This window comes from Ochlerotatus camptorhynchus, unplaced genomic scaffold, assembly GCF_037179485.1.
Source record: "Ochlerotatus camptorhynchus isolate MF236.1 unplaced genomic scaffold, CSIRO-AGI_Acam_v1.1 ptg000370l, whole genome shotgun sequence".
NCBI classification, from domain to species: Eukaryota; Metazoa; Arthropoda; class Insecta; order Diptera; family Culicidae; genus Ochlerotatus; species Ochlerotatus camptorhynchus.
The window spans coordinates 106,639-231,751 of NW_027040858.1; the positions used below are offsets into that span (position 1 = coordinate 106,639).

Genomic DNA, 125,113 nt, shown 5'->3' on the forward strand with positions numbered 1-125,113 from the left:
ATGTTAGTTTTTGTTTTATTTTTCAATGCTCCATGAATTCGAGGGACATATTCTCCATCACTATATTAATCACTACCTAACGTAACATTTGAAGAACCTATCATCTTGTATAAACAAAACTTGTATGGCCCTTTTCGCGCTAACCGAAGTAGGAGGAATTGCAAAACTTAACTAATTCCAGCTGAACATTGCATTAGGTTCTAAGTAATATTGATCGATTCTCTTCGTCGACTTTCTATTTCGTTAATAACTTGAGCACATAACCATTTCTTGTTGTGTTTGTCGTTTTAGATGCTAGATAAAAGCTTCTTTTATCGATCTGTGTGCTGAAAATACTTGGGAATGTATTTACATGGCCGTGGAGATACAAAGAGAAAGTTGACGGAGAGAATCTGTCAATGTTACTTAGGACCTAATGCAATGTTCAGGTTGAATTCTCGTTTTTATCAAAAGGCTAACTCTTTCGATTGAAGTGTAATAAAGAATATCCGTCAAACACTTCCGAAAACATTTTTTGATACAAAACAAAATTCATACTCCCCTGGGAAGCGGACTTGAATTAATCAACTCTTTATTCAATAGAACAACACTATCAGAATGAACCAGGGGAAGCTCATAAGTTTTGACAGGCGCACCGTCGCAACTATCGATAATTGAGAGATTCACAACTGACAAGAGAGTAAAAGTCGGCTTTTGCGCTCTCATTCTCCATTACTCTCTTTGTCTGCAATCAGATATCCAAGTGCACAGCGAGAAATGCACGCTTTAGGCACCCATACATCACAAATGTTCTTCTAATTTAAACTCACACATTCAAACCGGTCTGCAAGTATGATAACGTCCAAAGCGTACCAGACTGCTCTTCCCGTGTTGCTCCCGTTTGACGCGTGACTGCTGAAAGCTTGAATTACAACCAGTGGTGCAAACCGCCATGTATTGTGGAAAATTTGTGGTATGTTTCTAGAGGTGATAGAAAGTCTGCTTGGCTTACATCAGGCATTTGGCCATTCACAAACTTGCCACCCGCCACCCAAAAGAGCTCGCTTTTAGGTGCACTATTTAACGAGTTTTGTCATGGTAGTGATATCGACATGCTTAGAAATCAATGCATTAGGGATTAGGCAGACCATCCCAACTGAATTTAACCCTTTTTGTGGTCTGGAGTAAAGAAGTACAGCTATAATGTGACCATAAAATCTATAAAAATCTAAACGCATTTTTTTAATTGTTTACACCTGTGTCGTGCACAGGTTGCACATGTGGACGCGACGCCACTGGTGAAGCTTGAATTGAGCAGGTTGAAGTAACGGCACTTGTTGAAGCACTGGATAGGCCAGCTTCGGCTTCGGCATCGGCCGACTTCGGTGTAGGAACCGACGAGCCAGACGCTGCATCTTTCTTACTTTCAAGATGGTCTGGTTTCGACCTGGACCTGGCATCATCAGGGAGTTGAGTATGGTGACGTTGACGTCACCAGTCGATGACCTTTCCTCAGACAATTGAAGCACATGCCCAAAGAACGTGCTTTCTCCACACGTTGGTACACACTCAAACTTTTCAGGAACTCGCATTGGAAATTGGAAGCACCACTACTGTTGGTTGAAACGGCTAAGATTTTCAGGTTGAACTTCGGCTGTACTGTAGTCTTCAAGTTCGGCTGCTGCACACGATGGAGTGCAGATTGATTGGATGCTTCACAGTTCTCCAGTATGTCACATTGCTGCTTCAGGAATGCTATCATAGCATCGTACTTAGGCAGCTTTGCTCGCACGATGGTTGCTTGCCACTGCCTCCTAGTGACCGTATCCAATGCTGATGCTAGGAAGTGGATGACGATAAGCTACGAGCAAGAAGATCTTGCTCCAAGAAGCGAAGATTTTCGATATGCAGGGTGCATCCATCGACCAGTTGATGTAGCTCACGGTAGAATTTTTTGTTATTTTCTTCAACGACAGCAGACCACGGATGTGGCTGTTGATGATGACGCGAGGGTTTTCGAAACGCTCTGTGAGAATCGTCCATGTGTGCTCATAGTTGTTCTCGTTCATAGTTTTTGCGTCAAGGATTCCTGCTGCTGCACCAACGAGAGCTTTATCCAAATGGTACAGCTTGATGGAGTTCGTACGCACTAAAATCAATCATGCTTGCTTGATCTCTGTTTTGTTAGCCAAGATCTCAATCACGATACTACTGTTTCTGAAGCTCCAACCCCTCTTGTTAAGGAATGCCGCCATCATCCGCCCCGTCGTAGCTTACGCCATAGATCAGTTCACCCCCAAAATAGTGTGTAAAATCCTGTGTACCCACCCTGGTCCAACAGCCTTCTTAAGCGCCTGAAGTCGGTTAAAAGATCGGCTCTCAAAAAACTGTCCAAGAGTCGTAACTTCTACATACGGTCGTATTACCTCGCCTGCAACACAGTAGATACAAGCGGCTTAACAAGAAACTGTGTCATACTTATCTGCGTCGAATTCAACGTAATTTAAAAGACAATCCTAAGAAGTTCTGGTCATGTATCGACGAACAGCGGAAGGAAATAGGACTACCTTCAACCATGAAGCTCGGCCATAAAGAAGCTTCTTCTCTTCCGGCCATAACTGACCTTTTCAAAGAACAATTCTCAGCAGTATTTACTGACGAATCATTTGACCTACATCCGGTGACTGATGCTGCAGCTAATATACCTCCCCGCTCTGCCATTGGTCCTCATACACGGATATCACATAATACTGTTGAATCAGCTTGCGCTCGGTTGAAATGCTCACCAAACCCCGGTCCGGACGGCATACCATCTATCATCTTGAAGAAGTGTAGTTCTGCCCTCTCGCATCCTCTAGCTAAAACAGCAAAAAAGGTTATCTTCCATTTAATTCCACTTAATTAATTTTGGTATCCATGACAGATACGTATTTCGACTACAATGTGCAGTCTTCATCAGTGTCATTCCCACTAAAGAACTTATCAAAATCTAACCCCCTTAAATCTTTGGTTTTTATTAGTTAGGTAGGTTCCGATTCAACACATTGTAGTTTCATTTTTATACCTGTGATCATGACTTTTATACCTAGGGGATGATTACTTAAGGGGGTTAGATTTTGATAATTTCTTTAGTGGGAATGACACTGATGAAGACTGCACATTGTAGTCGAAATACGTATCTGTCATGGATACCAAAATTAATCGAGTGGAATTAAATGGAAGATAACTTTTTTTGCTGTTTTATTTAGCATTCCGCTAACAACCCAATTTCATTACTTCATCTTCTAGCTATTATTTTTAACCGCTCGCTCTCATCCGGATCTTTTCCTAAAACATGGAAGATATCATTCGTTTTTCCCGTGTACAAAAAAGGCGATAAACGAGAGGTTTCAAACTATAGAGCTAGGTCTAAACTATTTGAGCTGATTGTCCTCGACTTCCTCAAGCATTATTGTCTCAACTACGTTTCCGCGACACAACATGGGCTAATGCCGAAGAGATCCATCTGCACTAATCTGGTTCCATACACGTCATTCATCATCAAGACTATAGAAGCTCACAAGCAGGTCGATGCCATTTATACTAATTTTTCAGCTGCTTTCGATAGAATAAACCATGAAATCTTGATCGCAAAGCTTGAACGTCTTGGTTTCTCTGGTTAGTTGCTAGATTGGCTAAACTCTATTATCTGGTTGGTCGTTCAATGTCGGTCAAAATTGGTAATACTATATCAGAACCATTCCATGTCACATCTGGTGTTCCACAGGGCAGTCATATTGGACCATTCTTATTCTTGCTGTACCTGAATGACGTCAACCTAGTGCTCAAATGTTTTAAGCTCTCGTATGCCGATGACTTCAAACTCTTTTATGTAATAACCTGTGAAGAAGATGCACATTTCCATCAGAAAGATCTTAACCTTTTTTCCAAATGGTGCGCAACTAATCGTATGAGCTTGAATGCCAACAAATGCTCAGTAATTTCCTTTGGACGTAAACGTTCTGTAATTTCATTTGATTATACCATAGAGGTAACTCTAAGACTAGTAGGTCCCGAAGAAACGTGCTCAACTTTTTGGCTCAGCTCTGGTACTATCTTCGGTCCCAAGCTAATCGATTCACCCCTCGAAAAATAGGAAAAACCAATAACCCCTCATTTTATCTGTCAAACTTTCATAGTGAATCAAAACAAACATTGCGTAGTACTAGAATTTCGACTAGAATGGGGTACGTTAAAGAATGTTGCGCCAGTCCGAAGGTCTATAATTGTCGTGTGCCAAAACACTCACGGTGAAGTGATTGCCGGGCAAATCAAATAGGAATCACTTCACCGTGAGTGACACCTGTAATAAGAATATGCCTACTTACAGTCCGCTAAAAGGACATAGGCCTTTATTACAGGTGTCACTTCACGGTGAACACGAAGTGAAGTGACAACTTTTCACTCACGGGCCCTTATTGGGGCTTATTACGGATGTCACTTCACGGTGAAAACTTGTCACTTGTCGTCACGGTGAAGTGATTCCCATTTGATTTGCACGGCCCACCGTGAATGACAACTTGTCAGTTCACTTCGTTTTCACCGTGAGGTGACACTCGTAATAAGGGCCCCTGTTTGCTTTCACGCAGTGGCGCATAGCTGGCAGTATCGATTTATTATTTACATGATGTATGCGCACAAAAGGGTGGAGCTAAATGGCCTTCAGGCAATATCTATTTCTTCCCATCCCTGAGAAACATAAATATAATGTTATGATTTCAGCGGAAGACAATTTTAAACCTCACTGTACACTGCTTTGAAATGATCGTGGATGCTAAAAATGGCATAGGTTCAACATATTTAACTTTTGATTTTTCAACGCCCGAAATTATTTGAACAGGATTTCTTTCGATCAACAACACCAAAGTCTATCTTTGATTTTGGAATGCTCTCAAAGTAACTTTGCACCTTTACTCAAAAGTCTCATTATTTTTTCTCATCCTAAAGCTTTACAATTTCATCAGCCAACATTATGCTCACTGTCTTTCTTAAACTCAATATGGCGCTGCTATATATGTTATATAAATACGAGCTTCGACCTGCGCAGCATCATTTCAAATTTCATCCTCAATGCCTATTCATTAACATTAACTATATGCTCCATTTGGAATGGTCAAATTGTACTAATAAAATACATTCAATGTAGTCCTATCATAAAACTTATCCCACTAGCGATGCCTAATAATTAAGTTGGTCTGGTCTCATTGGCACTTACGACAACCTAATGACTGACTGGCTGGAATAGATTTCCTAAAAATTGCGTTACTCACTGATGATCACTTTCTCACACTTGTTTGTTTCACTAATTATGTTTTTTTTTTGTTATAATAAGGCAATACTGTTTAGTTTCATTTGTCACTCGGTTTTCTACGAAAAAAAAAGATTAAATCAAGGTGGCCTCAGATTCGGATCAGCTGTTTCCGCTGTCGTCCTTGGTTCTGGCATCGTCATTGTGGCACAGGCTACTATGGCGACAGCGGGTTCCGATCATAGAGGGCGTAATTCGCTGAATGGGTGAAAAGCAGGCCGTTTGATCCGAATCCGACCGAAGTAGAGCGGGTCGCCAGGATTTGGAGCCGCTGCCGCCGCCCACGGTTGACGGAACCGTCAAGAGGTTTTGGTTTTGACTGGCCAGGGGGCTGGGACGGTTGGAGAGTTTCCGTTGGAGGCTTGTGGTGGGATTGTGAAGTGACGAGGTTGAGGAGGTAAGAGGACTGGAGGTATCTAAGGGAGTTCCCGAGCGAGGACACTGACCCGGTGGGTAGGCAAGGCTGGACAGGCGGACACTGAAACGTCGCCGAAGAGGTTTCGGGGAGGTTGGGTAAGCGGAAGCGGTATTGTAGGGCGGAGGATTCGCCGGACGGTACGACGAGGAAGACCCTGGACTATGGCTGTGAGGACTAGATTGGAGTGGATTGCTCAACGATTGACCTAGTGGCAATTTGAGCGATCCTCTTCGCGAGACGGCATCCCGCGACGGTTGGTTCGCAAAGATCGACATCACCGACGGCGGCATCTGAGGGGGATTTGATGTTGCGAGCTTGCGCTTCGGTGTATTGCCAACGAAGTTTGGCATGGCTGCTTGCGTATGGGCTATTTCCAGGGCTCGAATCAGATCGCCAATGGTGGTCGTCTCCAGGAGATGTTCATCGGACGGTGGAAGGGACATCATGCTACCTCGTCCCCTGGAACTTGTCGACAAATACTGTTGTTGAGAGAAGTTGAACATCGAAGCTCTTCCTCGGGAAGTGTTCGACAAGTAAGTTTCGATGGGGCGACCAGCCTCCACGTCGTAAATAGAACTGGATTTTGTTTCGGATACCGTTGAAGTTTTTCTGAAGGGATTCAATCGCTGCAGAAGCTTGCGGTTCATCGCCGAGAAGGACGCGAGGCGTTCCGTACGGAGCGGTGGCGTGGTGACGGAAATATTCGATCCAAACTGCTGTTTGCTGTTGGATAAGGCCGTCCGAAGTAGGTTGTCCCGGGACTTGAGGGCCTTCTGACGGATCTTCATCATTTCCTTGATCTGCACGGCATCTCCACCACTCCAAGTCCAGTCGTAAGGGTTCTACGGGGGAAATGAGATATTAGAAATGCACAACGAACGATCGCCAGAAGTGAATTCTTACTCCTGGTGTTTGATGCGGAGCGAGTCCGATGTCCGAGGACGCTCGTTGTCGTCCCAGAGGGGGCGTCGTAAGGTAGGCCTTATCAGAACCGTTATTCGACCAACCGGACCACGTTTGCTCACTAGCCAATATCTGCGAATCCGAGAAGCAGTTGATGCCCGTATGTAACGTGGCGTGTTCCAGGATACTATGATCATCCTCGTCGATGGTGCTGATATTGGCCAGCGCCGATACGACCTTCGCCAGCAGCTCGGCAGGTTGAACCAACGCATGGATGCCGAAGGTCTTCGTCCTGTTGATTCGGCTGAGATCACTGTCCGATAGACGTCGGATCGATGGGATGCTAACGGTGGATTTGGTGCGCTGACGAAGTTCCGCCGTTGCCATCATACTCATCGAGAAGGCACGCTTCCGGCTGATCTCTACGGGATCCACATCTTCCTCGCGGTACATGGACAGCTCCGGGCAGGAATCCGACCGACTGAGGTTCATGCTGGCGAAGCGATCGGATGGCTCCTCGAAAACGGGCTGCAAGGAAATGCAGAAGATTTCGAATTTGAAACTTGACCATTCAAGCATGGAAATTCAATTTACCTTAAACTTTAGCATATAAACCTCGTTCAGGATTTTCCTCAGGTAGCTGATATCTCGTGTGACGCCATTCCATACCCGGCTTTGAGTGGCCTTCACGTTCAGAGCCAGAATCTTCTCCAGTCGCTGAACCTTCTTGTGTGCCAATCCCCTGCAAAACAAATCCAGATCCAATTAAAATCCAACTCAACCTTCCCAAGACCCGAACCGGAACTTACTTTGCTATAAAACCCAATATCATGAAGACATAGCCGACACCGGAGAAGAACCACAATATTATAAAGATCTGGTAGTACACGAAGGCCGCCCCGAACTCGTGCTCCTGCGAAGCCTGGAACGTCGTCGTGTAGTCCCCGAATCCAATCGTGGTCAATGTCACAAATGCATAGTACACTCCCACATCGTAGGGCCACTTTTCAAAGTAGCAAAAGATGACAGCCGGTACGAAGATGAATATCACGATGCCCGGAATCAGGTACAGGATGATTTGCCCAATGAAGCTGACCTTATGCGGGACGTACTGGGTGTTGGAGGACAGTTTGAACTGCTTGTAGCGACGATACAAGCGGATGTACTGAAATTGAAATAGATGCAATTAGTTTGCTATAAAATCGACCGGGTGAGGGACGTACCGTTTTTGAGTAAAGATCGCCCAAATAGGCGAAGAAGAAACCATTCACCGGGAGGCCAATCAGGGCGTAGAAGATCATGAAAATTCGACCGAAGGTGTTGTTCGGTGAGATGTTGCCATAGCCTGGAAATAATAGTTGTAAAAAGACGCATTCAACTGGGAAAGGAATATTTACTAACCAATGGTAGAGCACACGATGAACGCAAAGTAGAACGAGTGGTAAAAGTTCCACACGTACGGATCCACGTACTCGTCCAGGGTGTAGTTGGTGACCTTATTGTTACAGTAATCGGAAATGCGAACCAACAGCTCCTGCTGCAGTTCGTGGTCATGAGGCGCCAGGTACTTTGTAAGCAGTTCTGAAAGCAAAACAGAAGAACAAAATTTGTTAGTCGAATCGAAAGTCGCCTAGATGTAGACTATTGCCGAGTCAGGGGGAGGAGCGAGAGAAAGAGAGCGAGATTCGCTCTCCGAATCTCTCGTTGTTTACCGCGCTCGTTAGAAGAGATGCAAGAACCGAACGAAACCGAAGCTGACGAGGCGGAAAACAGCGAAAGAAAGGGTGTAAATTGGGTGGTGAGTTGTGATCTCGTTATTTTGATCATCCATCAACCGGCAGCCGGCTGTCGTCGGCGATATGGAATGAGTAATGATGATGATCGTCGTCTTTGGTTTGTTTGTTTGGTTATTGTTATTGATGGGTTTCGGTAGCAGTAGGTTGCTAAAAGGATTAGTTTTTTTTTCTTTCTTATGAATGATTTGTTCACACAGTCACACTGATACAGGCTCTAATTCGGGAATCCTCGTGATCGAACGGTAATTACATATTGGGGGATCGTTTTGGTAAGCCAGAGATGATTGGCAATTGTTAATGCAAAAAATGACGAGAGGAGACGGGCCCGGCGTAGTGATTGGCATACATGCCTCACATGCTAAAGATCACGAATTCAAATATCATCCCGGGACAAGTCACGAATGACCTACAATGTGACTATTATTAAACAATCTCGATTAATTCACCAACCAGTGAAAAGTGCCTTAATATTAAATAGCCTTCAATTCATATCGCGACCGTAAACGGCGCCGGTGGTGTAGTGGTAAGCGTGATTACCTCTCACCCCAGCAGGCCTGGGTTCAATCCCAGTCGGCGCCGCCGGGATGTTCTGAGGCATAACATCTCTGATCACGCCTTCCTTCGGATGGGAAGTAAAGCCGTTGGTCCCCGGTTCATAAGTTGATAGGTAGGGTCTAGGTGTGGGAGCTGCCTTCCTGGCACGTCGGTAGCATTGGTGCTCAGCACGGAAAACAAGATCGACGGAAAAAACAAACCAAAGGAAAAAAAAATATCCCGACCGTATACGTGAGCGTGACCTCATCGAAACCCATTGCCAATCGGTTTTCTCTGTTGGATGACTGTGAATAATCTTGGAAAATCAGTACGTATGGAAGCTCCCGAAGAAGTCCGGGCTCTCTCCAAATGTCTTTACCTCCGAGTAACCAAAATGGCAAACATGTGTCGATCCAATTTTTGCCCAATCGTCCATACAGACAAATGTTTATTCGACCAAACGTCCTTATGTCACTCTTGCTCACCCTGTACAATTGATGAGATTCTTTCGGTTTAGGTAACCGTGCCATTTCCATGCCAAGGGTACAATTATTCCGAGTACACCTAAGCATCTAGCAGTAATTCAAGTTCTAATCGTAAATCGACACCAATAAAATAAAAGTCAATTCAAACTGCCCATAAAACCTGTTGATACTGCACGACTCAATATTAATTCATTAATAATAATTAATATGTTAATGACGGCAATTTTAATCAACTACAAGCAACGCGACTCGAGCACACGACACGCCAACGCAATTGCCGCTGGCAGTGATTTGGCGTGCAGTGTGTTTCAACCGGTTGATGAAAAATAGATCTCCAATTTGCTGCTAGTTGTTTACCGTTCTGTCACAAATACCGAACCCTACAGCTACAGGTTGATTTTCTTGTTTCAGTATCATTGTACCTACTAGCCACGCAATTGGGTTCCTTAGTTTTGAAACATTTATCGGTTACTATACATCCTCCGAGAGGACTTCGTTTTATGAGCAAAACGATACTTTTTTCGATCTTAGAATTAGACTTCCATCTCGATTTTCTTCTTCTTCTTCTTCTTCTTCTTTCCTTTATTTAACGTCGGTCTCTGTTCCGCAATCTAGTGCCAATCACCGACGGACATCGATTGCCATCCATTGACGGCAATCGAATGTGCAGGAAGACAGCTTCCACACCTGCGTAGGATATCGCACCCATTCAACACACATGGGCCGGGACCAACGGCTTTACTTCCCTTCCGAAGGAAGACGTGACCAGAGATTTTTATGCCTCAGAAAAATCCCACCGACCTCGGCTGGGATTGAACCCAGACCCATTGGGGTGTTAGAAAGCAGTCACGCTTACCACTACACCACCGGCGCCGGCTCTCGATTTTCTAATCAAGATATAAAGCAAAATATCACATCGCTGTTGGACACAAAACAAACATCTTGACAGCTCGTTCCTACACGGAGCGAAAATGACTCGTAAAAACCTGAGACGGGACTTGACAATCGGGTCGAATTTCCAGTCAAATCCGAGCCAGTTTCTGATTGGTCGATTTGACAGTAGCAATCTTGGAATAAAAAGGAAACAGGGATCGCATCAATCTGGCTGGCAGTGATGCCGGAATCAATGTTGACGTCAATGGCGTTGTTAATTGTTTATATTTGCGAAAGGAAAGTTGAACAATTAACCACTTCATTCGAGCAGATAAAATGACGTTTACTACCACTCGAACTTTGAAATGAAACATTATTTTAAGATTTTTTCTTCTAGAACCTCGAGAAAAGTAGCCAACATTTGTGCGTTTCACAAAAAAATAGAAATTAGTTGGTCCAGTTTTGTGAAATCGCTGGTAGAAAGTCACACCAAAACTGCTTGACAAAGTGGTGAATTGAGTGCACTGCGTGTTTTAAGCGATGGATATTGTTGTTTGTTTATGGTTGTTGTTATTGTGTTGAGCAAAAATGATGTACAAGCTGCTAAACTGCGGTACAAACTTAGAATAAAATCCAAATTAAAATAGAAAAAACAAAATTACATTTCTGGCCTCATTTGTCAACTCCGTCAAACACCACGCACAACTTTCCGAAGGGTATTCCTTAAAAAAACATTAAGAAGAGTGAGAAGCTCGATTGTCAAGTCCCGTCCCGGGTAAAAACCATTGATTTTCATATAAAATTACGCGATTGGAAAATCCTACAAAACGAATATTTTTTTCCAGAACTGTTCTCCGAAATATGTGTCTTTAATGGATTTTTCAAAGCGATATCTTCATTGAACATCCAATTAAATTTAAAGGATTTCACCAATGGCGACTATGTATTTTGGCTTCAGTGTACAGGGAGATGAAAAAGTAGAAGGGTCTGTGCCTAGGGGCACGAACAGAAGCTTGACGTAGGACCGCTAGTGGATGGAATAAATGTGAAGAGCATTTAGTTATTTTATTTGATCAATCATCTATTATCGTAACTCTTTCCGTTTTGGAATTGTAGGCATACCAAATTTGTAGTATTTTTTTTTCAAAGAGAAAATTGATGAAGAGAATCAATCAAAATCACTTGCACCCCTGCTTCCAAGTTTGGTAACACGATTATAACTCTGGAGAGCATTTTGTGTGGTCGTTGGGGGCCTGTGGTTCTGAATATGGACAAGCAGGTACAGACAAATTCTATTCCAACTCTTTACTGTTATAAGCTTGATGGCCCTGAAAAGGGCCGTTTTATTGTAAAGGACATCCATGGCCACTTACGCTTGGCGTGTTTAGTGTAGGTGACAGCACCACGGACCTCATTTTCCAGGAACACCTTCAGCACTCCTCGTAGATCAGACCGGATATACGTTTGACACCACCACGGCGAGCCAGACGGCGGATGGCGGTTATCTCGAAGAACTTTGCGATGACGCTTGGCACCTAGTTAACCAAGACCTTTTCCTCCTTTGACACGACCAGTCAATTGTTGCTTGTTTGATGTAGAAGAGTGAACTAGGCACCGCCTTCCTAGTTCCTACTGCTGCTATTGCTGACCACCACGCCGTCCGAAGCGAAAATGAGTTGATGCTATTTTTTGCCATTTAAATGATCTTTATTTCTTGTGATTGTGTGGTTTACATGTATGAATTTGTTAAGTGACACAGATGCGTCTTTTCAACTTTGGTACATTTGAGATTTTAATTATTATTTACAGTTCCTAGTCCTATCAGGCCTATTTTAAAGTATGACCACCTTGGTGGGATTGGTTTGATTTGAATTGGAAAAGGGAGACTACTTATAACTACTATTTACAACTACAACTAACCTACAACTACTATGTACACCTAACCTACTATATACAAATTGCTTATCAAAGCATGTTCTGATAAATTACATTTTTGTGTAAATTTAGTCTTAATTTCGTTAATTTTGGAATCTATTTTGGCAATGCCTGCCTCTTCATGTAAATTTGTTATTCTAGTGTCGAAAGGACGATCAAGAACCATCCTCAGCACTCTATTCTGAGCGACCTGAATTTTGTTCCTGTGAGTCTGTGCACATGATTCCCACACCGGAGCTGCGTAGAAGATCGCAGGTGCTATGATTTGTTTGTAGACGGCCAGTTTGTTCACCCTTGAGAGGCGGGATCTGCGGCAAATCAGCGGATACAGACTCCTAACCAAGGCGGAACACTTGACTACGGTTTTCTCCACATGCGAGCGGAATAGGAGCTTTTCGTCAAACAACATCCCGAGATAGGTTACTTCGGCGGACCACTCAACCCTTGTGCCATCCATGATTACAGTACAAGAGGGAGCCGGTTTTAGTTTGGGTGATTGCCGATGGAGGAACATGATTGTTTGTGTTTTGGAAGCATTGATTTTGATTTTCCACGTGGTGGCATAATCAGCAAAGGCGTTAAGGCATCGTTGAAGTTTGTTCGTTATTTCGCGAGGCATCCTTCCTTTGACGGCTATTGCGGTATCATCTGCGAACAGGAAAAACACGCAACCGTCTCCAAGGGGAGGAATGTCGGAAGTGTAAATGCTGTAAAGCAAGGGTCCCAGCAGACTGCCTTGCGGGACTCCTGCTGGGATGGAAAACGTGTCGGAAAGACAACCATTCAACGATACCTTAAACGACCTTTGCTGGAGGTAGCTACGGGTGATTTTAACCAGATGTAATGGAAAGTTGAAGTTACAAAGCTTGTATACAAGCCCATTGTGCCAGACATTATCAAACGCTTTCTCAACGTCTAACAATGCCATGGCTGTGGACTTGGATACAGCTTTGTTACTTCGGATGTTATTCATCACCCGCACTAGCTGGTGATTGGTGGAGTGCCCCTTTCTGAACCCAAACTGTTCCGGAAGGAGAATGTTATTTTCCTCGACAAACTTGAGCAAACAATTGAGAATGAGTTTCTCGAACAATTTGCTCAGCGCTGAAAGGAGGCTGATTGGTCTGTAGCTTGAAGCTAGCGTTGGGTCCTTCCCGGGTTTGCGGATAGGTATGATTTTCGCTGTCTTCCAGATACTTGGAAAGTAGTGCAGTTCCAAGCATCTGTTGAAGACAGCAGCCAGCAGAGAGTGAACCTTCATGCTGAGATTTTTCAACACTAGGTTGAATATTCCGTCAAACCCGGGGGCCTTCATGTTTTTGGTGCATTTCAGCGCTGAGCAAATCTGTTCCACTGTGATTCTATCCTCCGGAGGGATGGCACAAGGGGAGGAATCAAGGTTGAGTACGCATTGCTCAACCTGAACTTCGAGCGGACTTTGGATGTTGGAGCCAAGCAAGTGAGATTTGGCAATATGTTCACCAATCGCATTTGCTTTCTCCTGAGGGGTGATTATGAGCCGATCGTCATCATTTTCATCTTTTAGTGGCGGAATGGGTTTAGGGTGCGTCTTTAAGACCTTGGCAACTTTCCAGAATGGTCTGGAGCGGTCGTCCAGATTCTGGACAAGCCGCCCGAAACTTTCGTTCCGGAGTGAGACCATTCTGGAAGCAATCTCCTTGCTCAGATTGGCCATTTCACGTTTCCTCGCTAGATCTCCAGTCCTCTGAAACTGGCGTCTACGAACATTTCTCAGGCGAATTAAGAGTTGTGTGGGAATCAATGGCAATAAACTTACCCCTCACAGGAACTCGTCGGATGCACGCCTCGTCAGCCACGGTTATGGCTTGGTGGAGTACTTCCAACGCTCGGTCGATGTCCTCCACGGAGTCAAGCGGCGGGTTGTCGATGATGTGCCTGTCTACCACGCGTCCAAACTGGGCCCAGTTTACGCGATAGTAGTCCTTGCGCAGGCTTGGAGCAGCAGCTACGTTGTATCCCAGTTCAGCCACCACCGGTTGATGGTCGGAGCTGAGTTCGTTTAAGGCTACCGGCTTGGACAAGCCGGTATTTGAAAGAAACAGGTCTAGGGTCGATGGGTTGCCTGCCGGTGAGATGAATGTTGGCTCGTCCGAGAACCAAACGGAGTACAGCCCATGCTGCGAATGGTCGAACAGCAGACGACCGTTCTGGTTCTGCTGGTAGTTCCGCCATGCCTCATGACGAGCATTCAGATCTCCTCCAACAACGAAGCGGGAACCGGTACGGGTGATGGTGGACAGGTCCTTCTTAAATTTAGCCGCTAGTCCACTGCTGGCGGCACACTGTCGAGGGCAGTAGACGGCGATGAACTGGACGTATCCAGTCGACGACTCCACCTCCACACCAAGGGCCTCGATGATAGAGGTGCGAATATGGGACAGAGTGTGGTATTTTATTCCTTTCTTGACGACGACCGCAACACCACCCCCCCTGGAGCTGGTGCGATCAAGCCGGATAATGTTGTGGTCAGGCAACCAGAAGCTGTCGCCGGACTTTAGATGGGTCTCGGTTAGAAGGCCCACGTCGATGCTGTGCTTGCGGAGGAAGTCGGCAAGCTCAATCTCTTTTGCTCTTACAGAGCAAGCATTCCAGGTGACGATAGTTAGCGGTTTAGACGCCATACTGGATGATGAACTTACCGAGCACCTGGATCTGTTCGGGCTTATTGCGGCACTTACGAAGAGCACCGGACATGTTGACGAAAATTTCCATCAGTTCATCCGCTGAGAACAGATCGGGGTTGTTGTTTTGCGCTGTTGGTTGTCTCCAGAATCCAGGGGGGGATGGAGAGCTTTGGCCAGCAAAATCACCGGAAGCTTCTTGAGGGGGGGGCGGGTTGCACCCGCGAATTCGCTTGCCTTTGCTGGGGAGCACGAAGAGGCGGAAAATCCTCCGTCCTGAATGCTGGGGTTTTGTCCTTCTTGCGTCCTGGTTGATTGTTGCTTGACGCCTGCTTTCGGATGCGTTTGAAGTCCTCGCGTTTGGAGCACAGTCTGTCGGAACCTTGATGTGCACCACCACAGTTAGCGCATTTTATCGCCACGGCTCCATCCGCAGGGCAGTTGGAAGTGGCGTGTTCTTGAGCGCAGTTGCTGCAGCGTGGCTTGATGTTGCAGTTGCGGGTACCGTGTCCAAAATTGAGGCACCTCATACACTGCGTTACGTCACGATGGCCGCCACGGTATGGCTCCCACCGTACGATGATGGAGCAGATTGATCGGATGGCTTGTAGCGCATTGAGCGTCACCGTCCCTTTCTGGAAGTGCACCAGGAAAAGACAATCCGGGTACGTCTTCACGTTTTCAGCTGCAACGCCCAGCGATGAAAGATCGCCAATCAGCGTGTTGAGTGGGACTTGCTTCACCACCAGTGGAGGAAGCTTCATTTTTGCTGCACTCGGGGTAGCAGCAGTTTCGTTGTCGACGGCGTCACCGAAATCACCAATGACGCTGACGTTCGTCGCGGTGGCATCGTCCCGTCCACTCGCACCATCGGACTGGCCTTGGTTTTTCTTCCTCTTCTTGGATCGCTTCACCGTGGCGGAGGTGGTATTTCCAACATCGGTGGGAAGAGTAGCGTACCTATTTGAAATAGGTACACTCGTGCTACACTCACCACTGTTCTTTTCCGCTTTCTCACGGAGCCTGCTGGAAGACTGGAAGACAGCGGTCTTCCCATCACACAAAGCGACCGACACTACTGACGACGCGATTAAACTGCGAATGTTTGGAACAAACTAGAAACTTTAGAACAACTCGACAGAGCGAGCAAAGACCGAACTGTACTGCTTGACGTTCAAGCAGAGAATCTCTTCCGGTCTGAGTTGATGCTAGACAGCAGCGCTGTTTTATATCTTTTCAGGTTAAATCAGAATGATGTGCAACCAAGTGGTATAAAAGCTACAAAGACTCCTCCCATTATGAGTAGTTTGCTATCAAGTAGCGATACTGGCTCTTTTCTTTTTGCGTACACGGCGAATGAGAACTACCCAAATTTAAGTTTAGTTCACTCATAATCGCCAAAAGTGTAGGAACTCAGCGATGAGTAAATTTGTCTCATAGTTTCCTGTGGAAAAACCTAAAAAATCTGCCAGAAAATGAGGAAATTGACGAAAATATTATTCAGTCTCGGAGTAGTACCAATAGACTGAGGGAATCCAATCTTTACTTTTCTCAAATTCGGGAATTTTTCCCTGGAAAATCTTGGAAAAACCTGGGAAAACATGAGGCAAATTTACTCATCGCTGAGTTTCTGCACTTTATTTCTTATTTCGGAGATAACTAAACTCAAATTTGGGTCGTTCTCATTCGCCGTGATAGATATCGGCACCGGTGGTTAGCGTGATTACCTCTCATCCCAGCAGACCTGGGTCCAATCTCAGTCAGCGCCACCGGCATGTTCTAAGGCATAACATCTCTGGGAGCTGCCTTTCTGGCGTCGGTAGCATTACTCAGTATGGAAAACAAATCTCGTGTCACTTTTCAATAGGTCCTATCTACATTGATCGATTCTCTTCATCGATACTCTCTTTCATATATAACTCGGCTTCACAAATGTTTCCTGCCGTCTTCGTCGAATTAGATGCTAGATTGTTGCTTCTTCCATCGAAAATATCCGGCCGTGGCGATTCAAAGTTGATCAAAGTTGATCAAAATAATGTGTACCCCTGCTTCCAGTTTGATTACATGAGCATTTTGTGTAATCATTGGTTCTGAATATGGACAAACAGGCAGATGAATTCTATTCCTACTCTTTACTGTAATAAGCTTGGTGACCCTGAAAAGAGCCGTTTTGTTGCCAAAGTTGGTGATGATTTAACCTCCGAAACCAAACAGAGTGCGTCTCTGTCACTTCAAAACGTAGATGACATCCATGGCCGCTTACGCTTGGCGTGTTTCGTGTAGGTGACAGCATCACGGATCTCATTTTTCAGGAACACCTTCAGCACACCTCGTAAATCAGACCGGAGATATGTCGATGTCCACGGCGAGCCAGACGACGGATGGTGGTTATCTCGAAGAATTTGCGTTTGGTTCTGAATATGGTGATGAGTGTGCAAAATATTACGCAATTCCATCCTCCCTATTCGCACGCGCCCGAGGATCAGAGGTGAATGCCACTTCGACTTGTTTCGTCTACCTACTACTCTCTGACGACTGTGCTGGGGAAGCAGCATATGCATGTAGTTAATTGGTGGATTTGCTAGTTAATTCGACGCTTTTGGACAATGCTGGACACTTACCAGTTTTTCAATAGTTTCTTGTTAGAAATCAACATTCGGAAGCATTGTTATCGATGCGTAGCCATATTTCTGATCGATTGGTGATAAAATTATTGAAATTGGACCAGGGGCAGCTGAGTTATTAACGTTCAAAATCTTTCTTAATTTGTTACATGTTCCATTTTCGGTTTTCACAAAGTGTACCCCCATATAGAAATCAAAGACGTAGTCCTACGTCAAAAAAGTAGTGTCAGCTTTCTTGTCTTTTCTTTTATGAGTTGTTATTTCTTATGGAATAAAAATATTGCTTTAGTTTATGCCGAGACATTGTAAAGTCAATGGTTTCGCAGTGTTTATTGTAAGAGGCCATCATGCGGTTTAATGGCCCATATTTTGCATAATTTGTGCGATGATGTTTTATGGCAAATAAATTTCGATTTCGGAGTTGCCGAGTGGGTGCATGGAAATTTAATTTTGATAAAAGTTCTGTTTAGTCAATTCGCTGCGAAACGATATCATTTACAAATGAAACCATTGCATATTCACGACGCTCTTTTAATGTTTGTATGTTTATAAGCATGCAGCGTGCTTCATATGATGGAAGAGGAAATGAAGTCCAACCTAATTTACGAAGAGCGTATAATAGAAATTGTTTTTGTACTGATTCTAATCTTTCTTCGTGCGTGATTGAAAATGGAGACCATACAATACTGCAATATTCCAGTATTGACCTCACATAGGCAATATATAGTGTTTTAATTGTGTAAGGGTCCTGAAAGTTATAGCAAAAGCGCTTGATAAAGCCTAGCATGTTATTTGCCCTGTGAATAATTGTATTGTAATGGTCTATGAAAGTTAGCTTAGAGTCTAAGATAATTCCTAAATCCCTAACTCTTTCACATTTGTCTACAGTTTGATTTCCTAATGCAATTGAAATGTTTGAAGTTGTTCTTTTTCTACTAAATGATATTAAGTTACATTTTTTTACATTCAATTCTAGTAGACTTTTTTTGCACCATATGTAGAATATGTGTATTTCATTCCGGAATATATTGGTGTCTTCTTCATTTCTTATTTCCAAAAAGAGCTTCATGTCGTCGGCATAAATAAGCAATTTAAGTTTTTTGAGAATGTAAGATATGTCGTTTACGTATAGAATAAAAAGGAGAGGTCCCAAATGAGAGCCTTGGGCGACGCCTGAAGTGACTTGAATTGGGCTCGATTTCTTTCCGTTGAATTTAATTATTTGTTGGCAGTTAGTTAAATATGATTCAAGCCATTTCAGGAGCCCTGACTTAATTCCAATTTTTTGCAGTTTAAAGAGTAACATTGGTATGTCAATGCGGTCAAATGCCTTGCTAAAGTCTGTATAGAGAGCTTCTATGTGGTTTCCATTATCCATTGCATTCAATGAATAGTCTATAAATTCAAGTAAGTTGGTCGAGGTCGAACGACCCTTGTAAAAGCCGTGTTGCATGTCAGTAATTCTATTTTTGATTTGGAGAAATAATTTTTCGTTGATAATTGACTCGAAAAGCTTAGGAATGCAAGAGATAATGGCTATTCCACGATAATTACGTACGTCAGATTTTCGACCAGATTTAAAGATAGGTACTAGAAATGAGCTTTTCCAAATTTTAGGGAAGGTTCCGGATTCCAGGGACATATTAAAAAGCCAAAACAATGGAGCAGTGAGTTCCATTGCTAGACATTTAATAAATACTGGAGGAATTCCGTCAGGTCCAGGACCTTTTGAGGCATCTAAATTTTTTAAAGCCTGCAAAATGTCCTGCACTTGAAGTTGATTGAGGCCAATGTCCCTTGAAAATTCTGGATAAAATGCAAAATAATCGCGGTCACGATCTTCTTCAGAAAATGTCGTATAAATTTCTTGAAAAAATTTTGCCAATAGATTACAGTTTTTTTCCGAACTATCACCGACATTTTCGTCTAGATGCATTATTGAAGGAAAATTGTCAGATTTTAATTTCGTTTTTACGTAATTAAAGAAGTTCTTCGGACAGGACTTTATTTCACGTTCAGTTTTTGCATTATATTCTTCAAATGCAGTACTGATAGCTAAATTCAGTTGATCGCATAGATCCAAATAAATTAATAAATTATTACTACTATTGTGTTTTTTATAAATTTTATGTGCTTTTTGCTTCCGATTTTTCAAGTTTTTTATTTGTCTGTTAAACCAGACTGGATTTTGTGTGTTTCTGTTACGTCTTTTTTTCTTCAAAGGTGATTACCTCTCACCCCAGCAGGCCTGGGTTCAATCTCAGTCGGCGCTACCGGCATGTTCTACACACTAAAAAAATCTGAATTTTACTGGTGATGTAAACATCCATGCATGCAAACATTCAGGCATGTAAACTTCCTTTTCACGTAAACTAGCAGCTTGCAAGAAATGTTGCAAACTAAGGTGGAAAGTTGCATACAATATATGGAATATTGCATGACATGTCTCATAAATTTACATCATTTATAATGTAAATTTGTATGATTTATGACGCTCCATTTATGTGCATCATAGTAACGGAAATTTACACTACTTTTTTTTAGCTGTGTAAGGTATAACATCTCTTATCATGACTTCCTTCAGGAAGTAAAGCCGTTGGTCCCCGGTTGAGTTGATGGTTCGATAGGTAGGGTCCAGGTGTGGGAATTGCCTCCCTGGCGTCGGTAGCGTTGGTGCTCAGCACGGAAAACAAATCTCGCGTCACTTTTCAATAAGTTCTATCTACATTGATCGATTCTCTTCATCGACTCTCTCTCTCTCTTTCGTCAATAACTTGGCTTCAAAAGTGTTTCCTGCCGTCTTCGTCGAATTAGAAGCTTCATTGTTGCTCCTTCCATCTGAAATATCCGGCCGTGGCGATTCAAAGAGAAAGTTGATGAAGAGAATCGATCAAAATCATTTTGTTTCCCTGCTCCAAGTTTGGTTACATGAGAATTTTGTGTGGTTGGTGGGGCGTGTGGTTCTAAATATGGACAAACAGGCAGATGCTGTTTTGTTGCCAAAGTAGGTGATGATTTAACCTCCGAAACCGTACAGAGTGCGTCTCTGTCGCTTCAAAGTGTAGATGATATCCATGGCCGCTTACGCTTGGCGTGTTTAATGTAGGTGACAGCATCATGGACCTCATTTTCCAGGAATACCTTCAGCACACCTCGTATACCAGAGATACGTTTGACACCGCCACGGCGAGCCAGACGACGGATTGTGGGTATCTCGAAGAACTTTACGATGATGCTTGGCACCTCTCCTTTACCAGATCCTTTCCTCCTTTGCCACGACGAGTCAATTGCTGCTTGTTGGGTGTGAAGGAATGGACTAGCCACCACCTTCTTACTGCTGCTATTGCTGTTCACCACGCCGTCCGAAGTGAAAATGAGCTAATGCCTTTGACTTTAAATGATCTTTATTTCTTGTGTTTGTGTGGTTTACATGTATGAAATTTCAAGTGACACAGATGCATCTTTTAAACTTTAGTACTTTGAGATTTTAATTATTATTTACAGTTCCTAGTCCTATCAGACCTTTTTTTAAAGTATGACCACCTTGGTGGGATTGGTGAGCTAATGCCATACAGCAGCGCTCTTTTATATCTTTTCAGGTTAAAGCAGAATGATAAAATTATCACTTTTTATGTGTACATTGGACAGTGCTTGACATTACTACTTTTTCAACAGCTTCACGTTAAAAATCATCAGTCGGAAGCAATGCTATAGATGCGTAGAAAGATCTCTGATCGATTGGTCATACAATTATTGAAATTGGTCCAGGAGCAGCTGAGTTATTAAAATTCAAAATCTTTCATAATTTTGTTTCATGTTCCATTTTCGGTTTTTACAAAGTGAACTCCCCCAGTATAAAAATGAAAGACGTAGTCCTACGTCAAAACTACGCGAAATGAAGTACTTTTCCCTCAATTCCGGGGTTCAGCCCAATAACCTCAATTTGAGTAAATCGAATACAGTAGTTTCCATTTAACACCAGCAAAAAAAATACCTACTCTTAAGTATATTCTACCCAAAATTAATTTTAATGCACGTAAATTTGAGAATATGCAATTTACTCAGAAGTAACTTATTGGGCTGAATCGTTGGGTCGAATCGCTCGTTCCTTTTTTGACAACAATAAAGAGTGCAAGTGAGAGGCTGAACTCAATATTAAGTAAAAATAACCCAAATTTTGGGTAGCATTTTTTCTCCGTGCACTAGTATTGGGCGATTTTTAGTAAGAGCGTAAACTTATTGAGTTCTCCAAGCAGGATCTCACGAACACTACACTAATAATGTAATTTTACACACACTGGCGTATACTGTCATGTGCACGGTAAGAACCTTAATCTATTTATGAGTAAAAGTTAACCCATTGTCAATAAAAGTGGCACTACTAATTAATGAGTAATTTATTATGCCAATTAAGTAGTAACTGTTAGCTACTGTTGGCAGAAACTCATTGTTGTTAAAATAATTTACTCATTAATGAGTAAAGCTACTTTTATTAAAAATGGGTTAACTTTTACTCATAAAAGGGTATTTTACTGTTACCGTGCAGCGTAGGATTTGTTTTCGGTTTGTTATTTATTTTTACTTTAGAATGACAGTTCATACAGCAAACAAAAAATTTCTCACAGCTAACAAAAAATTTCATCTCACTAACACACGCAAATCGCACCAATACGATCCCGCCTGGAGAGGACTATAGAAAATGTACGCTCAGTCATTCAAAACAAATATTGGGTACCATCACGGCAGAATAAACGTGTTGACTGAGCTACTGACTGAGTGCTCGGCTGTCAGTGACTCGTTTACCTCTGAATCATTCAGACTCTCACGAGGCACTGAATGATGAGGCAGATGGCGGCAGTTCATATTCATATCAAAATGACTCAATGAATCTGACTGTTTTGCGCACTGATAGCACTAGAATCGATTCATCGATTAAATCGGTACAAAAGAATCGATCTTTGTAGGATCGATCTTTTCTTCCTCATGCTAAAATACCGCAATGCATAGAATACTGGATGGTCTATTAACCCGGATATTTGGATTATAATTAAATATTACGTCTACTTTGCAAGACAACTAATATGTGTGGTTCAGATTGATACCTTTACGTGCTTTTTTGAGCATAGTAGGCAGTGATAATAAGCTTTTAAAAGTGTTCGGATTTATGGGTTACGTATCCGAATTTCGTGTCATTACGGTATATTTTGAAAATTGTAATTGAATATCAAAAGTAACATGAATGGTCATATTCAACGCTTTGGCCTTTAAGTCGAACAGATAGAAGAAATTACTGTGCATCAAATCCGTCAGCAGTTTATTGGCCAATCGATACAGGGTTGCCATTCATGGCAGGCTTCGATTCCACTTCCGGCAGGCTTATATGCTTCTTTCGATTAATGAGCGGACGATGTTTGCAGAACCATTCGAGAACGTTACCACCTTCATCGTGAACTGAAAAACGACTACGAGTGCCATCGTGTTTGACATTGTTATTTTTTATCATTTTAGTATACACTGATCGAATTTCACTCCAATAATCGGACTTAGTATAGTTTTGAAGAAAATATTAATCGAACCAATGTATAAATTTTGATTAATAACAACATGCATAAAATTTAATCAATAGGGTTTTTGATCTAATTTCCGTCCTACTGAGCACAACCCGCGCTTTACCTCTCTTTTCTGAACGAGTTTAAACAAAAAATGGAATATTTCTGTCAAAGATGACTTGCAAATTTATTCACCTTTCCATACGTACCGTTGGATTTGAAAGTCACAAATTGTTGAGATATTGTCTAAAATCTAACACTGCTTCTTGATTCTAAATTCGTTCTACGAGTTTCAATTCCGTCCTAACGCATTGAAACGCCATTAGATTTTCTTCGTCCTACGGATAATCGTAGAAAAAGGGGATTCGCTAGGAGCGCTTCTTTTGTTTTGAGAACAATGAGCGTAAATATTCATACAATGCGCTCTAACAGGGTTTATGTTGTAGCTAATGAACTAACGCATTGGAACAAACGGGTGCACGACGTTAGGCATACGGTCGTTAGGCATAATGTACGATAGGTATAATGGACGTTGGGCATAAAGGACGTTAGGCATAATGGACGTTAGGCATAATCTACCGGATGAATTCCAGAAGGATGATAATGGGAACCGTCTATTGATTGATGACTTCGGTGACAATAATGAAAGAGGCTTTTTTTTTTTTTTTTTTTTAACTCTTTATTTGTTCCAAATTTAAAATAAATTACATTTCATTTTTAACCTAGGTGCTCCAGTTACTACAGTAACTTACCAGCCTTAATTGTTATGATATATATCTAAGTGTTTTTACATTGTTCCTGTCTTGGCAATTCAGTATTTTAAACAGGTTTTTTTAAACCTGCATGTCAGTATAACAATTGATAGCTTAAAACTAAATAACTAAAACTAAATCTTATCTAAGTATAAAGGGAATTAATCGTTGCAATTGAGGATTGTAACGATTTTTGCCGGAAATTATTAATTATTTTGTTGGACATTTGTGCTAAAGTCTCAACATTCGAAATTCTATGTACTTCGGTAGTACTGTACCAGGGAGGCAACTTCAAAATCATCTTCAGAATTTTGTTCTGAATCCTTTGAAGTGCTTTTTTCCTGGTAGTGCAACAACTAGACCATATTGGCACAGCGTAAAGCATGGCCGGTCTAAAAACTTGTTTAAATATTAGAAGTTTATTCGTCAGGCAAAGTTTGGATTTCCTGTTTATAAGAGGATACAAACATTTTATATATTTGTTACATTTGGCTTGAATGCCCTCAATGTGATCTTTAAAAGTTAATTTATGGTCAAGTATTAATCCAAGATATTTCACTTGGTTTGACCAGGAAATTGGAACTCCGTTCATAGTGACTATGTGACTACTACTAGGTTTCAAAAAGGAAGCCCTGGGCTTATGTGGAAATATTATAAGTTGAGTTTTGGAAGCGTTGGGAGAAATCTTCCATTTTTGTAAATAAGAAGAGAAAATATCTAAACTTTTCTGAAGTCTGCTGCAAACAACACGAAGACTTCTTCCTTTAGCGGAAATGCCTGTGTCATCAGCGAACAAAGATTTGTGGCAACCCTGAGGCAAATCAGGGAGGTCCGAAGTGAAAATGTTATACAATATAGGCCCAAGAATGCTACCCTGAGGAACTCCTGCCCTAACAGGTAGTCGATTAGATTTGGAATTTTGATAATTTACCTGCAGAGTTCTGTCAGTTAAATAATTTTGAACTAATTTCATAATGTAAAGTGGAAAATTAAACTTTTTCAATTTAGCAATCAAACCTTCATGCCAAACACTGTCGAATGCTTTTTCTATGTCTAGAAGAGCAACTCCAGTTGAGTGGCCTTCAGATTTGTTTGAACGAATTAAATTGGTAACTCTCAAGAGTTGATGAGTAGTTGAATGCCCATGGCGAAATCCAAACTGCTCATCTGCAAAAATTGAGTTCGTATTGATGTGAAGCATCATTCTATTCAAAATTATCTTTTCAAAAAGTTTACTTATTGAAGAAAGCAAACTTATTGGACGGTAGCTAGAAGCTTCAGCTGGATTTTTATCCGGCTTCAAAATTGGAACAACTTTTGTATTTTTCCATTTATCAGGAAAGTATGCCAAATGGAAACATCTGTTAAATAATTTTACCAGGAAAGACAAGGTACTCTCTGGGAGTTTTTTGATGAGGATATAGAAAATTCCATCATCACCTGGAGCTTTCATATTTTGAAAATTTTTAGTTATAGACCTTACTTCGTCCAAATCAGTCCCCCAGGAATCATCAAAAATATTTTCCCGAGGGAAAATATTCAGATAATCCCGAGCAACGTGATTCTCAATAGGACTAGTAAGACCCAAACTGAAATTATGGGAACTCTCGAATTGCTTAGCAAGTTTCTGAGCTTTTTCCAAATTTGTGATCAAAATTTTACCACCTTCTTTAAGCGCTGGAATTGGCTTTTGAGGTTTTTTCAAAATTTTTGTGAGTTTCCAAAAGGGTTTGGAACTCGGGTCTAATTTATAAACATTATTTTCAAAAGTTTTGTTCCTCAGGGCAGAGAATCGTTTTTTAATTTGTTTTTGCAAATCCCGCCAGATAACTTTCATGGCAGGATCGCGTGTTCTTTGATATTGTCTCCTACGGACATTTTTAAGACGGATCAAGAGCTGAAGATCATCGTCTATTATAATTGAATCGAATTTAACCTCGCATTTTGGTACTGAGGCAGCTCTTGCTTCAACTATAGAAGTAGTCAGAGATTCATAATTAATTTCATCTTTGGTTTGCAAATGAATGTTTGGATCGAAGTTATATTCCATAAATGTTCGATATTGCTCCCAATCAGCCCTATGGTAATTGAAAGTAGAGCTGTTGGGATTAGAAATTATTTCTTGAGATATTTCAAAAGTTACTGGAAGGTGATCAGAACCGAAGTCAGCATGGGTAACCAATTGGCTACAAAGTTGACATGAATCAGTTAAGACCAAATCAATAGTTGAGGGATTTCTTGCAGAAGAAAAGCATGTTGGGCTGTTTGGATATTGAATAGTGTTATAACCTGCAGAACAATCATCAAACAGAATATTACCATTGGAATTGCTTTGAGCATTATTCCATGAGCGGTGTTTTGCATTAAAATCACCAATAATGAAGAATTTAGACCTATGACGGGTAAGTTTCTGGAGGTCACCCTTGAGAAAATTCTTTTGCTGGCCTACGCATTGGAATGGCAAATAGGCAGCTATAAACGTAAGTTGTCCAAATTTTGTTTCAACAGAAACTCCCAAAGTTTCAAAAACTTTGGTTTCAAATGAAGAAAGAATTTTATGCTTGATTCGTCTATGAATAATGATGGCAACGCCACCACAGGGTCCATCAAGACGATCATTTCTATAAATCAAGTAATTTGCGTCCTTCTTAACCTTATGGTCAGGTTTAAGGAACGTTTCAGTTATAACGGCAATATGCACGTTATGAACTCTCAAAAAGTTAAATAGCTCGTCTTCATTATCTTTAAGAGATCGAGCATTCCAATTTACAATATTTAATGCTTTAAAATCCATTACTGAATTTTAAAGTCATGACAATATTATTAGCAAATTTTACTCCAGTTTGAATAGCATCAAACATGGAGTTAGATTTAAGCATATCAGAAATCATGTCAATTAATGATTTCTGTAAAAATTCCATTTTAGGGGCAGTAATGCTTCCTAAGTCAAAATTGTCAAAATTTCCGTTAGAACGTTGGTTAGTATTTTGATTTCTACCCGCTGCAATAGCAGCATAGGTAGCTCCATTGACTCGCTGAACATTGTTAGCAGCGAGGGGAGTAGGTACAGATGAAACATTTGAAGCAGGGGTGATATTTGTACCTACGGGTACGAATGTAGAATTTGTTCCTCGCTGACCGTTGTTAACAGCAGAGGAATTTGTACCTGGTCGGAAACGTGGAGCGTTTCCTACCTGTCGGTTAGAACGAGATTGTAGGATCGCTTTGCGAGTCTTACATTCACAAAAATTGGATTTGTGGTTTTCACCACAATTTGAACATTTAAATTTCTTAGGATCTTCCTTCACAGGACAGTCGTCCTTTGCGTGAGAGGAATCACCACAATTCATGCATTTAGCTGGCATGTAGCAATTTTTAGTTCCGTGACCCCATCCCTGGCACTTACGGCACTGAGTGAGGTTTTGGAAATTTCCTCCAGTCTTCCTGAAGTGTTCCCACTTCACTCTGACATGGAGCATAAGGCTAGCTTTTTCTAAGGCCTTAAGGTTGTTTAGTTCACTAGACTTGAAGTGAACTAAATAAAAATCATTAGAAATCCCGTTGCGCGAATCGCCAGGACGGGATTTCATTTTCATTTTGATTACTTGGAGTGGCACAACTCCAAGTAATTTTGCCAGTTCATCTTTGATCTGATCCAGGGATTCACCACTGGGCAGTCCTTTCATGACAACCTTGAACACACGTTCAGTTTTGGTGTCGTAAGTAAAAAATTTGTGCTTCTTCTCAGTAAGATACTTGAGAAGACATTTAAATCCGTCCAAGGTTTCAGCCAATACACGGCATTCACCCCGACGTCCAATTTGTAGTGAAAACTTAACTTTCACGAAATTCAAAAGTTCCATGCGAAGAGCTTGGAAATCGAAAGTGGTTATCACAATAGGGGGAATCTTTTCCTTCTTGGCATTAAACCGGGAAAGTTTACTAGAATTTTTCTTGGATGATGGATCATTCTCATCATCCGTGAGCAAATCAAATTGATTACTCAAATTAATTTCTTCAGAAGGGGGTCAAGAGTTTGCCCCTTTCTTTTGCGTTTAGGCACCATGGCGGCAGTAAATTTTTTATCCAAATCGACTTCCAAGCAGATTACTATAAGAATCTGAAGGATCGAAGAGGAATTTTCCAAATCGATATCCAAGAAGGATTACCTCGGGTAGGGTCCAAACAAGGATCGAAGAGGAATAAGAGGAGTTGAACAAGGTAGAAAATTTTTACAGGTTGAGCACTGAAAAGTGCTGTTTAAATTTGTTGTAGCTTTAGGTAGTAGTAACACTTCCTTAAGCAAAAAGCAAATAGATCCGCACGGCAAGAGAGCACGATGCGGACTGAATGAAAGAGGCTTAATTTTTGGAACTCAAGAACGACGTCTTGGACAGGCAAAGTATTGGGTTACAGATGCCACAGTTCCTTGTTTGTTTCGGCAACTCGTCACTGTTCAAGGAAGTACTGCTCCCTCACATCAGCAGACGGTTCCGCTAGTTTTCATTCTGATGACAACAAAATCAGAATCGTTGTATCGAAAAGTATGGCAGGAAATCCTGGAAGCAGCAGGTATGTTTTTTTGTTATTGAATGAAAAACCACAGAATTAACCATTCTTGATTTCATGAGCTGTTCTTTGGCATCATATTTTATTCAACCTTGGCTGTTTTTTTGTTATTGAATGAAAAATCACAGAATTCACCATTCTTTATTTCATGAGCTGCTCTTTGAGGAAAACTTTTTCTTCTTTGACTTTTGCAATATGTGTGTAAGAATATATTACAACAAATGTGTGATTTTTTTATTTCTAGATGCGATTGATTTCAAGATATAGTTCAAAACTAAGCTGAGTTTTCATTGTAAGATTACTTAACCACTATCGCTACTAATCATGGATCTAAGTAAATATGTAGATACGTCACTTATGATATGATAAATAATGGATTCCAAACTGTGCTTATTAAATAAACTATGTTTGTTTAACTTGTATCATTTTTTATTCAACGCTAAGCCTAATTTAAGCATTGTTTACAGGTTTACAGGTTAAGCAGGTTTCTAGAGTTGCACAGCAGCAAGGTATTTTATGCCTAACGTCCATTATGCCTAACGTATATTATGCCTAACGTCCATTATGCCTAATGACTTTATGCCTAACGTCCATTATGCCTAACGTCCGTATGCCTAACGTCCGTATGCCTAACGTATTTATGCCTAATGGGGTACACTCGGAACAAACCTATTATTGATTTGTGCACGGTGAAATCATTGATATTATTGATCTTTTCTGATCGATAGAACGGAAATGGGCGATTACGACGAAGTAGCGCTCTACCCTACTGGTTTTGTAATATTTTTGAGTGTACCAGACTTAAACCCCCGTCTCGAATGAACTAAATTCTCCTCTTGTAGGGGAACAGTTTAAAGAGACGTTAATAGACGTATCCACAGACTTAAACATCGAAAATCGAGATCAAAAAGATCGATCTCTCAAAGATCGATCCAAGATCGCCCACCGTGCACACAAAATAACACCGTTGGGTTCACTAGGTCAACCAGCTCAACCAACCTGAAATCTCATGCTGGTAGATGTTGACGCTCTGTTTATGTACATTATGCTGGCTACTTTTTAGTACATTAGCGCTAGCAAATCAGCACAGACGTAAACACCACACAACTGATAAAACAATACGAGTGCTGACCGGTTGTTTATCTGACCTATCCAAATCCACAGATCCATGTCACCGTCCATGGCTTCTGTTCTATTAATATCCTGCGAGCGTCTTTAATCTCATTAAATATGTATTTCACAGTATCCAGGCGTAACTCTCTTTCAGAGTGCTTATTAAACTCAGGCTCAACAAACAAACAAAAAATATCAACAGAGCCAGCATATCTCTCACGATTTCAATAACCGTCAGAAACCCCCCTTGAAGGAACCAGTTCTGCTGCGTCATTCGGGCGAATCTGTCTGTGCAAAATAATCCGTTGGGGCCGTTGCGTTGGGTCCAAACAGCACGTGACAGCCTGTATGCATCATCAGAGCGCCACCACCGTTTTTTTGTCGTTTAGCTGCTTATCTTTAGCAGAAATTCCTTTGCCAATCACTTTCATTGAAGGCCAGTTTTTATTTCTGTTTATTGTACAACTCCCAGCTGGAGATGGTGGGATTTTCCTATATACCGACACTTGAGACATTGCCTAATTGAGTCTCGCGAATGCGGTGGCTGGTCGAATGTCTTCCTCTGTGAACTTTTGCATGTCGGCTTGATATGCAGAAAAGGTGCTTCCGGATGATGCAGGTGATTTGTACGAATTTAAATTTTCGATTGGTCATGTTATATAATTCTGATGCTTGGGAATTTATCGAAACTTGGATTCTATATAAAAGGGAATGGCACTAATGTTGGCCTTTGGATATAAACAATCTCATGTGTTTCAATTATTCGTAGAACAATGTCGTCATATTAGTGAAACATTATCAAAAAATCAAACATTATCAACTTAAATTTAAGTATGGGTTCAATATTAGGAACATTAACCCTATAAAACGTTGATTGAATAAATTTGTAGCTTTTTTAAGATTCTCAAACAACATGTAGCAGAGAAGGTAGAATTGATTTGTTGATGGGTGATCCCCAGCCCACCATTGCGAGGGACTCCGAACCATGATCAAACATTCATAACCACATTCAGCAAATATGCTTACACACACGCACACATCGTGCCTCTGTTCTGGTGCGGAGCCGAGTTGTGATCAATCACATTAATATGCCTTCAATATGCATAACAAAATAAGCAGTTTCGAGCTGGTGGGGACGCATATCAATTTTGAGCAAAGTGTGCCAGGCAAATAAATTTTGACGTGTGACATGGCTTACTTGATAACAACAGCACACGATGATGGACGACGGGATTTCTATTCCAGTGGGAGAATGCTACGACAGTCAGCTCTCCACGTTGTGGTGTTCTATGTCTGTCAATGTGTGCTTACTAGGGTGTCCCAAAACTCTTTTTTTAAGTTAACTTGCTCACTCCCAGAATTGGGTTCTTTAGGGGGTAATTGGGTTCTTTAATTTTGAAAAATATATCGGTTTTTATATATCATCTGGAAGAGCTTCGTTTTATGAGCACAGCGATATTTTTTCGAACCCACACACTTTCATGTCGATTTTTAAATCAAGAATTAAAGCAAAATAATAACTTCACCGTTTGGCACTAAACTGACAAACTGACAGCTCGCTCCCATACAAAGTGACACCGAGGGGCGCTAATAAGGTGATTTTTGCAAATGTAATCGTACTGATTAAAAATAGTTCAAGTGTGCCAAAATTGATGAAATTTTGGGTTTGGGTTCCATTTTTAATGTAGATTACGAATATGCATTTACCTCAATACCCCTAAAGAACCCAATTGAGGTAATTGCACATTCGTAATCTGAATTACAAATGGCACCGAAATCTCCAATTTCTTCCATTTTGGTACACTGGAACTATTATGAATCAATGTGATTACATTAGCAAAAATCACCATATTAGCGCACCTCGGTGGAACTTTATGGGAGCGATCTGTCATTTTGTTAGTTTTGTGTCAAACAGTGAAGTTATTATTTTGCTTTAAATCACGATTTTAAAATCGAGATGGAAGTAAATGGGATCGAAAGGAATGTCGTTATGTTCAGAAATCAAAGCCCTTTGAGATGATGTATAGTAACCGATGTATTTTTCAAAATTAAATAGGATTATAGGAGATTAAAAGGTTAGAAACTGGGTAGTGTGAAGTCAATAGATTTATTTTCCCAACCAATGGAAAATTGCTTGAACATTTTCTCAAGTGTAAAATTTGTTTTGCAATTTGTCAGTTGATTTCCGTCAAAAGGAGTGCTCGAGCCCATATGACTCTAATAAAGATTGTGTACGTACCTGTTTCGCCAACGTATGTTTTATTGTGATTGAAAAGTCAGCTGAGTCATAAAAACTGTGCTGGTTTATATGCAGGTGAGCTTACAATTCAAAATCTGTTACGAAAAAGAATGGTTGATATCTATAAGATAAAAATATTTGGCAATGGATAAGAAGAGTTTGTCAACCGGTGGACTTTTAAATTGGCTCACTACTTGACTAGCCTATTGCTCCCAAGCCAATCGATTAACCTACCCCATTCTAGTCGAAATTCTAGTGCTACAATGTTTGTTATGATTCGCTATGAAAGATTGACAGATAAAATGAGGGGTTCGTGGATTCTCCTATGTTTCGAGAGGTGCATCAATTAGGTTGTACCGAGCTGAGCCAAAAAGTTGAGCACGTTTTTTCGGGACATTCTGGTTTTAGAGTTACCTCTATGGTGGTGGTGTCTAAAGTTTTCTGGAATTTTCAGAAGTTCGTTGGACTTCCTCAACATGCTTGGAACGTCATGAAGTTTCTCAAAATGTTAATGACGTCCATGGTGCTGTCATGAATTGATCGAAACTAACCTTCACAGATATTTGAACCTGTCCGAAAGTGAGAACCTTCCGAGGGGGCTGATACATCTAAATCTCAATCCTGAGTTGTGCAAAAATCTCACGCATCTACAAAAAATCTTCTTTTTTCATTTCACGCATCTAAATCTACAAAATCTTCATCAATTTTCATTCACTCGTCGCCCCTTGGAACGTTCCGGAAATTACTGTGACTGCCCTTAAGATCTCCGAGTCTTCCTGAAGACATCTAGATCAAGTTTTCTGAGGTCTTGGATCGTCTTTAAATTTTCCACAATTTTACCCAGTTCTTGAAGTCCTTTACGTTCTCTGCATATTCCTGTAGTTCCTGCAAGTTCTACATATTCCTTCTTAAAAGTTCCTGCAATTTTCCTGAAGCTGATGGAACCACCTTGAAATACTCTAAGTTTCCCTGCATCAGGGGAAATAACGGCATCAGAAACTTCTCTTTCTCCTCTCATTCCTCGGACCATCTTTAAAGTTCATACAATGTATGTGGACCACTCCTCAAATTTCAGAAATTTCCCTGAAGTAAATTGTTGATCTTCCTGAAGTTACCCTGAAATTGATAAAAATGCGAGGGGGACGACTCTATCTACGATTCAGACAAGCTTGTGTTTTGCTGTGGCTAGCTGCACCCACGCTGAGTAGATATGAGGAAGATTTATGTCGATTTTGAAGATTTTTTGCAAAAAGATGAAGCCCGATGCAACTAGATGCGAGAAATGAAAGATGATTTTTCGAAGATTGATTCGCTAGTGTAAGATTTTTTGAGCATCTAGAATTGAGATTTAGATGTGTCGCCCCCCTCGTAAAAATGCGCTAAATATCTCTAAACTTCCCGATTTGTTCTGTAATTCGATGAATTCTTTTGAACTTCTGTGAAATCGTCGATTTTTTTCTTAAGTTCTCCAAAGTTCCACGATCTACTCTGAACTTTTTTTAATTTTTTAAACTTCCTGAAGGCTATCGCTATTTTTTGGAATTTAATTGAACTGTCCTTAAGTAACTGTAATTCTCGAAACTTCCCTGAAATTCCTTCAAATTTTCCTAATAATCATGGATATTCCCTGAGTTCCCAGAACTGCCCGCAGTTGCGTAACTTCCCTTATGATCTTTCATCTCAACTGAAGTTTTGTTAAATTCGGAGAAGTTATTATATTTTCTTCTGGATGGAACTACCATAAAGCTCTTTGCTCTCCACTGAAGTTCTCGAAACTTTCCTGGAACTCTGAATTTTTCTAACAATCTGAGAACTTCTTGAAGGCTCCCGCAATCTTTCTGATGTTGATGCAACTAACATAAAGTTTTCAAAATTGTTCATTGTGTTTCGACTACAATGTGCAGTCTTCATCAGTCTCATTCCCACTAAAGGCTTATCAAAATCTAACCCCCTTAAGTACTCATCTCCTAAGTAAATATAAGATCACAGGAAAAAAAACTACAACGCGCAGAATCGGAACCTACCTAACTAATAATAACCAAAGATTTAAGTAAAGTAATCAATTACTGAATTGTTTTCCCGAACCAAAGAAGGGGCTTCCAACTTCTTTGAGGTTTTCTGACCTTTGTTCTTGAAACATCTGAAAAGTTTCAGCATTTTTTCTGAAGTGAAACGAATGGACCTGAAGTTTTCAAAATTTTGCTGAAGTTTCCGGAACTTTCCTCACGTTGCTATAATTTACCGAATTTTCATGGCACTGCCCTGTAACAACGATATCCTGGACCGAATTACACAAGTATCACATCCAGAAGAACTTAAGCAATAGTTTGCAGTTGCTTATGAAATTACTGTTGAAAAATATGACAGATTTCTACTCAAAAATCAGATTGGATGTTGATCAACGCGAGTTATTCAGAGTTGCTCAAAATTAACTCTAATTTTACTCATGATCAAAAGCTGTCTTGCCCCTTGCTTCTACCAAAACAAATGATTGAGACGAGATTATGCTACTGTCAAAACGCAACGCGTGACGTATGATTGTGCCCAAGCGCTGCGTCAATGCGTCCGTCAGAATGTTAGTACATGACGGATGCGTTGACGCTGACGGTGACGGACTATTGTGGGTGGCCCTTAAACTTCCCTGAAGCCCTCGGAGAATTTTTGAAGTTTTTATTGCGGGTTAATTTGGTTGTTAGACTCACGTGAAAATATTCGATGGTGGAAAACATATGTTTACACGTAAAAGTACGAAGAGAATTGCATGTAAACCATGAGCCTTCGCTACTGGAAACTGTAGCAACGAAACGGACCAATGTATGCGAATGAAAACGGATTGACCATTTTGTGGTATGACAACATTATTTTGCTGGGGGTCTAATAAACCATTTTTTCAAGCTTCTGCATTCATTTTCCATCATATGCCACTGCTGTCATTTGTGGTGACATCTGTCGGAAACTATGCATAACTATTTACGTTAGTTGTCCACAGAGGACAGTGCAGTGCAAAACAAGTCTGGCACCTACCTGTGGCGTAAACAAACATTGACCATAGTAGCCAAGCAATGCTTACTCCCTGGTGGGCTTTGGTAATATTCGCGAGTGCCCGAACAAAAAGTGGTAGTGTAGCTCGGCAATGTATAATAAATAGATCATTAACTCTACAAGGAATGATTTTTCGACCTACCTTCCCGAGCAAATCGATATTAAAGTTTGCAGTTTCTATAATAATGGATTTGATTTCAATTGTCGCGACATAAGTTTGATGTCATATTGTGTTTTCAATATGTAGTGAATACTTTTTGAATGAAAGCAACTTAACTTGAAGTTCTGCTTTTAACGTCTTGTTTAAAATTTAATTTAAGTACATCTGTCGTTGAACTATCTATTATTGTTTATTTGTTTTGTTCAACACATTTTAGATCATTCGTGACTTGTCCGGTGTAAGATTTGAACTCAAGTCTTTCAGCGTGAGAAGCATAGGTGCTAACCATTTACGCCAGACCCGTATTCAGTTAAAAATTATGAATGCAAAATCACTATCACTAAAATTTTCTTTAATTTTTGCTGTAGTAGCATAGAGGTAACTCTAAAACTAGAAGGGTCCCGAAATAACGTGCTCATTTTTTTGGCTCAGCTCTGGTACTCTCTTCGGTCCCAAGCTAATCGATTCACCCCTCGAAACATAGGAAAAACCAATAACCCCTCATTTTATCTGTCAAACTTTCATAGCGAATCAAAACAAACATTGCGTAGTACTAGAATTTCGACTAGAATGGGATACGTTAATCGTTTGCTTGGGACCAATAGGCTACTAAAGTGGTGAGCCAATTTAAAATCGTTAGTTTCGTATTAATTGTTGGTAGTAGGCTGTGTATAAAAGAAAATGATTTACTTAGTTTGACAGTTGCACCATAACGAAGTGGCAGCGTATTCGTGATTTTTCCCACGCGCAAATGTCACAAAAAGACATTTCAATCGCCGTGGGAGTGTCCCGGTGGACCGTCAAAAAGGTTTTAGACCGAGAAAAGAAAGGACAACTATCCGCGAAGGTGGCCACAGGTCGTTCGAGGTCAGCTCGAGTTCCGGGGGTTATCGCTGCTATCAAAAGGAAGATTCGGGTGAATCCAGTGCGTTCAATAAGAAAAATGGCAAAGGAACACGGGATCAGTGACTTTACGGCACGGAAGATCGTAAAGGAAGATTGCGGGGCGAAGTCGAGGGCACGGAAAAAACTCACATGATTACCAACCGCATCCGGGAGCTACGAGTCGAACGATGCAAGAAAATCTTGAACTTCCTGAAGCGAAAAAATCCGGTAATGCTGTTCACCGATGAGACCAAGTTTACCGTCGATCCCGTATCAAATTCCAGAACCGATCGGCATATTAGTTCTCTTTCGGTAAAAGACGTGGCCGACGAGCACAAGAACGTGTATCTGACCAAGCATCCTGCTAGCATTATGGTGTTTAGATTGGTGGCCTCCGATGGCAAAAAAAATGGACCCGGTGTTCATTCCAGAAGGCAAAAAGGTCAACACGGAGGTCTACATCTGGATTTTAAGTAAGTATGTTCTTTCGTGGATCAAAGAACAGTACCGTCCGAAGCCAAATGTTGTATTTCAACAAGATGGGGCTCCGTGCCACACCTCGAACCGCACTCAGAAGTGGTTGCAGGAACATCTCCAGTTCTGGGCGAAGGATATGTGGCCGCCATCCAGCCCCGATCTTAATCCGCTGGATTACTCAATATGGCGCGTCATGAAGGCCAAGGCCTGTTCTAAACGCCACCCGAGTACAACAAGCCTCAGACACACATTGACCCGTACCTGGAGACAAATGGATCCAGACTGATATGAGTAGATCCTGCTCAAATTTGGGTTATTTAGAAATAGCGTGTAAAACGCTGTCCAGACTGGAGAGTTAAGGCCGGCGCACAATAGATACGTTTTCAGGTTTTTTGACAGTTAGCCCATGCATTATCTGTCAAAAAACCCGAAAACGTATCTATTGTGCGCCGGCCTTTATAACAACAATCAATACGAAACAAACGATTTTAAATTGGCTCACTACTGGACTAGCCTATTGGTCCCAAGCAAATGATTAACGTATCCCATTCTAGTCGAAATTCTAGTACTACGCAATGTTTGTTTTGATTCGCTATGAAAGTTTGACAGATAAAATGAGGGGTTATTGGTTTTTCTTATGTTTCGAGGGGTGAATCGATTAGCTTGGGACCGAAGAGAGTACCAGAGCTGAGCCAAAAAGTTGAGCACGTTATTTTGGGACCTTCTAGTCTTAGAGTTACCTCTATGGTTATAACATGTTATAACGATTGTCAAATAATTGCAACACAGAGACCACCATCAAGATAGCGCTATAACATGTTATAACTCTGTAGTCTGAACGTACTATTTATAAGGCTGAACCTGGGGGGGGACGTGCTGTCAAATCAGCCTACTGATCATTCTTGTATGAAACTGGTTCCAAACGAAAACAAACGCTGTAGGTTTCTTATGGCTTGTTTACGTTTGGAACCAGTTATGCGAGGTAGCCGACGATTGTTCGTATTTGACAGCCACCTCCCCCCCCCCCCTTGAACTGAACAGGCAACTCAAGTTGATATTTCAGTTTACTTCAATATGATTTTTTTAATATGTATTTATTTTACCCAAAGTTGATAATAGAAGAGTTACGCAGAGTGAAGCTTGCAACACTGATGTCGATCAATGGACTTTTTTTTTTATTTTGGCAACCTTTGTTTTTGTTTACACCTCGGATGACTTCACCTTAAAGCCCTTCAGTAAAAGCAACAATCAATACGAAACTAACGATTTTAAATTGGCTCACCACTTTAGTAGCCTATTGGTCCCAAGCAAACGATTAACGTACCCTATTCTAGTTGAAATTCTATTACTACACTATGTTTGTTTTGATTCGCTATGAAAGTTTGACAGATAACATCAGGGGTGTGTGGATTCATGCAGAACATGCAGGGGTGAGTGAAATAGCTTGGGACTGCTTGGGACCGTTGTTCTGGTACTGAGTGAGCCAAAAATAATAATGATTTTCTTCGGGACCCAGTGGTCTTAGAGTTACCTCTATGGTAAAAGTATGGACGTCTGTCAAAAGTTGTTCCAATCGAACCGTCAAAATGCACCGCTTTGCTCGATTGTAGCAGCTTTTTTCAGTTTTGTGGTGACAGTCGTCCATACTTTTAATGTAGGGCTTTACATCACCTGGGTTGTGAAAGATTCACCTAGTTTCTATAACAATACTTCCCACGCAACAGAGTCAGTATGTCTACTATGCTCGATAGGTTGACGATTTGACAATTCGATAGGTAGATTTTGGTTTCAGTCTGCGTAGCTCTTCTATTATCAACTCTGATTTTACCCATTGGCAGCTACTTTGGTTCACCCTGTAAACTGTTCAATGCTGAATATTGATCAAGTAGCGTTCCAACAGTTGAAAACTACCATTGAAACTAATTAATCATTCAGCACCAAAGCCGAATCGGAACCTACGCGTGCGGTGAGTGCCGAGATTGCAAAAAGTGCTCATTTGATACAATTCTTTACCTGCCTGGTAAGCAAATTCTTGCACTTCATTTTCAACCGGTATGGTAAACGGTCGAACGGAGCATGCGGCGTATTTTATTACACCTAGTAGGCCGATGATACCTATCTAGCTGCAGGTAAATGGTAAATATTCTTGACGTGTTTTGTTGTGGTCACTCGTCCGTTTTACATTGCGTGATTGCTAGATTGAAGTAGCCCCATCGTGCGGGTGGTGGTGAGTGGATCACGAAGACGGGCGAAGGGTAATAATCGATCAACATGTTGTTTTACAAATCGACTATTAAACAGTTACAGTTCTTGGCACATTAGCATGGGAATTTATAATTTATTTCGAACGCGTTTATCTTTATTGCCCTGCGAGATAGGTATGCAGTAGGGTGGGTCAAATTATGGATTTGTTCCAAACTGCAGAGTCGATTCCAAAACAGAACCTCACCATTCTCCCAACATTTCAAACCGAACAATGCCTTAGGTCCTAAGTATCATTGATCGATTCTTTTCATCGACTTTCTCTTTCGTTAATAACTTGCCTACAAAACGATTCTTGCCGTGTTTGGTATAGTAGATGCTAGATAATAGTTTCTTTCAACGAGCTATGTGTTGAAAATAGCTGAAAAAGACTAAATTATCTCTGTTATCCAAAATTGATTATTTGAACCACCAAGTAGGCACATGGCTTCAAATTTAATGTTGAAGAAAAAATTAAAACTACAATTTAAGCGTAACTATTCAAATCGACGTATCTGCTTTTGTAAACAATCACTTCAATCGAAGATTTGTCTTAGCTGCTAACTCACCTACGCAAACAAACACCATCATCATGTAGAGGAATCTTTCCCCTACTACATAGCTGGTGTTGTTAGTTTCTGTGAGTGAGCTAACAGTTGCCATAAATCGTCAATTGAAGTGATTGTTTACAAAATCAGGTACGTCGATTTGAATAGTTACGTTTGAATTATCTTTTTTGAAACATCCGCCCAAAAAACAACCGTGAGTAATAAGAGGGTTGGGCCACTCGAACCCTGCTAGGTGAATCATTTACATTCTTAAACGTTACCGAACACAGAACGTGTGGCAATTTCTCGGACAGAACGGAGCATTAATTTCAATTTTCGAATGGTTAATTTAGTGTGACACTCTTTCAAACTGGAACGTGATGAATGCCACTTTGTTCCGGTTGGTGGCCTTATCGCAGCAACCCGTGCAAGCACCTCAAATGACGGCAGCAAAATACGGTCAATAATAATTGTAACAAATTGTTTACATCTGTTTCGCCTGTGTGGCAACTGCTCTAGTCGGTTGCCAAGTGGATTATGCAGGTGCAAAGTGGGCTGTTTATCGCGCTAAAAATTTAATTACACATGCACCCAACGCCCACTACTCCGGCCCCAGTTCCATGGGCAGCTCGCAAAAATAGTTCATCTCTGGGTTGCTCACTTTGCGCGAGCCTACTAATTGAGCTCGGCCCACATGGTGGCAATTAGCAGTCCAGCCTCCTTCGGCTTGAAACTCTAACGGATTCTATATTTCCGCGGGATGAGAAGAAGTTGTTCCAAGTCACGAAGTGCACACCCCGTCCTCTTCTTTGTCCGTGAGTGTGCAGTTGTATAAGCACCTGCCTGCACCGTAGGTATTCAAGATTCGATGCAGATACCGCATCTCGGCGGCATCTTGGAGAGGAGGTCACGAACGCTTTGTGCTAAATGTGCAGATGCTGGCGATGATTTAGTTGATTGTAGGGAGCTTTTCAGGCCGGCTCTTTGCCCTTCCCCGTAAGGACTTAGACACGGTTCACGGCGATTGATGGGAATGCTGGTAACAATGAGTTTCATTTCTGTTCAAAGTGTGATTGATTGTGCTAATGCGGATAGATTAGATTTCATCTTTTAATGGGAAAAATGCACTCACTGCACGAAGATGCAATGGTCATGAATATGGAGGGATTTTTAAATAATCAATCAGACGTTAAGTGATTTCGCTTTTGATTGCGCTATTGGATGGATCCATGGTGATAAATATGTTTTGTACGCTTGGAATTTGACGTTGCCACTCATCAGTAACCGACTAATAAACATATTTGTTTATATAAATGAGTACTAATTGAAAATCCCTAATTAATCCAAGTGCAAGTGCCTTTCTCATGTAATATTAAATAGCTTCAGTTAATATTCTGGTCACTATCACAGGGTAAACCCGGAACAGAGCGCTAAAACGGGATTAAAAATGTAAAAACCTAAACGCCCACATGACCTTAAAACGACAAATGAAAAGGGGCCATCCGTAAAATACGTCACCACCCCTCTCCAACTGGGGAGTTTGGTAAAGATAGATGATCAACCCGGTTTGTACTTTCAGCGAAGTTGTCCTTGCTCGCTTTCTACTCTCTATATGCAATTTTCACGCTGCCGTACTCTAACGGAACTATCAACTCTATACTTTCATCTCCTCATCGATCGTATAAAATGACCAATCGTTAAAATCGTTAACTTCACGCAGAAGTAATACAAACTTAATTGATTACAGATATTTATGTAAAGGAATGTTTGCAAAAACATCTTTAATCGAACAATCGAAAAATAGTGGGCAAAGTTGAAAATGAGAAACAGTTCACATAAATTGGCGTTCAGCATAAAAATAAGGTTGATACAACAGCTTTACAAAACTGATGGATGGTGTGAAATGAAAAGCCTGACAGTTAGCATTTGGAAAGTCTAAAGCCTAATACTATAATATTCCTGTATTTTGTAGTCGTTAAACTTCAAAAAGAAAGTTTGATCATTTAAATAGTAACATGATCAGTGTGCACCTAATTTTATTAGACCAATTTTTGACCGTTCCACCCTTTATATTTTTCAAGGTTTGAACAACTGCAACTAAATTTAGAGCTATGTAAGTGACTATCAATAATTTCCTATACTAATTCACCGAAATCTCCATACACAATTCAAATCATTGGCGTGACCTCTAATCCTTCAATCTTTATAATTTTTTGAACAGGCCCATATTTTGGGGTTATGAATCGAACTGGAGGATAGCCTATCGGAAATTCATCACTTTTTTGAAATTGAGCACCCTAATGTACAATTATTAGATGCAAAAAGTGCAATAATATAATTTCAATGCTAATGGTGCAACAATTGGGCTTTGAGACACATACAAAAGATTTAATAGAAGGAAAATGTCAACGAACATAAATTGCATATAAGCTCTGGAAATGTTTCATCAATCGCAGTCGAAGATTTCTTGAGGATTCCTACTTTGAAAACATTTGCATCCTCGTAAATTCGCTAAACAACTAAAACCGCGGTGCAACAACTGGCAAATTACTCTACCTTGAAAATTCTCTCAGAACTGTTTAGATTTTAGTGGAAGGTTCTTAGGCATTTCCTTCATTGAGTTCTTTTCAGAATTCTTCTAAAATAAATTTAGGATCATCTCTGAGTGTCTCTTAATTTTTATATTACAGTATAGAAACATTGTAGAACATTCCAAAAAATGTATGGAATTTATCTATTCCAGTGCCAACATTTCAAAGGGGCGTAATTGCTTTTGTAAACAATGACTTTAGCCGTCAATTTCTCGCGAATGAAATCTTACCTCTCCAAAATTACAATGCTAGCTGGTACAGACAACATTCCTCTACCTGCTGGTGTCATTATTTGTCATGAGTGAGCTTTTATTCGCGAGAAATCGACGGCTAAAGCCATTGTTTACAAATGCAATTACCCCCCTTTGAAATGTTGGCACTGATATGATTCTCTTTAAATTGTCTATGATTATTCCAAGAGTTCACGGAACCTTCATTCAATAATTCTATTCAAAATTCAATTAAATTCTCCTAAGAATTCTCATGCATATATTATATTGAAATTTTTCCCAGAATTATCTTGAAGTTCTCCTCTAAATTATTCAGAAAATTGTATTGGAATTCTCCTAAGAATAGTCTTGAAATTATTTTTGTAATGCCCTTGGAATGGATCACTTCATTCGAGCAGTTTAAAATTATGTATCTCACCACTTAAACTTTGCCTTGCAACAGTATTTTGGGTTTTTTCCCTTGATTAGTTTTTCGTACTGAGTACCAATGCTGCCGACGCCAGGAAGACAGCTTTCACACCTGGACCCTACACATCGATCCATCAACTCATGGACCGTGGACTAACGGCTATACTTCCCTTCCGAAGGCGTGATCAGAGATGTTATGCCTCAGAAGTCCCGACAGCGCCGACTGGGATTGAAGCCAGACCCTTTGGAGTGATAAGCAATCACGCTTACCACTACATCACCAGTGCTGTTTTTTTTTTTAGATTTTGTCTTCTCCTCCTAGAGAAAATAAAATCTTATTTATGCTGTCACTAAAATATCAGCTGTGAATTGCCTAATTATAATCTCGTCGTCCAAAAACTGTTCGAATATGCGATAAAATCGCTTCAAACTTTCCTGAGAACTCATTTGGAATTGTACGCTCAAAATGTTATTCCCTTGATATTTTTTGCGGATCCTGATATCTTTTTCGCAATCTTCATGCAATTTTCTACAGAAATTATTAATAATCCCGTTCTGAATTCTCACAATTGATTTGGAGTTCTAGTTAAAATTATTATGGAGTTCGTCCATAAATTCCCTTCGAAATTTTCTCCGAACTACATCTTAAATTAATTCTGAAATCGTCTCCAAATCCCTATGGAGTTTTCATCAAAATTCCTGTTGAAAACAATGGCGATGGGCACCGATCTTTTAGCAGAACAAATAAAAAGCACAATAGCAATATTTGCCACATGCTACAAAGAACTTCGGTGTTTTCTCGCATTGGAATAGCCAACAGAGCGATTTGCTCTTTCAATGCTCCCGTGCCGTCGCTTGCTTTCACTGATCTATTGTGACTGTGATCATTGACAGCACGGGCGTGTCCGAGAAAACCCCGAAGAACGACAAACAAACACACAACAATATCACACATTTCTTCAAGGGGTTCGTCGAGCGGTTGCAAACACAACAATTCCCTTAATAGTTCTTCAACCGATTTATCCTAAAAATCTAGCCCAGTTTAAGGGTCTCGATTTGTTTAAGGTAATTCGTGATTCAATAAGTTTAATAGTTCATTAATGGTTGCTTGACAGTATTTTTTTTTTAAACTTCAAAGTTACAGCATATGATGGTTACATTTCTCCAGTTCGAAATAAATCTCGAACCTTCCTCTTGATAGAACCCATCAGCACCCGCCCAGTGTAAATGGACACAGAATCAGCGCATTTCTTCAATTTTTCCCGCATTTGCTGGATGTCAGCCACTTCGTGGAAGTCGCTGCTTTAAAACTGCCCAGTATTTTTCTATTGGTCGAAATTCTGGGCAATTCTGAGGATTCATTAGCTTGGGGACAAAATCGATCTTGTTGACGGCATACCACTCCAGAACCACCTTGGAGTAGCAGCTGGCCAAATCGGGCCAAAATATGACTTTGCCTCTATGCTTGCGGATGAACGGCAATACACGCTTTTTCAGGCATTCTTCGATGTAAACTTGGGATGTCATCGTCGAGGATGTTACGAATGGTTCCGTTTTCAGGCGACAACTGTAAATCGCTTGCCAAATCATGGCCTTCTTCGCGAACTTGAATCTTCCCAGCACATCCCACGTCCAGTCGCGATGTTAAACTTTTGACCGGGAAGCTGCTTAAAATCGAGTTTGACGTATGTTTCGTCATCGATCAAAGTGCAGCCCTAGTGTTTCGTCAAAACACGGTCGTACAAGAGCCTTGCACGCTTTTTTGCCACGGAATTATGCTTCATGTGTCGGTTCGAATGTTTACTGGCTGTGTACGACTTGTATCCTTCCCTGGCAAGGATGTTCCGCACCGTTTGAAATTTGGCGTTGCACCTTCTGGCCACATCTCGGATGTCGCAAAGATTGGGGTTGGCTTTAACGCACCTCAACACCTTGCTGCGCAGCTGACGATCCCTGGTTCCAGTTTTTTCGTAGGTCCGCTGATTTCTTTCCACACTCAGGGTTTCCTTGTAGGTTTTGAGCACTCGATAAACTGTTGTTTTCGGCATCTTCAGCACTTTAGCCAGCTTGGAACCGGACCACTCCGGATTTTCCAGGTGTTTGTGCACAATATTGTTTCGAGTTCCATTAGACGTTATTTCTGAACGCGATCGACTTCTTTGATCAAACTTGCACCAGTTATTATCTATAGAAGTGTAAACAAACCACTGTCAAAGATTTTCGAGTCCCAACACTAGAGGCGTGCTAGCGGCGCGCGAGGGGCGTACCAATTTACTTTTAGTCCGATGAAATTAAGTCCACTCTCCAAGCATAGGCGTCTAAAGGCGTAGCATGAATCCGGATCAGAAACGAAGTATCCCATGATACTTTCATGAATTTAAACCACATTTTCTAAAAATAATTCAGATCATATTTTGATAAAAATCTGTAAAATTCTGAGTTGAGAGGAAATGCTATACTAATATCAACTTGAAGCTTTAGTGCAATAATTTATTGACTAGTGAAAGTTCTGAAGGGGATAGATTGATAGTTCCACTGATAGAAAATTAAACAGAAGCTAAAATTGAACGCAGACAGTATATGAGCAACCCAAGCAACACACATGTTCTATAACAGTTTATATAGCCGGCGCCGGTGGTGTAGTGGTAAGCGTGACTGCTTTCTAACACCCCGATGGGTCTGGGTTCAATCCCAGCCGAGGTCGGTGGGATTTTTCTGAGGCATAAAAATCTCTGGTCACGTCTTCCTTCGGAAGGGAAGTAAAGCCGTTGGTCCCGGCCCATGTGTGTTGAATGGGTGCGATATCCTACGCAGGTGTGGAAGCTGCCTTCCTGCACATTCGATTGCCGTCATTGGATGGCAATCGATGTCCGTCGGTGATTGGCACTAGATTGCGGAACAGAGACCGACGTTAAAAAAAAAAAAAAAAAAAAAAACAGTTTATATAACCTTTATATGACTGGTTTTGGTTGCATATTTTCCGTGTTGGGTATATTCATCACTGCGACCATTACTTTGATCTATTGTGATATAGTCCCTGTTTTTATATTGCTTTATCACTATGTCGTATTACTATTTTGTGAAGCTACCAACATAGACTGAATAAAAGCATTTTCCCAGCCACGTATTACATTTATTTATCATAGTAATTCCCATACAAACTTCAAATGGTTTGTGCCATTTCAGTTTTTCACCAAATGGGTTCAAATTTTGAGAGATTAGTCAGGATCCGATTTGGAATCGTTTATGTATTGTGGAGCGAAAATTTCAAATTTTGCATCACTCTATTGCACATTCCCATACGAGTTTTGAATTGCATGTTGCTGATTTTAAAGCATTCAATGCTGCTTGACTTACACACATAACGCAGATATTCGAATGTTTATTATTTCTGCGCAAGCTCATTACAGAGCATTGAGAAATGCTTCAATTTCTGCTTGAAACACGGTTTGCCAGTAACCCATTGATATTGAAAATCAATCTTGAACCGTCTGTATAAAAAACAGTTGAACCTGGTCTGATGTTTGGTCTCCCACTTTCCCAAACATTATGATCAAATTCTGTTGCATTGTATAAACGATCGAAATTATATTTTTTTTCTCCGTCCAGTCCGTATTGAAGCCAAACTGTCGTCGACCAGCACACCCAGGCCAACACGCACTTCTAGTTTATTGCGTGCTCCCCAACGGTAATTTCTGATCGCACTGCAGCGCTTTACCACCTCGCTTTTGTTGTGAGCTATCTGAAGTTTTAAATCACGTTCCAGAGCATTGAACCAAGGATGGAGCCTTGTGGAATACCCACAACGGTCCTAATCGATCTCTGTCCCATATATGGCTCGTAGATCAGACCCGGTTCTGGAAGTAGCGTCGGCCTCCTAGCTGGAGCTGTTGAACGCATTCTTATCGTCGATCGTTATCACGGCGAAATAAAGATCTCCTCTTCATTTCTGTTTCGACGGCTTCTCGGCTCTCTCGACAACTGTCCGAATTGCATTGCTTTTGCTCTTCCTTTTCGAAATCCGAACTGTCTTGCTCGTTGGTGACTTCGTTATCTCCCTCTCCGTCTCCGTACGATGTAAGTGGCCAGGTCGTTGGATCGTGCTTCGAGAAAAGCCCTTCAACGATGACTTTCAGGTTCTATAAGCACATTTCAGCGGGCATGACTTAACATCTGATCTTCGTCATCACGACACGGTATGCTTCGTTGGCAGCAGCGTCTCGACCCAGCTCCAGTTGACAGGTTGACTTGCTCTGCTTTATCTCTCTCTCTATGTGCTCGGCACATTCCTCTACGTTCCTGTCTGTCTGCTTCTATTCTTGCTCTCTGAACACGTCTTCTGGCTCTGAGACAACTATCGCGGAGAGTGCTAATTGCCTCGTTGCAACAGTAAGCTGGAGGCCGTCTGTTAGCTCCAGTTTCCTCGGCATGGTCGTATCACATGCTCTCCCAGTTCAGGTCGCAAGTTCTCGTCCACAGGATTCCGTTGGCCGATGCCATATCGGATTGCCTGATGGTCACTATGCATATCCTTCACACATTCTCCAATTCATGTTTTCCTCCAGCGACGGTCTGCAGTCCGCATAAAGTGACGTGGATAATTGATTCCCGGTCATCTCTGCGAAAAGTGCTGGTGGCCTTTATTGAACAGCCTAATTTCCAGCTTCGCCAGAGCCTTCAGCAGAATGTGCTTTCTTGCGTTGGTACATCTGTTTACCCACTCCACTGCCTAAGCATTGAAGTCTCCTCCGATGACTACCGGTATTCGTCCGATCAGCTCTTCGGTAAGTCCAACCAGCGTCTCGTCATCGGACGCGTAGCAACTGCATATGAATATTCCATTAATTTTGGCGATCACGAAACCTTCTTCTTGAATGGGGTGTCTACCCGAGCAAAGTTAGAGATCAAATTGAAATCAGAATTTGCTGTTATGATGTAAGTTATTTTGAATACTCTATTTGATCTCATTTTGGTTGACTTAACGGTTAACACATCAAAAATGAGAGCAAAATTTTACACTGTTGAATCAAACGGAAAACTAATCCTGCTTTCAATGAAATCAATTTGATTACTAATTTTGCATTCATAATGTTTGACTGAATACGGGCCTGGCGTAAATGGTTAGCATCCAAGCTTCTCACGCTGAAAGACTTGAGCTCAAATGAACAAAAAAAAAAACAAATAAACAATAATCGTTAGTTCAACCACAGACAAACAGACGTAACTCTTTGAAAAAGTTTTTCTTGAAAACATAGTATCTCAAAACATATGACCTCAGTAACGACATCTTTCGGGCTTCTCGCGGAAAACAAGCTTACTCGCTAGCTCGCAAACAATATTGCATAAAAGTTCTATAGAATGGATAGAAACGTCAAAGTGATCCGATGCCAGCGCTGCGGCGAGTAGTTCGCGGAACTGATAATATTCATATCAACCGTTAAATGCATGAACGAAGATACACAATGAAGTGTTACGTTTGTTTGTCTGTGGTTCAACGACAGATGAGCTTAAATTAAATTTTAAACAAGACTTTAACAGCAGAACTTCATGTTAAGTTGCTTTTATTTAAAATGTCTTGACTGCATAATGAAAGCACAATATGATATCAGACTAATGTCATGACAATTGTAATCAAAATGAGTATTCATTATGATAGGAACTGCAAACTTTAATATCGATTTGCTTTCATTTTGTTAACCGACTTTGCTCGGGTACCCATAACTTGTATTGCAGCCATCCCAGCTGTATCCGCCACCTAGTTACCTTTATCGGGAGGGACTCGCCTCTGTTATTGTTGCGACAAAACAATTAAATGTCATTTGGAGCGAAATGCTTGAGAAAAACCAAAAAGTTCAGCAAAATCTTCAGGCTGACAAAATCGGGGGTAGACAAAATCGAGAACTGAAAAAATCGGGAAAGCACTGTGCCTCAAATTCCTTCACCCGTCAAAGTGTGAGTTAGGTAAAGAAGAAGAATATTTGCCGCATTAATGGCCCTTTGCTCAATTTCAACTTCTGTTCAATTTTCACACTGCCGTATTCTAGCGAAACTATCTACCTATCCTCTTCAGAACTTTCTCTAGCTAATAAATTATCGCACTACAGCTTAATATTGATATCAACATAGCATTTCCTTCAAACTCTGAAAATCGTAAACTTCACGTATAAAGTAACAAAACACTTTGATTGAATGCTATAAAATTAATTTCCAAACAAGTGTTGAAATAACTAGAGGAGGTAGTTGTGAAAACGTGACGTAATTTTCAAGGGGGAGGTCGAGAAATTGTGATAATATGTGACAGTGTGGAGGGGGGGTTAATTTTGGGCAAATTTTATCTTTCATTTGATATTTTGATCTCTGAAGTCTCAAAAGTTATGATTTTTTGAAAAAAATCCATTGTGAAAAAAAAATCATTTTTGAAAAAAAAACCGTTTTTCTGGACTATAACATGGAAATGGTCACCCTAATGACAAAATAAAAAAATACGGGTCTAATGTTTTGTGATAAGGAACAAAACCAAAACAAATTACGAAATTCTAAGAACCACTATAGTGTTGCTATGGAATGGCTGAATACATTTATTAACATTGATGATTGATTCCCTTCTGCTACTCGTGGGGATAACCTCGATCGTGTGTGATCCATTGATCGGTTAGTGTGGTTGAGTCAAGGGGTGGTCACTCTTCACACTTATTTTACGCCAACATTTTTCTCAGTGCGCCTAAGGAACAGACGAGCTCCGTTGCTACACGATCCTTCCATCTTCGGTGGAAGGCCGACCCGGCACAACGAACGTCAATCATTAGTCAACCAGCCCTTCTGGGTGCCGGCAGAGGAAACGGATTTGTACCGAATTTTTCACCGCCCGAGTATCATCCGTCGGAAAACTGGAAACCAACACCGACCGGACCACACGTCGGACTGATGAAGGACGCACCGCTGACCCGAAACCGGACCAGCCAACTTCATTCAACCGGCACAGCAACAGGGCGCAGTGATGATGGTCTATGGACTCGATAACAACACAGCCAACACCGATAAGCTGTTAAATCTGTTCTGCATGTACGGAAATGTTGTCAGGATAAAGTTCCTGAGGACCAAAGAGGGTACCGCCATGGTCCAGATGGGAGACGCCATCGCAGTCGTACGCAGCATTTGAACAACATTGAATGAATGAAAATGATCAGCTTCAAGGACTACAGTGCCTCCAAGAACAATCGCTTCGTTTCGTTGACCCAGGCCAGCAAAAATTGCATTCTCCACTTCTTCAATACCCCACCCGTATGCCGTGCGAGGATCTGCTGCTGACTGCATTCACCACCAAGGACTGCAACCCGTCGCAAGTGCGAATGTTCTCGCTGAAATCGGAAAGTTCCTCCTCCGGATTGGTCGAGTTCCTGAGCGAGTAGCCCTGGCGGTGAACGCCATCATGAAGTGCAACCACAGCGCGATCGATTACAAATGCACAAAATTCCCGTTCATTATGAAACCACAGACAAACAGACGTAACTCTTCATTGTGTATCTTCGTTCACGCATTTAACTGTTGATTTGAACATTATCAGTTCCGCGAACTACTCACCGCAGCGCTGGCATCGGATCACTTTGACGTTTCTATACATTCTATAGAACTTTTATACAATATTCTTTGTGAGTTAGCGAGAAAGCTTGTTTTCCGCGAGAAGCCAGAGAGATGTCGTTACTGAGGTCCTATGTTTTGAGATACTATGTTTTCAAGAACAACTTTTTTCAAAGAGTTACGTCTGTTTGTCTGTGATGAAACTGTGCTTCTCCTCCTCCAAGACGATGAACGGTGCGTGAAGCAACGAGAACATTGAAAACACGTAAGCTTTGAAAGAGCGGAAGCTTCTGGAATGGTTGGTGTAGCAGCCACCGCCATGGATGTATTCGAGCAGTTCGAATGGTTGGATGGTATAGTTTTTGTTTGGTTGTTGACTTTCCGATTAAAACTCAAGCACCGCTTGTCGTGACCGGACCGAGATTTCCAGCGTCGGCCACGGCTACACAAATTAGCGATGCAGCTCCCACGGCTGCGGCTGCTTTAGTTGCTGCTGCTGTTCCTTCTGCTGGTCGGTTTCCTCTAAAATTCTCCAAAAAAGACGGACCAGCAGCAGCAGCATTGGAAGCAGCCGCAGCCGTGGGAGCTGCATCGCTAGTTCGTGTAGCCATGGCCGGAAACCTCGGTCAGGTCAAGATACCGCTGTCAGCTGTTCTTCGTCTGAGAGAAAATGTGGACGCGACTGCCGTTACGGGTGTAACGATTGTAAGAATCCATGGCGAGACTTGGTGGAGTGTTTTGAAAATGATTTGATTATATTGTGGCAACATCAATAACAAATTTTGACACATGCACACTGCGTAGGCACTGAAAAAGTTCAGTGTTGCCAGTAACTTTAAAGATCAGAAAAATTGTAACCATGGGTGCAAAACTGTGCCAATGTGCCCAGGGGGTCCCAAGCTTGTTTTGCAGAGGATCCCCTTTGGTTGAGTAGCTATGATAAGTTAAATTTTTATTCATGTTGTAGCGTAATTCGTTTTAGGGAGAAAAATTAGGTGCCACGATCGCGATCGAGTAAGCAGATTTGACTTATCAAGTTTTTCTTTTTTCCCGTAGTTTAGATCCCGTAATCTCAAATTGTGATCAAATTTAGTGCAACTTGTTTCAAAAAATCAAAGAAAAATAGGCATTAAAAGTTCTGTTCCCATCCTACGTAAGAACCAAAACAAAACAATGAATATCACGAACAAGTATAAGTTAATTAAGTCCAAAATTGCATTTTTGTAGCTTCATGTCTTCATGTCTTCGTGTTTGAAAGATCTTCGGTCGCAGTGGCTTATTGTGGTATGAATGGCTATAGCATCCAGTAAAAGAGTAGGTTGTGCGTGTGATCAAACCTGACGTTTGTTTTTTTTTTTCCGTGGAGTTTTTTTTATCTATATTCGGTTGCCGATGTGGCCAAATCCAGGCCCAGGAGACAATTTCTAGTTCACTAAGACAGAAGAAGCCCTGCGAGAGCTGCATCTCATTGTATCTAAGTCTACATCCCTGTTATTTCCAGCTGAGAAGCTGTTCCGAAGACAAGTAGAACCTCCATGAGGCGTTCCATCATTCATCCCATCATTCGTTGAGTCGCAGCGTTGAACCTGACTATTGGCCACGTAAAGGCTTGCCAATGCACATCAAAAATCGACTACATACATTCGAACATTTGATTATCTCAAATCAAAGGAAGACATTCCGCACAACTACCATAAACCGGACTAGTTCATGTTGTCCTTCGTCAAGCTTTGTCTACAATATGGACTTATACATCAACACATGTCAAACAGCCTTCAGGTTCAGGTTCAGGCTAAACTTGAGTTCGTTCCATATTGTAAATTTTTATCTTTTCAAACCAGTAACGTTGGGAGATCAGCTTTTTGTGGTACGTTACTGGTATAAGATCTACCACCGAACCCTAGTCGTGACAACTTCAAACTAGGGAATGAGGATTTTCCAGTAATCAAAGGATCACATTTCAGTACTTGTTACTTTTTATGACTTTATAATAGTGAACAGGTTCGGGTAGTGACCACCGCCGATATGCATTTCTATATTGTATATTTCAAATCAAATATATTGTTTATGTTCAAAGAGTTTGCATACTCCTTTTCCCTTTATCCTCCTTTTCTTTTCCCTCTTCTCTTTTCAGAAAGCGAGTGATGGCGCTATAGCCATAAACCATAAAAGGCTAGGACAAGAGTTAGTGCTCATGTCCCAACCGTCAGAAGAAAATGGAGCATCACTTAACCTTTCTAGCTTTGATGCTTCCAACAACCAACCAATCATATAATTACCAAAATTGGAACGTACGGTACGAGATGAGATGTCCACGTTTCATTCATTTATTGAATTCTGAAGCATCGTGTTTAAATCTTCGATTTAAACAGGCCCGATGTTTTCTGAATTATCTTGCCCCTTAAATGCTGCACAGTAGGCCTGGCCGTTTTGATATGTGTGACGCATCTTCGATGTGAAACATATATCAAATAGACATAGATGCTTTCAAGAACTGGCTGTGTTGGTGTTAGATAAGATTACACTGAAAATATATTTTCGTTAATACTATTACGCTCATTTCTTAAAAATGGGTTTCGTAGATAAAACAAATATTTCCTTAATTGTGCAAAACATTCGTATTGCATGTTTTAAGCTACAATGCCAACATTACGCATAATTCATAAAATATACGAACTATATTTCGTACATTCGCTCCGATGTGGAGTTAAACGTTAAAAACGTAAATTAATGCAATCAAGTCAAACAAAAGTAGTGAAAAGTTTCCTTAGTGCGTGAACACAAAAGTGCAACCAAGTGGAAATGTCGATGGTTCCAATTGACCACTTTGTCAAGCAGTTTTGGCGTTACTTTCTACCAGCGGTTTCACAAAACTGGACCAACTAATTTCTATTTTTTATGAAACTTACAATTTTTGGCTACTTTTTTCGTGATTCTAGAAGAAAAAATCTCACAATAATGTTTTATTTCAAAGTTCAAGTGGTAGTAAACGTCATTTTAACTGCTCGAATGAAGTGGTTAATTATATTTCGTGACTGGTGGGATGACATCAAGAATACTGTAATACGTACTTCTTGAATTCAAGACCAGCACTTTGGTAACGGAATCAACTCGGATAAGCTGATAACGGTAATTTATCAAGATATTTGTCGAATATTCCGCTGCAGCGACACTTAAACTTCATTGTTTTATTTCCTCTCTCAGGTATTGGCGCTCGATCAGGACATTGGCAAAAATTGATGGGTAACCTATTCCATCAAATTCGGTCACGGAAAGGCGATACAACTCCGCATCGACGACAACCAAACTTCACGGCCGGCCCTTCAGAACCTTAGGCGGACCATGTATATTCGAAGGAGGCTCAATTTCAGCATCAGCCCAACAGAAAATCGGACGTCGGTATATAAGGACCTATAAAGAATATAAATAGGATGTTGTGTGTGCAGTTCACAGCTAACAGAAATGTCGATCAAGGCTTCCTGAAACAGCATCATCAGCATCGAGAAGAAACAGGACGAGCAAGGTTGCATTTCGAGTTATCAAATTCGGTGCAACATCCTTCGGTTAAGCCACAAAGCCTTTAAGATCAAGTCACTGAATTCTATTTTAATTATCTTGCCCTTAGAATAACAATTGTAACTGTTGTTTTTAAGAAGAATAAATAATTTTCGTTTGTGTTTACTGTAAACATTGTTTTGACAGGCAAATTTGCTTGAGTCAAACGAATTTGAAAAAAAAATACGAATTGATTTCGTTCTCCGAAATTTTTTCGTATATAACACGAAAGCCAGAGAGACGGTTTTATTCTTCTACGAAATGTTCGTACAATGCATGATGTTTTATTGGTAAACGAATATTTCGTGCTATTTTCAAAGCTTGTACTTCTTGTCACGAATAATTCGTATTTAATTTATGATACATTTGTAAAATACAAGAATGTTACGCAGTGAATGATTTTAATATTTAAACGAAACTAGATTCATATATAGTACGAGTCTATTTCGTTGCAGATAACAACGAAAAGATTCGTAGAATAAACAAACGCTTTTGTTATATGTACTAAATTTTATTTTCAGTGTAGATTAGATTAGATTATGAATGGCTATAGCATCCACTCGATCATTAATGATGTGTTGTGATATGAGGGGCTCGGTGACCTTAGACCGACCGTTTTTGCAGAACATCATGGGTTCAATCTCAGGACACTTCACATTCAAGATTCGTTAGTCGCTGTCTTTCTTAGCACAATCACATCACTTTAATTCATCGTGCCGTTTGCCAAAATGAAGCCTGCTGCAAACCCAACACTTTTCTTTAGCATCCCTGTGATTTCTCGTGGAGGTGTAAAGGATTGAACACTCTCGTGACCAAATCCATTTTAATGATCAACTTTCCTTCGTTTACAGTTCATATAAAAGATGAAGTCATCACAAATTGCAGATTGTGTCGCATAATCGGAGGGGTGTTGGTAAAATTGGGACGTTTTCGTCTCAAATAGTGTGACAAATGTATGTGTAACGTAATGTTCTATTCAGTCAACTCCATGTATTCCGTAAGACGATGGAAATTCAGACTATCTCAATAACTTGCCCCCTATAAGTTTCATAAATTCACCTCCGTAATTCGAAATTGAGTAAGACAAAGTTGATTACACAATTGAAGAATTAAATTTCCCAGGTCAGGTGTCCTAATGATTGCACTTCTACAGATGATAGCCTTTATGCTCACGGCGTGAATAAATATTTACTTCCCCGAAAAACAATAAGACAATCAAACCACCTCCTTGCAGTCACCATCCTTACCATTCATTTCGATCCGCTCGGCTAGCTTTTCGGCGCGCCTCTCGGTTTCCAGCGCATGTTCGTTATGATAGAACACGCTCGACCCGAAGAACAGATAAGCGGCGTAGAAGGCAAACAGTGCCAGCCACTCCTTCGGGGTCATCCTGCCTCGGGGTGCGTCGTCGACGTCGTCTCAAACAATCTCGAACGGTATCAACACCAATTTTAAATCCTCTATATCGAGTCACGGATTCAGCTTTACTACGGCAACAGTAATAACACACGGAGGGCAATAAATCACCATCGACGTCAAGCTTTTTATTTTTTTTTTTGCACGGTTTCACTCCCGAAAACAGAAATGAAAAATTTGCGTGTATGCCCAATTCCGCGAAATTCGATCGTAAATTTTGTATTTTCTTTTTTACAACTCGTTTGCACAACTTTAGTAAAAACACAGAGGCGCCCAGGTAAGCGGGTTCGTCGCTGCTTGCGAGACCCCTTTGACGGCACTCACTTGCACACTCGTGGCCAGTCGGTAGCGTAATGGGAGAACAATCCCGAATCCCAGCAGGCTTTGTGTCTCTGCTCCGTGGCTTTTATTAATTAACCATATTTATATTTATTGCTTCTTTTTTCTTCTTTATTTTGTTACATTAATCGTCGAGGAATATCGCTTATGCAGAGGAGGAATACACACGAGTCACTTATCACATGAAACACATTTTAATTAATTCCTATCATCTCATTTGCTCATTCATCACCCGGCAGCTCGTTACGCTCTTCCTGCCCTCTCCTTAATAACTCACTGATTTGCTTCTGACGAATTAATTTAAATATTCTTCAATGATTGCGGCTTTCCTTCTTTGAAACTCTGGCTTTGCACTGCACTGCACTGCACTGCATTGGTGAGGGGTTCGATGAGAGGGAACTGATATCGGACAGAACGCACGCCAACTAGATCGAATCCCACGACGACCGATGATGAATGAACGGATGTAGCTCTGAGCGCCCGCCAGAGATCCGTCCGTCCGATCGTCACCTGGACGAGTAACTGCGATCGATTTTCCCAGCACTTGAATTTTTGTAACAACCGGATGATGCTCGGTGCGTGTGCGTATCGACCCACACACAAGTGCGTCGTAATTTATGTTTGTTTCGAAGTCTCACGATCGAGCGTGTGCTCGGAGGTATGGCTAGATATCGACTCGGCTGTCCGGGAGATCTAGCTGGAGTAAGAGCAATAGCAGGATTCGCGAGTAGAATGGAATTGGAGTGAAGTTGATCCAGTTTGTGGTGAGAAGATCATCGATCCCGGTGTACAATGCCATAGTAGTAATTAGATCCTGGGCTAGGGCATGGCTTTTCACGCGAAACTTAATGATGCTCGGCTAGGAATGGTGCGGTGCTAGATAATTGGTGTAGGTGCGAATAATTTGAAGGCTTCTGGTTAGAGGCCGGTGGTCACTTCCGCACCTGGATGCTGGAAATATAGAAGAGGAAAACAATTATTGCAGTTGGCATAGCAACAGATAGTTTTGAGATTTTTAATGGTCAGAACGCCCGACTGTTTATGACCACGATGCTGGAATCTTCCGCGAATTCTATTGATGTTGCCGCGGAATCAGGGTAGTCAAAGAAGCTTTCATCGTTATCGTCGCGTTAACTCGTATGATCTTAGCATAAATGTTAGTATTTCCATAAAGTAAATAGATGGTTCATGCCTTCGGTAAAGGTTGTGGTTCGGTCATGGTGAATATTTTACTTAGCAATCCACGGCATAGAGAAAAATTCGTTTTGACTATTTCCGTTGAAACTGGTTCTTATGATTATGAAGAAATAGAATAATTCTGTGTTTGACAAAGATGATCACTTCTGTGTTTTGACTGATACCATTAAGGTTCATGATTATCTATCATGCATGATGGCGCTAGTGAAACTTCGTAATCATGACTATGTAGAATTATCATGTTTTGGCAAAGATGTGCAGGGGAGTAAGATTATTCATATGGTAGATAGTTAAGTATCACTAGATGGCACTAGTGCGCAAAATATCGTTCTGTCTCATTTCTAATGATCCTGAGAGCAAAGAACAGTTCCCAGTTGCTGCAAAGATGATTATATTAAATTCTCATTTCTCATGAAATTTTCCAAACGAGATCATACATCAACTCAAGCAATCATGTTCCTTCATAGGCAATCCCTCAATCTAAAACCGGCTCCATCTTGTACTGTAATGATGGATGGCACAAGGGTTGAGTGGTCTGCTGAAGTAACCTATCTCGGGATGTCGTTCGATGTAAAGCTCCTTTTGCGTTCGCATGTAGAGAAAACCGTAGTCAAGTGTTATGCCTTGGTTAGGTGTCTGTATCCACTGATTTGCCGTAAATCTTGCCTCTCAAGGGTGAACAAACTGGCTGTCTACAAACAAATCATAGCACCTGCGATCCTCTACGCAGCTCCGGTGAGGAAATCAAGTGCACAGACTCATAGGAACAAAATCCAGGTCACTAAGAATAGAGTGCTGAGGATGGTCCTTGATCGACACAAGAATTTCCGATCTTAACCTAGAGGCGAACATTCTAAAACTAGATTTTAAAATTGATGACGGTTGCTTTACAGTACTTTTAGTAAAACATCAAAGTTACAGCTTAGATGGTTACATTTCTCCAGTTCGAACGAAAACTAGAACCCATCAACGCCCGCTCAGTGGAAACGGACATGGAATCAGCGCATTTCTTCCATTTTGCCCGCATTTTCTGGGTGTCCTTGACTGCCCCACCGCTTCGTCGAAGTCGCTGCTTTGAAATTGCCCTGTATTTTTCGATTGGTCGAAATTCCGGGCAATTCAGAAGATTCATTATCTTGGGGAAAAATCGAACTTGTTGGTAGCATACCACTCCAGAACCACTTTGACGACTTTGCCCCTATGCTTGCGGATGAACGGCAATACAGCTTTTTCAGGCATTCTTCGTTGTAAACTTGGGATATCATCGTCGAGGATGTGACGAATGGTTCCGTTTTCAGGCCACAACTGCAAATCGCTTGCCAAATCATGGCCATCTTGGCGAACTTGTCTACAAACACGAACTTGAATCTTCCCGGCACATCCCCACGTCCAGTTGCGATGTAAAACGTTTGACAGGGAAGTTGCTTAAAATCGAGTTTGACGTATGTTTCGTCATCAATCAGAGTGCAGCCCTTGTGTTTGGTCAAAACACGGTCGTACAAGAGCCTTGCACTCTTTTTGGCCACGGAATTCTGCTTCATGTGCCGGTTCTGATGTTTACTGGCTTTGTACGACTTGTATCCTTCCCTGGCAAGGATGTTCTGCACCGTTTGAAAGTTGGCGTTGTATTTTCTGGCCACATCTCGGATCGAAAGACCAGGGTTGGCTTTAACGCATCAGCAAGGTTCCAGTTTTTTCGTAGATCCGCTGATTCCTTTCCACACTCACGGCTTCCTTGTAGGTTTTGAGCACTCGACAAACTGTTGTTTTCGGCATCTTCAGCACTTTAACCAGCTTGGAACTGGACCACTCCGGATTTTCCAGGTGTTTGTGCACAATATTTTTTTTTTCGTGTTCCATTTGACGTTATATCTGAATGCGGTCGACTACTTTGATCAAACTTGCACCAGTTGTTCTCTATAGAAGTGTAAACAAACAACTGTCACAGATTTTCGATTCCCAACACTAGAGGCGTGCTAGCGGCGCACGAGGGGCGTACGAATTTACTTTTTCAATTTCAATCAAACCAAACCCAAAGTGGGAATTCTCAAAACAGACATGATAGGACTAGGAACCTACATAATAATTTTGAAAATTACAAATGAATCTATGTAATTGTCTGCAGTGTTGGAAAAATCATTTTCAAAAAAAGTTCTATCACAGCTCATTGCAGAGATAAATCCCAAAGGAACTTCTCACAAAAAGTTCGCGAAGTTCATGAAAGCGTAGAGCGAGAGAAATTTTCATTTCGTATCGCAAAAGATCTTTCGTCTCTCCATCTCACATCATTTCACACGTACCTACTCGTGATTCGGACCAACCAAATATCCCCTCAGCTTTGTTTTTTTTTCCAGCGAGTAAAGGTAGGCGATGATCACGCGAGAGTGTCTGTTTGTTTTCTTCTCGTTCTCCGATATTTTTCGCATCCTTCACATTAAATTTTTTTTTTTTTTTTTTCTTTATTTTAGAGATTTTTAGCCTGAGGCTAGTTCATCTCTTTACCTTCACATTAAATACCATTTCCAGAGAACTTTGAGATTTGGGCGTAATTGCTTTTATAAACAAACACGCCATTCAACGATTTCTCACGAATCAAAGCACAATCTAGCGAACTGTACTATACCAAATGAATCATTCCTCTACCTGTCTGTGTTGTTAGTTTTTTAGATTTAACTTTAATTCACGAGAAATCGGCAAATTAAGTGTGTGTTTACAAAAGAAATTACGCCCTAATATTAAAGTTTTCCGGATTTATTTATAGTTTTAGTTCTCAATGCAACCAGCTAATAGTAGATACTTGTAACTATTCACCAAGACTCAGAGTCTAATCTTTGCTGACCAAATCATCATTTGTGGCTGTACTCTTCGAAAAGAAGAACTATGCTATTAGTGCGAAGTACAGTTAGACCACTGAGATTAGCGCTTAGACATGTTTAGTGTAAGCTAGCAAGCATTCTGTTGATTAGTCTTACTGCATTGAGAACATGCTTATTGGGGTGGTTCAAAATATCGGCTTTGCTTCACTAAGCTCAATGGATTTTTAATCAGGTCCAGATAATTCTCCCAAAATTTGAGCTTATTGGGTTGTGATCTCATTCTGCACTGGCCATCTCAAATTTATAAAGGTATTACCATAGAGGTAACTTTAAGACTACTGGGTCCCGAAGAAAATCATTATTATTTTTGGCTCACTCAGTACCAGAACAACGGTCCCAAGCAGTCCCAAGCTATTTCACTCACCCCTGCATGTTCTGCATGAATCCACACACCCCTGATGTTATCTGTCAAACTTTCATAGCGAATCAAAACAAACATAGTGTAGTAATAGAATTTCAACTAGAATAGGGTACGTCAATCGTTTGCTTGGGACCAATAGGCTACTAAAGTGGTGAGCCAATTTAAAATCGTTAGTTTCGTATTGATTGTTGGTATTACTATGGGAAAAGTGATTATTTTGTTCACCTCGTTTTCAAATTTCGCCATAATGATCTACCAATAAGTTAGCCTTGTGTACTCATAGGAAATTTTCTCAGCTACATTTTTTTCTAAATACCACTTTTTAATTGAACGTTGAGGAAATTAGTTATTAATTGATTTCTAATCTGCTAACTTTCTGATTTGATCACTCGACTGCATTAGGTAGAGGGCAGCAATGTAACCCAGTAGCTCGCCCGGTAGGTTGAATTTCCACACAACCTTGAATGAAAATATTAAATTTGCTGGTCACTGGTGCCATAAAGCTACTGTAACTTTTTTCATGGATCTCAAACTGCAAAAAAAATCTATTAAACATCGATTCTAAAAAAATAGTTTACTTGATAATTTTTATTTAGCAGGTGTATTCACTTGGGAATCCATGACTTCGCAAGTTGAAAGTATTTTGAGATTGTCTGTTAATTTCAAGTCTTGCAATACTTGTGGATGAAAAATTTAGATCGTTCTCAATCTGTCACTATATCAAAAGCTCAAGGTACATGGTTACTTTGATTAATTTTGTGTTCATTTCCAGCCAACTGGTATATAAACACGGAGAAAAAATACTACCCAAAATTTGAGTTCTTTTTACTTAATATTGACTTCAGCCTCTCGCTTGCACTCGTTATTGTTGTCAAAAAAGGAACGAGAGATTCGACCCAACGATATAGTTCAGCCCAATAACTTACTTTTGAGTAAATTGCATATTCTTAAATTTACGTGAATTAAACTTAATTTTGGGTAAAATTTACTTAAGAGTAGGTAATTTTTTTGCCGGTATTAAATGGAAACTACTATATGCGATTTACTCAAATTTGGGTTATTGGGCTGAACCCCAGAATTGAGGGAAAAGTACTTAATTTTGGGTAGTTTTTCATTTCCGTGTATAACAATTTTTCGTTTTCTTTTTTTTTCTGCCTATATTTTTTACAGTTTTAATGGACATTGAATAACCTGTTTAAATTTTTTATCATCCTAAAATGCACACTAAAAAGATGTTTTTGTCAGATCCTTGGTCAGCAAATAAAGCGTTTTGAAGTTCAGCAGTGCAGCAGTCCCGCATACCTTATGGTTTTACATAGGGAGGGTCTAGATCTTTTCTAGTTTTACATTGTTTTACAAGGATTCCCAGTCATGGGAGAGGACAGTAATAGCACGGTGAAAAAGTTCACCACCACCTATATTCCCAACCATCCCCCCCTTCTCTGCATATAATTATTGCATAAGAGCTTACAGGAACGATATTACGAACACTAGTGATGAGAGGAGCCATGCATTAACTGTATTTCGAGAAACTGAGGATACATTAGGCGCTCCTTCTTCAGCACCCCCCCCCCCCCCCATCCTGAGGAACGGTTTTAATATAAAAATTGCTAGTCACAAAATCTTACACTACCCTCCCCGTTCCTCATTAATGTCGCGTTGACACTTGTGCTGATTCATTGATTTTTTTTTTGCCAGAAACCAATGCACCAATCAATCAGTTGCACAAAACTGTTCACATCATCCTGATAACGGTTACTTTAAACAACAGGCGCCAGTAGACAGCCAGCTACCAGACTTATCAGGCTTTAGAGATTGTATTGATTTACTCGGGATAGCTTTCTGTCTATAATCTTTCCCTTGTGAAATGTGCAGTGCAATTTTCAAGAACGAATGTGGTGTAAAGAGATAGAGAGAAAAAATGATCTGATATTTTTCGTATCCTCGCGTTGGTGATTCGAGTTAAAAAAGTTCGCGATATCTCATTCTCTCATCCCAGAAAGTTCGCTCAGGAAATATTGGAGTGTAAATCTAGTGAGGGAAAGTTCCCAAGAGAAAACGTATCGCAAGCGAAAATGATATTTTGGTGAGAATTCCATCACTGCTTCTAATTGACTGACACGCTGGACTAACATATTCTTAGCTCTTATTATCTGACCCTCATTCCGTCTCGCACGCTGAGCCGATCAAGTCGCATCGGTCTCGTTGTACGACACTATCATTTAGTTTTGAGTTTTTCCCCACGCGAGGGTTTTTTCTCGCCAAAGTTAATTGGCATAGTGTTTAGACGACTAGTGCGCGAGTGAGGAAGCCGTTAATGATATGCCGAGTGCTTTCATTACGGTCCAGCTTTAACCCAGCATCATCGCAACATCATCAGCAAAATCATCACCACTATCGGTACATCACCCCACCGATAGCAACAACGAAAGAGCGTCATATTGCCTACCGAGTCGACCGAGGCACACCAGCATCGAGGTTATTGACTCTGCAGCAGTTGGATCAAACAATTATATCTCTCCAGTCTGCTGCCGCCTCAGTGCGTTAGGTATAAATCGTGTCGTTTGTATTGTTCTCGCCAGTATAGCATCTTCCTTGTTTCCCTGGTCCAATATTAGATTGGTGTTTAATTAGGGTGATCCAAAAATCCAATTTTTTTTTTCGCTTGATTTTTTTTTTTTTTCTTGATTTTTTTTTTATTATTATTTTTGTATTACTTAGGGTGATCCAAAACTCTGTAAATAGTATATAATCATTATTTTTTTTTTATTTATTTTTTTTTTTATTTTTTTTTCTTTGCATGTATTACTCGTTAGTAGAGTGAAACTATGTATATATATATATATATATTTTTTTATATTATTTGAAATTACTGCAATTATTTGTAAATTTTTTTACAAAAAACACCATTGCGGCGATATTTAACCGCAATGGATGAAAATGATAAAGGCGGGGGATGGTCGCTTTCCATCTCAGACGACGAAACTCTTAATTCCACCTCACACGAAAGTCTCGAGGAAGTTGTGGAAATGGAAACCCTTGACGTTCCAGTTGACTCGCTCTCCAGCAAAAATACTGGAGCATATCCCAAGAAAAGGTATCGCCCACAACCCTCTCCCCCACCATCTCCTCCTCGTCCACCTGCACCCCCCACACCATTGCCCCCAAAAACCTCTGCGCTCCCCCGCCTAAAGGCTTACCCAGAAGCCTCGAAAGGCCCATGGGTTGTTTTTTTCCGGCCCAAACAAAAACCTTTGAACATTCCGAGGATCTCTAAGGATCTAACAACACATTTTTCGGCCGTTACCGATATTTTCAAGGTAACACCAATAAAACTGCGCGTTACCGTTGATGACCGGAAGCAGGCTAACCAAATTGTTGCGTGCGAGCTTTTTTCATTGGAATACCGAGTCTACATACCCAGTAGTGAGGTAGAAATTGAAGGAGTGGTCACCGAAGCGAGTTTGACTAGTGATGATTTCTTGGGTCCCGATTCCTTCGGAATCTTTAAAAACCGTGCTCTGCCGAAGGTGAAGATATTGGACTGCCTTCAAATGCAGTCAGTATCGGTAGTAGGCTCCAAAAAAACTTATTCCTTGTCAAACTCGTTTCGTGTGACCTTTTCGGGTTCAGCGTTACCTCACTACGTCGCTATTGGCAAGGTTCGGCTGCCTGTACGTCTGTTTGTACCTCGGGTAATGAACTGCTCGAAATGTAAACAACTTGGTCATACATCGGACTACTGCTCGAACAAACCACGCTGCGATCAGTGTGGCGAGCAACATCAAGAGGGCCCCTCCAAAATGCGTGTACTGCAAGGAAAGCCTACATACCCTGACTGACTGCCCGAGGTATAAACAGCAGGGAGAAAAACTTAAGCGGTCTCTGCAAGCTCGCTCCAAGAGAACACTAGCAGAACTCTTGAAGAATACCGCTTCATCTTCTCAGACCACACCAAAAAGCAGTAACACGTTCTCCATTTTGCCAGTTGATGATCTAGACTCTGACTCAGAGGGCGGTGAGGGTAGTCCGTTTGTCTTTAAAGGCAATACGAGAAAACGAGCAAAACAACACAACACCGAAAAGCCTCGTAAGGCCACTCGTACGGACCACCCTTCCACCTTGGAAAAATCAAGAGGTAACGGAAATGCACCGAAGCCCATTCCACCGGGTTTTCAACCTTGTAATTATGACAAGAACTTTCCGTCACTTCCAGGATCATCTAAAACCCCAGATGTCCCAGTTTTTCGGCCAGAAAAGCAGCTGAATAATCAGCAAGAACATGCCCCCATGTTCACGTTTTCTGGTATTGTGGATAGCTTCTTCAGTATATTCAATGTCTCTGACTCAACGAGGAGCATTATTAATTTAGTGCTGCCAATGGTGAAAACTCTTTTGAAGCAACTAAAGGGTGATACGGTCAAAATTTGGTCAATATCAACTTGACGTATTTCTTTCAATTTTGCATTTAAAAAACCTGAACACCCCTCATTTTGAAGGTGTGTGTATGTAGAATGTTGCTCCTATTTTGATTTTGGAATTCACTCTTCAGTTGTCAAAATGCCGTCCAAGCAAGAAGAGCAGCGTATCAAAATTTTGCTCGCGCATCGCGAAAATCCGAGCTACTCGCACGCAAAGTTGGCAAAATCGATAAAAGTTGCCAAATCAACCGTTACAAATGTAATTAAAGTGTTTGGGGAACGTTTGTCGCAGCCAGGAAGTCTGGATCGGGGGGAAATCGAAAACCGGAAGCCGCTGAGACGACAAAGAGAGTTGCCGGTAGTTTCAAGCGAAACCCTAACCTCTTCCTCCGAGATGCCGCAAATAAGCTGGCTGTATCGTCTACAACCGTGCATCGAGCCAAAAAACGAGCCGGACTATCGACTTACAAGAAGGTAGTGACTCCAAATCGCGATGATAAACAAAATACGACGGCCAAAGCGCGATCCCGGAGGCTGTACACGACGATGCTGACGAAGTTTGACTGCGTGGTAATGGACGACGAAACCTACGTCAAAGCCGACTACAAGCAGCTTCCGGGACAGGAGTTTTATACGGCAAAAGGAAGGGGAAAGGTAGCAGATGTTTTCAAGCACATGAAACTGTCAAAGTTCGCAAAGAAATATCTGGTTTGGCAAGCCATCTGTACCTGTGGCTTGAAAAGCAGCATTTTCATAGCTTCCGGGACTGTCAACCAAGAAATTTACGTGAAAGAGTGTTTGAATAAACGTCTGCTGCCTTTCCTGAAGAAACACGGTTGTTCCGTACTGTTTTGGCCGGATTTGGCATCTTGCCATTACGGTAAAAAGGCCATGGAGTGGTACGCCGCCAACAACGTGCAGGTGGTTCCCAAGGACAAGAACTCTCCCAACACGCCAGAGCTCCGCCCAATTGAGAAATACTGGGCTATTGTCAAGCGGAACCTAAAGAAGACCAAAAAAACTGCTAAGGGCGAGCAGCAGTTCAAGGCAAACTGGCTTTCTGCGGCGAAGAAGGTGGACAAGGTGGCTGTACAAAATCTGATGGCAGGGGTCAAGCGTAAGGCCCGGCAATTCGGATTTGGAAAAGCGGAAGCCTAACTGAATATTTTTCCTGAATTTTATACTAATTGAACTTGAAAAAGAAATTTAATTTGATTTTTTAAATAAACGATTTCACCGATTTACACGCGTTTTCCCTTGACCAAATTTTGACCGTATCACCCTTTAGCTTCTAGGTGGTCCTTCCTTGCATCGATCATATCTTTCGATGGATAATTCTCCGAATGAGGTCGGGGATATGATCTCTGTTCTTCAGTTGAACTGTAGAAGTCTTATGCCAAAACTTGACACATTTAAATTTTTAGTTAACAACTCACTTTCTGATGCATTTGCCCTTTGTGAAACATGGCTCTCTTCAGATAACGATCTTGCTTTCCACGATTTCAACATTATTCGCCTTGACCGCGCAGATTCGTATGGAGGGGTGCTTCTGGGGATCAACAAGCTCCATTCCTTCTACAGAATCGATCTGCCTTCGGTGACAGGCATTGAAGTTGTTGCATGTCAGGTTAATATTCGAGGTAAATGCCTCAGTATTGCCTCAGTATATCTTCCACCGCGAACTGCGATTTCTCGTCAAAGTTTCTCGGATATCTGCACGGCTATGCCGGAGCCACGGTTGATCTTGGGAGATTTTAACTCTCACGGTACAGGCTGGGGGGAACTGTACGACGACAACCGCTCAACCTTGATATACGACATGTGCGACTTCTTCAAAATGACAATTCTGAACACCGGGGAAGCAACACGAGTAGCCAAACCTCCAGCAAAAATAAGCAGATTAGACCTCTCACTTTGTTTGAGTTCACTATCGTTGGATTGCTCGTGGAAAGTAATTCAAGATCCCTACGGTAGTGACCATTTGCCAATCAAAATTTCTATTACCAATGGTTCATCTTCTACTCGTTCGGTCGACATCGCGTACGATCTTACAAAAAACATTGACTGGCGAAAATTCGCGACCGCGGTTTTTGATGCCAGCCAATCGGTTGACGTACTTCCTCCGCTGGACGAGTACTCCTTTCTCGCGCGTCTTATCATCGATTCTGCGCTGCGAGCACAGACGAAACGTGTTCCGGGTATTTCCGTCCGCAAGCGACCTCCCACCCCGTGGTGGGATAAGGATTGCACCGACGCGAACAGCGAGAAGTCCGCCGCGTTTAAACGGTTCCGCAAACACGGCAAGGTCGGGGATTTCGAGCGGTACACCGACCTCGAGAAAACTTTTAAGGACTTAATTAAAGCAAAAAAAACGCGGTTACTGGCGTCGGTTCGTCGATGGTTTGTCGCGAGAGACTTCCATGAGAACACTCTGGAATGTCGGCAGGAGAATGCGAAACGCGTCATCACCGATTAACGAAGACAAGGAGTACTCGGACAGTTGGATATTCAGCTTCGCGCGGAAAGTTTGCCCGGATTCGGTGTCGGTTCAAACCAACGTTCGTGATCGTCCGTCGGGTAATAACGAAATAGATTCCCCGTTTTCGATGGTGGAATTCTCACTTGCTCTCCTTTCATGTAACAATTCAGCTCCAGGAATGGATAGAATCAAGTTCAACTTGCTTAAAAATCTCCCAGATGTCGCGAAGAGACGCTTGTTGAACTTATTCAATCAATTTCTGGAGCACAACATTGTTCCGGATGACTGGAGGCAAGTAAGAGTTATCGCCATTCGAAAACCCGGTAAACCCGCGTCGGATTATAACTCGTACCGTCCCATCGCGATGATGTCCTGTATACGGAAATTGTTGGAGAAAATGATTCTTTTTCGTCTAGACAAATGGGTCGAGTCGAATGGTTTACTTTCAGATACGCAATTTGGATTTCGGAGAGGCAAAGGAACGAGCGACTGTCTTGCGTTCCTTTCAACTGAAATTCAACTGGCCTATGCGCAAAAACAGCAAATGGGTTCAGTTTTCTTGGACATTAAGGGGGCTTTTGATTCTGTTTGTATCGATGTCCTTTCGGATAAACTCCACGATAGTGGGCTTTCACCAATTATGAACAACTATTTGAGCAACTTGTTGTCTGAGAAATATATGAGCTTTTCTCATGGAAACTCGACAACTTCACGAATTAGTTACATGGGTCTCCCCCAGGGTTCATGTTTAAGCCCCCTTCTTTATAATTTTTATGTAAAAGACATTGATGGTTGTCTTGATGAAAATTGCTCGCTAAGGCAGCTTGCAGATGACGGCGTTGTATCCGTTATAGGGCCAAGTGCACCGGACCTGCAAGGACCATTGCAAGATACCTTAGACAATTTGTCTACTTGGGCTATGAAGCTGGGTATCGAATTCTCTCCGGAGAAAACTGAGTTGGTTGTTTTTTCTAGGAAGCATCATCCTGCACAGTTACAGCTTCAACTAAAGGGTAGAACAATCACTCAAAGTATATCTTTCAAGTATTTAGGTGTCTGGTTCGATTCCAAAAGCACATGGGGAAAACATATTGCGTATGTGAAACAAAAATGCCAACAAAGAATCAATTTTCTTCGTACAATCACTGGAACTTGGTGGGGAGCACACCCGGAAGATCTGATCAGGTTGTACCGAACAACCATCTTGTCGGTTCTAGAGTACGGAAGCTTCTGCTTTCAATCCGCGGCGAAAACACATATCCTGAAGCTGCAACGGGTTCAATACCGTTGCCTCCGAATCGCGCTTGGCTGTATGCACTCGACGCATACGATGAGCCTCGAAGTACTCGCGGGTGTTCTCCCACTGACAGATCGTTTCGCGGAACTGTCCTTCCGGTTTCTTATCCGTTGTGAAGTAATGAACCCATTAGTAATAGAAAACTTTGAGAAGCTGCTCGACAGAAATCCTCAAACAAGATTCATGAGTCTCTATTACGAGTACATGACGCTGGAGATTGGCCCTTCTTCATTCAATTCCTCTCGTGTTTGCCTCCAAGACTTTTATAGTTCCTCTGTAAATTTTGATCCGACCATGTTGCAAGAAATCCGTGGAATACCAGATCACCATCGATCGATGGTTGTTCCCTTAATTTTTGCAAACAAGTACCACCATGTTAGTAACAATAAGAGTTTTTTCACAGATGGGTCAACTATAAACGCTTCCACTGGATTTGGAGTATTCAACGAATTTCATAGCGCCTCATATCAACTGCAAAAACCCTGTTCCGTATACGTTGCGAGCCATATTTTACGCAGTAGAGCAAATTGCCTCACTACCATCTGATCACTATTTTATTTTTACTGATAGCCTTAGCTCGTTGGAGGCTATTCGATCAATGAGGCCGATGAAGCACTCCTCGTATTTCCTGACCGAAATCCGAGCAAAATTGAGTACTTTATCTAACTGCTCCTATACTATCACCTTAGTTTGGGTCCCATCTCATTGCTCAATTCCGGGTAATGAGAAAGCGGACTCGCTAGCTAAGGTGGGCGCTATGGAAGGCGATATTTTTGATCGACAAATCGCCTTTGCGGAATTTTTCTCAATTACCCGTCAGCACGTCCTCACCAACTGGCAACAAAAATGGAATGAGAGTGATCTGGGAAGATGGTTACATTCTATTCTCCCACAGGTGTCGAACAAGCCATGGTTCAAAGGATTGGACATGAGCCGTGACTTTATACGTGTCATATCAAGGCTCATGTCCAATCACTACTCGTTAGACTCGCATTTCTTCCGAATCGGGCTCGCAGGCAGCAATTTGTGCGCTTGTGGTAGTGGCTATCACGATATCGACCACGTGCTTTGGTCATGCACCCTACATTGTGTTGCTAGATCCGAGTTATCCGCATCCCTCAGGGCCCGAGGAAAACAACCTATGCGGCCCGTTAGAGACATCTTGGCGAGCCGAGATCTCGAATATTTTAATTTAATTTATTAGCTGCCCATCGGTGTACCCCCATGTTTGTCTTTTTCGTCAGTTGGTCGCTTAGTTCGAGATAAAAAGCACATTGCTCTCCAAACCTTGTGTTCTCAATCCCTACCCTGCCATCCATTTGTTACAATTTGTTACCCCTAACCTCGAGATAGCCGCGAGTAATCGGCCCCCGCTTTACTAACGTTAGTTTTAAGAAATTTTGTCATCCAAACAATGAATATCGGCTCCGCAAAGCTACGGCAAATGAGCCTGGAAAAATAAACGCATTTAAAAAAAAAAATATTATCTGACCCGACCCATCATGGAATGACTGTAAAACGCATGTGTGCAAACATCGTTAAAATCAGTTGCCATTTTGTTGAATTGTACTTTCAGCTCTGAAAAATGATTCTTGAAGATAACTTACCCACACATATCATCGCAAACTTGCAGCCAGTCACGTTTAAAAAAAAAATCATCGATTTTTATTGAATGTTATAAACCGGGAATTTTTTGAGTTTTGAACATGGAAAACCGGGACACATCGTGAATTTCAAAATGAAAATTCACTGGCCACTCTAAATAATTTTATCATTGTTTTCACTTTTGCTTAAATCGGAGCATTTGGTACGGTAATATATTTATTCAAACTCGAAGCGTTTCACAGAATCAATCATCTTTGCGGCAAATGCAACGCAGTAGGCCTAGCCGTTTTGATGATTGAGTCATATCTCAAATATAAATATATATCTAACCCAATTATTTTCCACGATGCTTTCTCGTACTGGCTGCGTTAGTGTTAGATTAGATTAGGTTAGACAGGAGAGAATTTAAGTTTACAGAACATATCAGTAATGAAATTAGCAAAAACACAGTAAATGATTTAAAAAAATACTGGTCTTCAGTAGCTCACGATTCTGTTTTCCGTATAAACATGAAAAATAGCCGAATATGTAGCAATTTAATAATTTTTTTCGTGTATAAAAAGCACCGAACATTGAAAATACGATTAAGAGTGCATGTAACCTTCAAATGATCAGTACCAAATCATATTGCAACGAAATGATTTCAAACATTTTAAGGACCTGTTGTATTGCAAAAGGGATAATTTGAACCACCCTAATGTGTATAATGTTTATATTTGGTCATATACATAATACACATACAAATTTGGCCAAACATTTCTTTGAGCGATTGACGTGCTTGCGTTTCCGAAACATCATCATTGTTTGCCATCTACCGAAACCGTTGGAAACTATAGAGATAGAATTCTATATAGTTAATAGTTTGTCGGTTCTCAGAAATCATTTGCATTGAATCGAATTCTCTTCAAGTTCTCAGCGCAAGAACTACGGAACTGCCCGCTCTTTAACCGTCATCTGATTAATGACCTGCTTTAACCACTCCGAGCATGGTTTTTAAGCAGCTAATTAAACAAGGACTTCAGAAGAAACCTAAGCTCGTAAATGAGCTAAAATTAACCGAACGACACTTTAATATAGTTTAATTGGCCAAAAGTACCTTCTGCAACTGCCAACGACCGCGGGTGGCTTGCAGAGTTCATGGTTTGTGTGTGTGTTTGCTTCGAAGCGGCCGGTCTTACGAGCACTTCTAGAATCAAAACTGTAAAGCACACCGTCCAACCAAGCGGCAAGCTGCAAGCCCAGCCAAGCGAAAAGCCACCATCAGCCAGTGACTTGCACGTGACCTTCAAAAAGCAGAAGACGAACCCGCTCCCGGTCTTAATTATTTGGATTATATACTTTGATTTCGGATCTAATTACCGCGTGCGTGTACCTTGCTGCCACCGTACGTACCTAGGTACCGTAAAACGGGGCGAAGTTGATCACTGTTAAACTAACTCTATCTTTCTTTAGGGTTTACTTTTCAAATTGGATGTTTTGCTTCCTAAAAATTCCTAAAAATTTTCCTGAATTTAAAATGTCGATATTGGGTGAAATTTATCAATGCTTCAAATAGCTACCCAATGCATTTGTAGCAAATGAGATTTATGAATTTGGGTTTTCTGAATCCGAATCAGACGTTGGAATCCTTGTGCGAAGTCTAGATAAACATTTCAAAAGGTCATCGACTTTCGCTTTCGTCAATAACTCAGCTGTAAGACCTTTCCCTGTTGTATTTGACCTTTTGGGCGCTAGATAAGAACCTCCTTTATCAAATTATGTGGAAGAATTAGCAGGAAATCTGTTTAAATAGCAGTGGTTAAAGAGAAAGTCGATGAAGAGAACCGATCAAAGCAGATAGGACCATTTGAAATGTTAATCGAGAAGTGTATTTCAAGCAGAAATAAAAAAAATGATTTCTTAAAATACACATTTGCGCCTAAATGTAGGCAACTTCTATCAAAATCTAACTTTTTGCAACGAAAATATTCCAATTGATGATAGAATATTTATTTCGTTTCAATTAACAACCATTTGCAAGCTAACGACAGCAGTCGTTGCAGCCCTATAATTGATTGCTTGAATGAGGATATTATATCCTATTGAACTCCAGTAAAATTATATTGAAGTTTATGCGGTAAAATATACTTTTTTGGTGAGAAAAACAAGTCAAAACAATCATTACAGTTTCTTGATAAAATCCTAACAATATTTATCTTGATATCTTTTACCGAATAATTTTTCCGGGACACCTGAAAACGCCAGGCATTTCGATCAATTGCACCAGGGTGGTCAATTTTCCCCCGGATTACGGTACCTATATGAGCCGATTAAAACACGTGACTTGTACGAAATCGGTACTTGAAGGAGCACCACCTGATATATATATATTTTTCCAGCCTTTGGAACGTCTCTTTCGCTAGAAGAAGAGGATACACTTCCAGAGCAACATAGCCCTGAACGGACGTGACACAGTTTTGTGAGTGGACTTCGTCCATATCGCATTACTGAGCTTATACAACACACCACAGTTGTTGATGAGTTGCCATGCCAAACGACAAACGGAAAGACTCTCACCCAGACTTCAGACACGTTGGTAGGCAGGGTTGCTTCCACTCACTTGGGTATGCGAAAAAAAAAAGTTTTTCGGAATGGATCATATCATTCGAGTAGTTTAAAATTACGTTTTCTGCTACTAGAATTTTGCTGTGGAAAATATTTTAATATTATTTATTCTAAGACCTCGCGAAAATAGGGTCTCATTTACGATCAGCTTGAATAATCTGGAATGTATTGCTTCATTTCCTTCGGTCCAAAACACATGCAACTGGTCAATTTCGCTTTCAGAGAGTTATGATTCGTGAGCGTTCACTCAGAGCGAGCGATTATGAATCATAAAATAAACACATGCATTACAATCTCTTCTTGTAATTTACAACTACATACTATCATTATAGTATTCGATGATTCCACAATTCTGATAAACAATGTTTATAGCTAAATGAGTGCAAGCAACCCTATCGGTAGGTAGCAGCGCTGCTGGGTGATCAAATTCAATTAAGATTTGTTCGTGATTTTATGGCTTTGCAAATTTCCGTTCAGAACCCGGGATTCTCGTACAATGTGTCTACACAGGTCAGATCCAATCCCACTCGCTTTCCGTTTGCTAACGAAGAGACACATACAATAATTTGTTCTCCTCCTGTTATCGCCGTCGCGCACTGTGCTCATGATGAGGAGGATGATGAAAACCGAACAAGATAAAAATGCTAACGAGCTTAAATGGTTTATCTCGGCAGATTCCAGCGCAAACGTAGCTTTTAGTAGCCAATTTAAATGCAAATTTTAGTCTCATTCATTCGGGCAGAGCAAATTTAGCCACTGCTGGTGCTATGATGGAAGGAGGACGGCTGTGGTCTCGATCGACCTCTAGAGTGAGATTGATCCAAAATTTAAGAGTAAAGGGGTCCCCAAGTAAAGCGATTGGGCATAAAGCGTGCTATTCTGAAGGCAGCGGGTTCGATTCCCGGTCGAGGATCTTTCTGGGCTGGAAGCTCACAATTAAAGTGTCTTAAAAGTCCAACATCAACAGTCAAATTAATAAAATTACACACGTTACCGGTTTGAGAGTTGCTACCCCTTCTACACACGATGGTGAATAGGTGCACGGTCAATGAGAATGATCCAAATTATAGTTTAGTTTACTCATAAATCGCAAAAAGTGCAGGACCTCAGCGATGAGTGAATTTGCCTCATGTCATGAAGTCGGCGGGAACCGACGAAATCGGATATCCTCTACTCTAAAGGCTACCGGTACCAGGACAGCTACGGATGCTAGACCTCTTCAACAATCTCTGACTCACTACCGGAACCCAGCAGTATGGAAGGAAAGCTTGATAGTTCCCCTCCCGAAAGCCAAGGTAGCCACTCGTGAAGTCAGCATGTTCCGTCCAATAGCGCTTACATGTTGTATGGCCAAAGTCCTAGAGCGTATGGTCAATCGAAGACTGAAGCAACACCTCGAGCTGGAAATTTCATTGAGCACCAACAGAATGCTTTTCGACAAGGTTTCGGAACGTCCACCTATTTCGCAACCCTAGGGGAAGTTCTCAAGAACGCCTACGACAGTGGTCTGCACACCGAGATGAGGCTTGTACTCGAAAAAAATGCACCATTTTTATCCGTGTGTAACTTTTTTTATCCGTGGGTAAAAATTGATGAAAATCTGGGTATAACTAGTTTGGAGTGAATTGTTTACATGTGCAAAATTTCATAACAATCGTTTCAGTGGTTATTGAGATGTCATCGAAACAAGAAGAAAATCGCCGGAGAATTTTGCGCGCCGTCATGGAAAATCCGACTGCGACCATGAGATGGAACGGAAGACAACTGGGAATAAACCATACAACTGTGTCTCGGGTGGTAAAATCGTTTAAGGAGTCCCAGACGACCGAGGGCCGGAGTGGTGGGAGGAAGAAAATCGAAGACAGCTGACCCTGTGAAGGCCCGGAAGGTGTTGGATTATTTCAAGCGTAATCCGAACCTTCGATTCGCGACGCGGCTCTGAAGGCAAAGTGTTCCGCCTGGTTCGTTCAGCAAACCATGAAACGAGCTGGGTTTCGTGTATTCAAGGTCCGGAAGGCACCGAACCGGCGTGATCAACAAAACACGGCGGCCAAATCCCGCGCAAGGAAGCTGTATCGAGAGTGGTTAACGAAACCGATGTGTGTGATTATGGATGACGAAACCTACATCAAGGCAGACGCAAAGCAGATACCGGGCTGGAGTTCAACGTTGCCAAATCACGGTTTGATGTTCCGGAAGACATAAGGAAGAAGAAAGTGTACAAATTCGCCAAAAAAATACTTGCTCTGATAGGCCATATGCCGATGCGGTAAACTGAGTAAACCGTACATCACAATGGGTACCATCAACAGCGAAATTTACCGCACCGGGTGCCTCCAGAAGCGTCTGTTGTCCTTTCTGTGGTCCCACGGAGGCGAGACATTATTTTGGCCGGACCTGGCATCATGCCATTACGCCCGATCGACGTTGGATTGGTACAGAGACAATAACGTTGTTTTTGTACCAAAAACCGCCAACCCCCCAAATTCACCAGAGATTCGTCCGGTGGAAGGATTTTGGGCCATAATGAAGGCCAAAGTTCGAAAATCGAACGAGCTGAAGTTGAAGAAAGAAAGGATGAAAGTGACCAAAAAGGTCGGCTCCACCATTGCACAAAATGTAATGAGGAGTCTTAAGGAAAAGGTGCGGGCTTTCAGCGATGGAATAAAGTAATTATGCCGAAACATAATCCATATGTATTAGTTCATTCCCTGAAAGTTTCAAGAAAATCCGACTTAAAATAAATGTTTGGCGAACACTTTTGTCTGCATTTTTTTCGAGTTCAGGCCTTAGTATCGCTCGACATATCGAAGGCCTTCAACAGAACGTGGACGCCCCTCGTCCTTAAGCAACTAATCGACTGGGGTATTAACGGACCCATCGTTCACTTCATCCAGAACTTCTTGTCCAACCGCTCACGGGTGTCCCACAAGGATCGGTTATCGCCGTTACCCTGTTCCTCGTGGCGATGAACGGAGTCTTCCGTCAACTACCGAAAAACATATATGTGTTCGTCTACGCCGACGACATCCTCATCGTCACCACCGGACCCACGCCAGTACGTACAAGGATGAGAGCCGCCCAAGCGGCAGTCTCCGCTGTCGCCAGGTGGGCCCACTCAGTAGGCTTTGAATTATCAGCCTCTAAAATCAACAGCTGCCATGTCTGCCCTTCTTGACACCTAATTAGCGGACCACCGATCAAAATCGACGACCAGTTCATACCGCTGAAGAAGACCGTCCGAGTTCTGGGAGTTCTCGTTGACCGATTCCTCAACTTTGAACAGCATTTCAGAGCAGTCAAGAAAAATTGCCGCAGCCGAGTGAATCTCATCCGGACCATTTCCCGACAGAATAGATCGAACAACCGCAGCATCCGTGTTCACGTGGCGAGTGCAATTATCGACAGTCACCTTCTATACGGGTTGGAGATGACCTGCATAGCAACGGATAAGCTTTTAGCTACGTTAGCACCAGTCTTCAACACCTACGTCCGGATTGTCTCTGGCCTGCTGCCATGCCTTTCCGCTTCCGTATAACCGCAGCTATCGCAACCAAAGCCGCTGCTTTCATCTCGAAGACATCCGGACATCAAGGGATCTTCCTCCTCGGCGAGGGGAACAGACCCTTCCGCACGGCTGCCAACGAAGATCTCCCCCCAGTGGCCAGGGTCCACTGGCATGGAGACAAATTCTGGCAAACACCATTACCGAAAATCGAAAGCCGGATTAAAGACAGGTTCAAAGCCGGAGACACGGATGGATCTCGCTCTCGGGCCGGGATGGTATCGGTCTAGCCGGAAACATCACACCAACCAGCTGCAGCTTACCACCGCAATGATCTGTCTTTTCTGCTGAAGCTTCTGTCATCTTCGTCGCTGCTACAATGCTCCCGACCGACCGATCCTGGTCCTCACGGATTCGCACAGCGTCATACAAGCCCTGACATCCGAGGCCCCGACTCATCCCTGGGTACAGGCGACGATGAAGTCCGCGCCACCAAACACGGTACTCTGCTGGGTTCCGGGGCACTGCGGAATACCAGGCAACTCTGAAGCTGACTTTCTGGCTGGGGCAGGACCATCTGCCCCTCGCTATACCAACGAAGTACCGTTACACGATGTCAAGCGCTGGATCGTGAGCAAAGTACAGGAAGCTTGGGATGCAGAACGGTTGAACCAGCAGGATCAGAAGATAGGATCGCGTTTGCGGACCGGTCGCACCAAGATCTCACACAATTTCGGTGGAACGCCGTTCCACAGGACTTACGTCGGTTGTAGAACTCCAGCCTCAATCGAGCACATTCTATGCATATGCCCTCAGTATCAGAACCTGCGGGAATACCACGAGCTTCCAAATAGCATATGCGACATGCTGGGTGATGATCCACTGGCAGCAGTAATGCGCTTTTTAAAGGATGATGCATTGTATTTTAAAGTTTAGTCTTTTTTAAATCCTTTCGGCTGTTGAGACATCTCTGTCTGGTGGGGGCCCACCTGGTTCCCCCGGTATGGAGCTCTGTCTTATTCAGATTTTAATGTTGTGTACGAAACTACTCTGTTGGGGGTCCTCCTTCTGAGGCCCCACCTTCCATGGACGAGATGAACTAGCCTACGGCTAAAAATCTCAAAAATAACGTTTTAAAAAAACCCTCATGTTTTTCCAGGTTTGTGTAACTCTACTGTCTGTATCCCGGTAAAAACGCTCAGTAGCAAGAAACCTCTCGAGCTGTGTCTCAAGGTCGACTTACAACTGAGTAATCTGGAGGGGCTTCGCGATCCTCATGTGCAGTACTGTCACCTGACTATAAGCTATGAAAAGTTTAAGTGACACAGTAATCAAAGGCTGTATACTTAATATTTATTAATAAAAGCTATAGCAGGTGTGGATTGGATTTCTAATAGTAGTTCTTTTGAATTTTATGGGTGTACAGTGGGTTTTTACTATGGGGGTTTGACGTACCGGTACTGAACTGCTGCCATTGATCCTGCTCCGCCTAAGAATACTCTGCCGATGTGCGAGCGCTCGCCGATGATCCTAAAGGGTGTCCACGATGAAATTGCCACACACAAAATTGATTCGCAAAATTCGAGTTTTCATCCGATTGCCATCAAATTTTCAGGGATTGAGAAATAACTATTAAACTTCATTTTACCATTTTACTCGTATTTTATTTACAGTCCATACGCAAATGCCCGCATCTTGGCCTTAACCCCGGCCATAAGATTCTGCACAACCTGTGAATCAACCGTTTTTTGCATGTAAACCCATACTTTCTTCAGTTCTTCGACTGTCTTCACTACCTTAGGTCATTTAAGAAGGTGCTGCTTCATCGCCCAGTACTTCTCGATGGGGCGGAGCTCCGGAGTGTTGGGAGGGTTGAACATTTTCGGCACGAAATTGACCTTATTGTCCGCATACCACTTCAGCACGTCCTTGGAGTAGTGGCATGAGGCCAAATCCGGCCAGAAGATTGTTGGGACGTTGTGGGCCTTCAGGAGAGGAAGCAGCCGCTTCTGGAGGCACTCTTTTATGTACACCTGTCCGTTCATCGTGTCCTGGGTCACGAAAGGTGCACTCCGCTTCCCGCACGTGCAGATGGCTTGCCAAACCAGGAATTTCTTCGCAAATTTGAACATCTTCTGAGTGCGGACATGCTCCGGAACGCTGAACTTATCCTTGGCCGTTAAAAACAGGTTGCCGGGGATCTGTTTGAAGTCGGCCTTCACATATTGTTCGTCATCCATGATGCAGCATTCAACTTTCGTCAGCATGTTGAGGTACAACTTCCTGGCACGGGTTTTGGCGGACTTGTTCTGCTTCTCGTCGCGATTAGGGGCCTTTTGTACCTTGAACGTTCGAAGCCCAGCCTTAGTTTTGGCCTTCTGGACAAAACTTCGGCTTAGGTGCAGCTTCTTAGCCACATCCCTAACGGAGGCGTTCGGATTTCGCTTGAAGGCCCCAACTACGCGGTTGTGATTTTTGGTGTTGTACGGAATACTTTTTCCTTCACTTCTGGGCTTCCGATCGGTGGTCAACCGTTCCTCGAACCGCTTAATCACTCGCGACACCGTGGAATTCGCGATTCCCAACGTTTTAGCGATGGAACGATGCGAGAGATCCTTGTTCTCGTGATGAATGCGCAAGATTTTATCACGCACGAGCTGTTCTTTCGACTCCATTTCCGCGAGTTTTGATCACAGGACTTTAAAACTTGCAGGATGTAAATAATGCACTATGAACTAAATCCACCCAAATTTTCATTAAATTCTACCCAACGGTTAAAAAGTTAGAGCAATTTCATAGTGTGGCAATTTCATCGTGGACACCCTTTACGTACGACGAGCTTGACGTCGGCCGAATCAAGCCTGATGTTTGAATTTACTTGATAGTCAACAGATCGACTTGACTTGATGGCGATCTGCGGTCTCCTGGCGTCTACCCTCGTTGACAAGAATCACCAGAGTCCAGGCAAGGTCGGAGTGACTCTGCTGAGAGGGGTCCTCTTTTACGTTTAGAACCGTCTAAACGCCATTGGACCACTAAGGACCAATAATCCGACTCGTGTGCTTCCTGACCGACTTAGTCGGATGGTTCACAAAATGGCGCTCGACCGTCCTGTGAGGGCAACGGGGTTTATTTTTTATTAATTGTCGTACTGGTCTATGGTCATTCGATTATTGTTAGCTATCGGTAATTAATTAGCCAAGCCGTATTACCTGATTGAACAGATAGATATTCCCGCGATTCACCACTCACTTTCTTTTACTTTTTCTAACAGTTGTCCTCCTGAATCCTGATGAATGTGGGCGTCTTAGTGGAATACCTGTATAATGAGAGAGAGAGAAGGATTAGTAACTTCCATTTAATTCCACTACCTTATTTGCTTATCCTTGACAGATACGCGTATTTCGTCTACAATGTGCAGACAGACTTCTTCAGAGTCTTGTACTGTACGAGTATTAGTACAAGACACTGAAGAAGTCTGCACATTGTAGACGAAATACGCGTATCTGTCAAGGATAAGCAAATAAGGTAGTGGAATTAAATAGAAATTACTAATCCTTCTCTCTCTCTCATTATAGGTTATCCTTCCTACTTATTTTCTAAACTTCTCCCTTGCCTCTACCGAAAGCTCTCCCTCGTCTCTCTCTTGCCTATGTTCCTCTCCTTTTACGACTTTTTCATGACCGTAGTGTTCTGCCTCATCGAATTCTTGCGTCAAAATGCCTGCAATCGCCAAATCACTAGCGGTTTGAATTTTGAAAGGCAAGTCAAATCGAGGGTTAGCAAGAACCGGTGCTGTGATTAACTTCTCCTTCAATGTTCCAGGCCACAACTTTCGGTTTACCTTTCAACAAATCCGTCAGCGGGGTGGTTACCTCACTAAAGCAATCAATAAATCTACGGTGACCATCCCCAAAAATCGCCTGAGTGATCGAACTGATGCTGGTCTCTCAAAGTTAACAATGGCCTCAACTTTGTCCGGGTTGGGTCTCACTCCTTGTTCAGGCAAGATAAATCCAAGGTAGGGCAACTCTGGCACGCAAAATTTAAATCCAGGAAAAAATCTCGAATATGAGAAAAGTAATTATTGGATTCACTCAGTCAATTGGTACTTCTCCTAGACTGAGTAAAATTGTCGTCAGTTTTCCTCATCGCTGAGTTCCAGCACCTTTTGTGACTATGAGTAACCTAAACTCAAATTTGGGCCGTTCTCATTGGCCGTGTGAAAAGTACTGAAATCAGCATTAAGTCGAGAGTAATGATATGTTCCAGTAGGAACGCTTTTATCCATCATCGTCTGAGGATTCCGACTGACTAATGCAAAATAAATATGGATTGCCCGGGTAAACACACCGAAAATATGGAAACGAAAAAAGGTGGGCTTCGTAAAACAATTTGATGAAACAAACGCATAATTTCCAGCTTATTATGCCAACAGAAAGTTTGTGTGCATTGGAGTGACCATCGAGGGGTATTTGCTCTACTGTGACAAATATTACACACTGCGGGAATTGGCATGAGGTGCGGATATGAATCGCAAACGTAGATAGTGGAAAAATTTCGACAAATGATTAGTAACTTCATATTTACAAACTCTATTAAAACAAAAAGTTTAATTAGCAAATTCAATATCTACAGGTCGGACTCGATTATCCGTGGGTTTCTCGCAAACACAAATTCAATCAGTCAAATCAACATTACCAATAGATTGGGAATTGTCTTCTCTCTGTTCGATAGCGGTATTACTTTGCGTGATTTGGTCGTTTGCAAAAAAAACGGCAATTGAAGTAAAATTAGTCAACTGAGGATAATCGATTCAGGGTCAGATTTGAGGGGGTGCAAAGAGAAGAGTTTGAGATTTTCCTTAGCATTGCCTTGGAAATATCATCGGAATTTCCTTGCAACTCTTCCCTTGAACTTCTTCTTTAAAATCCCTTGGAGCTCTCTTCAAAAAACCCCCTGGACTGCTATTCAGAATTAGCTTTGTGTTCTCCTGAGAATTACCAACAATCAATACGAAACTAACGATTTTAATTTGGTTTACTACTTGACTAGCCTATTGGTCCCAAGCAAACGTTTGTTTTGATTCGTTATGAAAGTTTAACAGATAAAATGAGGGGTTAGTGAAATTTCCTATGTTTCGAGGGGTGAATCGATTAGCTTGGGACCGAAGATAGTACCAGAGCTGAGCCAAAAAGTTGGGCACGTTTCTTCGGGACCTACTTGTCTTAGAGTTACCTTTATGGAATTACTTTGAAACCCTCCCAGAAATTTCTCAAGAATCTTTAACATTACATAAAACAGCAATAAAGGTTATCTTCCATTTAATTCCACTTAATTAATTTTGGGATCCATGACAGATACACACTTAGAAATATCTAATCTTACACGTGACGGAATCCATTTTTGACATAAAGTATGAGACGTAAACAAACATGTCAAGTAAAATTAAGTGCTCCGAGACTGAAAAATTCAAAAGTACGTTTGATTGAGCTGAATTTCACGTTTATTATGACTCAATTTTATGTGAAAATTGACGCTCGTATATGTCAGTCTCAGAGCACCTAAATTTACATCAATTCTTCTAAGTGTGTTCAACGTGCAGAATCGGAACCTACCTAACTAATAACCAAAGAGTTAAGTAATCTAAAGGAGGTAAATCTATACAATTCTTTGATAAGAAAAATCCCCTAAGGCTTGGTAGCCTTCACAATGAAGTAGGGGAAATGTCGGCTTCGGCAATACCTTAACCTACACAGCAAAAAATAAATTTTAATATTACATCCAAGAGGATGCACTTCAATCATGTCGAAAATCTCATGTAATTTTTATGGCCACAACAATAAACAAATGCAGTAAAAGCAGCGTAATTTCAGTTCATGCACTGTTTTATTTATAATTTTATCCTTTTTGGCAAGTAATATTACACCATATTTTCGACACGATTGAAGTGCATCCACTTTGATTTGATATTAAAATTAATTTTTTACTGTGTATTATTGTCAGGGGGTAAACAAAGTCCTAGAGCACTCAAATTTATATGCTCTGAAACACAATGTATCCACATACCAAAATTGTGCTCTCAAGGACGTTGTTTACCCCCTCCTGACGATAATAGGTTAAGGTATTGCCGAAGCCAACACAGCAAAAAATTAATTTTAATTTAGGTTAGCGACTGAAAGTCAATTTTTAAATGTTATATGCGACAGTTAGAAGATACTGAGAGCAGCTCATTGCTCTATTCATACTGCATTGGACATCCCGTATCCAACATGTGTGATGTAGAACAGAGACGAGTTGTGTTTGTTCACATCGACCGATACTGAGTGGTTGCGGTACAAGCACATATCGTCGGTAATAGACGATTGTTGTGTATTGAGAACGCTTGCGCAAAAAGACTAAGGGAGGGAAACGGATTCGAAACTCATATGTCATTAGCCAAATACATCCGTAGACCATAGGTCCACCGTTGTATAATTGGCAATGCACCCGTGTACTGAATGGGAATTGTGGGTTCGAATCCCACCGGTGCCCTTAGATTTTTTCGCAAATTTTCTCACACGCACGTCTCTTGCCGATGATATGTGCTAACCTCTCAGTATCTTCTAACTGTCGCATATAACATTAATTTTAATATCACATCAAAGTGGATGCACTTCAATCGTGTCGAAAATATGGTGTAATATTACTTGTCAAAAAGGGCAAAATTATCATTAATAAAATGGGCTGACATTACGTTGCTTTTACTGCATTTGTTTATATGTGTGGCCATAAAAATTACATGAGATTTTCGACATGATTGAAGTGCACTTGGATGTAATATTAAAATTTATTTTTTGCTGTGAACATTTCCCCTAATGAAATTGGGTTGTTAGTGGAATTCTTAAATAAAACTCAGCTCTCACATTCAATTCACTTTGAATCAGTGGCGTCGCCTTTTAACCTCAATCTACATGTGCACCAACTCTCAAAACATAAACAATTATCAAAATATTGCTTGCAATGGATAGATATCGAGTTAACTAGAAGATTAAGTGTGTTTTTCAACCGATTCGAGTATGAATATGGCATTAAATCTGTTTTTGAAAGTTGGTGCACAGGTAAAAAGTGAGGTTACGTGACGCCACTGCTTTGAATGATTGATTAACATTTAAGAGATTTGCAACCGTAGTCTGGTTTGTTTCTGGAAAAGCGTGTGAAAGTGTGCAAAAAGGCCTCCTTGGCTGAGTAATACCATAGAGGTAACTCTAAGACCAGAAGGTCCCGAAGAAACGTGGCTCAGATCTAGTAATATCTTCGGTCCCAAACTAATCGATGCACCCTTCGAAACATAGGAAAGTCCACGAACCCCTCATTTTATCTGTCAAACTTTCATAGAGAATAAAACATACATAGTAGTGTAGTACTAGACTTCCGACTAGAATGGGGTACGTTAATCGATTTGCTTGGGACTAATAGGCTAGTCAAGTAGTGAGCCAATTTAAAATCGTTAGTTTCCAACCGGTGGTAATACGTTGTTACATCCTTTTAAATTCTTTTTAGAACTCCCTGTTCTGAGAAATGCTCCCTGAAACTTCTTGAAATTTGACTTAGAATTCCCTAGAATGCTCTTTTCAGTCCCCATAAATCTGTCTTCAAATCTTCCTTAGAATCCACTTTTAGTTCGACTAAGTGGACGTAACAATTTTCTTAAAATTGTCCTTTAAATTGCATTAGTCAAAATCACGTAAAATTCATCTCAGAATTCTTCTTGAATAATCCTTGGAATTCGTTTAGAATTCTCCTCAAATCTAATGTTCAACTGTCTTGAAAAAGCTACCTTACAACAGATTTTTAAAATTTTCACTTGCCCTAGAATCATGAGCATTTTTCTTTACTCATAATCTTTGAAAATATGTTCAAAGATCAATCTATCACTTTCGATACATTCAGCGTAGTTACTTTCGGACTTCAAAAGCGTATCTTGAATAAGAAGCATTTGGCAATTGCTATTCTGTATCCGAAACATTTAAAAAAAAATCTGCAAAATTACTAGAACTAAGACAGATTGCAGATTTCAGATTTATTTACCTCCGGCAATAACCGTTTCTATAGATTCTCAAACAATATGGTGGTGGTTCCGCTCTGCTGCATCGAACCGTAACCGGTCAAAGCCGACTGCAAATCAACCAGCAGTGGCTGGTGGTAGGTGTTGATTCAACTTAACGGCAACATCTGGGACAAGGTTAAGCGTGTTGCACCGTTCCGAAACTGATCTGCCACCACCAATCAACGAACGGATCCAATTTCGACTAAACTCCAATCCAATGAAAATATGTATGAGGAAGCGTCGCTTGATTTGATTGCTTTTTTCCGCATCTCGAGAGTCGATAATCTCTCACCATGCTGCTGTGCTGTGCGTGTGTGTGGATCAGATGGTACTCTGCATCCAATCATGATCGGCTTGTGTGTATGGGAAGACGGGGTAACACGGAACGCAGCCAGTTCTTTGTGCCTCAAGATTCTTGAAAACTGCCAATACGGAATAGCTTAACGTTGCAACTCCGAATCAAATCCAAATAAAAATTCAAAAAAATTCTTCAATCCTGCACGGCGAATGAGAACGACCCAAATTTGAGTTTAGTTCACTCATAATCGCCAGAAGTGCAGGAGCTCAGCGATGAGTAAATTTGCCTCATATTTTCCCAGGTTTTTCCAGGATTTTCCAGGGAAAAATTCCTGAATTTGAGAAAAGTAAAGATTGGATTCACTCAGTCTATTGGTACTATTCCGAGACTGAATAAAATTTTCGTCAATTTCCTCATTTTTCGGCAGATTTTTTAGGTTTTACTCATCGCTGACTTCCTGCACTTTTGGCGAAGATGAGTGAACTAAACTCAAATTTGGGTCGTTCTCATTCGCCGTGTGGCATCATTGATCAACTCCGTCAAACACCACGCACACATTTCGATTCAACCTCTGGTGGTGAATAGGAGAACGTCAAAACGAGTGTTGTGAGCAGAAATGTTTGCCTTGAGACATAGGAAGCGGAACACTTTTTTACTTTTCCTGATAAATTGATTCATCTGAGATGCTCCAAAACTTATTGTACAGTTGGAAATTTAATTCTGTGGCGTTTTTGCAAAGATCCTGCTGGTGTTCAGGAATATTTTTGTTGAGAAAAATGGATAATTAGAAAAGTGCCTTAGTGGTTATGATCTTCCGGATTTCTTGTGTGTGAATAGTAAAGGTACAAATCAGTTCAGATCTGTGGAAAATCGTACAATAAGCCAATTACTGATAAAAATTGGCAAGATGTTGAATCAAAAATGCTTTAGTTTGTGTTGTGAAAAATAGTTATTCTGATGTAAACAAACGGTTTTGTTGACGTTTCTTCTCGAACTCGCGTATAGTAGAGTCGGTGTATAATGAGTCACGCCAAGAGAAAAACAGTTGAACTCGCATCACGGTTTTCGAAAGATTCCCTTTCTTTTAACTTGGCAACAGAGGACTTCTGCATCAACTTCAAATGACTTCTAGCGAGGAAAAAAATTAACGGCTGTAGTAAATCATTATATCAGTGATTTTGTCGAATTATCTTAAAGAAAAATAGTAGAAATTGTCATTACTGATCATTACAAAACGTATCGCATGACAAATGTAATGCTCACTGCGTGTATATGCAATTTAATTGCAATACCTTTCGTGGACCTTTCATAGCATCGTAATGCTTGTTTACTTTGCACGATAGGTAGCCGGTTTGACAGTTCAATAGGTAGACTTGGCTTCACTCTTGGCGTGACTCATTATACACCGACTCTAGCGTATAGATTTTCCCTTTTCTAGCCTTACCTAAAGAGGCTGAATTTCACACACAAAATTTAAATCGCCGAAAATCAGTAAAATTTTAAGACTTCATGAAAGCACAGCAAACTTTCCAGTAGGCACGCGAAAAGATCAGCATCTAAGAGAAAAGTTGACGTTTTGAGAAAGAGCGTATCTGTCAGATTTTCATTTCACCGGAGGTGTAAACCAATGACGTTTATATAAGGTCTGGGCCAAAGGGCTTATTGGTGTTAGTGAAATGTGCAAATGTTTAGTGGTGTTCGCATTTTATTGCAATGTTTATCTTTTTACACGAAACTGCTGTTGGCAGTGACGTATTTCTATCTGTTCGCAGATGTTCAGCAACGTTTACAACATTTTTGCTTCTAACACCAGCAAGCTGCTTGTTGGCCCAGACCTTATATAAATGTAATAACTGATCGATTTCGTTGCACATGAATAGTCCATTTTATGAAATGACAGGAGCTGGTTTGCCTGCCAGAATTTGATGATATTGATATTGCTTCTCACAGCCGTTAGGTAACCGCCTCCTGTCAAAGTTCATTCATGAGTTGAACCAGAAACGTCGCATAAAATGCTCTATTGTATACTGCGAAAAAAAGAAACTGGAAAATGTTCCACAAACATTTTTTCACAACCTTTTTCGCTAGCGAAATTTCATAATTTTTCGCGTGCTTAAATTTTTTTTCACTTCGATCTGTATACTAGGCTTAAAACGCGAGGGAAAAATCAATTCCAGAAAAAAATTAAACCGAAAATTTTACGCTCGGAAATTTTTCGGGTCCGTACAGAAGCAGAGCACACTTCGATCTCTCACATATTTAAAAGTGTATCATGATTTTTTTTTTCCTTGATTTGTTTTCCGTACTCAGTACCAGTACTACCGATGCCAGGGAGGCAGCTTCCACCCCTGGATACTACCTATTGACCCATCAACTCATGGATCGGGGACCAACGACTTTACTTCCCGAAGGCACCGACTGGGATTTTCGGAGTGAGAGACAGTCACGATTACCAGTAAATAAAAAAAATATAAAAGAATGCTATTGTAGACCCTGCCTGTAAAAGAACAAGTCTTTTTTATCGTTCCAGGAATTGAGAACAAACATAAAAATGTGATACAGACAACTTTTGCCCGTTTGGCGAAACCCATAACCTACTTAGTGAACGATTTTCGTTATAGTTTGGCTGAGCTCTCAAGCTAAAAATTGGTTGAGGGATACACCGATTGCTTATAATCATCAAAATATTTTAGTAACATTCCAAATTGTTCATCCATGAGCCTCTCGAAATGAAATCAGCACTGTCAGAAATTACGTTTGACTTCTATTTAGGTGTGCTACAGCCCAACTAACGGGAGCCCAACTAAAGCGTAGCCCACTTAAAGATAGCCCAACGAGCAAAATTCGACTGTAATTATGAAAATTTTATAATTTTTGACCATATGTGAATGAACGCTAATTGATATGTAGCATAGCAAAATGTTACATTTCTTGCTCATTTTAAGCCGCTAACAAGGGGTAAGACAGGTTTACTCTGAGTTGCTTGTAACTTAATGTACCTCAATATTTTCTCTGCCTACTCCGTTTACTCTTTTTAAGCATATACGTCTCATATTAGACGTCAGTTTTGTTAGTAAATAAAGTAATCCCAAGTGTATTCTGAGCCTTTCGAATAGCTGCAGTATTATGGAAGAACCTGTGCCGGTGCCTGGTTACTACCAATAACAACCTACACTTCCAACCAGCTTTAAGGGTTGTGCTTCCTCCTCAGCATTCAGTCCCAGCCGTCACTCCGAAAGGATCATCTCTGATCAAAAAAGTTCTCCAATATTCGTCTAAACATCTGAAATTCCACCTCCCGTCATCTTCCATTTCTCCAGTCGTAACAGCAGTCCTATTGGAAAAGGCATCACCAGTCAATGGTGGTAATAACTAACTCCGATCCTCCGATCCCCTTTCGACTAACATTCCCGTTGGCACCATGGCAAACATAGAGTAGTGAGTAATATTTCAACCATGGTCCCTTCAACGGCACCCGCCGCCACAGTTTTCGGTATAGAAAATATCTCCCGGTGGGGCAACAACCAAGTCCAGCTCCGAAGGCACCGCTACAAACCATTACCCCGTGGAATTTCAGCCAGAGCATCAGTGCAGCCGCTGCCACTGCCGAAGCCGAAGAGGAGGATGACGATGAAGTAGCTGCTGTTTCCGGTGAGTGCGATCCTCTTTTGAACCTCAAACCCATTAACGATCTAAGTGAAAACCCGTCAGGAAGACGAGGCACAAATCAAGCTGAAAGATTCTCTTCGTCGACTTTCTCCTGGAGACTTCGGTCGACGGCCGCAGCAAAATCTCGGTGGTGTATAGCAAAAACGGGACCGAATCACGACCATCCGGAGAGCCCAGCAAAAGCACCAAAAGCGAGGATGGATGTCCCCCGTCAGCAGAACGGCGCCGTGGTAATTCAGAGGTCGGTTTGCAGTTCCATCCAACGGCAGTTTGTCAAGCGATGGGACGGGATTGCTTCGACGAGCATCGATTTTGAGTATTTGGTCAGGCAGATCGGGTTTTTCTACTACATCAACCAAATAAGCATTCGGCCGTCGTAAGAGTAAGGTTGCAACAGGTTCCTTTCACGTTCATGGTTGGTAAGGGTCGAATGAAGGTTATTAAACTGAGATGATTTAAGGCTATGTTCCATTTGGTGAATTTTTAATTAAATTTGACAGATGGAAAATTTTCAAATAAACCTGCTATTCCAGCAGACTTATTTCTGACAGACAAGGAATCCATTTTGACAGACGCATTCTCGAAAATCGGCCGATTAACAACAGAGGAATTTTCGAACATCTTAATTTATTTTCGAAGTGTCAAATCTAAGTGCAAATTTTCCAAATGGAACACAGTGTGTCTCCGAGTTCCGCTTTTATTGTTGTTTTATTTGACAGCAGCTTTTCGGCTTCGCATGAAGATGCATGTTGCTGTGATGCGAAAAGTGAGAAAGCAGATGACAGCGATCTTGCTCACTGAGCAATGTGAGTTACTCGAGGTGCCTCAAAAGCAACTCTGAAATTTCTCATGATTAGGAGCTGTCTTGCCCCTTGGCTGCTAAGTTTATTTCCTACACGGATAGAAATCTCCTTATACCCGTTGGCAAATTTCTATTGCTGATTATTCATAAAATGTATAAGTCAACTAATAAGCACACAGAAAAAAAATCTGAATAGTAACTAACGCGTGAAATCTCCCTTCGTTTAATTTTGAGCTATACTTGGCATAAACAGCGAAATCGTGTGCAAGCTTGCATACAATATTGCAGATATATGTCAAATGAAATGTATAAGTGGTCACACATACCTTTTATGCATTCTTTTAGGACCTATGTGGTTTATCTTATTGATAAGGCTGATGTTTTGACAAAAATGTATAAGTGAAACACATGAATAAAAGAATTTATTTTCGTTTCGTGCAGGATGGAGTTTTACCCCGTCTTCCTCTATAAATCGCATGCGCATTGAATTTGAACTCGAACATTGCGAATGGTCGGCGCGGCCAGAAATCGAACACTGCATATTATTTCAGTCTCCTTGTTTTGGTCTTGTTTTTCCGATGTTCAGTGGAATTATAATATGCCAAAAAGCATAAACAAGAGTTTATTGATAATGGGCCTCTTTGACTGCCGTAATTCAGGAAAACGTGTATCACTATCACGCGGAACGTAGATTCTGTAAGGTCGTCCGACCGAATGCTCCGTATGAAACTGTGTTTACTCATCGTAATCATATACTGTTCTAGCGACGTGTTCTGCAATATATAGGTCACATCAACGATTAGTTAATACAATTTCATTAAGTTGTGCCCCTCAAAGTTGCTCATGGTTGCACTTTTTTTCCATGACAGTGACGACAATGATTTCGATTCAGATTCATAATTCATGGGTATATCAATCTTCGTTAGGTCGTCGTCGTCGTAGCGTCGCTGAGAATACAATCGGACGAAACGGCTGACCAAGGTGGAGGTGCATGTGTGATCTAGATTGTTCAGGAAGCAAACAGAGATTGTGTCACCTAGACTTACTCTACCGGACCGAGTGATTAGTTTCGATCCAGTTCAAGCCGGTGTGCGTAGCTCAACTCAAAGATCTCAAATGACTTTTTCGTACTTTTTAATTCGTCAAAGTCTGTGCTGAAAATTTGCTGAACCCAATTTTTCGTATGCTTATCTCAAATACTCTAATATCCCACATCATCCAACTCCATTAAACTTGCCTTCTGCTGACTTTACGCAAGAAATGAAACCTTGAAATACGTCAATTCGCCTCATAAACAACACTACCAGCACCTTTGATTCCATATTTGCCAACGATTGGAGCCTTTGCACTATCGGCGATGGTGGTGTGAATTGGTCTTTTATGACAATAAAAATCTCATTTCTCAATACGGCGACTGATAGCTACCGCCTTCCCGTTCATCAAACGCTGCCTGTCATTATCATTCAACGACTCAACTGCCTACCAACTAATGGCACTCTGTCAGCTTATCTACAGATCCCGATCAGACGATTGAACGGTGGTAATCCATCGATTAGCCACCCCAGCAATACAACCGACGAGATTCTTTGTAATTGTGACATCCATCGAAAGAAAGTAAACGAAGAAAGCGGATCTGCTTTGAACGCACGCTAGTCAAACACGTTGGTTGGTTGATGCAATCAGCGGCCGGAGCCGGTCAAACAAGCTTAAATTGAACTCTTCTCGAGTGCCTATCGGCTAAAGGTATATTGTTTGATGATTGATGATATGGTCCGCCACACCGTCGTCGGCAGAAGCTCTCGGAAGCTTCTTATTTACACGATACTACCATCGCTGCTACTATCACTATCAGTTCTAGAGCAGACGCGCAGAGATAGACTTTCTGTCGTTATCAATCCAGTGTGGTGTTTTGTGTCTGAGTGAAGAATGTTTGCTGAAACGGACAATTGATCAGCGGCTGTAAAACTTGTTTGTTTGTTGATCACATTCTGTTTTTTCGATTTGATTCTCAGAAGTTGAGGGCGATAGTCGAGCCGGGCAGCCTGGTCCAATTTGAAAGCTTAGTTTGACCTACACCCGACGATTTGCAACCGATTTGATGGAAAATTCAAGGAACTGGTTTTTAGCGCATTCTGAATCACCTGGTTGTCCTTTTTGGTACGTTGGCCTACGAATGTTGCAAGAGTGGCTACTGAACAACAACGCAACGGTTGGTCATACGGTTGAAGCTTGAAAAGGAATCGCAATGACGTTTTTTTTTTCGAATGATTCTTAGGCTGTGAACCATTTGCCGAGTTAAATTTAACTCGTGGTTAAAAGTGACATTTCGAAAGTTATTTTCTGTGTTCGAAAATCCCCGTGCTGTCGATCGACCGGTTTTCGAGCCACGGTTGTCAAACTTTAACTTCTTGTCTGTCAGAAATAACCATGCTCGGATAGCAGGGTTAATCGATAACTTTTCATCTGTCAAATTTTAACCAAAAGTTAAAATAATCCACCAAATGGTTCAGAGCCTTAGCAAAGTATTTTTGTGCGTACGTCATAGCATTTCGAACTGTCTAAACCAGTGATGGCGTGGTGCTTGGATCTCTATGATGCATCATCGTCAGCATGAATTTCTTTTTGCATTACTGATATATAATCAAAATTATTGGGAAACACACAACATTCAACCTAAAACATGAGCATCAAACAAAGATACAGCTTTTACAGATACAGATTTTGAATAAAAGGGATGAGCATCTCTGGTCTAACCTATGGCAAGGAGAGACATGAAAAACAACCCAAAAATTAAGATCATTCGACCCCATTCTTTGATACACACATCAATAATATCGGCAGTGAGCATGCATAAGGGCGTAAACGCGATGATCAATTCTCTTCATCGATTTCCTCTTTGTATTGCTACAGCTAAGCGAAACCATTTCTAGAAATTGTTCAATGCAGAATGGAACAGGTTGTATTGGCTATCAAAAGCAACAACAAACGCATCGAGAAACGTTAATTATAGAGATTAGTGACGTTTAACGCACGGACACTGGTGGGAGCAACGCCGTGTAAAGCAGCTTCGAAGAGAGATAAAATAGCTACGCACAAGTGGTAAATACTGTAAACATATTTGGTGATATTTAAAATCTAATTTATTCATTGTTTAAGAAGAGATACCGGCGCTGAATGCGGATTTAACAGATCCGATTATGTTCAACAATTCCGATTCCCCAAGACTATTCTGCGGCGTATGAGGTGAGGTGACAGTGTAATGATGATGAAGTGACAAGTGCCACCTCGGGTGAGGTGAGTCTCCGTGGAAATCACATGGAGAATCACCTCATTTTAGGTTATAATTGTCACTTCACTAGTGACAACAAGGCCTATCTATTTAGGCTGTGAACCATTTGCCGAGTTAAACTTAACTCGTGGTTAAAAGTGACATTTCGAAAGTTATTTTCTATGTTCGAAAATCCCCGTGCTGTCGATCGACCGGTTTTCGAGCCACGGTTGTCAAAATTTAACTTCTTGTCTGTCAGAAATAACCATGCTCGGATAGCAGGGTTAATCGATAACTTTTCATCTGTCAAATTTTAACCAAAAGTTAAAATAATCCACCAGACTATTGAAATCTCGATGAACATTTCAAAAGGTCCAATCTGCTTTGATCGGCTCTCTTCATCGATTTTTCTTCACACTGCTCTGTGAACAGATATCACGCGTTTTTCACCACAGGAGGTTCTTATCTTAGTACTGCGGAGTAAATCGATTTAATTTTGCAAGCCAATGGAAAACTGCTTGAAAATTTGTTCAAGTTTAAAATTGTTTTTTTTTTTTCTTTCTCAGTTGATTCCCTTCAAAGACTCTGAGCCAGGAGTGCTCGAGCCCCCATGACTCTCTCAAAGTTTGTTGACATACATGTTTCACCAAAGTATGTTTTACTTCAATTGAAAACTCAGCTGAGTCATAAAAACTATGCTGGTTTTTCTACTTTCATCATTGAGCCTGTTGGTTTTTGTCTTTGAGCTTACAATTAAGAATGTGTTATGAAAAAGTATGAATCATTTTTATGAGATTGCAATGCTTGACGAGAGGTAAGAACAGTAACTGAGTTTGTTGCTTCTGAATGTTTGGCTCCCGTTTGACAGTTCTGACTGGCTCCCAAGTGACAAGCACATTGAGTGAGTCCGCAGTACCCAGGTTCTTATCTAGCTCCAAAATCTTCAAATACAACGGAGACAGGTTTTGCAGCTGAGTTATTAACGAAAGAGATACACACTTCGAAAAAGTCATGTAAATTTCGGTTCCCTGAGACCGACACATGTAAGCGGCCCTTTTGACATAAGAATCAGTTGAAAGAAACGAGAAAATCAATTCAATCAAACGTTCTCTTCGTCGAGTTGCTTATGTTTCGGTTTGACAACACTTAATTTTACATGAAATATTTGTTTACGTTCCATGATTTACATCCAATATGGATTACGTCTCGTGTAAAAGTAATTATTTCTTAGTGTGTAGTCGATGAAGAGATAGGACCTTTTGAAATGTGTATCTAGATATGGGTTGAAGCTTTGAAGGATGTTGCTGACTGGTGAAGGTATCGGGAATGCCAAATTTTGTGTTTAAACGTTATTCTAAGAAATATACCCAATACTCCAAGCATCCGGAATTTAAGTGAATCCCTAACTCAAGGGTTACAACTTTCTCTTACACTGCTTTGATGAATTCTCAGTTCATTCGCAGCTAGAACGGTGTTTTACACTGAAAAAAGTTTTAGCTGAATATCACATAGCATTAGAAATTCTATATGAGAAATCATATAGATTTCATTGGACACATAACGTTCATGTGATTTAGTTGTGCAATTTCCAAATATGGGATCACATAGAAGTTATGTGAAATTCACATGGATATTTTCCACTGGTTATGTGATTTATTTTATGAGTGTAGGAACAGCGTTCATAACTATTTTTTAACCCACACACATTAGCGTAGCTAGAAAATTTATCTAGGGGGGCCTGTGGATTTTTTTTTATTTTGCTAAACTACGGTTAAATAAAAAATCGCAAAGATGCTTGTTTTTGGGCGAGGGGGGCGACACATCTAAAATGGCATGTGGATGGCACATAAGATGAATCTACATTTTTCGTTCAGTGTAGTTTCTTCAGATTAGACATCCTACCGTTCGCTGAATCAGGCTGCATCGTCTTTTTCGATGCTGTAAAAGATGCAAAAGATAGACGTAGTTTTTGACTTAGCTGTCAGACCAAAAAATGAGTAATTACATTTGAGTATGAGTTCTCAGTGAAAAATTTTCGGCTTTTTAAACCCTTCCGTAAATTAAACTGTTTTAACTGATGAGTGTTGTTTTATTACATTTCTTAATATATTGTGTAACGGGTTTTTAGAGATTATTAACAGTGATTTATTAAAACTACGGGATAATGTATTGTTTATAGTTACTAAAACAGCGTCAAAACTTTACTAGTGGACGGACAATTAATTTCTTCAATCATTTTCTACGGACATTTGATCGGACGGTAGCAAACCAGCAATTACTGCTTAAATAGACTGTGCATATTTCTGAAAACTCGGTTATCGGCATCCTTTTCCATGAGCGCGGTGGAAGAGGAACTGAAAACCAAAACAGACATCTATAAAATTCGTTTTACGGAGCTCAAAAGTTACGTGAACCAGCTCTCACAGGATCAGTCGTTGTCGTACAGGTACGATCCTAATCTTCACCCACTTATCGGGCAAGCATCTGGACCTGGTTTACACGAAGGAACTGCAGAATATCTCCAAAGCAGCTCGGCAAGTTTTTCAAAATATCATCAAGGAAAGCGAGGTACCCAGGTTTGTTGAGAAACACATATTGAATGAGAATTTTTTGGCTAGTACGGCTAATACCAACTTGCTTCGCTCTTGAGGTTTAGCACGGAAGACAATCGGAAGATTTACTACATTCTGGTGATGGCTGGAAGATGAGCTCTAGGAAAAGATCAAAAAGAGCTATATCCGACGACTGCGAGATCGTCATGCTCGATCTTGAACCTGCACCACCGATTCGCACCCGCCTAGAATGTTCCCGTACTTGAGCAATGTTGTAAGGCTTTTTGACATTTATCAACCCATTAGATTTGCTATCGCCATTCCGGCCACAACCGGACAGAGTTCCACCATAGAGGTAACTTGGTTCCACCGTGTTCAGTTCCTCACGTCAGATATTCCACAGGAACTTCCGTTGATGCGGCAAAAGTCGAAGGGTAGATAAGGATAACCACTCTCTGTCACAACAGGGTACTCGTCTCCGCAAACCGAGTGTCATAGCACTGGAAAATTCTTGGTTAATATAACAGCACTTCAAAGTAATCCATCAAGCATCTTACGATCTGCAAAGCTTCTCGATTGGAAAATGGATCAGTGATACCAGTCTCCGATTCGTGAAACTCAAATTTCGGCGTTGGCGATTTACAATTCTAGATAAACATTTCAAAAGGTCTTATCTGCATTGAATTTCAAAAGTATTCCTTGCTCTGTTCAAAGTTCTATGCGCAAGACAATAGCTTCTGCTATCAAACTATGTGGCAAAAAGAGCACGAAATATGTTTGCGTGGTTATCAAAAGAGAAAGTTGATGAAGAGAATCGATCAAAGCAGATAGGACCTTTTAAAATGTTCATCAAGAATTGTGGTACTAAGGTCACTACTTAACCTCCAACTCGCAGCAAAATGTAAACAAACAACTTTGATTCGCTACCCCGCTTGCTGCTTTTGTTCGTTCAGCGATTGGTTCGATCGCGACAAGATGCCAGACGATAGAAAGATGCGAAAGAAGTGAAAGTAGATGTCATAGATGGAAACAGATAGTGTACGGTAAATAAATATACAAAATATATGTGAGATTTGCAATAAAATGAAGATAATCTAGATGTGTCGCCCCCTCGTTTTGGGGTACATTTTTTCTGTACCAAAAATATGACATTGTGGCTTACTTTTATTTTAATGGTGAAACAATAAATTGAATTACATTTATTTCATAGCAATGATTGGGATCTCGATATCACCTTAAAAGCTTACTGAATTTGAACAAGCAATGATCCTTTGTTCATGCTTTTTGCAATGAAATCACCTAGCGTCCGGATGTTATAAATTGAAGCATCTTAAACTTAAAAAAAATGCTCAAAGTAAGGTAATTCCACGAGTTTTTCGAGGGGGGCGACACATCTAAATCTCAATTCTAGATGCTCAAAAAATCTCACACTAGCGAATAAATCTTCGAAAATCTTCTTTCATTTCTCGCATCTACTTGCATCGCACATCATCTTTTGCAGGAAATCTTCAAATTCGTGATAAATCTTCTTTCTGTCTACTCAGCGTACGTGCAGCTAGCCACAGCAAAATACAATATTTCCTGCATCGTAGATAGAGTCGTCCCCCTCGGAATTTTGTAAATAGCTAGTTTTAGATTCTGAATATTCCATCATCATGGAGGTGAACCAGCCCCAGGCTGAAAGCCTCCCGCATAAAAAAAAACCTAACCTAATCTATTTCATCATCTGTTAAATCTCAGACATAGGGGAAATGGATGTAATGTCGGCCTAAATGCCCCTAATTTGAGCCCATACATAAATTCACCAATCGACTAAACTTTCAATAGCGATTAAAAATATCCATTAGTACCGTCCCAATGAAGCGTTCATCTAGCGTTCATGATAAATAGCAGATTTTTAGCTATGGGCTCAATCTTATATCCATAGGCCAACATTAGCCATTTCCCCTATGTAGGAAGCAAAATTAAGTTCTACACGCAGATAAAACTATCATCGAAACAAACATATTTAAGGTAAATTTAAACGTGAACTCAGTTTGTTCTGGCCACAAAAATAAACTACGTTGATTTCAAACGTATTCCATGTTAGAAGTCATGTAACATTAATATTTAAAATAAAAAAAATTATACGTTTATTTGAAAAATATTCGTAATGAAAATAAACGTAAATATTATTATTTATTTGACAGTTTTGTTAACAGAAATAAATATGATTATTTTAAACATGCTTTTCATTTTTGTTAACAAAATCGTCGAGTTTATTGTAAACGTACATATTTAGAAATTATTTTAGTTTGCACGATAAAGCAAATAAAAGTGTTCGAGATGAATTCCTTTAACCGATCCGTATTAACGAACGATTGATCGTGAATACAAAATCTGAGTTATTATTTTCAGCGCAATAATCTATTACGGTGGGAAGAACGCAATATTGGTTAGGTTTACGCCAGTAAGCATTTCTTGAATTATGTAGAAAAACGAATTTTAACATGCTCTGAATACGTCAACAAGCTGTTCTTAGCTTTAAATATCAGCCCATTGGCTGATAACCCATAATGTTTTGGATGCGACTACTTTGCTCAAATTTCACGTAAATTATATCGATGAAAGCCTATTATTTTAAAACAAAATTCGTGCCTTTCGATTTGATTAATTCAGTAAATATAAGTTATATGAAGCGTCGCCATATGAATTCCTATGATGATGGTTTCTGGCTTCGGCTTCGGCGCGTCCTATTTTCAAAGAAACAGACAATACTTCATCGCGTATTCGGAGACAGGTGTGTAATTTAGCTAAATTACACACATGTCTCCGAATCTGTGATGAAGTATTGTATGTTTCTTTTGAAACAAATTCGTATGGTGACGATTTCGGCGCGTTTTGTTTCCAAATAAACAGACAAAATTTGAGCAAACAAACAGTCAGCCGCTTTCTTTGCGATGAATTACCAATCAATTCTGACAGGTCACGTTCACACCATCCTCTTACGTGTGCCAACTTGCATAAAAACTTCACTAATCCAAAATAACATTCACAAGTCACGCGTTCGACTTTTAAATTCCACCGGAATGCCCCCAAAAGGGGTTTATTTTTGACAATTCTCATTTGTTTTTACCTCAAACAATCCGCATCCACATGTTCAACGAAAACATTCCAAGGCACAACACGCCGCAGAAGCTGAAGACAGGCAAAACCGCTCCGATCGCCAAAAATCCAACCGATTACATGTGCTTCTTCAAAATAAAATGCACCTGATTCGTTTAGTTTCACTTGCTTGTTTTCCGATCACACTGCACTTCACTTCACTAGGAAACTCGTTCAACCACAACGAACGTGGGCAACAAAGTGGGTGGTAGGAGAACCACTCTAGCAAATATTCAATATAGAATCGCAGTAGGCGCGTAGAATTTGATTTCACCAAATTCGGACAGTTCGAAAATCTCAACAGTCCTTGCATGCACACGCGATGCAACTTCTCGTTGGGTTACTTGGATACAGTTCTACGGAAGAAATAACCGATCTACTAGCTATCTCCGACGGACGTGATCGTGTCAACTGGTCTCAAAGCAGGCACCAGCTTAAAGTCACAACCAACCGGGCAATTAACCGCCACCGCGAGACGCGCGCAAGATGATGAACACTCTTCCTGTCCTGTTGGGACTCGCGCGGATGGATGGAACGTGTTTTCGCGGCAGAAACTGGCCCGTAACTGATGATCGCCGTCGTACTGGCACGGGTAAGTCAATCGCTAATTTTCCAATCAGAGAGCTGTGCGAGAGGTGCTTCGGCTTCGCGCAGGCACTTTACAACTTCTGGTACCACCACCCTCCACCGCCGTCGCTCAACTGGTTAAGCTACTGCGGCTGTCGCTGCTGACTGGGGCGGGTGGGTGAATTCTCTGTCACCAACTGCAATCGGTCGGCAAAGCGCAGGTATTTTTCGAAGGAAATCGAATAAAATGGCAAGCTGTGCAAATTCAAAACACGACACGGAACGGTCGTCATAGAGCAACTCTATACACGGTTATTAAACAGTGAAACCGATGACGAGGAGCAATCCACTTTCAAACCAATCGCATGCTAGCGATTAAGTACGACTGCCGATTTGAGCTCCGAACGGTCAGGCTCGGTAAGGAACGGAATGAGAGTGAAGTCGGAGCGCGGTGAGCATTGTAGAAGAGAGATTCTCAGGAAGATCCTCGTTCGTTGCTTTGATCAGGATCAAGTCATTGGAACGTGTAATTGGCAAAGCATGGCAAGAAAGAATGTAGAAAATAAGATGTTAAAACCCTGACAAACGTTTACCACCCTCTGCTGCCTGACAGGCTGTCAAGCATCATCAGTAGAGTCCATGACTTGCCTGCAAGTGTGAGTTGGGTTGATGGCTCTCTTCTTATCGCTCGTTGTTCGGACGATCCTTTATCTCGATGTCGATGTGCTACAGTGAGACGATTTTTAGCGTGGTTCAGGCTTAGTCGGACAGTAAGTGTGGGTCAACATAAAGCTTCGCATCCGTCACCATATTCATCTCAAATCTTCAAAATTGCAAATTTATGTTAAGCTCTTAAATATGCGTCTTCAGAAAAAGCAGTCGGTAGTTTCTGCAGAAGGTCAATATGAGCCTAGTTCCGTAAAATTGTATAATGTAATTTCATAATTATCAATATCTATTATCATTATCACACCTATCTCTATCACGTATCCCGATCCCTATTAAAACTGTTTCTTTCAGTGATACCACAGACAAACAGACATAGCTCTATACATATTTTTTCTTCAAAATCGTCACGGACTCGCTAACGACATCCCGCGAGTCATTCTAAGCAACTAACTAACTAAGCTCACTAACGACAACAGGGTTAAAAGAGAAAATCGAAGAAGATAATTGATCATTTCAATTAGGCACTTTTGAACCTGAATCCTTGATTTCAATATTTGGGGTGTGCAGTTTCGAACCCCTTCGGATTAAAGCCCTGCAGTACACTCAAAAAATTCCACACGTCATCATCATGTGTGCAGTGTTCACTCGGCTGTCGACAAAAGCAGGCCACTCACGATGTGTGCCACGCGATCGTCTGTTTTCTCGGCAGCAACCATTGTTTGGTCCTCATCATTGTTCTTCGTCGTCGACTTTGGAAAGCAACCGTTTAGTGATGAGTGTGTGAGTGCTGACCACGTTTTGCGTCCATTGCTGCAATGGAAGCACTCTGACCCTCGTTGGCGTAACTGCCATACAATGAAACCACTGGAAGCGGCTCCAGTTCTCAAAAATCATCATGTGTCTCACACTAAATGTTGCACTTATTGTTGGAGGTAGAAACCTAGCAAGCGACGAATAATCGAAGCAACCTACAAATAAATGTATTCTCATAGTCTGAAATAAAATGACATTCCAAATTTGTCTCTCATCAAGCTAAGACATATTTTCAAGTAGTAGTAAATCCGGTCTACGGCCATATCACATTCAAGAGGTTTTGGGCCCGAAGAAGTTCAAGATGGAAAAATCCGGAATAACGAAGCTGACGAACGAAAACTACGGAACCTGGAAGCTGGAGGTGGAATTCCTGCTGGTTCACGAAGGACTATGGAAGTACATCGTGCCCGGAGTCAAGCCGGAAGAGGCTGCAAACCGAGCGAACGCGGCGGAGCTGATTGCCTGGGACGAAGGGGATCAGAAAGCGCTGCTGCTGAGCAGGAATCAACACGGCCATATCCGGGCTACGAAAACCGCAAAGGAAGTATGGAAGAATCTGGAGAAGCAACATGAAAAGAAGTCACTAACGTCGAAGGTTCACCTGCTGAAGCGGATTTGCGATCTCAAGTTCCAGGAAGGAGACGACATCGAGGACCACCTGGTAGAATTCGAGAGTTTGTTTGAAAAACTGGCCAACGCTGGTACGAAGCTCGACGACGATTTGCAGGTAATCCTGGTGTTCCGCAGTCTACCAAGCTCTTTCGACGCGCTGACGACTACCCTCGAAAATCGGTCGGAGGACGAGCTGACGCTGGCCCTTGTAAAGGATAAAATTATCAATGAGGTGCAGAAGCGAGACTGCAGAATTTGGTAGAAGCAGAGCCAGGATGAAGTTTCTCGAAGTGAAAAATCGGTTGCCTAGGAAACCAAGAAGTTTGCCAAGCAACAGGCAAATGCAAGAAAAACGGAGTCCACTGAAGAGGATTTCGTTTTCAGCGCTCGTGAAGGACCAGTGACGAAATGGATCGGGGATTCTGGAGCCAGCTCCCACATGTGCGCCAATCGAAAGTTTTTCGTATCCGTTGAGAAACCACGAGATGATATCCCAAGTTTCGTTACTGTCGCTAATGGGAAGAAAGCATTCGTGAAAGGTGTGGGGAACTGCCAGATCCATTGCTACGAGAAAGACAGCGAAGCGAAGCAAATCGTGCTCACCGGTGGCCTGTACGTTACAGATCTGGATATGAACCTCGTTTCCGTCGGGAAACTCGTCCAGAAAGGCGCAGCGGTAGAGTTCAACGACAATGGCTGTACGATTGTCAAAGGTACACGGATTGCGGCTGTAGCAAGGCGTAGCAACGGTCTCTACCACTTGCAGATGGAGGAACGCGTGGGTGCGGCAATTGAGCATTGCAATAAGAAGAACTGTTTGCATGACTGGCACCGTAAGCTCGATCACCGTGATGTCAAGGCAGTCCAAGAACTGGAGCAACGACAATTGGCGACGGGCATCAATATTAAGCAGTGCGGTTTGGTTTTGCCTTGTGAGACCTGTCTTCAGGGAAAGATGGCACGACTGCCATTTCCAAAGGAAGCAACGAAGAAAACGACGGCTGTGATGGACCTGGTACACAGTGACCTGTGTGGACCAATGAGGACGGTGACCCCGGGTGGTCGTCGTTATTTCCTGACGCTTATTGACGACCACAGCCGGTACACAACGCTGTATCTGATGCGAGAAAAATCAGAAACATTTGACGCTATCCAGGACTATGTGCAGAAAATGAAGACGAAGTTTGGTAGACCGCCGAAAGTGCTGAGATCCGACCAGGGAGGCGAATATCGTGGCTCGAAGATCATGACGTTCCTCAAGCGTGAAGGTATCCAGCAGCAATTTACGGCAGCATATTCACCGCAGCAGAACGGAGTCGCAGAAAGAAAGAATCGTTCCTTGGTGGAGATGGCCAGGTGTATGCTTTTGGAATCAGGTATGCATAATCGCTACTGGGGAGAAGCAATCAACACAGCAAGTCATCTGCAAAACATGTTGCCAACGAAAGCGGTTAATCAAACTCCGTACGAAATTTGGCATGGAGTCAAGCCGGACGTTTCGAACCTGCAAGTGTTCGGAACATCAGCGTACGTATTTGTTCCTGAAGTCAAACGGTCGAAACTCGAATCCAAAGCCGAAAAACTTACTTTTGTCGGCTACTCGTTGCAACACAAAGCGTGGCGTTTCATCAGCATGAAGACGAACAAAGTGACGATTAGCCGGGATGCCCGATTCCTGCCTTCGATGATCGACAAGGGGGAAATTTCCACTGAGGACGGAGGTACGTTATTCTTTCTGTTATCGCTATTCAATCAAAACCGTAGTGAAACGGATACACCGGAGGAGCTGAGACAACCTGAACCAGCAATCGATCGTGAAATCGTGGAAGAGGAAGATCTCCACGGTGTTGAAGAACTTTCGGATACGAAGATGCTGATGAAGCAGAAGCACTCGATGGAGGTGAGTCACAGGAGGAGCCGGTACCAATCCACGTAGAGCAAGATGTAGGTACACAGCGACTATCAACCAGGGTGACGAAGGGTATTCCACCGCAACGCTACTGTGCCGACAGTCGGGTTGCACATCACGACAATGACGAGCCGCGCACCTGTCAAGAAGCTGTGACTGGTCCGGAGAAAGACATGTGGAAGCAAGCCATACAGGATGAATTGCAATCGATGTACGAGAACAACGTGTGGGAGTTGACCATGCTGCCGGCTGGTAAGAAAACCATTGGATGTCGCTGGAAAACGGACGAGAATGGAAGGGTCATCCGGTACAAGGCGCGGCTTGTCGCTCAAGGGTTTACGCAGAAATATGGAGTCGACTACGACGAAGTTTTTGGTCCCGTGGTGAAGCAAACAACGTACCGGACACTATTCTCCGTTGCCTGCCAGAAGAAACTTCTCATCAAACATGCAGATGTCAAGACAGCGTACTTGAATGGTGAGCTACAAGAACCCGTCTACATGCGGTTGCCTCCTGGATGCACAACGGATGCAGAAAACGTGATTTGTTGTCTTCGCAAAGGATTGTACGGGTTGAAGCAAGCCGCCCGTATTTGGAACCACAAATTGGACAAAACGCTGATACAAATGGGGTTAAAGCCGTCCAAGAACGATTGTTGTCTCTACGTCATGCAGAACAGAGGTAAAATCGCTTATATTGCTGTATATGTTGACGATTTCATTATAGCATGCGAGACTGAAAACGACTACAAGGCCATTGTTAATGAGCTGAACCAATATTTCCCGGTGACGTCGCTCGGGGATATCCAGCACTTCCTTGGTATCCAGGTCTTCCGTTCCGAGAAACACGTTGCACTAAGTCAGAGAGCCTACATCCAGAAGCTTCTGACCAGAATCGGTTTGGAAAACGCGAAGCCATCCGCTATACCATTGGACCCAGGCCACCTACATCCAAAGGAGGAGATCCCGCTGCCCAATAACCATCAGTATGCCAGTTTGACTGGTGGGTTGTTGTACGTGGCCATGTGTACTCGACCTGATGTTGCAGCAGCTGTTACAATCCTGGGGAGAAAAACTAGTTGCCCATCACAGGCTGATTGGGTGGAGGTGAAGCGTATCCTGAGGTACTTAAAAGGTACTATTGACCACGAGCTAATCCTGGGAGCCGATTCCACGCAATTGGAGGTGTACGTAGATGCCGACTGGGCTGGTGACACCAAAGATCGCAAGTCAACCACAGGCTACCTTATCCGGTATGCAGGTGGTATGATTGGCTGGTGTTCCAGGAAACAAGATTGCGTAACATTGAGCAGTTCGGAAGCCGAGTACGTTGCTATAACGGAGAGCTGCAAGGAGTTATGCTGGATATTACGACTATTCGACGATCTGGGAATCCACACCAAGTTTCCGGTTACTGTGAACGAGGACAACCAGAGCGCCATCAAGCAACTCGAATCCAACTCCAGCGAGTGACGTTCGAAGCATGTTGACACGAAGTACCACCTTCCAACAAAGGAAATGATTGCAGACATGATGACGAAGCCTCTTCAACGTATCAAGCAAACGCGGTTTCGAGATGCAGCCATGATTCTTTCGTCGAGGAGGAGTGTTGGAGGTAGAAACCTAGCAAGCGACGAATAATCGAAATAAAATGACATTCCAAGTTTGTCTCTCATCAAGCTAAGACGTATTTTCAAGTAGTAGTAAATCCGGTCTACGGCCATATCACATTCAAGACTTATTGTGAAACACATCCATTTCATGTGTGAATCTTCAGTGTTCACTCGGCTGTCAACAGAAGCAGACCACTCTCGATGTGTACCATGCGATCGTCTGTTTTCTCGGCAGCAACCATTGTGTGATCTTCCTCATTGTTCTTCATCAGCAGTTCTTTCGGTCGATGCGTCGTCGACTTTGGAAAGCAATCATTTCGTGATGAGTGTGTGAGTGCTGACCACGTTTTGCGTCCATTGCTGCAATGGAAGCGATCTGACCCCCGTTGGTGTAACTGCCATACAATGCAACCACTGGAAGCGGGTCCCGTTCTGGTGGAGGAGGCTTATTGTATAGCGGAAGATAAAGTGTTTATTGTGTTGCACCTTTTGACTATACTTTTAAGATGTATTGTATAGTGACCAAGAATCCTCGGCTCTGTAAAGTTAATTCGTTTGAGCCTTATTAAATAAATTAATAAACAATGTGTGAATCTTATGCTATGAATCATGCCTGAACACTATGGATTTGAATTGTGACACACTTGAATTCTATGTGCCTCATTTGGTGATATCAATAGCTTTGCACATCATAGTTCAATATTCTACAATATTCTACTTTATCGACTTCTACTTTACCGACTCTCAAAATGAATCGAAAAATATATAAACAAAACTGCCAGAGGCCAGAGCTTTCACATATCTTTTTAATGGGTCTGATTTGTGATTCGATCATGGACTGTTGGGTTGTGCTGCTGCCGGAGTCTTTGTTCGATTTCACTCTGTCACGGTTGTTCTCATATATGAGGCGGGTTGATAGGATAAAGTCACAAGTCTTGTTTTCGATGTTTACCTTTCACATCGCATTGAAATTGCAAAACTCTTTAAATCCATCTGTTTTGAACAGTAGTGTGATTCAATGTGCAATTCACTTGAATATACGATGAAAGATTTTCAACATTTCAAAAATTGAAACACTATAAATTAACGTGTATAACACATTGAACCAAGGTGAAATGCACTTAAAGTAAATGTGATTTTGCATTTAAAAAATCAAATGTTTAAACACTTCGATCAAACGTGTGGAATTTTTTGAGTGTAAAAGTATGAACGTCTGTCAAAAGTTGTTCCAATCGAATCGTCAAGAAGCACCGCTTTGCTCGATTGGAACAGCTTTTTTTCAATTTTGTGGTGACAGTCGTCCGTACTTTAACTAGAGGGCTTTACTTGTTTTGTGCGTCGTTCGCTTTCATAGTTTTCGGCTGCATCTGCCGGATTAGTGCTGGTACTCTGCCTCCCGGCCGGTTATACGTGTGTGATTGGTGGTTTTCTCGCTTTCCGGGAAGTTTTAGAATCGAGAAAGAAAACGTGATTCATCATGTTTGCAAGCGTCATAAGAGATGTCGCTTTCTGCGTTGTTTGATTTGTTTTGTCCCGGACCATAAATTCAGTTTATTTATGCGCTGGTGCGTGAAAGAGCTCGGCACGGTTGGTATTGATGTTGGTTTGCCCGCAACTATTATTGCACCAAATTTAAGGTTTTCGACTGAAATTGATACCGAAAGTGTATCAAAAGTGCTTCTGAACGTGTTTCGCAGTTGGGTGTGGTAAAATTCGTGCATTCCCGGTTGATTTTCAGTAAAAATTCCGTATATATATAACAAAATTGCTCACCGAGTTCCTTTTTTTTTGTCGTTCGAAGACGACGGGTTTGCTTTCGAGAGAGGGACGTTTATTGGATCCGTTTCTTTGCGCGGGTGTGTTTTTTGTGTAACTGTGCTTATGATTTTCATTGCCTACCGGAAGGCCGGTTAACCGTGTTCGGATGTCACGCTTTCGGCGTGTAGTTCTATCGAGAGTATCGTCACCGTGTGCGAGTTTGAACATGGTCCGGTTGGTAAATTAGCCGGGGAAAGTGCTGATAATGTATCCAACGGGGGCGTGAATCAGTGTGTTTACGGCTTGCAAAAGTGCTCGTCTGCTGGTCTCTCGCCACTGTCGGAGATTGTGAGCAAACTGAAGGATGTCTCGCTGGATACGCCCAAGACTGGACGGGCGGTAGCTGGTGACCGTGAACGGTTTCTGGGGCAAGCACTAGACGCGAACCTCCTCCCAGATAACCATGGTAATGCAAGAAAATGTGTGATCGTAGAAGGAAGTATTACAACAAAGGTGATTGCTATTACGTAGTGACAGATAGCAGACATGAAGCTCAAGTGGAGGTGCCGGGCAAAGGTGTTATATCCTAGACATATGGTAAGTTACAAATTCTCTGTTGTCGTCGCCATAGGCACTGTCGTATTCGCCGTCATAGTCGCTGTTGTAATCGCCGTAGGCAGTACCGTTAGTACTGCCTATAATTTCATTTGCATAGCTTGTTTATCCAGGGCTTAAACAATTGTCACGTCGGTCATAGCTTGTTGTGATTGCCTGAACAATGCGTAAAGAGAAAATCGAAACATTGAACGTCACGTGAAAGTGGAACTTAAGGAAGGCCTAAGTACCCAAGTAATCAACAAGCCCGTTAATCGCCCTTTTTGCTATATAAGGCTGCTATACGACTGATATAAAGTTCGGAAACCCTATATTTACCTTATATCGCAAAAATGGCGATTATCGGGTAGTTAACGGGCTTGGTGGCTACTTGGCTACTCTTTCGTAGCTTTTAGTTTTCGGATTTGAAAGATCGACGGTTGCAGTGGCTTGCTTACTGAGCAGAAAAACGTGGTCCCAGCTCCTTTCATATTAAAAATATATGGTAAGATCGCTTGTTTACCGTGTATTTTGTAAAACTTTTCGCTGTCGTCGGTGCCGGGTTTGAATAGTTGTAAAAACATGAGTAACGGTATTATATGATATGAGGGGCTCGGTGGCCTTAGAGTAACCTTTTTTTGCTTACTGATCAGAACATCATGAGTCTAATCTCAAGCCTACCCTACAAACATTGCATGTTGAATAAGAGCTTATTCAGGCAAAAACAAGCTTCTTCAGCTTAAAAATAGCTTATTCAGCTGTTGATCAACTCAAATTGTTTGTTGGGTATCCACATTCAAGATTCGTAAATCGTTTTATTTGTTAACATGACTACATGGTATTAACAGCAACATGATGGTTAAAAGGGGACTCGTCTGCCTAGTGGCAAACGTTTTTGCTTACTGAGCAGAAGACCGTGGGTTCAATCCCAACTCCCAAGCTCCTTCACGTTATATGATCGTTAGGACATTGTGGGGTCTCATAGCCTAGTCAGTAAAGGCACGGTATTACCAAGCCGGAGGCGGCGGGTTCGATTCCCGGTCCGGTCGAGGGAATCTTTCGGGTTGGAAATTTTCTCGACTTCCCTGGGCATAGAGTATCATTGTGCTTGCCACACAATATACAAATTCATGCATTGGTATTGGCATCGTAAGCTCTCAATTAATTACTGTGGAAATGCATTTAGAACACTAAGTTGAGAGCACGCAATAAGCTAATATGCGCTAAGCAATAAGCTTGAAATGCGAACAAGAAGAAGAAGAAGGACATCAATTCAGCTTATCGTTTACCAAAACGAATCCTGCTGCAAACCCAACCCTATTACCAAATATCCCAGTGATTCCTCGTGGAAGTGCGTCATCACATTCCTAGCTCTCCCTTTCTTGACCTGTGTTCGGGCACGGCCGGCGCTGGTATTGCCTAGTTTGAAATCACCAGTCTTTACACATTAAGGATGTTTGCTAGTCCCAAGCATCGTCTATTGATTCTCTGTGTAATTACAGCATGCTCAATCCTAGATTTCATTATTTGACGCCATTCCAAATCCAATAATGTTCTCGATACTGACTATGGCTATAGAGATCAACATTCGAATCCAGTTGGGAAAATTCGGATGAAGCGGGAAATCAAATATCTGTTTGAAGTTAACCTTGTAAATTTCGGATCCACTGTAGGCATCATCCCGATCATCGGAAAGAGCAGTGGCAAATCTACTCTAAAATAGCCTTCCCTCTTTCCGAGTTTGATTTTGCCGTCCATCTGATGACCGTGCTCAACGCAGTGACCGCAACTACCGCACGTCACGTAAGCCTGTGCTGATAAAACACTTATTTGAAATTCAAATTTTGCTCACACCAACAACAAACCGTCCGAATAGTATTTCGCTACTCTTTCGCTCTTTCTTTTTTAACGACGTTTTGACCAAGATGAGTCCAGTATATAAATACTAGATCCGCACTCTGGTGTTGACGTCGTCGATCGTTATGCTATCAAAGGTGTCCGATGCTGATGGTCATCGCTTCAAATGCTTAACCCCATGCCATACTCACACGCTACAGGTTAACAAACGGACATGGAATATGTAGCACCAACAGCCATAAACAACCATACCCGGTATGGTTCTACAACTTCTCCAACCGAACCCATGTCATCGAATACTAGAGCAACCCTTCCATCCTTTGCGTGAGTGCCGAGCTCAGGTAAGGAAAAATGCCTCATCTCGGTCATCGTCGTCATCAGCACCGTTTCGAGAAATGGCCTACCTTGACCGTGTCCGCACGCCAATTCGCGCAGAGCTTGCTATGGGCAGGCACACAGCTTCTTGATCCCCTATCTTGACATTAACATAAATAAAGAAAGACAGAAACAGTTTCATTATCACGATCAAGATCGACCGACGCGTTGCTCTGTAGGGCTGTGACGTTGATTGGAGTTCGTTATGTTGTTGGACCATCTCCATCACGGTGGAGACGCCCATCATGCTACAGCTGTTCTGTGAGGCATCGGAGATTATTGTGGCAGGCCATTATTAGCGTAACCACTTGGGTGTAACTGTGGACATTAATCTTCATTTTTTTAATAGATCTTAAGCATAGTACAGAGAAGAGTGGCATCCGTAAAAGGAATCCCATTTATTCGGATCTAATACCTAGCCAATTGATGTTTCGCTATTCAGACACGAACCCTTCGTAGCAGCAAGACTAGATTTGATTGCATCTCCAATTGCGTGATTGCAGTCAGAGGCGTTTGCTGCAACTACAGTAATGACCCGATTTTGTCAGCCCCTCCAAGCATCAGACTTTTATCTTTCAATAATTTCACATAACCGTTATTCCAAACCTTTCTCATTCATCTTCAAGGTGCAATAAGACCACTGAAAATGCGCATGGGGTTCGTAGAACATTAGTAAAAGGGGGCTGTCAAAATCGAGTCATTATGGTATAACTGCATCAGGCCGAGGTGGGAAAAAAGAGATAATGATTACAGTTCACTTTACTATGCGCCAGATCTACGATGCACTTACACGAACATCGGACGTTGTAGTGTCAGGTAATTGCTGATCGCCGTGGTCCGAGTGTCATAAATTAAGTCGTCTCAGTACCGGTGCCTGAATAGATAGAGATGAACGAACCGCTGGCTGTCAAGCAGCTGGACACTCGCGCCGGGTCAAGTAGGCCATGCTAGAGGGCCAGTTCAGCGCCCCCTGGTGTTGATAAACAACTTTCTTACCCTCGTAGCCTACTGGAAGAGCATTTGACACTGTTGTAAACTTTCAGAAAAAGAATTAAATCCTTAAAATTATCAATGTGGTTAATAAACTAATACTGTGTTCCATTTCATGAATTTTCACTTTAATTTGACAGATCGAAAATTTTCAAATAAAACTGCTATTGTACCAGACCTTATTTCTGACAGACCAGGAATAAATTTTGACAAACATCTTCTCGAAAATCAGACGATCAACAATAGAGGGATTTTCGAACATTATAATTTATTTTCGAAATGACAAATTTAAGTGAGAATTCACCAAATGGAACACAACCTAAGGCTGTGTTCCATTTGCCGAATTTTCACTTAGTTTTAAAACTTCGAAAATAAATTATAATATTCGAAAATCCCCCTGTTGTTGATCATTCGATTTTCGAGAAGATGTTTGTCAAAATTTAGTCCTTGTCTGTCATAAATAAGCCTGATACAATAGCAGTTTTATTTGAAAATTTTCCATCTGTAAAATTTAAGTGAAAATGCACCAAATGGAACACAGCCTAATTCGCTTATTTATGTTTGTTGCTGTTTCGATTTATTGGTGATGTTTACGCAAACTCTTTGCCTGAGTAAGGCAAACAATATTTTTACTGAGCAAACCTTCAAATAAGTCGGGTAATAGCGCCGATTGCTTATCCAAGGTTGAACTGACGTTGAACTGACAATGATCAAATGGAAAATTTTACCCTAAGAAACGCAGTTGTTATCGACCAATCGAAGATTATTTCCGATTCCCCGTAAAATTCCGTTCGTTCGTAATCTACCTTACAAATTTCCAGGGAGTTTAGTGATAAAACCCAAAAATCGGAATCAGCGCGGTATTGTAAATTACGGATCATTAACGGAAATGATTTTGATAGCACCGCTGATGTGCTTTTCTAGAATTTGATGCCATAAACTGCGAATGGTTCGTAGCCCAATCATTATCTCATTAAACTTTAAACGACTGATGTGACGGTGATGATACCTTCTGCCGGAGCAAGCTGTTGTAACCCTGCCCATCATTGATCATATTATGACTAAATGGGTGTCAGCCGCAGCAAAAAGTGTCACCAGGCGCGTTGACGTTGAATTGTAACTGTCAATGCGATCGTCTGCAAAATGAAGCGCTCAATGTCACTCCGGAGCCAGTGCAAAGGTTCATTAAAAAGTGACAAATGACGGATATCAGATAGTAGGCGACGATAACGGTAGCCTGTTACTGGGCAGATGGGTATCATTACTGTTAATTCGTTGCAATTTGTTTCACAAGCACTTGTTGCCACCGGCTACTGCTCGGAATTGGCAGAATAACATGAATAGAGATAAACATCAGTGCACAGTGAGCAATCTACACGGTAGGAAAAAAGTACCCAACGGCCAGTTCACTTTTACCTATACTTTTGACTAGTTTGTCTCCTTTTCTCCTTCTAATGTTGTCAAAAACGGAGAAGCAAAACCACCCAGCCGGGGTAGTAAATATAGTCTCTATATTCATAGTCTGGCGGATAGAAGTTTGGGAACCAATTAAGCTGTCTTATAGCGGAACCAATCGAGCAAATCACGACCAACAATAGAAAAGAGCACATCAGTTATTGTGAACAAAACTTCGGACCCCTTTTCTCGTGACTCAAAACTCGCCTACGTAAATTAATACTATCTTTGGGTTGGGGAAAGTTTCCCCTATCCGATGATGCTGGTAATTTACCTTCGATTGGCTAGGAAAGAATAATCAACGTTTTGTTTATAAAATTTCAATTGTTGGTCTCAAATATACTGAATTGGTTCCGCTTTTTGATAAATCTAAATTCTATCCGCCAGACTATCAATATAGCGACTATAGTAGTAAAGTGTGGGAACCCAACGTTGAGTATAATCATCTTTACCTACTTTTGGGTTCCTGCACTAAAGTGCCGAGATGAGTGAAAAGAACTTACTTTTGGGTACTTTTTTCTTACCGTGTAGCTAGACAAAATTGATAAGTCCTCGTCCAAAGTTGTTCTGCTATACAAAGTAGGCCTGTAGATGTAAAATGTCAGTTTAGTGGATTCATGTTACAGCAGTTCTGTTTGTATCTTTTGAACTAACCAGTTTAGCGACTTGGTTTCTGTCAAAGTTGTCTCTGAGATTACGTTGAACAAAGTTGCTGAAGGCATCGAAATTTTCAGAACTATTTTATTTCAAATTTGTTGTTGATTTTGTAAAACTACAGCATATATACTTTTTTACATTTTTCCCAGAAAACATATACATAAATTCAACATTTTGTAGTAGGGGAAATGGCTCTAATGTTTACCTATGGATCTAAGATTGGGCCCATCGCTAAAAATCTGCTATTTCTAGATAGAGCTTAACAGAGCGTAACAGCTTTTGTAAACAATGACTTCTACTGATGATTTCTAGGAATTCAAGGTACGCCCTTGCAGACCAACCCAACCATCGGATAGAGGAAGTATTTCCCTACCCAATGAGGATGTTGATTTGCGTGGGCGAGCCTTGAATGTCTAGAAATCATCAAGAGAAGTCAATGTTTACAAAAGCTGTTAGGCCCTAATTCCAGCTCTATCTAGATTTATCAATTTTATCTAGATGAACGCGTCATTGGGACGGTACTAACACAGACAAACAGACATAGCACATTGTATATTTCTCACTGTAAAACATCGTCGTTAAAACATTACCGCCATCTGTTGAGTACACTGTGGTGGGTAGTACGCTGAACAGATGGCGGTAGTGTGTAAACGTCAAACTCAAGGGAAATGACTATGCGCGCCATAGGTGGCGGTACTACCAACTACGACACTTTTAAATTGACCGTTAAATGCTTGTTCGATGAAAAACTTGCGAGTGTTATGTCTGTTTGTCTGTGGTACTAATGCATATTTTTGGTTGCTATTGAAAATTTAGGCGATCGCTGAATTTATGTATGGGTCCAAATTAAGGGCATTTAGGCCGACATTACATCCATTTCCCCTACATTGTTAATATTTATGACAACGTTTAGCTGGTTTCCGGTCCATAGCAGCGATTTTATTCGGCGAAAGGGTCAACTCTTCAAAAATTTCATTTACATTCATTTGATAGTGCACTTCGGGAACCATCCAGAAGAAGGGGATCTTTTTCGGGAACGATTGATCTTCCAGCTGTTCGAAATGTTGTAAAACAGTATCGCACACTTTCTGAGTAACTGCTTCCAATCCATCGAGATAAAATCACCTGGCAGAACGCTGGATCGGACAGCGTAACTATCGACAGATAAACAGACTTTGACGTTTAACTTTTTGCAGGCAACTTTGCCTCCATAAAAACTGCCAAAAATCTGAACGGGTTGTAATCAAGCAAAATGGCTTTTGATAATTACAATTCAATTTGCAAGTTTTCTTAATAGAAGCCATTTTATAACCTTATGAATTTGTTAGAAATTTCTTGAAAGCAGTCTTTTTCACAACTTACCAACCAGGCTAACCCTTATAAAAATACCATAAACGAACGATAACCCAAATGATTGAACTATTCCACAAATTGTTTGGATGATACCCCGAACACATCTTTAAGCAAAATAACCATACAATTTTCAGTAGGGAAGGCCTTGATGTCCTCTGATGTCAGAAGAAGTCGTCTCCACTCTACTCGATCCATGCTGGGTCACTGCGCCGTCGTCCGGCATTCTTACGACGTACCCAGCCCATCGTAGTCGCCCATTTTTTGCAGTGTGGACGATGGATGGTTCTCCCAGCAGCTGGTGCAATTCGTGGTTCATTCGCCTCTCCCGTAGATGGTACGGAACACCTTCCGTTTGAAAACACCGCGTTGGTCCTCCACGAGGTCCAGGTCTCGTGGCCGTAGAAGACCACCGGTCTAATCAGCGGCTTGTAGACAAAGTTGCAAAGACTCATTTCAGCTAAAACAATGTTTTTCTAAATTATGAAATAATTAGATGCCATGATCAAATTTTGAATTGGTAGGATACAAGAAGAGGTTGCAAAGAATGTGTTTGACATATTTAACCTGTTTATTTCACTTCATGAGAGTCACAATCAGCGATTTTTCACAAACTCACTCACTCACTCACTCACTCACTCACTCACTCACTCAGCGATCAGCAAATCGCTGATTGTGACTCATAGAAAGCAAAATTTACAGGTGTTATGTTTCCAACGCATACTTTGTAACCTCTTCTTGTAAGTTACAAGTAAAACATGCCATCATACCATCTTTTGGTTTTATTATTCCGAAAAACATTATTTTAGCTGAAATGAGTCTTTGCAACCTTGCTTGTAGATAGTCAACATCGTGCGGTGCTAAATTTTATTCGACCGGAGCGTCCACAGGAGTCCAAAGTAGGCACGATTCCCTGCTTTAATACGCCTTTGAATTTCTCTGCTGGTATCATTTTCGGTGGTCACCAGTGGGCCCAAATCAGAGTTGCGGCCTATCACAATCAAGATCGTCAAACAGCTGATGGTAGTAACGCTAGGTACATTCCTATCAATGTGCTCGTCGAAGCTCTTTCCATGACCATCCATCAAATTGACGAAAGAAGTAAAAAGTTACTGGTGAATGTCGTCTTCGGTGGTGATCCATCACCGGTTTGATCATTCCCGACAATCACGACACTCTGTGCTCGTTTTGAAGCAGTTGCTGCTTTGCTTGTGAGTGAGCCCAACAGCTTCCGGTTAATTTTGCCAGCTTTGTTTGTAACTCACACAGTCGCGCGTGCCGAGACGAACTTGGAATGCGCAGGCATTGTTTTCATTTTCTTCTGTCGTTTCGCTTTTTTTCATCATCGTACTGCAGAAGTCTTTACTGTTTTCGATGTGCTTTACACCATCAGCAGCGAGTGTTACGTTTTGCCTGTGAGCAGCGGCCATTACTAGTGATTATTGTTTGCCATGGCTCTACTTCTCACTGCGTTCTGTCAGCGATAGTCGGTTGATGCGTTGACGAGTGTCGAGTGAGTGTCATGACATTTTGCATCACTGGCCCAAATTCACGAACTCTTCGACCACCTCGATTTCGTCACCGTCAATCTGAACTCGGGGTGGTAGGCTAACATTGTCTTCCGTAGAACCTATTCTTCTCATGTATTTCGTCTTCGATGGCATGTTCAATCCGCCTAACTTCAGCAAGTACGTTTCCGCCATCGTCTCAAAGTTCCGTGCCATGATGTCCATGTCATCGGCGAAGCAAAGAAGCAGCTTTTTCAAAAATGGCCCATGAAAATCAACTTTTATGCCACCGCCAGATTACAATTATTTTGTTTGCTTTTACAATATTCGATTTTCGATCTATGTTTCCATGGATATAAGTTTATTTTGGTGAAATAAGTAATGAGCAATAATTAAAATGCGAAAATCATACAACAAAATTCGGCAGAGCTGATCGATCTGAAGATTTTTTTTCTTACGGTGAATTTATTTTTATCGATGTTTTCACGTACATTTCACTTAAGATTTCATTTTGCCAAATAGCTTTTATTGTAGCTTAAATCCGGTTTTCAAACTTTCTTGCAGTAAATAATCTTGAAGAGCTTCGAGAATACTCCCTTCCGAACCTCCTTCAGGATGGGCCAACTAGACAGATTCTAGTCTTGATGAGGTTTTGGGTGATGCATCAATGGCAAAACAGCTTTGACCAGGGTTTTATGAATGTTGTTTAATAGTAGCTTTGTCGTACCGTAAAACGGGGTAACATTGATAGTTTTTTAAGCATATTCTAAATATTTTGTACAGCAATGAATGTTTTTCAATTTTTTTTAATAAGCACTGAGGATACTAGAGTTAATCCGTTAGTAAAATGTTTAACGGAGATTATTGCATTTGCACTATATTTAGTGTCTTGTCACCGAACATCAGTTTTTTGATTTGGGGTTACTTTGATAATGCTCGATGAATGTAGAAAAAATGCATGAAACTCAATCGAATTAGTTCAAGAAATATTAATCTTTGAATGAGTACAATCAGAAAACATCATGAACAATAAGAAGATACATTGAATTTGTTATGGCTATATCGGAAATACATTTCTTAAGTGATGGTTTGAGTGTTTTTTCAAACAGGCGAAAAAATAATAAAATTGTTTTTTATATGTTTGGAAAATATGTAACACAGACTATGTAAAAACTATATACAATATCAACGGAAATACCCTAAGCTACAATATGGAACCAATGTTTCAAATGCAGAATAAGTGCAGAGAGTAAATTTAATCATTATATTCTACTATCGAAGTCACCCGCATTATCACAGATACCCCGTTTTACGGTACTTAATAAACATTAAAATGTTATAGTTGAAGATGCTTAACGTCAGATATCAGACTTAAAGTGGTCATTTTATACGATAGATGAGGAAATGAAAGTGTAGATCTGATAGCTCCGTTAGAGTACACGGTCAATGAGAACGACCCAAATTTGAGTTTGGTTCACTCATAAATCGCAAAAAGTGCAGGAACTCATTGATGAGTAAATATGCCTCATGTTTTTCCAGATTTCTCCACGAAAAAAAAAATCCCAAACATGAGAAAAGTAAAGATTGGATTCACTCAATCTTTTGGTACTACCAACAATCAATATGAAACGAACGATTTAAAATTGGCTCACTACTTGACTAGCCTATTGGTCCCAAGCAAACGATTAACGTATCCCATTCTAGTCGAAATTCTAGTACTACGCAATGTTTGTTTTGATTTGCTATGAAAGTTTGACAGATAAAATGGGGGGTTATTGGTTTTTCCTATGTTTCGAGGGGTGAATCGATTAGCTTGGGACCGAAGAGAGTACCAGAGCTGAGCCAAAAAGTTGAGCACGTTATTTCGGGACCTTCTGGTCTTAGAGTTACCTCTATGGTACTACTCCTAGACTGAGTAAAAGTTTCGACAGTTTTCCTTATTTTCCGCCAGATTTATAACTATAAAGGCCCACGCACATTAGATCCGGATAGGACGCGTTGCGGCAAAGTGACAGCTAAATCTATTGTCGAACTATCAAATTTACGTCAACGCAACGCAAACGGATCTTATGTGGGTGGACCTTAACTGGAGAGCGTATGTTGTTCCATTTTCTTCAGTTCTTGGGAGAGGGTCAAAATCCGAACCTCCATATAGTGTCAAAAAGCGCAGTGAAGGATACATTTATTCATACAAACAGGCCGCCATTCCCGAGCATGGAAAACTGGATATGCTGTGATCATGTTGTCTATTTGTTTTGTTTGTTTTTGTTTGGACTGTCAAGGATTATCGAGTCAATATCTGAAGACGGCCTAATTTTACATCTCATTTCCCTATTACAGGTCGGACTCGATTATCCACAGTTGATTTTTTTTAACTTTCAAAACCGATTTCTCGCAAACGTCAATGCATGGTAACATCACTATCGGACAGAGAGAAGACAATCTTCAATCTATTGGTAATGTGGATTTGAATGATCGAGTTTGACTGCGGATAATCGAGTCCACCTTGTAATGGAAATTTAGTTAATTCATCAATTACTCAACAATAATTTTACGATATTGAATTTCCGGGTTTGAAACAATACACTCAAGTTCAAGAACACAGCCAACCACAATAGCGAGTGAATTCAATTGACTCAGAGCATTTTCTTTCCATACGAAATTTACTCATATTTGGAAAAACCTTCACTTACTAATTAGGTATGAGTAGCTGCAGGTTTTTCGAAATATGCGTAAATTTCGTATGGAAAGAAAATGCTCTGAGTCAATTGAATTCAGTCGCTGAGTTGTTGTGGATGGCCGTGTAGTTTCTTCGATTTTCGCGTTTTTAACTAAATCATCACTGAAAAAAATCACACTTTAATATCATGTGTTTCACACTTAGATTTTCACTGCTTGCTAAACACATCAATTACATGTGTGAACATGATGTGTTATTTAAACAATTTTTAATCACCTCTGACTCATTTGTAGCACACTTTGAGTTCATGTGCTTTATAAATATGTTAATTTTAACAGGTTGACACATTGCCTTCAATTCAAGCTGAACAATGCATTAGGTCTTAAGCAGTGTTGGGAAAATATCAAAAAATCAAATCCCAAGCCCAAGATCACGCTTGATTTTCGTAGACCAACAATCAACAAGCAAACAACTGCGGTTGATATTGCAAGCTGTGATATCGCAGCTCTGAATATCAAGCTAACAAAACTCACCAGCTGCAAATCTCACCAAACTGTGGTGAGATCAGCGTTGCCAATTCTCAAAATTGAGCGTACACCTGAATGGGAAATTTTTTGAAAGACTGTGAGTAGATAGAATTTTGAAATCTTGGCTAGTGGTTGAACAACTATTTATTGATTTATCAGTATAGCTTTGGACTTTATTGGCATAGTATGTATGAATTTTGAGTAATTTCAGTAAAATGGTCGATTTTTAACTTTTGTCATAGTATGCGGATTTTAGTAAAATTAGCGGCATTTTAAAGAACTTTATTATGACTACAGATTAGCAAAATTTCAATATGTTTGGCTCATTGTATTACAAGAAAATGTTTTTTTTTAGGAAATCTAGTTTTTCTAAAATAGCTCTAACTTCTTACACACTCATCCAAATAAGCCCAATACTATACCGATAACCAATAAATGTTTGATGAGCCAGCAGCCAAAAATTTATAAATCTATCTTTTTAAGTTGTGCTCGTACATGTGTTTTTTTATGTACGGACAGCTGTATGCTCAATTTTGAGATACACTGTATATTTCCAGATTTTTAAAACATGTTCCAGATTTTCCCAGATTTTAAAACATGTTGCTTTAAAAATATCACTGCATTTGATTTACCTTCTAATAAAAAAATTAAAATCCCAATTTGCTACTTTAATTATTAAAGGCCATCAACGTTGGACATTATAGGAATTTTAAGGTTATTCTAAAAATAGTTCACAGTGAAGTGTGAGGCGAAATCCTTGTGAAATCAAAAGAAGAACTTCAAGCTAATTCTGAGCAGAGTTCCATCCATCTTTTTGGGCTTCGTGGTCGTGCGGCGTCACCCGTCGGCGGCTCCCAGGCGTATTGTGAGTGCCACGAAGTTAGGGTTCGATTCCCGCTCCAGCCGGTGCAAATTTTGGCAACCTGAAAATTTCCCTACTTGGTGTGTTGTCCGTTGTCTAGTGCTAAATATTCAGTCTGTGCAACCTCTGTGTCTTGTCAACTCTGATTACAATTGCATGGAGATTTTGTGAGTATAGGAAATACAATCCGGAAGAGAAATCATAGAAAATTTTAATGATGAAACTTAAGGAGTATGCTGATACGAATCGTGAGAATAATGTCAATGGAATGCTGTCCAATGTTTCTATGGAGATTCATTTTAATAAAATTTTAAGACATTTATCGGAATTATGCGCAATTTCTGGGAGACTTTCAAGGCCATTTTGGCAAAGTGCTTGAGTTCTTAGGAAATACTGAAAAGGATTTCAAAACAATTCTAACATTATCTACAAATCAGTTCAAAGGGAATTATCGGACAGTGACGGTCATTCTGAAGAGTGCACCATAGAAATTATTAAGAGTATTTTAAGAATTCCATATGCCAATTTTTGGAAATTATTACCAGTTTGAGGAAATACAAGATTACAAGAAGTAATGCTATGAATTCTTAGAATGTTACTGGAAAATTTTGGATATTATCAAGATTATTTTTGGGGAATCCAGAAAATAAGTATGATGAAATTCTAGGATCATTCAAATGGAACTAAAAAAAAGGTGAAGATATCATGTGAAGAGTTCCAAGTAAATTCAGACTAACAAAAATTTTCAAGATCTGGGACCCAGGAAAAATAGAAACTCCGGAATTTATAATCATTTCAAGATCCTGAAATTTCAAAAATTACGCTATCAGACTTTCATTTTAGTAATATAATAAAATTATTCTTTGGCATAAAATTATTCATAATGGTCATGTGGAGTTACTTGTACTTTAGGTAAACTTTGTGTGAGTACCACTATGTAAGGCGTTGATTCCGACTTCAGCCAGGTGAATTTTGCTTCAAAATAAAATTGCCTACTGGTTTATTGGGTGTTGTGTGTTATATGATGTCAAGAATTAAATTGTAAATCTGATCACCCTCAGGGTAATATTAGAATTATTTTATTAAATATATTAGAATATTATTCCCTCCCCTTGGTTAGTTTTTTTAACCTGGGCGTTGGTGGGCGGGCCTAATCTTATGCTTCATAAATAGTGGAGCGTTGGAGACGGTTGGTTTAGGTCCGGCATCGTTGGCTCATGCCGTGAAAGAATATCGTCATGAGCATGCGATGCGGATTACTTAACCAAAGTTCTAGCCTGAAGTGATAGTATCACACTTGTTACTCCTTTATTTGAAAGCCGCGTTGTAGCACGCTTACGTATAGGCACTGACGTTGGGTGCGATACTGGCGGGTTTTATCGCAAATCACTTTTATTTTATTTATTTTTATGCAGATAGATTTATTTGAGTTTGCACTATTGAAATATTTCAGAAAGTGCCCAACAGTGCTCCTTCTATTTGCGTGACAAGCTTTCATTGTTGTTTTCATTGAGGTATTACTCAGGGAACAATGTTAAACACCATTTTTGTACATGGTATTGCAACTAATCTTATATGTGCTTCATTTTGATTTGGGATAAGTGTTTGAACTATGGCTCGGGATTTCCACTGTGGCGTGCTTCTATTGTGACATAACCATACGTATTTTTGTGGTGCAACATAGTGGAAGCGTGTGAGCGTAGTTGAAGCATATACCCTATGTAATTTAAAAATCAGCTAGGAAACTAACTTCAAAGTGAAGCATTTTAGTCACTTGAAGGTGTCACCTGGGACGAACTAATATATATTAAATATAGGTCAAAGTGAAAAACAACTTGAAACACGTTAAATTTTAGATTACATTCACAAGTGCAGGTACTTAATAAAGCATGGTAGGTAGATTAGAGATTTCAATTATTTATTAAATTAGACTAGAGATATCATAATCATCAAACGAACTTAAATAAGAAAATTTAGACAGTCTAGTAACATTAAGTGGATTAACAGAAGAGTTAGGATGCGGAGGGTCCGCTTAGGGAGGCAACTAGCCTTTAAAGCAACTGGCAACTATTATTATTATTTAACTTTATTAGGGAGGCTTTCAGCCTTGGGCTGGTTCGCCTCCACCAAACTGGCAACTAGTCTTTTCATGTATTGTCTGTTTATTTTGATTATTGCTTTAAAATATCAATTTGGTATATATGTGAAAGGATGAATCAGTGGGAGATGGATTTTCGGTTTCTTTACATTTAGCATCACTATGTGTCATTTCCTCAAAACCCCCCAATAACCGGCCTCTTCAATCCCTTCCTTTTTCCAAGGCGTTCAAGTGTGGTCCGCATAGACTATTCAGCCATTACCCGTCCTTTATCCTCGGCTTTGGATTGACTTGCGCTCTTATTGCCCCACCAAACGCTGCAAAATGAAAATGAAACTGAAAATATTATTTAATATATTAGAATATTTAAATATATTAGAATATAATTTAAGAAATTAAAAAAGAATTAGAATTCTTTACTTCTCATTTTTTTTAAGTTGCAGTAAATACCAATTCTAAAAATATTTTCTGCAGTATTTTACCCACATTTAATTCAATTTTTGAACTGCTGCGTAATGAATATTTAAACTTTTTGGGCACACTATGTCAATACTTTTCAACTTTTGGATGACTTAGCAATGCTATCAAGTTATTTGTTTTATATAATTTATTTAAACATGTAATTCATAACCATTCTAGTACTGTAAATAAATTCCAGATGATCATACTGGCCAATTTTTACGGGAGATTGGCACATCACACATGTCAATATATTGACAATAAATTGACATACTGACAATATTATTGAAAAGGTGATATTGATGATGATGATTGATGACAAGTATTGACGAAAAGCTGATTTTCATTTCACTTTGTCAATACTCAGAATATATTAACAAAAAAAAAACAGTCAATTCTATCAATATCATCAATATACGAATATTGACAACATCAATGGCAATACGTTTGAAGCCTTTTAACCTCAATGTATTAAAGTCAATATTACTTGTCTTAATTTCCCCACACAAGAAACATGGATCAGCGGGTCAAAAGAGAAACGTCATTACTGGACCTATGCACTGAAAAAAGTTTTCATATAGTTTCCATTGGAAACGCACATGATATTTTTCCAATAACAAAATTAATGATTTTTATCTGAAATTCAAATAACGTTCATACGATCACATGAATTGTATATGACAAATCACATAAACTTCATTGGACACATAAGGTTAATGTGATTTTGTGATGCGATTCCCAATTATGAGATCACATGAAAGTTAAGTGAAATTCTAATGGATATTTTCCATTGGAAATGTGATTTTTTTTTTGAGTGTAGAAAATACTAACTACACACTGAATTCGGATAACCTGAGGCGGTAAAATTTTACCCGGTTTTTTAACTACTGAAAAAGTCGGTAAAATTTCAAATTACCATCACTCGTAAGAAATCAATAAAATCGCCCTAATAAACGGGTACCATACAATAACGATATCATAGACGGTACGACCATACCACATAATGTTGGGATGATATCCCGAATTGGTGGTTAGGTTCTTCTTATGGTTATTGTTTATGCGGACGACACATTATCATTGAACGGTTTTAAGTAGGTCCGTACAATTTCGTAATAAATTTCAAAATTGTTGAATTGGTTGGTACTAGAAATACTCAAAGGAAGAGATGGGCGGAGAGAATGTTTTGAGCCAAATGAACTGTCAAAATCTGAGCCAATCGAACATTCCTATTAGAATTTTTCCGAGGATTTCTTATTCTTTCTAGAATAAATTTGAAAGTATTGCAATCGAACAGAAATTCAATCCCCTTTATGTTTTGTGTGCTTCTCAAATTCAACTAGCTTTTGGAACCAAAAAGAATACAAAATGATCTTCGTTGGTTAATGAATGGCACCAATAAATGTGCAAAATATTGCGATGCAATCAATTATTATTTTGCATGTAAATCGAATCAAAAATAAAAGTCATTTGAAATGCTAGCTTCTAGCAAGGGTTGCAAGATAATTTAGGAACAAATCCTTGCTGCCGTATTGTATTTTGTTTTCTCCGCCTATCACACCCTCTGAGTATTTCTAGTTGGTACTATCCTTTCACTCCACTGAAAGTTTCAATAAGAAACTGTCAATGTTTGTTAGAAGAGATGATTTCTTGACGGTTCCGTCAACGCCAATATCAAATGTTGTAACTTTTTGACAGGACACAGAAAATACACAGGACAACATGATAACAAATTAATGGAATTGAATCAAATCGATTGTCGACTGCGTGGAATTACCACTCGTGTTGAATAACCAACGTTCATGGTATGCAGTTTCCCATAAATAAACTATTATGCTGATGTTTTGGTAAACATTCCTAAAGAAAAAACATGCATATATTATTGAATTTGCGTTACGTGTAGGCATGTGAAACGCAGATAGTATTTATTTTATTTTAATGTAAAAAAAAAACAAAATTACATGATTGTGCTTGTGATTTTGTAGAAAATGAACATCGATATAGACGAAGCCTGGGTAGTGATTGGCGACTGTAAAAGGATACTTTTTTATTTAGTTTGATATCCATTTTATATCACACACGAAGATTTAAACAAAATGCCAACACTGCATGCGTGAAGGTGATTTGTGAGTCAGTCGGTCTAAATGACGTACGTTCTCCCTCCTCTTGGGTAGGGGAAGAATATTGAGAAAGTGAAATGAAAATCAGTTTTCAACAATACTCGTCATCAAACCATCGTCATCAATATTATCTTTCAATAATATTGTCAGTATGTCAATTTATTGTCAATATATTGACCTGTGTAACAAACGCTTTAGTGTATTGTCATTAATGTTGTCAATATTTATATATTGATTATATTGTAAGGAAAATCGACAATACGATGTTTGTCAATATATTGACATATGTAATGGGCGCTAAATGTTAGTGAGGAGCGACCCTGTATTGATGAATCCCAGAAAATATTGTAGAAAATATTGACATGAAATTATTGATGGAAACATTGACAAAACTTCTGTCGTGTGGGGTGCACTTAAGAGGTTTTACACCCGAACGTAACCGAAACGTCCATAACGGCTGGCAGCAGTCGCTTCGTGTCTGCCATCGGTGAAGTGAAAAAATATATAGCATTATTATACCTTCTCTTTCTAAGAAAATGAGGTGCAACGGAATCGTTTTAGCGTAGATTCAACTCTCAGCTTCAGCTTAAGGAGCTTATAAAATCAATATCAAGCATGATATTTTGCGCCAATATCGTTGAGAGCGTATGAACGTGGAAATATATCAATTTCCATTCAAAGTGTGTTTATGTTACTTCATACGCGAAGTTTGCGATTTTCAGAGTTGGTTGGAAATGCTTTCTAACATGTAGCTTTAGTATAATAATTTATTAGCTAGAGAATGGTCTTAGAAGAGGGTAGGTAGATAGTTCCGTTAAGCGAACCCCACACGTATCAATATATTGACGCGAAGGAGAATTATCGACAATAATATTGAAGATGTGAATACAGAAATATTGTCAATATCGATGTATTGACGTCAATATAGAATGTATTGACAATACAATTATTGTCAATAAAATCAATCGCGTAGGGTCCACTTTAGAGTACGGCAGTATGAAAAATGAATAGAAGATGAAAATGAGTAAAGGGTCATTAATGCGACAGTACAAGTCAAACGCACACTTATTTGCCTAGCCCGTGCGATGTACGAGGAGTTCGTATGTATGTCTTCAAATCTACAGCTGGCTGTAGATTCTACCAGGTTCGATCATATTCTTTTCAAACCTAGCGCGTATTTAGTTTAGTTTTGATATTTAATTCTTAAACAATAATTGGCCCGGTCTCACCATGTTTCGCTGGTCTGCCGCCGTTGATTTATTCTTTTGGAATTCCTTGGTCTTTTTCTCTAACGCTTCGTATTTCACTTCGTGCTTCACCGGAAATTTCCTTCCGTAGATCGTCCTTGGTCGGTTGTGACATGATACCGCCTTTTCCGGGTTTTTCTTGTTTTCCGAGGGAGATAAATCCGCACTAATGTCCGTTCCTGGTTCGATGTTGACTCCTTCCTCGCTGGTTGGTGTGGTCGATCTCATGTCCACCATCTGTCACTGTATTGCCATGGTCATCCGAGATGTCACTGAATGATCCAATTAACTGCAGCCTTCTTTCTTCTTCTTCTTCTTCTTCTTCTTCTTCTTCTTCTTCGCATATTAGCTTATTGCGTGCTCTCAACTTAGTGTTCTAAGATGCACTTCCACAGTTATTAATTGAGAGCTTTCGATGCCTGTACCATTTTTGCATTGATATGATTGTGTGGCAAGTCCAATCATACTTCTATGCCCAGGAAAGTCGAGAAATTTTCCAACCCGAAAAATTCCTAGACCGAACCGCGAATCGAACCCAGCCACCTCCAGCATGGTCTTGCTTTGTAGCTGCGCCTTTACCGACTGAGCTAAGGGAGGCTCCACTGCAGCCATGTGTGATAAAAACACTTGAAAGGGGCCACTTGACCAGTTCTGAGGACTACTCCAAAGACGGTCGATAGTCGTGAAGATTAATTCGCACGCGTGACGATTTATATCCTTCTGCAGTTAAACAAGCGCTATTTCAAGAAGCTCCTTCATTCATCGTTGATCATCATCAGAGCGTCACACTAAAAGCGAAATTGACAGGTTTTATAAGTCATACACATACTTTATAATCTAGTCTTGTAAATTACAAGTATTATTATTTAATAATTCCGAAAAACAATGTTTATAGCAAGTGAGTGGCTCTTAGATTGGCCTATGGATCTAAGATTGGGCCCATCGCTAGAAATCTGCTATTTATCAATGTTATCTAGATGA

At 40.9% G+C, this 125,113-nt stretch overlaps 1 protein-coding gene across 1 annotated transcript; it reads right to left on the minus strand.

The window, feature by feature from the left end:
• Nucleotides 1-4,914: 4,914 nt before the first annotated feature.
• Nucleotides 4,915-98,122, minus strand: Ork1 (open rectifier K[+] channel 1). The gene is made up of 8 exons (XM_065232561.1): nt 97,388-98,122; nt 54,742-56,200; nt 8,049-8,228; nt 7,871-7,992; nt 7,457-7,812; nt 7,242-7,389; nt 6,648-7,175; nt 4,915-6,586 (listed from the first exon to the last, which is right to left on the minus strand). Exons 2-8 carry the CDS (start codon nt 54,881-54,883, stop codon nt 5,429-5,431), a joined length of 2,634 nt encoding a protein of 877 aa, XP_065088633.1. The 5' UTR covers nt 54,884-56,200; nt 97,388-98,122; the 3' UTR covers nt 4,915-5,428.
• Between the last annotated feature and the right edge of the window lie 26,991 nt (nt 98,123-125,113).

Coding starts and splice junctions, on each gene's coding strand:
- Ork1 (XM_065232561.1), bottom strand. CDS start 54,883: ATGACCCCGAAGGAGTGGCTGGCACTGTTTGCCTTCTACGCCGCTTAT. Junction 8,229..54,741: donor CGAGCGGATCGAAATGAATG/GTAAGGATGGTG, acceptor TTTTGCTTTCAG/AACTGCTTACAAAGTACCTG. Junction 7,390..7,456: donor ATATTGGGTTTTATAGCAAA/GTAAGTTCCGGT, acceptor TTTGTTTTGCAG/GGGATTGGCACACAAGAAGG.